Genomic DNA, 122974 nt, shown 5'->3' on the forward strand with positions numbered 1-122974 from the left:
CATGACACAATTGTTAACAATGCTCTCCCCTTTTAATGGTCTTAATCCTCCAGTAATCAAGCTCTCTTTTCTCTGGCAACTTTCTTGTCTGTTAGCTATCCTGGTAATGCCCCTCTCTTCCAATTTCACAACCCCGCAGACAGTTTGTAGCTTTACCTTTGCCTACTTTTTCCTCAGACCTGAAAAGGGATGCACTGAATTTGAAAGCTTCTCTATCCCAAACATACTGTTGAGTTAGGAAAAGATACCACCCACAACAATCCTTATCTTTCACAATGTTCTTGGACCATCACAGCTACATCTTTACTCCAACATGATCATATATACTCCTAGGTATGTTTTTCTAATAGTTAATTAACCTTTGAGTAAAGAAAAAATAATCCTGATTTATACTTCTTCTCTATGAGCTGATACTAGCATTTGAGATCATTGGGACATGAACTGCTAAGCATCCCAAGCTGCCATGAAGGAATGTGAACAAGACTTGAATCCAATCAAGAACGTTTCTATTTGCAACTCTCTCACCAATGTCTGAATTTATCCAGCTTCAAATTCTAACCATTGCCTCCTTTTGTGCCTATGTCTTTCAGATTAGGAGCATTCCAGTACATTAATCTTTATATGCCAGTTTGATTCAGGGGACAACTTTGGGGTAAAATGAAAGATTCCAATTTTGGAGAGCTCCACCTGAAGGAACAAGAACATTGTGTAAAAAAATGCCTTTTGGACCCATGCGTTGAATATTGTTCCTGTATTCATAATTAAATCTAGAGCTGGTTCTGGGTAGAGGTGCTGTCTTAATAGTCATTGTGTTAAAATAATGCTTGTCTTGCATAATCCTTTTACATTCATAAGTACTATTATAATTTCTGCTGATTTTTTTTCCATATGCCAGTAGGTTTGCTTTGTCAGTTAGTTGCTGTTAGTCAATTCATTTTATAGCTTGCCATCATAGTCTTGCCTGCTGCTTGTATTTTACTTATTCTGCCTATTTTATAGGTTGATGCATGTGCATCCTGGCATAAGTAATACATTAATTTTTATTTATTTATTCATTGACCATGGCATATTGCATTCAGTCATCAACTCCAAATCAGAGAACACTTTGGCTAAAAAAACATTTCACTTGCTTTCCCAAGGCTGTGCTCTCTTAGCCAGAAGGTACTATATTGGAATTATTTTCCCTTCTTCTGGATTAAGATCAGATCACTTCTTAACCTTCTCATTTTTTATGCTAATAGCTCAGTAGTTTAGTCAGTCCTTCACTGAATGGCAGATTATCCAGAACTACTGAGAACAACTAACCATTTTTATACATAATAGAATAGCTCCACTGGGAGAGACTAAGAGTACCTCACCCCAAAAGAGCTAGTAGACAGATCTGGGATGTGGAAAACTCAAGTCCATGTTCTACCAAATTGAGAGTCGGAATTTCTTCCACATCCTAAACGAGTTCTAATCTGGATTTCAGGTGGCGGGGAAGAGGAGGAGGAAGTTGTTCTCTCTCTCTCTCTCTCTCTCATTTTAACCAGAAATTCTCCTGTGGGCCAGAGAAATATTTCCTGACAAAAGTTTTTATACAACTGATATTTGCCCATAAAAATGCTCACATTCCACCAACCAACTTTTTCCAGCAACAAGTGCTGAAAGATTCCTCAATAGCTCTTGCCATAATGTCACATGAATTTTAGAACTCTATTAGTATAAATGGACACTGCTTACTGCCTTTCACTGACCACAGGCATTTTCTTGTTCTTCAATTCTTTGTGCAGAATAAAGGACAGAACATCAGACCGAGGTCTGAGAATCCTCTTGCCTTTGGTAGTTTGAGAGAGACTTTTTTGAGGGGGACAAATTGTTGCTACATTATAGCAAACCCCAAGCTAAAATGTCACAAAAGCCTCATTGAGCTGTTAGTTTTCCTGCATTTCCTTTTCCATCATTGCTGGTTACGATATTTTGCATTAACAGAGCTTCTTTCTTTCTTAATCAGTCCTCAGAGTTAATCCTCCTGCTATTCAATGATACCTCAATCCAGTGCTTGTGATACAAAAAATGTTGCCCTATTTATGAATTATCACATCACAAAAAGTGGGTTTTGTAAGGCTAAATGGCCTTCATATACCCCTGCTTCATATACACCCGCATTTTTAGCTACTTAAAGACTCAGGGCTTACAGAGAACTCACCTTCACCCCCTAACTCTCCTTCATTGCCTAAACGTGGCTGCTCCCTTTCTTTTGTACAGTCCCAAACTATTCTCATCTTTGCTACTTTAAGCTCCTCCCTTCAAAGAATGGATTATTGAATTTAAGGGAATATATCATCCAGGAAACTGACAAAAGTCTACATAACCCCAGTCCATAATACTTCTTCTTCAGGGTCATAGTTGAGATTGAGAGAGAGAGTTTAAGCTAAGGATGTCTTATATTAAACTGTGGACACATTTTGTATACCAGACAGGAAAGGGACTTTTCTGTGGCAGTGAGGACTCTAACAGCATGTAGGTACTATCACATTTATGTTCTAGGATATGTGAACTGATGCTAGAGTGGCATTTAATCTTCCCTGAAACAGCGTTTTCCTTGATTTTGGGTGATCCTACACTAGGGTAGACAATTATTTGGGTCAGAGGACCACTTAGGGAGTTTTAGTGAGTTGTTGCAGGCTAAGTCAGTACCCCCCTTCCCCACAACAGCCCACCAAAACTCCCTAAGTGGTCCCTATACACAGACAGGATGAGGCTGTAGGCAGGTGGGGAGCAGCACCCGGGAGATGGGCTGGGCAATGCGTATGGCTGGGCAGATCAGATGGGGCCGCAAGCAAATAAGAAGCCACGTCTGGGAGTGGGATAGGCAGGCAGGGCCAGCAATCAGGAATGGGTTCTTAGAGCAGAGAGAGAGTGGGGCCAGGGCTGGGGCAGAGCTGTGATCTGCTGCCTGCACATCCCTGAGTTGCTGTCCGTTTTGCAGGTAGGGGCATGCAGGGAGTGGATCATGGCTCTGCCCCAGGCTCCAGCCCCATGCTGCCCTGCAATCCTGGGGTCTCTATGGAGAATAGATGGGACCTGTATGGGTAGAGTGCATGGCCAGACAGATGAGATGGGGCTGTGGGTGAGCACTGAGTGACATTCAGGAGTGGAAGAGGCAGGCGGGGCCATGGATTGGGATTGCAGGGCCATGACATATCACAGCTCTGCCCCAGGCCCAGTCCCACACTGTACCCTGAGAACCCAATCCCGATCCCCAGCCCTGCTCACCCGTCCCACTCCTGGATGTGTCTCCCTACCTGCCTGCAGCCCCATCTGATCTAACTGGCCATGCACTCTGCCTGCACAGATCCTAGCTCCCACCCACTCCATTTGGCACCCCCAGCTGTGCATTTGGGGTGGATGGTCCAGGCTGTGGATGGTCCAGCAGGGCTGTGTCCAGCAGCCACAGCCAGAAGCAGCCACCACCAGGGCAGCCAGGAAATGAAATCCAGTAGCCACTCTGCACCAGCCCCACTGCATGCTCAAGGTTCTGTGGGACAGCATGTATGCACCATGGCCCAGGTTTCCCCCTGCACCTGGCAGGGCCAAGGGACCCACTGCAAGAGGGACAAAATGTCCTGGCGGGCTGGATTCAGTCCATGGACTGTGTTTTGCCTACCTCCGTTCTACACCCAGGAAATCCATTTGAACAACCTCTTCTTCAAGATGAGGAATTAATTCTGTGTGCGTAAGCATGCGCACACAAACACAGTGCTTTGAATCACAATCACAGCAAAATGGAGGCCAATACATATTATAGAGCATTATTACCACATGTTCTTTCAGTTGATGGACAGCCCAAGTCTGCACTAGGTAAATATTCCAAATAAAACAGTCAAATCAACACCATATACAACTAAATGAAGGACATAAAGCCTAAAACTGACTTAGATAGATATGTGTCCATCAAATGCATATGTATTTCTGTGTACTGAACTACACTGACATTAAACATCACCTATTTTTAAATAATTACATTAAACTATTCTGTCTCTAAGCTGCTTTCATTTTTCTTTTTCATTTCCATTTCATCAGAGCAACTTTTCTTCTACTATTCGTATTGCTTCTTTTATTCAATTTCCTTTACATTTTTGAGTGTATTTGTCTCAGACTAACCACTCTCATGTTCCCTTTCCACTCACTTCTCTATTCTGCCTTTTTTCTTCTTCATCTTCACCATCGTTTATTTCCATTATGCTAGGGCTTAGTGCATCCATCCAGAACCTGGACCCCAGAGTTTTTGGCACTGTCCAAAGAAGAGAATCCCTGTCCAAGAGAATTTATGGTGAACTGTAGTCATTATCTTCATCCAACTATCTAAATCAACACAAAAGAGAATTAGCTGAATCATTAGCCCCTGTTCCAGCTTGTTTGCCTTCCTACAGCATTGTGAATCATTCTAAAAGCCACACTAACAAGGTAGCCAAAGTGAAAAAACACTCTGGGGGTGGGCAGGTTGAATAGGCAACTCGAAACTACCTGTCTACCTTCACCCTCCATAAAAGGGGCTTTCAGTGATAGGAAGTGGGATTCTCAGCCAGAGGGCAGCTTTTAGCCACAGGAATTCAGATGAGGCCAACAGCTACTTTCAGTTATTTATGAGAGGGACATTTCAGACACTCATCAACTGAAGATCAGGAAAGTAGAAAGGTGACTTAGGAGTCATTCTTCCTCCACACCTCTCCTCAGCTATGCACTGAGGACTAAGTCCAAGATTTCGATCCCAAAATGTGTATGTACAGCCAGATGTACTCAGGAAGCAAGGAGAGAATATTTGTATATGTGTTTAGAGAAGTTCGATAAGTATGTTGTAAAGATGAAACAAAATATGACCATTTAAATATTCTGTTATTAACTTGAAAATATCATACAAACATTATTATTCATCACCAATGCTTTTATTTTAAAAACAAAATCTACCGTGACAGAATTCTTTGAAACACTTTTAAAAATAGTAAACTACATACGGAAGATGAGATATTTGGAGTTGCTCACAATAAATGAAATGGATTCTCAGGTTTTTTTACATTTTTTATAATATAGATCCAATTACACTTTTAATCTAAGTGTTGTCCTTAAATTATAATAATTACCCATGTCATGAGTTCTGCAAATGGTGGCAAAAAACAAGGGGTTATTGAAAGTACATGTAAAAAGAAACAATGGGATTAACTGATAGAGCTATATACTGAATATTTTCATTTTCAGCAAACTAGATAAATTGTCAATATTAAAAATTAAAGTAATACACAGCTTCCCTTTTCTTATTGACTTCCTGATTCCATTGTTTGGCTAATAATACCCCAAGGTACAGCTATATCAAACAGCTATATCAAATAGCACTGGGTTATTGTGGGCAAATTTACATGGTAATAAAAATGTATTCAAACCTTCAGGACTTAGCTGTAAAGTCAATCAAAATTTGGCTTCAAAACTCTTGGAGAAGTACAAGTTAAGAAGGAGAAAAAAGGTCTATATATCAAGTAATGTTTGACTACTGGTTTATCTTATCAGAAGCTATTAACCAAGCCCTCTTACCATTACATAGATCTTTTAGTTCAAATGCTGCTCTCTGTCATACCAGCAGAAATCCAAAACAGTGCCAAGGGAGTTAAAAAATTAAACAGGCATAAATTTGATGTATATCAATAGAGTTGCAAGAACTTTACAATGTTAGCAAGAAAGCTATTTCATGTCTTTGACCCGCCACCATGCTTTCCTTAACCCAGCCAGACCATAATGAGAAACTAGCAGTCAGTTTTATATAATTTGTTGGTAAAAATTCTTAATCTAAAATGAAATTAAAATAAAAGGGAGGTAATCTTAATTAAACTTTTAATGAGATAAACAGGAGACTTGCATGCAGATCATGAAGGATATGAAACAGTAACTATATTTGATAAAACTATAGCATTTTTCATATTAAAGGACACTTAGGATTATGTACTATTAAAGTTTGATTATCCTCCTTTGTGAATCAGTGTCAGGAGAAAGAATATTGTGAAAAGTTCATGAAAATGGAGGAATAGCACCGTAAAAAAAAAAACTAGTATCAGTGATGGTTAGAATCAGGCACTTAGTTGGCAAAATGGACCTCAATTTGAAATGTTGCCCAATGTCTTAAATGTTGTCTATACCAGTTGCTTCTAATGCTTTAACGTTTACCTGTAGTTAAAGTATTTAATATTAGCTTATCAGGGCACTTTAAGTTGTCCCTATACAGAGTTTTTAAGGTAGAGCCAAATGCGATTTTCAATAACACTAATATACTCTAAAGCAGGGGTGGGCAAAATGCAGCCCACGGGCCAAATGCAGCCCACCAGGCCATTCTATCTGACCCGCGAGGCCCCTAGAAAGTTTAGGAAATTAATATCTATCTGCTCCTGGCTGCCTGTCATGCAGTTCTTGATGGTTTGCCAAAACTCAGTAAGCAGCCCTCCGCCCAAAATAATTACCCACCCCTGCTCTAAAGTAACTCCAGTGCATCAGGTTCTGGACTTTGTTCCAAGTACTTGCAAGAAAGTCCAGCTACCAGAGAATTCTTCTTACATAAAGGAATCTTTGGGCAGTCCAAATGGCAGCTGCAAGCTCCAATGTTGTTCCTCCCTTCCAGCCACTGGCATGGGGGGGATTCTCATGCAAATAGGGGCATGATTAAGGTAAGTTCTCCTCATACCCTGATGCCAGAATGGCTCATTGGGTCTTGGGCAACTGAGCCAAAATTAAGAGCCCACCTCTATTTTAGGCTGGGACCAAATTGCCTTCATGACCAGACATGAAACACATTTTTCTCTAACTCATGGCCCTTCATCAACTACATTTCAGCTGGACCAGAGGCTCTGGAACATCCAATCTAATAGCGTTAATCTGCTTTTACCAGTATATCAAGATACCAGAGATCAGAATCTGGACAACTGAAAGTGAGTTACAAATGAATACTTTTGATCACTTTGTACCACTCATTAAGCTCCCATTTTTTCAACATGCATAATAATACAGCATTTTGTTAACTGTTTAATGTGTCCCTCAACTTCTTAAATTATGAAAATTAGGAAATAGCCATGAATATATAAACATGCATAAACTACAATTTTTAAATGTTAAATTTGAATATCTCAACTTCCCAACAGGCAGCTACTGACAGTGAACTGTTTCCATGGATCATAACCCCAGTGGTAGGATTTTGTAAATCTGTGGCATTTGCAAATGAGCATAATCATAACATGCTGAGAAGCAGCTTGAAACAAGCCTTCTATTATAAGGTCAGCTTTTCACACTTTACCAAATCCAAACCAAAGTGATTGTAATTTCATAACCTTTATCTTAATGTCAGAGTAAAAAAATTCTTTGAATGTCAATAAAATAAAAGATGTGAACATGTGTGTGGGGGGGTAAGGGAGAGCAGGAGAGGGAAACAAAACAGTAATTCTTCCATCTTTCTGAATATTTTGTCTTTGTTTTGTCATAATTTGAAATTTCTAGACCAAGCTACTTTTAAATGTTGTGTTCCCCATACTGGACCTAGTAGAGTGCTTCCTTGGGCTCAGTTGGAGGTTGGGAAGGAGAATTTATTTACCTATTATCACCGTGTTCTGAGCACATTATGAATACAGTAGTATATTAAATACTTTCTGCTTGGCTCTCTGTACTTTAGGAAACATACTAGCAGTAGGCAGTAAACAGATTTTTAAGAGATTTGGGTTTTTTTTCAGCAGGTGCTTCATTTAAGGTTATTTCCCAGGAACTTTTAGCAGCTGTGCTTCTGTAACCTTTACAACCAATGTCACTAAGGAAAAATGTAGTTGTTAGCATGATTCCTCAATAATTTAGCAATCACCAGGACTATAATCACTGTGTACAATCTAAGAGTTTAGTAAAAAATAATCTTACCCCCAGATATAATATTATTCCATAGAACATAAATTTCCAGAAAAAGCATCGTCGAAGGGCATTAATAAGTTTGGGTTTTTTCTTTGAAGTTGCCAGCTCCCTGTCCCATTCTCTGAAAAGGAAACAAAAACTAAGACCATTCAGGTATGTGGGCACAGAGCATCAGTCCATGGCTCTAGCATAGTTCAGTTCACTCAAATATATCCAAGGAGATTTAGCTACAGTGACTAGTAAAACAAAGCCTTGTGGAGACACCAAAGATCTGGCCCTCATTGACTTGATAGCTTAATAAAAGTTCAAATCTAGTTCAGCCACATATCTGGCAGATTTAAATACCCAGCGATATATCACCCTGCAGGGAGCTAATTCATGAAAAGGTCACATTGTAAGTTTTAAAGAAACCTGCTGTACTTCTTAAGACCAATACACAAATAATAGGCAAATAAAAGTTTTGGAGCTCCTCCAGTCCCTCAGCAAGAAGAAAACAAAGAAAAAGTATTCTAAACTGTGGCCTGCTTAATGAACTGCATTAGTTTTTGTCAATTCTTTAGGGGCTTTTTGGTGGTAATTTCCTATCACGAAGTACATCTTTAGTCAGAAGGAGAGAAATACCACGCTTTGTGATACTTATATTCAGTATGTATTTGATAACTTTGGAAACTCTTAATACAGTTTCCTTTTCATTTTTAATTTTGAATTCTGGCAAATGAAAGAACAGTAAAGTATATTCAAAGGGAAAGGTTAATTAATTGGAGGCATATTGTCTAGAAATTCTGCCTTGTATAAATAATTACTGAGTAGCAGCAATGTGTTCAGGACATTGCCATCAGTTTTGAAAACATAGATCCCATTTTATTTTATTAATAAATACAACTTATCATATGACAAATTTAATATTATAAAATACATCCAATCCCTTGGAATATACATAAAGACAAATATCTTCCATTAAAAGAGTTCCATTCAAAGTCATTGTCCACAAATGAGACCTGTGTTCTTTTCTTCTCTTCCCATCTTACTTTTAATGTTAGTGGACACACATTGCTATGCAGATCCGAACTATGCTGGAGAATGAGGGAAGTTTATCCTAAGGATTTAGGTTTGTTTTATTTTTTAAAATAATCTGTGAAAGAAAGTAAATTAGCTTATGATTTAGGATTCATTCCTGCAAGTGCTCCTTGAGTAAAAATGCCCCTGTAGCAGTACCAACCCCATACTCCAGTTGTTCTAAACTTTTTTTAGACTCAAGGTATTCTCCATCATTTTTTTTTAATTTAGCAGCACTCAATTTCAAAAACTAACTGTACTCCTTTTTTGACAACAGAAAAAATAATAAAGTGATTATTATGTTGCAAAGAACTCAAAAAGACCACAACCAGTCAACATTTTTTTTAAGCTATGGATTTCTATTTGAAATTTCTGGGTTTATTTTGTGAAACATGTGTAGGTGTTTGCACATCTAGCAGGGCTAGTATTGCATGACACTTTGTGACACCCTTAAAAGAATATCAAGGCACCCCTGGGTGTCACAATACCACAAATGAAAATCACCACCCTAAGCCATTGACATTCTGCTTACACAATTAAATATTTTGTTGGTCCTCTGGAGATGGTCAAATATCAAACAGTGCATGAAGTTCCCATTTATATAATATATATTTAACATGGGTTCCATTCATCAGCTGCAGCAAGGATATGCTAACTTTGATAGACTTTGCAGAAGTATGTTTTAAAGAAGGATTTGAACAAAGAGCGTGCAGGTGTCTTTTGCACTAGAGGTGAGGAAGGTTTTTTTAAAGTTGGAGTTGAAGTATGAAAGAAGGCAAAAGGTGAAAACAGGGAGAGAGAAGTGAGAAAAAAGGTGTTGGCAGAGTGAAAAAAATGGGAATAGAAGTGAAGGGAGTTGGTGTCATAAAAGTCTGAAAGGAGATCATGGAAAAACTTCCTTTGTTCAAGAAAGCCAATGGAGGGATTCAGAGGTGGAAGTTCTAAGGTGAGGATGGATCCTGAGGAAAATGATTTTTAGCTCTGGAAGAGAAAGGTGAAAGCCAAGGGGGTATGTGGAAGGTGAAGGCAGGGAGACTTAAGTAGGTAGAACTGAGAACAAGACTTAGCCCTGGATATTAAAACAACGGGATGGAATTTTCTTAGACTATGAAGAAAAAATAGTTGGTAGTGGTGTGATATGTTGATATGGAAGAAGGCAGCCACAAAACTAAAAATGAGATTGCAAGCCTGAAACCAGGCCAGAAGTGACCCAGTTTTCCAAAACTAAGCCAACGACATGGTTGAACCATTACTGCCCGCAACCTAACCAGGACTTTAAAAGCAGCTGAAAACTCTATTGTTCTAGTGTTTCTGGTGTCCTGTTACAATTAAGCAAGCTGAATTGATACCTTCACTAGTCCTCACTCACTCTTCCAGATCAAGCCATTGCCATCCACATCATGATATAATGCTAATAAATATGTACATAATCATACCTTTCTAATTTTTCAGAAAGATTATCTGCAGAGTCTGCGGAGGGGATCTGATAAATGTCTGACAATTCCAATCGCTGTCTGTAACCCTTTTTCAAAATTGGGTTTGTCCACCTAAACAAAAGAAGATTTATTACTACATTCCAAGATTCGTTTTGGAGGGACGTTAGCTATTTAGGTCATATCCAGCACTGCATATATAATTCACTATGCAACAGAGCATTACAAAATAAACCATAAAATGACACTTTGTTAACCAAGAATGTAGCTTTTGAATACTTTGGTATGTAGGTAAGGATAACATTAGTAGAACAGCATTGGATTTCTTAAATTGGATTATTTTATGCATGACTCTTACACAAACATTCCCCCAAAAAATCACTAGGAGTAGAGTGAGCAGTAGACTGGGCCTTTGGAGTTCTATTTTCAAGAATGTGTAGTCTCTGTGCTAATGAATATTACATAAAAATGTTGTTACATTAGAAACAGAAGTTAATCTTACAAGTAAGGAAATTTAACTTATTGTTTATATGCATAACTGTTCACTTGGCAATAGACACTGAAAATTATGTGTGATCTTTTGCAAGATCAAGGCATAATGGATGTGCCAATGATAGCTTTTATCCATTATTAAACATTTTCAATTTTTTTTTAACTTTAATACAGGCCTTAAAAAGTACATTTTTAGCACAATGTTCAGGTTAAATAATAATCTCCATTAATGTTAGTGGAAACTACTATGACAGATAGCCATACTTTCAAGGAATAACTGAGTTATAATTTTTGGACACTTAAAATGTAAGAAAGATTTTGGACCTAATCTCATTCCTATTGATATTGGTTCCAAAATATCTATCAACTCACAGAAAAAAAACCAAGAAGATAATCTTAACTAGCTGCCCTATACGAGTAACACTCGTAGCTGATTCATTACAGTCATTAGTAACTGTAATGAATCAGCTATTGATTTCATGGTACTCCTTACATGCATTATAGTGCACACTACTTGAAATGAATCCCCAAGGGATCCTGTTCAAATTTTTCATCATATTTTATTAATAAGGTCATTTGAAAACATAAGATTAAGAAAAATGCAATTAACAAGCATCTTTAAGATACATAGTAAAGTACATACAGTAGTAGAAGTACCATTTTGGAGATGCCTAAGGTTACAGTGAAAATAAGCTTTACTTTCATTGTTAAATATAATCGTTTTCTACAAAATAATTAAGTAGATAACTGTAAGAAGTAGGTTGCAAGTAATCGCTGCATGCATTTTTATGTGTCTGTCCATCTGTCACAAAAATACATTTTATGATTACAATTAAAGTGATGAACAGAAAATCCTAGCCCACAAATTTGAAGCCATCCAAAAGAGAAAAGACTTACAAGATATGTTTCCTAAAAGAGACAGTCTGCAATGAAGGGCCAAACAAAACTTTAAGGAATATATTAAGAGGGTCATTTCAAGGCTAGAAGTTGTTTATTGGAGGTTATTTTTAGTGTAAATGTCACTCTGTGTGTCTATAAATGTGTATTATATAAAGAAAATTAACCTGATTCTTGATTTATATTAAGGCCACGTTATATTCTTCTGGCAGCATAAAGGACGTAAGTAAGTATAAAAGTAATATTATGCATGTCATACAGAGGCCTCTCTGTAAATGAGGTGCATAATGCATGTGTATGACTCTTAATGTTCATGTGTGTACACACATAATCTAACATTACAAATATTTTAAAAGATTATAATCATGTGAATAATAAATCAATAATCCTGCTAATTTAGTCTATTAAGCATTTGGGGAAATGAGATGTATTCCAAGTGGATAATTATGCTTAAGCATTTTTTTGGAGAATTTTTTTAAGCAATAAAAGGATTTTCTTTCACTTCTGCAACCACAGAAATCCTCTGTTTCAGATAAATTGTTTGGTCTCAGCTCAGTCTTTAGCTGCAGTTTACATGAAAAAGTGCACACAGTTCATAATATGTCACGGTAAAACCAATGATCAGAATATGCTTTTGAAAGTGGCAAGGGGAAAACTGTTCAGGCTGTTCATGAACTCTTTTGCTGCTGAAGTTAGGGAACAGTGATATCAGAGATACATTTCTAATTCTTGTGAATGCCTTCATATTTAAAATAACTCAAAATCTTGTTAGGTAAAAATCCTGGGTGGTCACCTCGAAGGATGAGCTAGGTCATGTACAGGATGACAGAAAGGAACTGTGTACATGGCTTGTGCAAACACTACTAATCCCTTGTCCTTTGGGAAAAAAAACACACTTGCCAATTTGTTTCATAAAAGAAACTGCAGTACATTCAGAAAATTTGGCAATCATGAAATGAATAAAACTGAGGGAATACTACATGACTACTGCAAGTAAGCTAAGATAGTTCTGAAGAGCGCCTCCCCCCTCCGCCCCCCTCCCCACTTCATTCCAAAGTATTGTTGTTTAATAAGGGTGACTGCCCTTGACAGGTACCTTGTAAGCCCATGCATAATGCTCTGAAACTATACTAAACAATTCTTAATCTATCTTGAGACAAGGAAAAAAAAGATTTACAGTTTCATACCCCCTATATTTTGGGAAAACAGTCTCTACTACATTGTTTCTTTCTACATTTTTTTTATTTGCATTTTTGATTAGCATCTAACTGGGCATTTTGCCACAGCCTGAAGAAACAAAATTTACTGTGCTTGAAGCAGAGAAGTTGTTAGGAAGGGAGCATAAGTAAGTCAGGTCTACTGTACTCATGGGAATGTGGTCTGAGTAGCTGATCAACTACAACTCTTTGCCCATCCCCTCACCTTATCCTAAACTGGGTGTATTTTGCCTTACCCTAATTACTGGGTAAGCACCTCCTGTTCTACCTTAAGAATGGATTCGATTCAGCCCTGCATCCACAAGAGTTGCAGTATTCCCACCCATGGAGATAGTTACAGTCAAGGGTGATTCACTGCTATGAGCAGGGAAGCAATGATGCCATCTTCCTCCAGGAATTCCCTCCAGGCTCTTCTAAACTGCAGTCAGGATTTCAAAAGTTGAGTCTACACAGAGGCGTATGTACTTCCAGGGTGACCTGGCATTGCTCTGCATCCCCAGCTTTGTGGGCTAACTTGCAGGCTGCATCAGCTGACTTCAGATCTCTAGGAGACAGTTTGCGTCATGGCGCCCCCTTTAAGATAGATTTTCAGAAAATGCTTGGGAAAGTGCTGTCAGAAAGAATATCAGGCTTTGTATACTTTCAAAATAGCTTGCACCAGCTAGAAGGCTATATAAATAACCCATCATCATAATTTTAGGGCCAGATTCACCATTATACTCGGGGGGGGGGAAGGAGGGGGGATTTTCACTCCTCTCTGTAAAGTGAATATAAACCTAGTTTAACTGGCCATATATATCAGGCTTATTAAAAGTTTGCACTGCCTTAGAACAATGGCACCAAAGATTTTCAGTGAATCTGGCCTTTAACATTCTGAACTCGTTAGGAATACCAGCATTAATTCCTCATTTCTGGTTCTCATTTCTCTTGTCATGGCAAAATCTCTTTTGACACAAAGAAAGCAAGGATAAAGATAAACAGATTGGCTTTAAAGTATTACGTTAACAAATGCCACCGGATTACTGGCTGGCATTTAATGAACTCTTTCACAGGGAAACCTGTAGTGCTGTCAGAGTCTTGCCACTAACTAGGGATGTTATTATGGGCATATATATGTGAAACCCAGCAGGGAATGAGTTTCAAGGGTGTACTGTGGGTGAGAAGAAAAGAAAGAAAACAAGTTCCACCTCTTTGATTGATTGCCTGGTAACAAAGTACACACTATTGGAAAGATACAAAGGTACCATATACATGACACATTGTTTTAACTTCTGTTTGTTTGTTTCTTTTCTTTTTCCTTTCATTTTCCCTCCCTTTTGTAATCTATAACACATACCTACTGTAGCAGTTTGGTTTTCTAATTTGCACAGCCACACAGGCAAACTCGAACCTACTGGGCAACTTCACTTGCTTCTCTGATGGGCACCACCTTGTCTTTGTCATTTCTGTATTCTTGGCCCTGCTTAAGGCTGCTGTGCATCCTTCCAATATCAAAAAGCAGCTTCAGACTTGGCATATTTCACTAAATGGAATTTCCTCCGGCACAGGGGAATTCCCAGTACCACAGATACAGCTAGTTTCCTGCCTCCAGCAATCCTGAAGTAGACATGCTGGTACAGAAATCTGAATCTCCAAAGCACTACTTTTTGCTCTGGACCAGGGAAGCTCAACCTCCAGCCCACAGGCCAGAGCCTTGGCATCTAGCCTGCAGGACTCCCCATGTGTTGGATAAGTTGGCAGTGGGGGAGCAGTGGCAGCTAATACCCCCACCCTCACTGCAAAAATCCCAAATCCTGCACAGTGAGTCACAGATGGGCCATGACCCTCACCCAGGATGGCTCGATCAGGCCCAGGTCATGCTCCCTTCCCCCACACAGCTAGATCAGAGCTGGGCTGCCCCCTGCCCTCCTCTGCATAGCTAGATGGGGCCCTGTCACACTTGCCTTAGGTGCCACCACCTGGATCTGGCCCGCAGAGGGACTGGGCACTGCCCATCTGTCCTGCTGGACAAGCCAGTTGAGTACCACTGCCCCATTGCAACAATTTGGGTGTGACCTGTGCTACAAGGTATGCAGAGGAGCTGCCTGAATGAGCAAACCAGATGACCAATGACACAGCCATCATATGAAACCAGCTCTATAAACTGGTACAAAATGAAACCTACCTTCACTGCCTTCTCTTTTGGGTATCAAATATGTCTATAGGCACTAGCTAGGACCAATGCCTTCCCTCCCTAAGGAAAGTGTGTCTGCGTGCCCACCTTGAGACTGGCACAAGCATGTCCTGAAATGATCTGTTGTGTCTGGCACTGCAAACTTCTAAGTGCCCCCAGTACTTTTGGACTTAAGAGGTTCAAAACACTTAGGGACAGCATGTGTATTTGAGAAATTATTGAAGGATTTGGGGTTCAGGAACTAGATTAGACTCCTTCTATCAAAGACAGTCATCCCTGTTGGTAGAAGAAAGTAGAAACCACACACAGGTTTCTTTTTAATCACTTGTGGTAACTCCCCTTCAGGTATAACTTGAGGTGTGTAGGTAGTGTTTGCACCATCTATCCTCCCTGTAATAGACAGGCAAAGATAAATTCAGTCATCCATAAAGAAATTATGTGTCACCAGCCAACAGCACCAGCTTTCTGGAATTGTTTTCAGTACTTCAGGTGCTGCAGCAAAGTAAGATCTTATTATGGGTTTGATTATGTTTCATCCCCTCTTCCTGTGAATGTCCTATCAAACAAGGTTCTTCACTTGCTATAACTTTCAAACATTCTATGTTACTGAAAATTCAGTTTTCAGAAGATTCATTTTTAAAAGAACATGAAGCTAGCTATTAGCTCTGCTGAGGGCCAGCAACAGTCAGCTGCTGAAACATACAGCAATTTAAAAATACTGACCACAAAAGAAAGTGCTTCACTATTGCATATTAAATAACCCCATGTCAAACAATAAATTAACCTCACTTCCCACTATCTTTGCTCTACGAAACAGGATTTATAAAGTATAAGACAGAATTGTTTCCTAAATTTATCTGCAACAGTACTAAGTAATAAGATTTGCTAGATTTTTAAAACATTAAAGAACGTGAGAGGCACGATTTTTGTGGGTGATTTGTTAGGGGATTTGGGGTAAATTTGGGATAATTTGAGGGAATATCACAGCACCCTTACTCTTTTTTTTTTGGTAATCACTCACTCTGCTGTGCCTGCTTCTCTCCCAGAAGGAAGATTACTCTGATACCTAAAATTATGTTTCAATGTGTCCCAACCATGCACTTGGTTCAATAAAAGAGATCATCCACAAAGATCCTCATCTCATGATTTTCCTGGACCACCAAATCTAGAGCATTACTTTAACTTTAAAGAAGTGATGCTATATCCATGATGGTCCAGGAAATGTTGTAGGCAAGGACTTTCTGAGTGACATCCTTTATTGGACCAACTGAATGATTTTGGTAGAAGGTTTGGGTCTGCTGCATATAATAACAATATTGATCCAATAAAATACATTAACCACACAAATTCTTGCCTCTAACTTTAGAGAAATCTATTTGGATCTACAGTAGTCAGAGGATTAACTTTAGCATTAAAGGCTGCTGACTGATGTGAAATCCCCCTCCCCGCCTCAGAAAAAGGGCTTTACCTGAATCAGCAGCATTAGTTCAACCCAGCTCATAGATTTCATAGATTTCATAGACATTAGGGCTGGAAGGGACCTCAGAAAATCATCGAGTCCAGCCCCCTGCCCAAAGGGCAGGAAGTCAGCTGGGGTCATAGGATCCCAGCAAGATAAGCATCCAGTTTCATCTTGAAGGTGTTCAATGAAGGCGCTTGAACCACCTCCGGTGGCAGGCTGTTCCAGACCTTGGGGGCTCGGAAAGTAAAGAAATTCTTCCTTATGTCCAGCCTGAAATGATCTTGTAGTAGTTTGTGACCCTCGTCATCCCTTGGGGCGCTCTGGTGAACAAACATTCCCCCAGATACTGGTGGTCACCCCTGATAAACTTGTAGGTGGCCATCAGATCACCCCTGAGCCTGCGCTTTTTCAGGCTAAAGAGCCCCAGGGCTCTCAGCCTGTCATCGTAGGGTCTGCTTCCCTGACCTCTGATCATGCGCGTGGCTCTTCTCTGGACTCTCTCAAGCTTCTCCACATCCTTTTTGAATTGTGGAGCCCAAAACTGGACACAGTACTCCAGCTGCGGCCTCACTAAGGCCGAGTACAGGGGGAGAATGACGTCCCGGGATTTGCTTGAGAAGCATCTATGGATGCAAGCCAGCGTTTTGGTCGCTTTACTAGCCACAGCATCGCACTGCAGGCTCATGTTCATCTTGTGGTCAATGATGACCCCCAAGTCTCTTTCTTCCATAGTGCTAGCCAACATAGCACTGCCAAGCCTATAAGGATGCTGCGGGTTTTTTTTCCCCCAAGGTGGAGAACCTTGCATTTATCGGCGTTGAACACCATCAGATTCTCATCCGCCCACTTGCTGAGCCTGTCCAGGTCAGCCTGGATCACCCGCATTAATGAAGATGTTGAACAGTATGGGTCCAAGGACAGAACCTTGGGGGACCCCACTGGTCACAGGACACCACGATGAGTGACTTCCATCAATTACTACCCTCTGGGTCTGACCCCGGAGCCAATTTTCCAGCCAGTGGATCGTGGAGGACCCAAGGCAACAATTGGCCAGTTTCTCCAAGAGGCGATCATGGGACACCAGATCGAAGGCTTTTTTGAAGTCAAGATATATGACATCAATCTCTTCTCCCTTGTCCAGGTGATAGGCCTCCTGAGCTTGTCAAAGTTGGTTTTCCTGAAGTCAAGGACTTGCGTGTTGCTGACCGACTTGCCAGCTTTTCGGCGGATGGTGAAAGTGATCAGCTCGTGGTCGCTGTCACCCAGCTTCCCATCGATCACTAGGTCGCTGACTAGGTCATCCCCAGTAGCCAGTACCAGCTCCAAGGGGTCTGTATAGATTGGGCACTTTAGCAGTGCTTTTTGGCACTTTTATCTAAAGCTCATTCAAACAGCTATTAGATAAAAGCACCCAAAACACCCTGCTGAAGTGTCCAATCTATACAGATGTTCAGCAAGCTGGGTCCAACTAATGCGTCTCTTCTGGGCATGCACTGGGCTCAGTGCAGGAGCATGCAGAGTTTATAGTAAAGCATCATTTTTGGTTGTTTTTTTTTTCATGTCTGCAAGCAGCCAAAACGGCTAGATATGTTGTATTGCTCATTAAGGCCTCAGTCTGTTTGCTTTACTTAATAATCTCACTGGTTTCAGCAGAAGTATCTGTGTGAACAAGGGTAGTAAGATTTGACCCCAAGTCTAGTGTCAATATGGAATGGCATGCTTTAATTCTCTGTGAGAACTACAGTAATAGTACTACTGCTAGCAGACTGAAACAGTTGCTCAGTTTTCAACAGGAGAAACCCAAATGACTGCAGTTTTCAGGTAACGTTTTGGGATCACAAGGTTATTCATATTGTCTAGCCACTTGGCAGAAACCACAAAATACTTATTCTTGCAAATTTTCCATAGCAACATTTTGCCAGTTACCCAATGATTTTGCCTGGATTTTATATGCTCCGTTGCCTATGGAGCATATAAATGTGTGTAGGTATATATATAATTATGTATTTATGAACACATTATGTACCCAAGACTAAGTGAAGTTTTCAAGAGCTACTCAAAAAACGGTGGAATAAAAGCATTTAATCAGAACACCCTATTCCAAATCTGTATTTATTTCATCCTCATTGGCTGGTCAGAATTAAATGTTTTAATGAATAACTGACTGGTGGTTAATAACAGTGGGATATTAAAATGAAGAAGTGTTCAAGTGTAAGAGGACATATGCTTAGGACCTGGATGTGAAAATTTATCATAAACATTTAGTTTTTGAAGGGTGAAAATGTCTACGTGTATCTTTTGCATGGAGCCTAATGGTAGTGGCTCACTGTAGGCAAGTTCTGAATTACCTTTCCCACACAGGAAATACAGTTTTATAGTTAAAGCACTGGACTGAAATCAGGAGATCTGTGTTAATTTCCTAGCTTACCACAGGCTTTCTGATCAAGTCATTCAGAATTTGCCTGCACTGTGGTGGTGACATATCCTGGCTAAGAAGATCCCACATCAAACTTACCCACCTTCTACTACTCGTATGCCCTAAACCCAGAAATGAGCCACTAAGAGCTTCTGAGCATTCTTGAGCGGCTACTAGTCAAGACTATGGTTACTGGCATACTCAAGAGCAGCCATTGGGGATGACCCAGTAACAGCCTCACCAACACATTTCCAGACCGGAAACAAACAAGTGGAAACAGAACATGTTAAAAACCATGCTGGTCAGTAGAGGCTGCTGCCACCATAAGCATAATCTTTGCACGTGTTGTCTGATAAATTGTAAATTTAGCAAGACAGAGATTGTCCCTTACTATTTGGTTGTACTCTGCTCAGCACAGTAGTGCCCTGATTTGTTTTAGAGCATCTAGAAGCTACTACAAGGCAAATACTAAGATGACTTTTGCTGTTAGTAGCTACTGTGAAACCTGCTTAAAGGATTCAGATGCATCCTTAGTAAAATAGAAAAGAATGAGAAAAATGTAGAGACAAGCTCGTAATTATTTCAAATATCCATTTTAAATGTATACACACATTAAAAGTTATCCTTCTATGGCAGAACCATGAGTCTTAAGGTAGCTTTCAAAAATCTCAAGCACAAGTTGATTAAGATAGCTGTATTTCACAAGGATGAAATGCCCAGATAGGATGAGATTTCATTAGTTGCTATCATGCAGTTGTTTAACACTCTCTGTTGTTAACTGAAGTTTAGGCCTCTATAAACACAGAATTCAAACATGTTAGTAGGGGAAAGCACTATCTTTTAGTTGAAATGACAGGATTTGGAATATGGGTTTGGGAAAACCTGTGCATTTGCTCTGCATCAGATTTCTTATTGCACCTTGTACAACTTAGGTCTAAAATTTGAGTGCCTATCTCCAAACTCTCCAGGGGCTGATTATCAGAGGTGCTGAGCATCTTCACCATCCATTAACTTTGAGAGGATTTCTGAATGTTAACCTATAGGCTAGATCAACAAAGGGACTCAGACATTGTAATACTGAGTTCTGCAATGCTTGACTCCATAGGGGAATCCACAATCCTGACCTAGGTTTAGTTAGAGCAAATTATTCAAAAGAGTGGTGAGCTGCTTAAGGTAGCCAATAGGAAATGCTGAAAGCAGAGTGAAGATGAAAACCAACTCCCCTTTGGGACACATACAGTAACTCTGGGCTGCAGGGAAGTGCTTTCCTCTACTTAGAATTCACAGCCTTAAGCTCTCTCCTGGATTGTGTCACCCAAGTCATTTAAAAAAGAGCAGCAACCTTCTTTTAAAACACAGCTGTCATAGGTGATGATGCCTTCTACTATACAACTTATATCTTAGAGAGTTCAAGTCCCTCCTCTTCTTGTGGGATTTTAAACTCTCAACTCCTATAACAGTACCATAGCCATCTGCCTATCAGCTATTCTGGGATGAAAGCAGTCTCCAACATTTTGGTTGATTCTATTGTACCATGAAGAAAAGAATGATGGATTTACAGGGCAAGAGGAAGAGACAACTAGTCCAAAAATGACCCTGCAGCTTAGTAGTTATGGCACTCAGCTTGAAAAGGAAACTCCTAGATTCTGGTACCTGCCCAAAAGACCATCAGTTACTTAATGGAAAAACAAATTATTGGATAAAACACAAAAAGAGTCATCACAGCTGAGTGCAGAACCTAAGACACTCCTTTCAAAGTGCACCAACTACTACAGGCATCCTCACCCTAGCTGTTTCTCTCATTTGCCCAATAAACCTTAATTCTTTTCCTACAAAATGGAAGAGTTCAAAGGGTAGTAATCAGTGGCTCACACCTGGCCACACTTGGCATACTGCATCCAGTTTTGTCCCCTCCCCCCCCACTACAGAAAGGATGTGCACAAATTGTAGAGAGAGTCCAGCAGAGGGCAAAGAAAATAGTTAGAGGGCTGGAGAGCATGACTTGTGAGGAGAGGCTGACGAAACTGGGCTTATATTTAGTCTGAAAGAGAGAAGTCCAAGGGGGATTTAATAACAGTCTTCAATTACCTGAAGGATGGTTGCAAAGATGATGGAGCTAGACTGTTCTCAGTGGTGACAGATGACAGAACAAGAAGTAATGGTCTCAAGTTGCAGCAAGGGGAGTTTAGGTTAGACATTAGGGAAAAAATTCACTAGGAGGGGAGTGAAGCATTCAAGCAGGCTACCTAGAGAGGTTGTGGAATCTCCATCCTTAGAGATTTTCAAGTCCTGGGTAGACAAAGCTTTAGCTGGGATGAGATGGTTAGGAACGGTCCTCCTTTGAGCAGGGGATTGGACTAGATGACCTCCTACGGTCCCTTCCAACCCTAATTTTCTATGCTTCTATAATTCTAACAGGAGGGACTTTCTCCTGAGAGATGGGGGAGGAAGAAATTTAATTTAATGACATTTTGAATGAGGGTCTAAACACTAGGCTATGACATAAAGAAGTCACTGCCTCCTCTGATGTTAACCAGAAGTGGCAGCTGCCATTTTATTTTGTTTTGATGTTGACTATATAGGGTTAGCAGCCACACTCAAAGAGCAACTACTGGATTGGGCATCTCAAGGGAGATAAGCATAGGAATACAGGATTGAGGATCCTAGTTAGTCCTAGGCATGAGAGAGGTGCCGAGCTATTCAGCCTTGCCAAGATAGTGGCAGTTCTGGGAGCATGCAGATGCATACATTTGAGAGGCCTATGAAACTTCAGTGCCAAAACCTGAAGTGTCCAAAATTGGTGCCACTTTTGAAAACATGAGCACTAACCTCTCTATCTCACTCACCCCAACTACAAAATGTGACTTATATTAACAGAATGGAACATATCAATACTTTTCAATCCTACAAGTTTATAGTGAGAATTAATGAATTATTGTAAAATACTTTGAGATGCTTTAGCAACTCTTAACATGCAAAGTATGACCTTTATCCTGCAAAGACTTAGGCACATGCTTACCTTTATATATAAAGGAGTGAAGGCAGTGTGGTTACTCCTTGTACTTAAACCTAAAGTTTTGAATCAAGATAAAAAGTTATCACAGCACAGCTGTGTCAGCATGTAAGGCTTGGAAATAAAAAGATGAATTCTGGAACTTAGTAAACAAAGATGAAGTACAACTATGACTTGTTTATTAAATAATGACCCAATAAAAGTTCTCAGTGCACTCACTTTGTTCACTTATCTCCAATATAAAATAAGCCAAAATCTACATATTAACTGCTCTGACAGTTTCAGGAGGAAAAGCTAAAACTATGAGTTAATACTTTCATAGTGACTAAACTACTCTCTCTCCCCCTTGGTGTCAGCCTGGGTCATCTCCTTGCTGATTCCCACATAGATGGTGGTATTCCTTCTGTTAAAATTCAGTATGCAACAGTGCTGTTTTATAAAACCTTGTTATTGTTCAACATTTTATGGGGACAAACTGGAAACAGTTTCAAAGAAAATGTACAAATGCAGAATTAAAATGTATCTTTATTATGTATATACTATATTTACAAAACACCCATTGACTTCAGCAGAGCATATGAGTTTAAACCAAATACATGATCTGTCTAGAGTTGTTTAAGTAGTAATATATTACGAAACATTAAATAAGGCATTACCAGATAGCTAAGATGTATATTTTGCTTATCACTAACAATCTTCTGTTGAATAGTACTTTATCTACAAATTATACCTCAGTTATTTTAAATGGTTCCAGAGTGACCTTCAGTCTATTATATTACATCCAGATTAGCTTTTTATAAATATAAAGCTAAGTATGAACCTAGAAGAAAGTCTACTTTAGGTAGTTTTCTTAAGTTTTTTTACATGAAGACAGATTCCAGGAAAACATTAAACTATTATTAAGAAAAGTAACTTTTTCTTGGTGTTTTATAAGGAAAAAAATGACGCTTGGGTTCTCCTTCAGCTCTTATGTAGATCTTGGTCTAGAACACTCATACTTCAGAGTGCTGTCCCTGGTACACAGGGTAGCACTTGAGGCACATTGAGGCATCACTGAGACTTAAACACAAGTTTAAAGTTAAGCATGTCCTGAGTTTTGCTTTATTATGGTGTTTTCCTGAATCAGAGCTGCTGTTGCTAAGCAGATACAATGAAAACACTTACATGAAGGTCTATCATTTTAGCAAAACTCAGACAAATCTGACTTATCACAAATTTATGGGATAATTCCAGTTTCTTGACATTACCATGAAGAGCAGTTTTTAGATTTTGTTAAATTCATATAAACTTGATCACCGCATTTACTTCTGCATGGTAATTTGCTCTTTAGCAATGTAGAGTAACGTACCATGTTTTCTGAAATTGATCCTTACCTTGATTAAAGAAAGATTTTATTTGAATAAATAAACAGTTAAGGGCTGTATCTTCAAATAAACCAGTGTGCTTTCAGAGTGTAAGGATCAATTAACTTCAATTTGTAAGCAGACAAGTGTTTAATAAAGAAGATTTATGCAGACTGACATCCCTCCAAAAGAAAGGTTTAGATGCAATTCCCAAAACACAATTTCTTGCATCTCATTGCTTTTGCTCTTTTGATCCATCACATGAAACATTTCAACAGTATTCAGTCCAACAATACAAAACACAATTTGAGAAGCAGGGATATTGCATGTAATGTGTACAGGAGACCCTCACCATTCGTGGGGGATACATTCTAGAGATCCCCACGAATGGGGAAATCCATGAATACGTTCCAATCCATGAACGTCTGCATTCTGCGTCTGCGTTCATGAACGGCGCGTATTGGTGGTGGCAGGAGTACAGCAGCAAGTGCGGAGCTCCTGCAGATGCCGCTGCCACTGTAACACTATACACTATGAAGAGAGTGTGCAGGAAGACAGCATGCGTGGGGAGAGAGCGTGGGTTCGAATATTTGCGCCATGAATATTCGAAACCACGAATCGCTAATCTGCGAATACCAAGGGTTTCCTGTATATGGTAAAAATGGCAAGTAAACAAAAGACCTTGGAGTTCATAGACAGTTATTTTGCCAAATTCATTTTTCAAGTAATATCCATATTGTCCATATCTTCTGCTGTTTTGTAAATAAAAAAAAAATTTTTCAGTAGGTAGATTTCTCTCTCAAAAACAAGTGTGTGTCTTAAAAGTGCTGATGACAAGAGAAACTTTTATATTATATAACTACCACATCTTTTTAGTGTGGAGCAATTGTGTAATTTTAGTTGCATCCAGACACATTATTGATGATTTTGTTTCACTACAGGCCTGATTCAGAGCTCACTGAAGTCAATGGAAAGGCTCCTATGGGTTTTAAAGAGCTCTAGAATAGACCCAAGGGCCCATAAGCACGTGCATAAAAATTTTGCCTAAAACAAGAAACAGACATACAGTTTCTTGGGGTTTTATTTTTAATTATGCATTAAAGCACAAGTATCAGAGATTCCAGGAAACAAGGATGAAATAAGTAGGATGAAACAAAAGAGAGCCTGGACCTGTTTCTCAGAAAGTACTTTGCAAGGGACATCATCACTCAGAAATCCAGTCAAGTTTTAAACAAGAGAGCTAATCAACTGGCAGGTACCCCTCCTGCTAGAAACCTCTTGCCATTTTTTTTTTTTGTGTGGTTCTAAATCACACTCTTCTCACACCTTATTTCCCCTGTTGCTGTGTGAGAGACCCATGCAACCAACAAGGGAAGCTCTAGCTAGCTCTACAGAGAAATAGTGGAACTGGCTAGACACAGTGTGACATCAAATGCACAAAGTGTGATAGAGAGAAATGCAAAGCTCTAAAACTCTTGGTTCAGAGGTTGTACCTTTTACTAAAAATTAGCAAAAAATCGTCTGTCTGTGCAAGCTTTTGAATGCACACACCCTTCTTCAGGCTGATGAGAAATCAAAGATTGTAAAAGTGGGATAGATTTCTTAAGGGGATGGATCTCTTTTTATCGGACCAACTCTGTAGCTGATATAAAGCAAGACAAACATTCAAAAGCTTCTCATACTTTATCCCAACTACACAGCTGGTCCAATGAAAGAGACCGCCCTAAGAAATCTTTGCCTCTCACAGAATTTCTGGACCACTGCAGCTGCAACCTCACTGTTCCACCTCTACCAAGTGGGATAAGAAGAGAAGAGATTTTCCTCCCCCTGTTGCCAATCTCGTGATACTGCTGGGTGTTATTTGTAACACTCCCAGGGACACAGGTGCTCAGAAGCGTGTGCAGTTTCTCAGTGTGAACCTTGTGCTTTCAATGGGCTCAAATGTTATCCTGTACAAAAAGGTCGGGAAGCCCGCTCCCCTGCACCCCTCCCCCACCACAGGTGGAAAAGGAAATATTTCTATGGGGATCACAGAGCTGCCTTGCTTACACCCCTCTCCCCCACACACACCTTTAACAAACTGTTCACCAGGGCACCCGAGGGGAAAAGCAGGAGTAATGGCCACAAAGCGTTTCAGGCTTAACACTAGGAAAAACTTCTTCACAGTCAGGGTGTCCAAACTGTGGAATAAGCTCCCTCCAGTTGTGGGGCAATCACCTACCCTGGAAATCTTCAAGAGGAGACTGGATGGTCACCTCGCTGGGGCCACCTGACCCCAGTTGTCTTTCCTGCTTGGTGCAGGGGGCTGGACCCGATGATCTTGCGAGATCCCTTCCAGCCCCTTACAATCTATGAACCCCCCCCCCACACACACACACCCGACACCCCCACAGGCACCCCCCCACACACACACACTCCCCCGATACACACACACCCGACACCCCCACAGGCACCCCCCCGACACACACACACTCCCCCGATACACACACACTCCCCCGATACACACATACACCCCCCCCCCCGGATTTATAAACACCCCCACACAGGCGCCCGGACCTCGCCAACCCCTGCTCACAAAGCCCCGGCGGGCCCGAGCCCGGGCCGGGTCTCCCCCGCTGCCCCGCCCGGGCGGGCGCTCCTGCCCCGGGACGTGCCGCTGCCCCAGCCCCGAGGGGTCCCCGCGCCGGCCCGGCCAGCACGTGGCCGGCTCCTACCTCAAGAAAAGTTTGGAGAAGAGGTTCGCCTTCTCCAGGGGCGAGCGCTGCATGGTGCCGCCGGCCGGGGCGCGGGGCGCTGCGGCTGCTGTTCGCGCGGGTCTCGGGCGCCGCTGGCTCCCCGCCTTATCCGCGCGGGCTCAGCGCCGCCTCCTCCCCCGGCCCCGCTCCCCGCCTCTGCTTGCCCCGCTACAAGGGCGGCGCGGCCGGCGCCGGCCCTCACACGCCCCCGAGGGCGGGCTCCGCCGACCGCCCCGTCGCGGCGAGGGGCGCGGGGCCCCGGCACGGCCGCCCCCAGAGCGGCGCGGGGCGAGGGGGAGGCCGGGCCGGGCGGGCACCTGCGAGGGCTGCGCGGCTGGGGTGGGACGGGGCTCGGGGCGCCGGGGCACCACGCGGGGTCCCGCGAAGCAGCGGAGCTGGCGCGGCCCCGCTTGCTTCCAAACGCACTGCATCGGGCGCCAGCCCTCAGCCCCTGTCCCGACTGACTTCTGTCACGTTTTTAGTGCTGGACACGTCCATGATCCCGGGAGGGCTCGGCCTCCCCCCCAGGACACCGCCGACACCTTGTGCGGGTCACTTCACAGCAGCCCAGGGAGCAAGAGACCGCGGAGCTCGTCCCGGACAAACCCCTGCCCGAGTGGGGAGCATCTCTACCCACACACTCGACCTAAAACTGTCAACCCTGATACCAGCAGACCCAATCCCCCAACCGCCGTCCCCAGCATCCTGCTTCGATGAAACTTGGTCAATATGCACTCAAGGCATCCTGGGGAGAGGGCTATGCCCCCTGCTTCAGAGGAGGCACCCCCCCCCCCCCACACACACACCAACGCAGTCCATATCAGTCTGACCATGGGGTAAAATTCCTTCTTGACCCCAAATTTGAGGATCAGTCTGGCCCGGAGTGGAGAGACAAGAGTCTCTAGCCAAAATCCTCTGGCTTTGGTCCCAGCACCAGCACTGGCATACGCTGGTCAAAGTCCCCAGCCTTGGCTGCAGCCAACATTCAGTACCTCTGAGGAAGGCTCATAAACACCATGACATGTAACAGAAAGGGATCAGGGGAAACCAGCAAAGCCCAGAAGCATGGGAGACACCCATAGTAGACCATAGGCATAGCTACGCCTAGATGATCCCCAACCAGTGGCTGTCCAACCTCTTCTTGAACACCTCCACTGATGGAGAGCCCCTAGGCTCACTGCCTCACTACTAACAGTGAAGACATTTCTTCCAGATATCCCGTCTAAACTTACTTTGCTGCAACGTCAAGCCATTGGTCCTCATCCTCCTCTCTGCAGCAAGAGAAAAGGTGCTTTCCCTCTCCTTTATGACAGCTTTTCAAGTATCTGAAGACTGCCATCAATATCGTGTCCCCTCTGAAGCACCTTTTCTGCTTACTGAACCTGCCTGGCTCCTTCAGAGTTGTGAGCATCCCCACCTGTCCTTTACAGATCAGATTCAAAACTTTATTAGAAAATGTTTTAAATCATGGTTATTCATATCTCCTAGTTGAAATGGTCACTTCAGGAATTTGTGACATTTCTCCTTTATTTCTGCCACATAGTCAATCCTAACTATATCGAGGTGTATTTTTATAAATAATTCCTTGCTCTTTTGGAGCTATTTCTTCACAGTACTTGTAAACATAAATAGCCAATATCTCTCCTATGAAATGTGCACTTTTCTATACTGTTCCTCTCAGCATTTCAGCTCTACCAGTGACAGTAGTGTTATGACAATTAGAGTAGACAAGGACTCCAGCTAAGCACTGTATCATCCCATCCAACTCAGAAAAGGTGGGGTGACACAGGGCAAAATTCACAAGTGAATTCACACCACCAAACTCTGAGGAATCCACTGCCTGGAGTCAGGTGTCTAAGCACTGCACACAATGCTGGAGAGGGGTCAAGCTCCTCAAAACAGGATTCACAGAAATCACCCACTGACTGAAGGACGTCTCCTGAGAGGGAAATGGCGAGGAGAGGAGAAGCAAGGTGTTTCAGAGACTCAGGTGCCCAACTGAGCTGGAGGAAGCCCTTTTACTCAGAATTAATTCACAGCCATGAGAATCCTTTCCTTGGTTAGCAGCCTAAGCCAGAGGTGCTGAACCTCCAGCCTGTAGAGCCATGGCATCTGGCCCCCAGGGCTTCCTACAGGTCAGGAAATTTGGTGGAGGGAGCAATGGTAATTACTACTGCCACCCCTTCCTGCTGCCAAATTTCCAAGCCCCCATGAGGTGGATCAGAGCCAGGCCATGCCCCCGCAGCCAAATGGGGCCAAGGCATGCTTCCTTCTCCCTGCAGGCTGGACCATGCCCCCTTCCACCACACTGCTGGATTGGGTCCTGGCCACACCCCTTCCACCCATGGAGTCGAGCCAAGCCCCTTTCCCCTGTATGGCTGGGTCTGGGCTGAACTACCTCCCACCTTCCTCCACGCACTGGATGGGGCTCCACTGCACCCACCTCAGAGGCCAGATTGGGACCACCAGCCAGATACAACCCTCAGACGGACCAGTCACTGCCCATATGGCCTGTTGGGCAAAAAGGTTGAACACCACTGGCCTAAGCCTTCTCAGCCCTATCTTACAAAAGAAAAAATCAGTGTCCAGAGGTTGGAGTGCCTCCCCGCCCCCCTCCCCAACTACCTTAACAACTCAGTAGGGTTAGAGCTTTCCCCTGGGATATGAATGAATAGGATCCATAGAATCCAAATCTCTCTTCTACATGATTTATAACAGAGATTTGAACCTCTGAACCCAACCTGTCTGGAGAATGCCCTACTTCTTATTTTGAAAGACAGCATATGTTCTGAGGTGGCTCTTTCTTAGCCTCTTCTGGTGAAGCTGTTCTACTTCATATGAAATGCTTCAGTACTCAGGTCTGTTAGGGAAGTGCACTAGCCATCAGACTAAAAGTAATATGCATTCTGTCTCTGGCATAAGGACTTAAGACCCCTCTAGAATCAGGCAGCATATAAGCAAAAGTAATCTGGATCAAAATTTTGAATTCTGGAGCATAAAAGTGGTAGTTAATCACCGAGGTCCCCTTGTGGATCTAAGTCCCCCAGTGTTTAAAACATCTGTGGTTGTTGGAGAGTTCTCCACTCTACTAATTCTGCTGTTGCTATGATCACCAGAGCCGAGCTGGTAGCAGGAATGGTGGTAAAATTGGAACTAAAAAAGCCTGGTAAAAATATTTAGACCATATGGCCATTTGTTCATATTTAGACTATTTTTCTATTACATATACAGCTTTATAAATCCTTCCTTATAACATCAAGCTCTCTAGTTCCCTATTCTTGTCTAATCTTGGCAGTTAACTTTTTGGTCCTGAGGTATCCAGAAATCAAAGCAATATTTCATGTGTAGGGCAGAACCACAGGGACTATCATCGCCTGGCTTCATGATTTGATACCTCTGCAGATGCAATTCAAAATTACATTAACCTTCTTTCCCTTATCAGATTGAAAATTCAGATCAAATTTGCTGTGCAATATCATCCCATGGTCATTTTCAAACCTCTGCTTTTCAGATTTCTCCCTTCCATGGGATATCTGTATTTCTGATAAACTTCCTTAGATATATTACCCTGCATATTAGATATTATCCTGCATATTAGGCGCTTATATCTTCCTTAGATATATTATCCTATATATTATTGTTTTCAAACTGTGTATGTTGTTATTTTAAAGCTACTCATAGTCGTAACCTTCTCCAAGGGGTTTAATGATGCTCCACTTGAAATATATTAGAAACATGCCTGTAATCCTTAGATCCTAATCTTTCAGGTAACTGGAACACCTCCAAAATTTAGTATCAATTGTGACATTCATTAATGTGCTCTTTAATTACTTCTATTTCATAGTTCTACTTCTCAATATGATCAACACCACCAATTACACGATCCACTAATTTTATCAACTTCAAGCTCCAAACTGATTTTACCACATTTTGCTAAAAAAATATAAAATATAGTAAAAGACTGACTATATATTTATAATTATATAAAAATACATAAAAACCCAAACTGTCCCAAAGATCATATAAAATCTTGTGTCACATTCATTCTAAGACTTATCATTTTATGCACAGCATATCTCACTGACTTCAAGTGACTACTTAAATGCTTAAAACTAAACAAGCAAGGTTCTTTGGGTAAATGTGGAGAAGAAGGGCCTAGAGCTCATAATTCTTCAAAATTTACTTCCTTAAATTCTAAGACCTTTGTACCAGCACATTCTGTGAGCCCATTCTTCATGATGTTGTTATTCAAATAGTGCATTATTAAAAAGTACCAACATACCTACAAAAATCTTTACATTGTCTAAGCTGCAGGTATGCTGATATCAAGCCCTCTCATGATGCAGGTAATAATGTTCCTTTGTGCTTCCTTATCTGTCCCTTCTTGATATCTCTTGTCTTCTTGTATGATCTTTCAGGCAGAGACTTTTTTTCCTATCCTCCTTTAGCACTAGCATGAAAGTCCTCCAGGTCTTGTGACTAGCCTTCTAGGTGCAATGGTGACAACGCTAATTACAAGCAACAGCTGCACAGCTGGGCCATATGGCATAACAGCTTTGTGCTGCTCCTAGCTAATGTGGTTAGTCTTGTAACTTAAATAGTTGAAGTCTGCATTGCAGTTCTTAAAGCCAGGGTTCAAAAATATGTTTATATGAAAATAGGATCATTATTGCTTTTGAGTTTGCTTAAGCTTGCAATTTACAAGCATTCTGGAGTCATGTATACAAAGTGTCCTGCAGACATCTGACAATTAACAGTAGTAATAAGTCTCTATTTCTGCTGACATTTGTACACCACCAAAATTTATAAAACAAGTGCAACTTGGAGGCATATGGCACACCTGTCCCATAGTGATCATCAGGTAAATAATGTTATTGTTAAAATTTGCTAAGTACACTTCAGCAGGACAAAAGTGTCTTAGAGCTGCCCTAAGAGAGTTGACACTCCCCATGAATGAGGAAATCTTTTACTGCAGTAGGGTTGGCATTTCCAGCTCTATATCTCTGTGTCTCAGATTGTGTGACATGAAGGGGCATTTCACATTAGCAATTTCTAGCCTGTGCAGCCATTATCACCTAGTAAAATTTAGTAAAACCCTAAAGCTTCTCTTAATTAAGCCATAACCTTAAGCTGCTTCCAGGATAAGGTGATGGAGAGCCACTGTCGCCCACCTCTATTCCACTGGTAGGTACAGGCCATACTGCTTAGTCTATAAGGGTGCCTATATATGTGCTCAGGGGTGGGGAGGGGCTGTTTTAATTAGAGTGGTTCCCCAACAGCCACTCTAATTAAAACGGCTCACTGTCATGTGTATTAAGTCCCCCACATTTTTAAATGGCCACGGGGGTGCTTTACCAAAGCTCATTCAAGGGACTTTAGTTAAAGTGCCCCTGTGGCCATTTTTAAATGCAGGAGGGCTTAGTACACACAATTCATTCATGTTCTAATTAGAATGTGGAGCAGACTCAATTAATCAAGCCTGCTCATTCATATTCTAATTAGAACATGAACAAGCACACCTATAGGCAGTCAAAAATTTTAGATGCAATGGTTTATTTTGAGCCTACTGTAAGTCTATAGAAGTCAATAAGACTGTACTGTTTAGACCAGGCTGAACATGGTTTGCATAATTATATGCTATTTAATGATGCTCTTTAACCTTAAATGTAAACTCTAACAGCCATATTTTTACTTCTTAAGGACTAGATTCAATTAAAAAAAACCATCCATATATGGTACATGTGACTTGCACACATACACCCATATGCACATGCATATATAGAAGGCTAAGAGGGGATTTAATAACAGCCTTCAACTACCTGAAAGGTAGTTACAAAGGGGATGGAGCAAAACGGTTCTCAGTGGTGGCAGATTACAGAACAAGAAGCAATGGCCTCAACTTGCAGCAAAAAAGTTTAGGTTAGATATTAGGAAAAACTCTCACTGGTTGGGTAGTGAAGCACTGGAAGAGGCTACCCAGAGAGATTGTGGAATCTCCATTCTTAGACGTTTGTATGATCTAGGTAGACAAAGCCTTGGCTGGGATGATATAGTTGGGGATGGTCCAGCTTCGAGCAGAGGGTTGACCTGCTAGATGACCTCCTGAGGTCCATTCTAACCCTAATTTTCAATGATTCTGCGATTCTATACATACAAACATACATATATATATTATATATATGGTGCATACATACACCATATGTATGTATGCATATTATATATATATATATATATATATGCATACATATGAATTATATATATATAAAATATGCATATGTACAAATGGTGTGTCTGTATATATATATATATATATATATATATATATATATAATCCTAGTAAAAAAGATCTATATTTAAGCACTTAATATTCACACCTTAAATCACCACTGAAAAAGGGTAGACAGGTTTATTGTGTGGAGTTGTTAAACATCACCTTCTGCAATGCTGCTGAGGAAACTATTAAAGAAAAAAGCAAAGTATGTTCACTTTCTGAGTACATGAAAGGTGATGGACTTCACAGCCCTTAGGAAACAAATTCCAGGCACTGTCCAAAGACCAGATACAACATAAGGAACAAGTTTTCCTCTGGTCTATCACCTCTGACATAGAGGGGGCTATCTTAACATGGGAATGTATTTCAGTTTGTACACCTCCTACGGATGCCAGAAAAGATACTGATTAAGGCCAGTTAAGGATGTTTTTTATGTTGTAGATGTGTTGTTAGGAGTTCGCTAAAATTAGATAAGGCTATCAGCTTGGTGCACATTAGTCATTTCATAGAGATCACATAGTAAGAACTTCTGTTCACAACTAAACTGAACTAGAAGTAGAGAACGAGAAATTCTGATCAGTCCTTGGAACAAAGTCATCCTGATGTAACTCAGAGGAAATCCTAGCCCTTCTAAACCTATAACAATCCCACTGCTTTAAATAGGCCAATCATTTGGGGTCACTTCCACTAGATGGGTATTAAGAAGGTGGTTTAATAGCTACATCAGGGGATAAGGTAATGATATTCTCCAGCCAAGATCAGCGGGGGAGAGGGGGAGGAAAGGTAGAGGGATTTTAATAGGAAGGAAGTCCTTCAAGTTTTAAAGACAGGAACCATATCTTAGTGCTGCCTTTTATAGTCAGTAGTTTAAATGCTAACAGTATGTTTATAAATTCAGAGATTAATGTGATGGACTCATATTTTACCTATGATTTCTAAACAAATGTTTATACCCAGATTCATACTGTAAGGGTCTCACTAAGTTTGGAAACATTAAGCAAATGTGGGTATGCTATGCAGTATTTCAGTTACATTTATATCTGCTTCTATGAATACAATAAAAAGGTATAATCTGTATCTTATTTTTTCTCCCAAATCTTTCACCTTTTTCCTATTCTGCTCCTCTTTAGATCTCTCATGAAAGTTCTCATGAACTAACAATGCTGTGTGGCTGCCAAAAATAACACCTGTAGTCATTGATTTTCCATTGTTTAAAATGCAGACAAGCCTTCTGTTTATATTGTTTTATGAGTCTGACACAAGTGTTTCTTAAAAACTGTAATTTAGACACTGTACCTAGTTGACAGTATTCCTTTTTTTAAAAGAGGCTAAAGATGGCCTGTCACACTGATTAAGTCTGTGCGAACAATTGCTTTTTGTTTGTTTGTTTTGGTGGCTGAATCAAAAAAAAATCAATGCAAAATTCTTTTGGGTACTCCTTTTTTAACAGAATTTTCAGTGAATTAAACAAAACTACTTTCAGTTTGAAATGCTGCATTTAACCTGAAAAAATTGTTTTTGTGAGGCCATTTAGTAAAAGCAAATGGCTTGTTTTACAAGACCTAAGGATGTGGGGGGTGTTTTTACCACCCTCCAGGCGTAAAAGTGGTCACCCAAAATAAGATCTCTATTATCTTATTCAGAGGAATTTTATCTAAGGTCTCCAAAGTCTGAGAAGAGTGTTCTAACCACAAGACTAGAGAAAAATATGGGGTACATCCTTAACAGCCTCTCATCTTCCAGCAATTCCATTTTGTTTGAAATATTTAAATATTCACTGAAGGAGAAAAAGGAAACTAAGTATTTCATCCTCCCAGGTGAATGCTGAAACCACTAGACCACACAGGCAGACCACCACCTACTCCTCCTTTTCTTCCCTAGTTTTTTAAATGGCACCTATGTTCCAATATCTTCTAATGACCAAATTTGACTCATGTTCACAAACTGTTTCAGACTGACCCCTCTGCACATGAGTAGCAAGACTGAACCTCTCTACAGTAATCCAAAGAGAGGACAAGGGGGAAAAGTCTGGCCAAGAAGGTTGTCACACAGTGTAAGTCTGATCCAAAGCTCACTGAAGTCCACAGAAGTCTTTCCATTGATTTTAAGACTTTGGGGTAGACCCCAGGCTTGCAAGGAAGTGGAGATGCAATCTCTTTTAGGGAACATGTCCACCTGTCTAGAATACATGCTGCTATCATCAGACAATACAAGACAAAGGCCTAAATTACCCCTGCTTCTTAAAGCGCACTCTTGTTTTTTCAGAGGATGGACTAAACAACATCTTCCTGTTCCTTGCTTTGCCCAGGGCAAAATATGTATCTTTATTTACAAAATATGTATCTTTATTTACATATAAGTAATAGTATACTTGTTTTTTCTGTGGTTGACATATAGAGGTCTGTTGATGTCAGACTGTAGAGGCAAACTGTAATCGAATTGTTTCTTTGGAAAAAGTATTTTAATTATTGATATTGTGCTTGAAAATACTCTAAAAATATTCAAGAAATTACAATAAATCATTGTTATAATTCTATAAATTATATTTTATTTTTATTATTCATAAGAGAGACACTATCCACTGATTTAGAAACATTCATTTTCTTTTATCATTTTGGATTCCCTAAACTTCTTTATTTCTAGATAAATTATTTCTTAATAATATGCAATCCACTTTTGTTCATTTAATCATGGCTGATTAACATCCTCTTTGATGCAGTAATTTCTAAACACTTATTTCTTTCCCTGACAGTTTAAGTAGAAATGAATTGCAACTAAAAAGAAAAGCTATGGCAAAATTCGTTTAGCAAGGTAAGGATTCCCAAACATTCAAATATATTTGTATAAGTCATTATTAGAGAGATTTTAAAATCTCAGAGTAATTAAATATTTCATTTGTATTTATTAACTGGTTATAGTTCTTGCAGAGGATGCCATATTGATAATAGTAGGGATGAATTCTGTTGGCATAAGTAGGTCCAGATAATTGTCTATGACTACCTTAATTTGGAGGTTGGAGAGTATGTACACTGAGTGGGTAAGTGTACATGTGCATTAATGTACTTTTACTAATGCACATTCAATATAGTACCTCCAATGTGAGACACTAAATTAATGAGTATTAGGACGCCCTAATGCGCAGTACCACAAGCACGTGCTTTTTAGGTGATGCTTAATGCACAGTAGCCTATTTTACTATGCATTAGCATAATAGCAGAGTTTTTTACGCACTGCTTTAATGTGCAGTAAAATAGGCTACTGTGCATTAAAGTGCATGTATAGACATGCCCACTATGTTTGGCAAGGGAGCAGTGACGCTTTCCCATAATTTTCCTCCTGGGGCTGCTGAAGCCTGAAAGCTAAATCGGGAGCCAGGCAAGCCAGCTTCACATGGGGGGAAAGGTCTTCCCACCCCTCTTCACTGGAGAAGCAAACCGAAGCTATGTGAAAGGAAAGCCTCAGGTACAGGGAGAGAAAATCTGTCTCAGGGCTTGAGATCTCTCTTATCTCCCTCTTCTTTCCCCTTTTGTTTTTCTGAGTTTTGAGTGGGATGATGCTCTGGTGGAGGCATCAATCCCTGGAGCAAACTGGACAAGGTTGGAGCCTGGCAGTTTTGCTGGCACACTCTGGGCCAGAGCTGAGAGCCTGGCATGTTTTACTTGTTATTGCAACTTCTTTTGGGTTCAGCATAGCTGTGTTGCTGAACCCCAGCTGCATGTCTTGCTGGCAGTTTTGGCCACACAGACCTTGAGTGAGACAATGCCATGAATATATTCTTCCCTAGTGGAGACTGACCAGGAAACAGAGTCCTGGCAGCTATTGGTGGTGCAGGCCTTGAGTGGGATGATGCCATGACTGTATTATTTTCTAGTGACCAGAAAACATAGTTCTGGCAGTCATTGGCCCCTGTGTTGGGGATTGTAGCATCTCAGTATGGTGGTATAGCTGAGACTACGTGTCTAGTCTGTAATCATAAGCCTAGGCCCTTTTTGCTTTTTCACAGCTATTGCGTTTCAGCCCAACTGTGTGGGGCTGAACCCCAGCCATAAATTGGCTGGCAGATTTGGGCCAGGGTGAAGCCCTGGAACTTCTTGCTGTTTATCCAGGCCTCAGTGGTATATAGGTCAGGCCAGCTTTCTACTGCCCAGTCCAGGCCCAGCAAAATAGGCCTGGGTCTTCTTTTGTCCCTTTTGCAGTTTATGCCCTAACTAAGTGGTATGGTCGGGTGCTAGCTGTAGTTCAGGTCCGAGCCAAGATAGTCCTGGACCACCTTTTGTTGTTTCCTAGCTGTTAGGGCTCAGCATAGCAGTGTAGCGGAGACTAAATGTTCAGGCTGCAATCAAATAGGTCTGGTACTACTTTGTTGTATGTTCAAGGCCTGAATCCCCCTTTTATTGTTTTACAACTGTTGTATCTCAGCATAGCTGCATAGGCGGTGGAAGGCCAGGGATAATGGTGCTTAGCTCCCCCCAACAAATGCAGGGTAGCAGGCAGGGCTGCAGGGCAGCCTGGGCATGGGCTCTGGGTGGCTGCAGCAGGGGGCAGGGAATGCACAGACACACAGTCAGAGTCTACAACAGCCCAGCAGCATGTAGAGCACTGCCCACCACAGCATTTACTACTTCAGCAGCAGTAAAGGTTATTTTACTGGCCATGTATCCTAGAACTGTGTTTAAGTCTTGAAGCAAAGGAATAGCTGAAGCATGCTGGAGATTCCAGATTTCTTACTTCTGAATGCAAAACTAAGACAAACTTCAATAGGACCCTATAAGGTAGGGGTGGGCAAAATACGGCCCACGGGCTGCATGCGGCCCACAAGGCCATAGTATCCGGCCCGCGTGGCCCCTAAAAAGTTTATAAAATTAATATTCATCTGCCCTTGGTTCCTGTAAAAAATTAAGGAACCAAGGGCTGTAGGACCCAAGGGAAGCCCGGCAGGCTTCCACAACAACAGGGCCCACCCGGCCCCGCCCCCCAGCCAGAAGCCCCAGCAGGGGCTTCTAGCCTGGGACCACGTGGCTGCCCCACGTCAGAACCTTAGGTAAGGGGGAAGGGTGGGAGGAGGGCAGGGGAGGACCCCGGGGAAAAGTGGCCCAGGGAAAAGCTGAGCAGGTTGGGGGAGAAGCGGCCCCTCATCCACTCTGTGGCCAGCGTCCCATGCTGCAGCTGCTTGCAGCCCGCCTGGGGCTGCCTGTGCCTGCTCTAGACAGCCCCATGGGCTGCAAGCGGCTGCAGCAGGGAGCACCGGCCACGGGGCGGGGGAGGGGCCACTTTTCCCCAAGCTCAGCTTTTCCCCAGGCTCCTTCCCAGCATGGAGGAAAGTGGCCTTTCCCCCACTCTGTGGCCTGCACCCCGCATTGCAGCCACTCACAACTTGCATGGGGCTGTCTGGAGCAGGCACAGGCAGCCCTAGGCGGGCTGCAAGCAGCTACAACTCAGGGCACCGGGCACAGGGTGGGGAGAGGCTGCTTTCCCCCCCACACGCTCAGCACCACCTTGTAACCCAGCCCCGCTGCTAGTCTGGGCCCCACGCCGGCTCTGGGCTCACCCATCGGGGCTGCGCGTAGTGACAGCAGCTGCAGGCCCCATACTTGCCGCACTGGGCAGTGTTTGCCACTGTCGCCCCTGGGCTGCCCAGCACACAAGCTCCGGGTGGGCAGCAGCAGTCAACACTGCCTGTCGCAGCAAGCAGGGGAGCCACAGCTGCTGCCACCTATGGGTAAGCCCAGAGCCCGGTTGGAGTCCAGGCTGGCAGCAGGGCTGGTTTACAAGCTGGTGCTGAGCATGGGGAAAAGCAGCCCCTTGCTTACCCCATGGCCAGTGCCCTTCGCTGTAGCCACTTGTGGCCCACGTGGGGCTGCCTGTGCCTGCTCCAGACAGCCCCATGTGGGCTGCAAACAACTGCAGCAGGGAGCGCTGACCATAGGGCAGGTGAGGGGCTGCTTTTCCCTGCACTTAGCACCAGCTTCTTCCCTGCTGGCAAGCAGGGGGTCGGGGCTGTGCGCTACCCCCCACCTGCACCGCGGGACTGGGGGGCACTGGAAGAGAGTGGGCGGGGAGTCAGCAGGAGCACGGGGGCCACACTAGCGCCCCGGGGTTAGTGCCGGCGGGGCCCACAGCAGGGTGGCAGGAGCACAGGGTCCCAGCTGGCAGGGTCTCTATGGAGCCAGGCTAGCTCCCCCCCCCACCACTCCCCCTGCTGGTACAACCCAACCCAGCTCCACAGACCCCTGCCAGCCTGTGCCCTGCTTTGGACCCCACCAGTGCTAGCCCTGGGACATTGGTCCTAGGATGGTGACCAGGGGGCAGGGCACCTGTCAAGGGGCGGGGCTACCCATGCGGCCCTCGACCGCCTGCCAAAACTGGGTAAGCGGCCCTCTGCCTGAAGTAATTGCCCACCCCTGCTATAAGGATACATGAAAGCCAAGCACAAAATAAGCCTCTAATTGACAGGGTGGCAAAGGCCTGTTACCTTCCAGTCTCTATGGACAGAGCAACATAAGGGCCCCTACCTTAGTGTTTTTGGAGTGGGACATGAAGTGGAGCCCTAAAACACCTGAGCAAGGGCAAGTAGAAATAACTACAAAAACAGTTCTTATTTCAATTAAAATAGTACAATCTCAGTGAATGCACTTCTAAGAAACATCTGAACTGAGTCCAAGCTTCAAGCCTAAGACAATAATCAAATCTGCATGAGAAAACTGGAGAGAGTTAAAACCATTCTTGTCCATTTTCAAGGAAACTGCACCCACAAATACTTTTTATCAGGATATAGTTACAAACATGACATCAGAACAAATTCTCACTGGGTGATTCTGTATTTGGGGAAAACATTGTTACTTACCACCTTCTGGAAAAAGATTACAAATTAACCTTTTGTAGGTGATATATCTACTGCAGTCACATCCTCATAAACTGATTTGGCAATCTGACCAAAGTTTAGGGGCAGGCATGATGAATTTGAAAGCTGACTCAAACTTTTTGGGCCTAAATTTTCCAGTTTTCCAATTTTCCATATGCAGCTTTGCACCCACAATTAATTGCCAACATAAATTATAATATACATTACTTAGATTTTTAACTACTTGAATGAGCCTGCAGGCAAAAGTCAAAAGTTCAGATGTTGCCATTCATCTCTCAAGTAAATTATATCTGCATATATATATCATCACTTTCTCATGTGAACGAACTCTCAACCTAAATTTTCCCTTTTCAAACTCTCATCTCTGCTAGCTGCTTCCTTATAGAAAATTTAGGTTGAGAGTTTGTTCACATGAGAAAGTTTCACCAGGAACTTAAGCTGTTAAAACTGGTGTAAATTCCTGTACAAAAACAGATTGTTCATTTAAACCAGGACTACTGACATATCCTCAAGAAGATTATGTCAGTTTAATTTAAACTGACATAAGCCATTCTTATGCTGAAATGAGTACTCACACAAGCGTTAGCACTACTCTAACTGAACTGGTTTAAAAATCAGTAAGTTAGGTTGATGCAGATTTCTTGTGTAGACAGGTTCTGAGTTTATCGTTAACTGGACAGCCAATAAAAAGAGCACCATTCTACCCAAAGCCCCAGAAATTCAGAAGTGATGAGCAAAGTGATCTCTGCACAGCCTTTGCACCTCCCCCTGCTTTAAAACTAGGACTACACAAACATATACTGGTTTAGTTAAACTGGTTTAGTTAAGCTAGTTTATCCAAACATCTGTATGGACACACACTGGAAATAGTAAGAGGGGCAAGCACACCAACTATTTATGGCCTAGGTTCCACCTTTGAGTACTCCTCAGTGGCCAAATTGTTGGGCTCCCAGCTCTACTTTTTTTTAACCAATGAAGCAGCATAGAAAGGCCTTCAATTTACAATCAGATCTAGACAGTGAATGTAAAACATGTAGTTTATGTAGTCCGCACAAACTCAATGTTGATGATAGAACAGTTGCATAAGAAAAATCAATATTTAAAACAGAAAACAGCAGTAATCACATCAAGATGTGTATTGGCATGTATATGGTATTTATTGACATATATATGCTATCAGAAACTTCAGAGAGACCAAGAAATTAAGTAAATGTTGGGCTAGCAGGTGGCAGAGAGAAAGATTAAAAATTCTAAATAAAGGTGGAGCAATAACTTGGACAGCAAGCTATTTCTCTAAGGAGAAATGCAAAGTGCTGCACCTAGGGAGGAAAAATGTCCAGCACACCTACAGCCTAGGGAATGACCTGCTGGGTGGCACGGAAGTGGAAAGGGATCTTGGAGTCTTAGTGGACTCTAAGATGAACATGAGTCGGCAGTGTGACGAAGCCATCAGAAAAGCCCATGGCACTTTATTGTGCATCAGCAGATGCATGGCGAATAGGTCCAAGGAGGTGATACTTCCCCTCTATCGGGCACTGGTCAGACCGCAGTTGGAGTACTGCGTGCAATTCTGGGCGCCGCAATTCAAGAGGGATGCAGATAACCTGGAGAGGGTCCAAAGAAGGGCCACTCGTATGGTTAAGGGCCTGCAGACCAAGCCCTACGAGGAGAGACTAGAGAAACTGGACCTTTCCAGCCTCCGCAAGAGAAGGTTGAGAGGCGACCTTGTGGCTGCCTATAAGTTCATCATGGGGGCACAGAAGGGAATTGGTGAGTATTTATTCACCAAGGCGCCCCCGGGGGTTACAAGAAATAATGGCCACAAGCTAGCAGAGAGCAGATTTAGATTGGACATTAGGAAGAACTTCTTCACAGTTCAAGTGGCCAAGGTCTGGAATGGGCTCCCAAGGGAGGTGGTGCTCTCCCCTACCCTGGGGGTCTTCAAGAGGAGGCTGGATATCCATCTAGCTGGGGTCATCTAGACCCAGCACTCTTTCCTGCCTATGCAGGGGGTTGGACTCGATGATCTATTGAGGTCCCTTCCGACCCTAACATCTATGAATCTATGAATCTATGAATGAATGAATCTATGAATCTATCAAATGGGAACACACTCACGAAAGTAGTCTGCAGCCTTAGTAAATCAAATTGTTTTTCTGGTAGCTCTTACAGAAAAGGTGTTGGAGAGGGTTTTAAAGACTGAAAAACAAAGGTAAGAGGAGTTGAAAGCCTGAGAATCCTATTCAGATTAGTTTATAAGTTTTGTTTCAAAACACAGTTTTATTCCACTTCTTCCATCTCATATTGTCATGTAATAATCCTAGAACAATGATATTATTGAGGCCAAGAGGGCAAAAATCCAAGAGTATTATCTACTGTGACTCAACAAAAGGCATATGTATACTGTCTCAAACAGCTGAGCAACAAAAAATATCAAGCCACCTCCTGCATAAAACAATTGGTTCATTATTTACAAACTATTTACAAGACTTACAGCTTGGATTTTTGACGATCTTGTAAATTGTGAGATTGGCATTTTTAAAATGTAAATATTACTGTAAATAGTAATATAGTATTAATGGCATAATCTACTTCCTTTTTCAAATAACTTTTAGTACAATTGCGAGACCATGTTTAAATAATTTTGTAAAAGTTTAATTCTGCATGCAGCTCTACTAACATCTTCAGCTAATACTCAATATATTTTCAGAGAACAGAGAAGAGGCTCATTGGAGTAAATTTGGTACTCACTGTTAACCACAGCTCAGAAATATTATATTTTAATATAATTTTTTGAATATGAAATTATATTCTTTTGAATGCTGAAGTAGTTCAGAAAATAGGCTTACTGACTTTCACACTTTCCCAGTGGATTTCCTGACAGCCAGTTTGAGAAGTGACATTGCTTTTTAATATCAAGGCAGCTGCCAGCACAATATTATGACTTGCTGAATTTAATTAAAACGTTTTTACATAAGACACAATGGAAAATTTATGTGACGTGAGAAGTAGCTCTTACCATGTGAGCTTGCAGAACCCTATACTAAGCCAAGCAGGTGCAGTTCTATTTTATAGACACAGTTAAGATTTTTAAAACCAAAAGCTGCAACTACTTTAAAGTTGTTATTGTGTAAACATCTCAGTTCTCTAGATGCTAAATATCCTACCATTGTCATCACTGTAAGCAAAACAGATAACCACTTTGTGGTGCCCACAAAAATACTTTGTGGCCAGTAACAAAGGATTTTCACCAAGGTTAGCACCCTTGATGAGCCTTGCTTACTGATAAAGGTGTTTTCACAAGAAAAAAAATCTTGCAAATATATTTAATTTAAAGCAAAACCACAGTGAATACCTGTGCTATTCAAAATCTATGGGAAAGTGGGAATTGGCATGTGATAAATACAACAGGATGAGTACAGTGGGGGAAACAAGTTTCAGTGTTCTCAGAGTTTGTCAGAGTCAGGGGCGATGCAGAGGGGGTGCATGGGCGTTCACATACACCCCCTGAGAGCACCGGTGCACCCCTTGTCCAGCCACGCTCCCTGTTTAGCCAGCAGGAAGGGGAGCAGGTGGGAACACCTGTGGCCTCCCTGCGAGTGCTGGCCAGGTAGCGGGGCTGCCAGCAAAAGCGGCTGCACCACTTCCAGAAGTGACCGCAGGACTTCTGGAAGTGGTGTGGCCATTTTTATGGTGAGTGAAACCAGGAGTTCCAGAACGGGATTGGCTGCCAGGGGACCCTGCCCCCCAGCCAGCGGGATCGGCTGCTGGGGGACCACCCCCCACCCCCGTCACTGACTGGTGTCAGGGGGGCACCAGACACCCATGGTCAGAGTTGATTGGGAATATATTCTTCAGATGAAATAGATGAAAAATTCCAAGCTGTTGAAACTGAAGTTCTTCACAGAAATATACCAGTCTTGACTTAACTTTTCAATTCCAAATTAAAATTTCTGACTTGTGAGGGAGTAAAAGAGAAGAATAACTAACTAACCACTTGGGCACGTACCTGGAATAGGGGAGAACTGGATTCAAGTTCTTGCTCTACCTGGTTTAGAAGAGCAACCTGAACCTCAGTCTCCCACATCCCAGATGAGTACCCTAGCATTACTGAAGCTGCTCCACTTTGCATGGAAAAATCAAATGTTCATCAGGCCACCAACTAACTGAAAAGCTTGGAGATTATAGCACTTATTTGGAAAATGGAAGGCTTGAGTTCTAAACCTTGGTTTGAACCAAGTGGCATAGGGTAGAGGTTCCGAAACTTTTTCTTATTGTATACCCCCTTCCAGATTTACCAGCTGCCCATGTACCACCATACATACATTTTATATTTTAACCCCTTAAATGTCAATTATTATTATAATGAAAATTATATTTGCCATTACACAGATAATCCCATGTACTGCCCAGAGATGTCTTGCATACTCCCAGGGGTATGCATACTAGTTTGGGAATCCCTGGCATAGGGACTTGAGCATGGGCATACTACATCCCAGGTAATGCTGAAAACAAAGGTTATTGTTTATTCTAAGACTGAATGGCCTGTTTCTTGAAAAATGTATTTGAAAGGTCTCGGCTTCATCCCAATGCAAAATGCACAGTCTGAAATTAGCTATTTATTTTGTGCTATGGGAAAACCCTTTCCTACCAGCTCTAAGTGTTGACAGACAATGGAAAGAACAAAGAGAAACTATAAACCTTATTTGATAGTAAAACACCAAGTCAGACTTCAGAAAAAGCTTGTAGATGGAGGCATTTTCACTTTAAGACAGTATCTTACACCACATGTTTCTAAGTTTAAATAAATGGCTACAAAGAATAAACATGTATTGCTTGGTATTATCCCCAAGTGGTGCAGGCATTCTGTATGGAAAAGAGAATTTCTGAGATGTGTGCAATATATAATTTTTAAAAACTGCATTTTGAGAGAAGTTCAAATATATACTAGTTTGAATAACTTTGTTTTTTGATAACTGCAAAACTGTTTCAATATGGATTTGGTTTTAATTTCACTGATTTTTTAAAGAAATATAAGAATCTGCTGTTCCAGTGGTCTCAGTTGTCTTAATTTCTATAGTTCTTTATTTTTAGCAAGCCACTTATTTGTTTACCTGATCAGCTGGCATTTATCCCCAGATATACAAGAAACAGTCAGTAAAACTCAGTTTTGAAAACAGCCGAATATTTGCTAGAGATGAGCAGCAAAAAAACTGTTTCTGTCCCATCAGCATCTCTGGTGTTATCTACAAACCAGGCTGTAGGAAGTGCACTGAACAGGGGACTGTTTCTGACCAGTTTGGAGCCAGAAACCTTTGAGAGGCAAATGTAATAGCTGCTATACTACAGGAACTGAAGGTACTACAGAAATTAAGGTCACTGTTCATATCCAGATCCTTCTGTGATGGGCTAGCTGGCAGTGACCTAGCCCAGGAGTTTTGAAAGGGCAAAAGATGATTGGAGGACTTGGGATTCCTTTTCCTCACCAATCTGGTAATGATTTGGCCCAGGGGTTTTGAAGGGGTAAAAGATGATTGGAGGACTTGGGATTCCCTTTCCTCACCAATCAGGCCCCTGAGACTCATCCTCTGTGTCCCCTGATTGGCCCCTTGGGTCACCTGGAGGGGGATAAAAGGGGCAGCACAGCTGACTCAGGAGAGACCAGTGAGGGACCACGAGGAAGGAGCTTCAAAGAGCTGGCAAGAGCTGAGCCAGCAGGGTGGGAGCAGTTGCCCCAGAAGAGCCTGAAGGAGCAGGACCTACAGGCAGCAGTTGGACCCTCAGAAGCACGGCGTGTGACTGGCAGGAGAGGCTTCCTGCTGGGCTCCAGGATCGCCTACAAGAGGCTGCAGCCAGCTGGAAAGGCTCCCTCGCTCCAACAAGGATCTGAGCATCAACCTGAGAGGTTCCCAGCTCAGCTTCCAGCTCCTCCAATCAGAGGCCAGGCAGCTCAATGTGAGGCCAGGGCTCCAGGAAGGTCAAGACCCCTAGCAGCTTGGAGCAGTGCTACCAGTGGTGGCTGTGTAGCAGCATTTCTGCCTATCATGTGGGAGATCTGAGTGCAAGTCCCAGATGAGGTGACTTGGGGTGAGTGAGCTAATAAGAAGCGAAGCTTCTTGCAGTAGAAAGGGGCCATTGTGTTTTCCCCCTTTCTCCCCCTCCAGGTACCTAGACCCTATATTTCCTTGTCATTTGACATTTTGTATTTTGTGCCTTTTTATATTTCACCAACCAGTATTGTTTGCTCTGTTGCTTGTGTTTTTTATATTTTGTTAACCCTGTCTTTTGTCAATGATTGTAAGTGTCTTACAATTCAACCTTTGTTGAATCCTGCCCCCTTGGGGCATTGTAGTGTTCACTATACCCCCTGATTTATGCCCATTATGTTCCCAGTACTGTTCCCTCACTAAAAGGTATATGGTTAAGTCCCCATTGGTGGTCTGGCTCTGCTCTATAGGGGAAGGAGAGTCCCTACACGTCCCACAACGCTTGTGCACCTGCTTTGATCCCTTCAATTGGAGAGGGGGTACCTCTTGGAGTACCGCCCGGGTTACACTTCAAAAGCTGGCTCTCTTCTTCTAGAAGCAGAAAATGCCATAGCCAGGGTGAAGAGACTCTATGCTGTTCTTGAAATGGAGACATCTCAGCTCTATAGGGCAGGAGTACAGCTAGGAGGACTTCCTGCTGTATTTAATAAAAGTCATAATTGGAATGAAGGGAGGGATCTCTACAGCTCCCCCACCTGAACTGGGCCATTACTCCTGCTGCCAACTTTTCCTGGGTTGATGAGACAGTTGAATCATGGTGCCATACCCACTGCATAGCCAGGGACAACTGCACTTAGAATCATAGAAAATAAGGGTTGGAAGGGACCTCAGAGAGTCATCTAGTCCAACCTTCTGCTCAAAGTAGAACCATTCCCAACTAGATCATCCCAGCCAAGGCTCTAGCTCTGTCTTAAAAACCTCCAAAGATGGAGATTCCACAGCCTCTCTGGGTAACCTGTTTCAGTGCTTTGTTACCTCCTAGTGAGAACTTTTTTCTGAAAAGCTGCTGCCCAACCAGTCAGCTCCCAGCCTGTAGCTGGTGCATGGGACTGTTCTAAGTACAGGACTTTGCACTTGTTCTTGAACCTCATGAGAATTTTGCCTGTGCCAAACTGTTTGGTAACCCAGAGACTGCGTGGTCAGAGCCTTGGTAATGTCCATGTGGATGTACATGGTGCTGCACCCCACCCCAAGCAGGAGCTGAACCAGTTCTCCAAAGTGGTGGCACACGTTGACTCTGTGCTGGCAGAAGTATAATATCCACTGGACCTGCTGCACTAAACCTAAAAAAAATACCAGGTCTTCTCTACATTCATTTCCCTGAACTCCTCTTTTCACATGATTTCATTAACTTGTTCCCTTAGTTTGTCAAAATTTGTCCTTTGGAAATAAAAACAATTATCCTCCCCCCATCCCCCACCAACTATAGACCTACTTTGTTTGTCCCTCAATTTATTTGCATGTGAATTGAATAATTTGCAAATAAGGTCATTTCCTATGGTATCCACATAAATTTCCAAAACCAAATCAAATTAGAATCAACTGGACCATGAGCAAAAGGGGTCAATATTACTTTCAACCTGCAATGGATAAGGCCTTTTGTCAATGAAAACTGTCAAGAAACGCATTGTGGCTTTGCACACCCAGAGGGAGGGAGGAAGGGTAGGGGGGAAGGGTTCCCCAGTGGGTGAGGATTCCTGAGCAGCCAGCCAATTGGTGCTTTCCTCTGGGCTCTGCTGTCCTTGGGAAGGAAACAGGGCCCTCCACACTGAGATCTCTGAGCACCAGCCCCCTGGTTGCAGAGCACCAGCAATACACCTGTAACACACATTTCTTACTGGAAACTTTCCAGAAATTCTTAGCACTACAAATGAAGGCCTGTCCAGACCCCAGGTCACAATGCAATGACCAGATAGTGGAACGTCTGATAGTAGAAGAGACAGACACAGGAATGCAAGTAGCTTTAGAATGATCCTACCATCAACCAAAAAGTAAGTGGTACGACTAGGGAATGCACTGATTCAGAGCATCCTTTGCATGGTCTCTGCTGGTGAGGCTTCAATGGAAACTAAGCCTGGCCCTTCCAGAAACCTTCAAGCAGGACAGCAGCAATAAAAACACCAGTTTGAGATAAATTCCACCTTGCTGGCACAAGAAGGTTTAATTTACACCTCTCTGTGCCAGGACTAAGAACAATTTGAACTAATACACCCTGATGGGTTCTAAATTAACTAGAACCATTCAAGGGAAAAAAAGACCTACTGTGGGTTTCATTGTGGACGGCACAATGAAACATCTGCTCAGTGGACAGCAGAGTTCACAAAAACAAACAAGGTGGTAGCCTGCATTATGAACAAGAGACTGTAATAATGAAAATACATAATGCCACTATAAATAATTGGGATGGCTTTACTTGTATACTGCATTCAATTTTTGTCACACTTTCCCAGAAACAATACAGCCATAATACAAAAATACAGGAGAAGGCAGAGAAGGACAACAAAAATCAGAAGGTGCTAGAAAAACACCCTAACCCCAGAAACAGGACAAGGTTACAAATGCTTAGTATGCAAGAAGTAAAAAAAGGAGATGTGTGAATACCATTGTGAAATGTATGGAAACGGTAAGTTAAATTGGGCACTTGTTTTTACACGTTTGCAAATTACTGTAACAAAAGGAAATGATTTTGCTATACAATACATAATTAAAAACTGTGGAATCACTGACACAATATATCAGGCTCAGTGGGATTCAGAATTTAAGTGGGCATTTACATAAAGCCAAGAATATTAAAAATGCATGTACACTAATAATTTAATCACATTAGCCATCCCCTTGTTTTGAAACTCAAAGCAATCACTAACTGCGCAGTTAGCAATTTCTTGCTTAGATCAGCTATTGCAAAGTTGTCTATTATTTTGATTTTACACCTTTCTCTGTAGTATTGTGTACTATCTACAATGGGGGAGAGGCTGCCACAGTAAATGGGCCAATGGTATGACCTGAGATAGTAACAGCTCTGCTTCTATATCAAGGGAACAAAGGTCCTTGTTTTGATAAAATCAGTATACCTCTTTTCTGACATCTGTAAAGCTACACCCCAACTCCTACTGTGTCTAAAAAATAAATGACATTCTCTGTGCATTAATCACCAGAAGAGGTACAGCACTAAGGAGATGGTGGAGGACCCATGTATACAGCTATTGATACAGTATGTCCTAGAAATTAGAGATAGAAAAGACTTTTCAGCTCAGCTAATCTGCCATTTTATTAATATTAAGGTATGTTGTGCTGGCACCTATAAGTAACCATGCCAGGGCTCCGGTGAATTAGATGCATTAAAAAACTATAGAAAATGACAGCTCTGGTCCACAAATCCACGCAGTCTAGAACAGAAAATAGTTCAAATAAACAAGGCAAATAAGCAGGCCATAGTGACCCAGGAAAAATGGTAACAAAAAAAGGAGAGGGGGTACATGTAAATCAGGATCAGGGGATCACAACTCACCACTGCCTACACCCAGACAACATGGGTTGTCACTGGGTTGTCACTGGCTCCCTTAACTAAAATCAACCCAATGTCCCTGTGACCAAGAAGATGCCCCATCTGGACTAAATTAGGAAAGTGAAACATTACCTGTATCTTGTAACTAGAGAGAGAAAGGAAACAGGCTCAGCAGGAGTTCTGTGGAGAAGAACTGGGAGGTTTATCACTGGACTTTCCTGAATTAAAAAAACTAGGATCAGAGAGCAGGAAAGAGCAGTAGAAAAACTGGCTTGCTGATTTCCCTATCATGTGGAAATTGAGCCAGAAGGTTGGAGAAAGCTAGGGACAGGATTTGCCTGCTGATTCTCTGAAGCTAGAGAGCTGGAGCTAGAAGGCCAGAATGGGCTGAGCACCAGATTATCACAGGGGAGTATCCTTTGGTTTGTCTAAATTAGAGTGTGAGAGAGACAGACAGCTCCCAAAGAGATCTGCCTGGGGTACCTTTGCTCAGACAAGCAGGAAAGGTCTCCAGCAAGAAAGACTGAGGTAAGTAGTTGATATACAGGATTAAAGAAGAGTTTCAGGAGTGGCAAAGGATGGTGGAACTGGCGCAAACGCCCCCTAATGCTGTGTTAACTGGTATTTTACTAACCGGAATACTCTATTAACTGAAATTTCCAATATCCCCCAATAAAAATCCTCACGTTAGCAACCAGAATCTTTGCCAAGTCTGTCGCACATCAAGTATTTGCACTACACGTATGGCACTGTCTTCCATATAACTCTCAGATAACCGGCACCCCCCTTACTCCACTCCTGCCAGATAACAAAACTTTTGCTGTATATATTTATATAGTATTATATTTAGGAGTCCTGAGGACAATATGCATGAAGAGGGATACCGCTTTTTAATTCTAATGGTATATCTGGTCTAGTTACAAGTCTTTCTTTCTGCTCAATCTTCCATTATATCTGACTTGTAGAAAGATCACAAACTAAATATTGGCAGGAAATCAAGTGCACACACCTGCAATGACATACTTTCTATAATAGGAGAACTTGGGCTGCTGACTTGTCACAAGTACCATGCCTCACATTCCAGAAGTCAAAAACAGAACAATAATCATCATGCTGTAGGAAAACACTGAAAAGAATAAATATAAAATAGGTGTGTTCTATTTGTCTGCATAGATGGCTCTGAATAACTAACTCCAGCAACAAACCTAGGAACAAAAAACATTAGCCAAATGGTACTAAAAACTACTGAGAAAGGAAAAAGTCCACCCTGCAACTTAAGTACCCAGGAGAAAATATTATGGTCTCGTTTATAACTAACTCAACAGTTACATTCAGCAGAGCTGTATTTACTTCTGCTTGATATATAGAGTAGACTAGTTTAAAGAACCTGAGAATCAATGCAGTGAAAGACTTCCCCATATGCCATGACTGACATATTAGATCCCTCACTTCCAGAAACAAGGCTGAGATTAAAAAAAAGTGTTCTTGTGGCAGGTTGACATTTTTTCTGAATCATTCAGCTCAACTGTAGCCAGAATCCACACCCTTCAAAAGCTTGCACAATTTAGAAGGCTTCAGATATTATTTATCTAGAATAGGCCTTTAGATCCTACTTCCTGCAAATCTTTTAGCAATAAAAAATGAGGGCAGAGACGCACAATCAACACACAATATTACCTAAGTAAGTAGGCTGTTTCTCAATGTTTGCAATGCAACCAAGTAGCAGTTCATGGTCCTCATCTACAATCAGGTAACCAGTGGGAAACCTTCCCTTGATTAAAAATGGCCTTGGATCAAGTATTACATGAGATAGAAGTAAATGTAGGAGAAGTCACACACTTCTGATGGCTTGAATTTTCAAATATTCCTTCAGTGCACAAATAAGATTATGCTATTTATGTCAAATGCTTTTATCATCACCAAATGGCTTGATCTCTTTTCTCTAACTTGGGCTAATATTCTGTCACATGTTATCATTATTCCCTTTAATTAGAAGGTGAGGGGATGGGTTAATAGTAACACTTCATTTCTTTTGGAAATATAGAGTATCTCCTCAACATATTTAAACTACTTCTCGTTTCTTGAATTTACTGGAAAAGCAGATTAGTAATTTAATCTTTTGGCACCACCTGTTGCATATTTCTGGAAACACTATAGCCAAATACTCATAGATTCTAACACCTTTATCTTCCTAAATTTACAGTAATTATTACTGCTTTTTGATGAACCATTTGATTTCAGTTGTTCAAATCATTCAAACAGGACATTAAAACCAGTCTGTGATGTAAAGCTGCCTTTCCTAAAGCTCCTCCACTTCCCCAGCATAATGAGACCAAGCCTGTCTTCCTTTTTAAGACAGGCTTCACACTAGCAGCTGGATTCTGTATCTCTTCCTCAAGTGTATTGTTTCAGTTTTAGTCAAGAGAAGCTGCTATGCTCAGCACCATCAGACAAGTTATTTAGATATTCAGTTATGGAATTAGGTGTTTAACATTGGGCCCTCAATTAAGATATGGTTCTGCCCCCCCATGTTTTAAAAATCATGAAATTAGATATCTGTCTAGTTAGTAAGTGATATTTTACCTCATATTGCCTCAAAGAAAATAAGCCACTTCAACTTGATCCAATTGCATTCCATGACAGTAAAAACAAATAGAGACTGGAAAGCAATCAATCATAACTAAAAACAATCAGCAACTATAAAACTAGAAAGAGTGAAGAGTTACAGCAAATACTGTTACCAGAACCCTCCTAGGAGTGGTCCTGCTGCAGATGAATTTTGCCATTAGAATCTCAGATGTTCAAACCTTTTCTTAATTATAGGCATCTTCAAACCCTGACTGTGTGGTTTTCTATCCATGGCTGGCTAGGAGAGTGCATTTGCCATAGATTCAAACCTTTGTGACCTTAAAAAATATTATCTATATAGAAAAAGTAGAAAGAATATATACAGAAAAACAAGCAACATTAAAATGAATTATATGAAAATGCAGACATAGCTTTAACACTATTTTATTCCCAAGGTAATCAAGAATTAAGGCAGAACCAGCTGTTTTTCTTCTGTAATGTAAATATTTAGGGGTGAGTGGCTGACTTCAAGCTAGTTTTCTTACTAGAAGCTTCCTAGAAAATTCATGCTGATTCTCTACAAAATTTAGGTTCTTCTTGACAATGCTTTTTTGTTTATTAATGTTTTCATGCTGTTTGTTTATTCTTCCCATGTAACAAACATAGTGCTGCTTAGATACTGTAGTTATGAGATCTGAAGATCATGCGTTTAACTGCTTCATTTCTGAAAAATCATCCCACTTTTCTAGCTCAGCTTCTTCGTTCAGTGCCTCGCTCTTTGTTCAGTGCCTCGCTCCATACCAAATAGAAAATGGCAGTCCCTACTTTAAAGAGCCTGGAGTCTATTTAGTTTAAATGTACTTAAACTAGTAATAGTTTTGATTTTTCTTTAACCATAAGAACATGGAATCTGGCTTTTAGATTAAATTGAGAGATATCGTTGTCATATATATGATATATTACTGTATTTACTTAAATCCAAGATGAGTTTTTTTCCCCCCTCCCAATCAGTATGGGAGGAAAAATAGCTTTTTCTTGAATTCAAGTACTGACACAGGGCAGGCAGCAGCTCAGCTCTGACTTCATCTCCAGGCTCAGGGATGAAGCCAGGGCTGAGCTGCTTCCTGCCCTAGGCTGAATGGTTTGCGCAGCAGGAGAGGGGGCAGCCAGCTGGGAGAAGCACGGGGGAGACAACAGGATTGTAGCAGGGAATCTGCAGGGGCCCTCTCATGCCTGTGCCTGCATCCCCTACGCTCTTCTGTCCCCTGTAGCTTCTCTCCTCAATTACCAATTGCCCCCTTGCTACTCCTTATCACCCAGCCCAGCTGGAGGTTACCACTGCTTCTCCCTGGCTGGTCTGGGCCTGGGTCACCACCCCGAAGGAGTAGAGCTCCAGCAGAAGGTAAGTGGAGGAGGAGGGGGACAGGCAACAGGTGGTTGTGTGGCAGAAGGACACATGACAGGGACCAGGCAAGTGGGGTAGGCATGGGGGGAATAGGGGGCAGGGGTGCTGACCCCTCATCTCATGCTGCTGCCGCCCCTCTCACAGCAACAGGGGAGGAAGAATTTAAAACCAGTCCCCCAATAATTAGATTCTATATGTGGAAAATTACAACAAATTTACCATTTACCATGTACAGAATCTAATTACTGGGGTGGTGGTCTTAAACTCCAAGTCATCTTGGATTTGTGTTAATATGGTATTTTATTTTACAGGTGCCCCCACACATGTAGCTAATCCTGATTTATGCCAATCAGCTATTTTTAAAAAGGACTCCTAATCAGTAGTAAAATAACCTTTCGGTTCTCCTCACCTTGATCTACCTTCCTTCTCCTCTGTACCCATCAAACTGTAGAGATGGCCAATCTAGGTTAACAATAGCTCTTGTTCTCTATAGCAGAATATTTGTTTATACACAAGACTACTGTTCGGTTCTGAAAGAAAATTATCTTTGTGCCCCCAGAGCCGTCCCGGGGGGGGGGCAAATTGGGGTGACTGCCCCGGACCGTGTGCTTTGGGGGGCCCTGCGGAGTTGGGCGGGGCGGAGCAGCATGGTGACTCTGGGCTGCTGCTGGCTTCACATCCGGCTACTTGGCACCCCCCGCCGCAGAATCCTCATGTCTGGGGAATGGGCCCCGCACTGGCTCATTTTGCCCTGGGCCCTACACCCTGCTCAGGTCATCTCCCCAAGAAAACACATGTTCAAAGCAGACCACTTAAAGAGATCTCTTTCCAAGTATGAAAAACTCTACTAGAAATCTCTCTCATGGTAACTGACTTTTCTGTTACGTTTGTATTCATAGAAGAACAATGGGAATAATACCATAATTGCATGTTATCAAGATAATGTTGAGCCAGTCAATACCCTCTACTATTATTCCCATGCCTCAGTGTTCTCCCTTTAAAAAAAATGGGTGGAAATACCACAAGTTGGAATGAATGTAATCAATTATAATAATAATTATAATTAATTATAATAATTCCATGTGAGTAAAGATGGTTAAATTATATAATCAAATTGCAGGCATGAAAATTAGCTGTTTTTGTTATCTCTTGTGATAAGCTTTATCAGTATAATTGTATAAAATGATTGACACCTTCTTGCTTTAAGCAGCATGGGATTTGGCCTTGTATTCCCAGCACACAAAGCTTTATGATGTAGCCTATATGCATTATCCTCTTCCCACCCAAGTGGGAAGCTGCAGGTCATTTAATGACTTCAATGCAAACAGGATCAAGACCTATCTTAGATAATAAGCAGGAAATGGAAAAAAACTGACCCTGCCAGTTTTATTAAGGCAAGGTCTTATTACAGAAAATAGGATTTTTTTGTCAGAACAAATTGCAGGGATCATCGAGTGTTAGAGAAGATAGTGAAATAAAATATAACTAGCAAGTATTCCAGAATGAAACCCAAAATGTTCACCGTAGGCTTTGTAAACATACTAGTGAATATATATGAAAAAGTATTGAGTAAGAAGTATTTTTCAGAAGTGAATATATTGTGTTTTTCTTTCTAAGCGTAAGACACTTAACTACGTAGCTATTCTCTCTTCCTCCCACCTTTTCCTGTGTTTATTTTTTTTATGGAATACTAATATCATCACATCTTCAATTAAAAGCTTTTAGCTTTATTTCACAATGTTTTCAAAATAAGGGGTGAGTGGGCAAAAGAATAGTGCATGGAATTTTAAACGCCTGATAAACCTCAGCACTTCTTTAAACAGAATGGAAAGAACCTCTGAATTGCGTGCATTGTTAAGCTATTCAAAGGCAGAAGCCTATAATAATCTTCATAGTTTTCAAATTTCAGTAAGTTTTAAGTTATACATTTTCAAAAGTGTTTGCTACATGTTTGTGTCTAACCTTTTTGTTGTGTTTTAATCAGAATAGTAATTTACAATATGAAGATAAATTGAAGAATTAATTATTTTTGCTAATAGTATATTTTAGGTTAAATTATTTTCATGATCACCACAGGTTTCTGGAGAAGTACATAGTAAGAGAATAAAGTTTGTCTGAAGCATTTCCTCACCAAAATCTCTAACCTTCTGTTGTATAAATAAAAAGTTTTGTTTTGTATTCCACAAGGCAGTGCTCTAAAGATGAGTCACGAGTAACAGTTTAAGTTTTAGCATGAGTAAAATGTTAATATATTTAAACTCATGTTCATATTAATGAATAGAGCAAGACTTAACTTACAAAAAAATGTACAGTTCTATGGTTTAAGATAGAAAACTCTTTGGGGAATCAATCATCTTTTCAAATATGTTTATGCAACTGTCAGCATAGTGGTACCCTAATCTTGAATGATACTGAATGCTGCTATAAATATAGCTTTTAATAATAACAGCAGCAGCTACTACATACACCATAATACTATTTTAATAGCATAGAAAAATAATAACAATGGAGCCAATATCACATATTGCTGATAGTGGAAAAATAGAATGCTGGGTAGAATGGACCTTTTCATGACAAAGCATGGAACACATTGGAGATAAGTTTGATCCAATTAACATTTTAATATACACTTCAAATGAAATATTATTTTTAATATCATATTGCATCTTATTAGTATTCATTTGAAGAGCTCAAGAAGTTTTACAAACATTAAATTGGGTAGAAAGAAACAGTGCAGCATTGGGTTATATTTTTGTAGTAATTTAAACCACAGCAAAGTAGATACAGTAGTCTATCAGATCAGAATGGTAGCAATTTATAAAGACTACACATAAGGGTTCAGGGTACCAGTAAACTCTGCAAAGGGACCACAGCTCTCATTAAAATAAACTGGCCTATTTGTCATGTGAAGGGCAATTGGCCAACGCCCATCAAGAGAACTACAAGCCTCCCTCAGTCAGGAAGGCTACTAGAAACACAAAAATAGGTACTGGAAGACTACAAATAAGAAAACAGGAACAGGCATGATGGTTACAGGTTAATAACAAGGGTTTCAAGTAAGGACACAGAGCAGAGAACACTGGCAAGTGCCCACTGCCCCTTGAATGTGTCCAAAAAGCCTGTGAACATCACCCAGGGAAGCTCTTCCCAGAGACATGATTGGTCATTGAAATAAACAAGCCTATTTGATTTGCTAAAAGATCATGGGCTTAGGTCCATCACGAAATACCATAAGCCTCCCTTAATAAGGGAGGCCACTGGAGATGCATCAACTAATTCCAGGGGACAAATAAAGAGAAAACAGGAAGGGGAGTGAGGTCACTGCTTAATAACTAGGGATCTGGATGGGGATACCAAGCAGAGCACACCAGCCAGCACCTGCTGCCCCTTGAATGTGTCCAAGGAGCCTATAGACACCACCCAAGGAAGCTCTGGCCAGAGACATGAGCTGTCATTGAAATAAACAGAAGTTGAAAGCCCTCAATGTCCCTGAAAAATCATAGCTTCAGTGTTTCAAATCGGGCATGGAATACATGGAGAACACAAACATCAATAAACAAGTATAAAAACATGGCTTTATGGTTTCAGAATAAGTTACTGCAGAATGACAAACAAATATCACTTTCATTGGGTTTAACTATTTTCTAGCAAGTTTTGTGCACTTAATTGCCACACATTAAGAATGATACACATTTAAAATAAAAACGAATTCAGTGTCACAGACAGAGATATCAGGTTTTTTTCCTTTGGCACTGTAGATTTGAATACTCATCCTACTTACCCAGTTTATTAAAATATATTTTCATTTGATCATTTTGCTTTTCCCCGGCTTTGAAATGTACACACAAATTAGCAGTTCATACTTTAACAAAAGCCAAGTGGGCCTTCCACATACATTGTTGTTTCTTCTTTTACTGAAAAAAAAGTCTAAAAACACTCTAGTGTCCTGAACAATACAGGGTCCTAATTACAAAGCAAAAGAACTGTCTCAAGAGAATGAAAAAAGGGGACAAAATAAATTAAGACAAAAAAGAAAATGTGTGTGGGCATCAGCCCACGACTCTATCAGTGGCATAAAAGAAAAGGGAGAGCTGGGGGAAGGAAGGAGGTTGATTTGCTAGAGAAGTAGAGACAAAAAGAGTGTGACAGCCTCCATCTAGTACAGCTCATTCTACTGCATTGTAGAAAAGTATTAGTGGTAATCTCTTCTCTTCCTGCTCTTAGGCAATTGCCTCTGATATCTTCAGTGTTCCAGGGGTTAAGCCCTGTCCCTCAAGCTAGTGAAGAGATCTATCTTTCTGTAATTAATCAAATTGAAAATTATATGGCTATGGTAACACAGCAGTTTTCTTTTCTGCCTCCCTATTATTCTTTCCCAATCTGGCGTAAGGGGCCCAGAAGGTCCCTAGTAAGACAGCACCTCAGATGCAGACCCAGAGACCCAGAATAAGGCACCTCCTATATGGGCACAGGCCTAAAGAGCAGTGATTCTCAACCTTTTAAGAGTTGAGGAACACCATGTTATCAAAAATGCTTTTAGTTTTCACTAATTTTTTTGGAGTATGGAAAAATAGAGTGTTGTTTTTGTTGTTGTTGTAAAGAACTCAAAATACCGTAACAGGTCAAAATGTTTTTAATGCTATTGATTCTTATTTGAAATCTCCAGGTTTATCTTGTGAATCGTGTTTGCACATATAACACATGCTACATGCTAACACTGCATGGCATCCCACAACATTTTTGAAAGGATCTCAAGGCATCCTGGTTGAAAATCACTGCTCTAGGGCAATGCTCTGTACATCATGACCTCTCACCCACTCCCAACACTCTATTTAGATTATAAATTCTTCTGAGTGAGGAATTCTCGGCAACTCTGTTTGTACAGTGGACAGCACAATGGATTTCCATTCTTCACTGGCCACAGTATACTTAATAATAACAAATAACTTGGTAAATAAGCAGTTATTCAATATTTGATTTTTATCCCATGAAATGTGTCACCCAAACTATTTACTGCATACAATTCAAGTTCCTTCTGTGCATTTCAAAATGTTCTTACCAGAGTGTGAGTAGAGCTGGTCAACATTTTTTCATTGGAACAATTTTCTGTGGGAAAATTCTAATTTTGCTGAAATTATACCCATATAATTTGAATGAACGGGTAACAATAGTAGGCCAAGTATGAGGGACAAGTCCTAAAAGGTAATATAAAGCATCTGGTCCAAACCATTGCATTAATTTCTCCTTACCTCCTTCAACTGAGTCTTAAAATACTATATTTACCCAAATCCAAGAATACTTCAAAGTTAAGATGACCACCCCCCCCCCCATAATTAGACTCTATGCTTGTACAATTATTTATTTAATTTTCCATATCTAGAATCTAGTTATTGGAGGGTCATTTTCAAGTGAAAGCCAGAGCTGCGACTGAGGGTAGGAGGCAGCAGGAGGTAGCTGCAGTTCTATCCCTATGCCTGGGTCAGGGATGGAGCCAGAGCTACAGCAGCCGCCTGTCCCCACCCTCCCCCCTTGCACCTAATTCCAAGACAAGAGGCTTTTTCCCCCATGTTGAATGGGGACAGAAACCTCATCTTGGCTGTGAGCAAATATAATAGATGGTAGAAATTTGTTTTGGCAGGATTATTTTTTTGTAGAAACAGCAAAAGCTGCAACTTTTGACCTCAAAGTGACTTGTCAAATATATGGTCCAAAAATAGAGTGTCCAGCTTCTAAAATTTCACACACCATTCTTTATCATGGACAGTCATGGATTTCTCCTTAAACCCAATCCTAAAAATAGCTCATCCTCCCTGGTCTTCTTTTGGTTTTTTTGAGTTTCATTACAAAAAAAATCAGCTATATGCAAACAATCAGCTTGGAAGATTTCTAAATCCCAATTGTTTTGGCTGAAAAGTTACAACTAGCTAAAAATAGGGTCTAGTAATGGAAGGTGTCATGGGACCTTAACTGCTGGTGTCACTACTTGTCCTGCCTATAATAAAGTAATGTGCACAGTTACATCATTTATAATTTGTACTGTCACAGGCCGGCTAGGCGCTGTGAGTGTATCAGCCGTTAGGCTGCCGGGTTCGGGATAGAGGAGGCGCGTCGGGAGTGAAGTAAAGGCAAATTTACTTATAGCTTAGCATACAACAGTTAACAAAAAGGTTAACGTGACAAACAGATAGTACAGTAATAAAGAGCTAATAGTGAATAATAACAACAGATAGACAGAATGACAAAGAGTTCCCACATGGGGTTGGCAACTTATTGGCAGTCCCTCTATGCCAGGTGCGCGCCAAGTTGTTCCAGCGAAGTCAGGCGTCCCTGATCAACGCTGTCCGAGGGGTCACCGGGAAGCTCCCTTGGTCAGGATCCGGTCCTCGCTCACACTGGGAGTCCGGGGTCCAGGCTTGGTACAGCAATGGTCCTTCTGTCCCATCCTTCAAACTGGTCACTTGACATGCACATTCCTTTATGCCTTATTTTATGCTAATCTGTTGGCTGTCTCCTGGGCCACTGCAGTGGGAAGGGTCCTGGTGTGCCCAGGGCCGGGAGACAGCTGCCACTGCAGAGCTCTCTCAGCTCTGTGCACATAGGGGCAAGCCCTGTGCCCCGTGGAGCTTGCCTGTGCAGCTGGGGGCTGGGCTGCCTTCCCCCTCTCTCCCTCCACCCAGGGAAATCCTGTGCCCAGCCTGTGGAGAGCTGGGAGCTGAGCAGCTGTCAGGACACCTCCTGGTGTTGGACCTGACCAGGAGTAAATTTGGTTATCTACACATGTGCATGTAATATCTACTGCGCAGTTAGTTTACTACCTGTATTTATTGGTAGTAGCTAACTGCACAATAGACTAATTTACTGTGTAGTAAACTGTGTGAACATGTAGACAGTGACACTTTACTGTGCAGTAGATACACCCTTTTTGTGGAAAGCCTAGGGATTATAGTTCCTAACTTGTTTTGTATATATAGTTTAATCTAATGAAGGTTAAAGGAAATACTGACATATTAGTCTTCTATATAATAGCAGATCAAAATTTAGCACAGTATACATAGTTTGCTGTGCCAGCTACCTTGCTCAGCTCTACCAGTGTTGCACAGTTACTGGCCCAAAGATGACCTCACTATTGGACCTCTCCTAAACTACACATTGTTGTTGTAAAAGGTATGCAATGGAAGTCTAAGGAAAAAAAAGCCAACCTAATTCTCCTGGATTTTAAATCGGAACTTGCAATCAGATGCCTTGAAAGGAAGGCCAGTGCATGAACCCATGGCCCTACCAAAGCATCCCTAAGCAAAGTAATTTAGTGTCTCTTTAGCTATGGTTTTACACTGGCTACTGCTTTTTAAACCATGCTAATCACGGTCACCTTGTCGTCTCCCCCTTGATGTCTTATGGGGCCTCCAGCCTGGATCGAGGTCTCTAAGAAAGTCTTGTAGCTGAGCTTCATGGTGAAAATGTAATAAACAGTATATTGAATGAATGTCAGAGGCACCTAGAACAAAGAGCAAGTACATAATCAAAGAAAAGCAAATAACATACTCAGGATGTTTGATCACTCTCCACCTCCCAAAAATACAACGATAATGGGACTCCACTTCCCCCATACTTTGTTCGCTGTGTAACAGCACTTGAAAGCAAGGACTTGGTTTCACATTTGTGTGTGAAAGCTTAGCTGGGGTGGGAATGCAAATAACCATCCTAGCACTAATGCTGGTGACTTAGCAGCATTCGGCTCTGTACAACCTGTGTGTGGCTTGGACGAGGCCCAGCAAACCAAGGAGCTGTACTTGACCCTGGTGCTGAGGAAACACGATCCCACATCCCATTCTTACCAGGCCAACACATCTTCCAGCTACTGAGTCCCAATCCTGACAGCAGAGGCATCTAAAAGGGCCGGATTAACCCTTTAGTGGACCCTAGGCAAACAAACTGAGGGGCCCCTACTTTTTCCGCTCAATAATGATATGTAAAATAGCTGGGATTTTGGTTGTAGCAGCCCTCTCTACCTTGCTCGCTTGGGCACCTATCGAGGACATGCACACAGCAGGGCACCGATGAGCTCTTGCGCAGTGTCGAGGGGGCACAGTCACCACGTGACCCCGAGGCGCGGACGCGGGGCCCGAACCTGCCGACGATCCCCTCCCCCGCGCCAGGCCTGACACGCTACCCGGGGCGGGGCTTCGCCGCGCCCAGCCACGTGACCCACCCCTCGTACGTCACCCACCTGCGAGCCACGTGATCCGCCCTCGGCCACGTGATCCGCCCTCGCCCTTCGCCTACCTAGAGGTAGTGCGAAGCGCTGGAAGCACATGCGCAGTGCCGCTGAGGTCATGGCGCGCGTGTCGCGCTCGCTGGCGGCGCCGGGTGGCTGCAGCGACAGCGACAGCGACGAAGACTGCTGGTTCCTCGGGCTCGGCCACGACGCGCCGCAGGTGGGGGCGGGCCGGGCCCTGCTGGCGGCCGCGTCCTGCTCTGGTGCTGCTGCGCGGGGCTGTGGCGGGCCCCGGCGGGGAGGGGTGGGCAGAGGGAAGCGGCTGTCGCGCAGCCGGGCCGCGGTGACCCCTGGGGCTGCGGGGGGAGCCGCCAGCAGCTGCCTCCTGGAGGGGCTCTTGCAGGAAAGGGACATCTGTGAATGTGGTGCCTGGCAGCTGGGGGCGCCGGCTCTGAGCCACAGCCGCCCGGGCCTTCCTTACGTCAGGGGTGCGCACGATGCAGCCCACGGCCCCGCACAGCCCTGGAGACAGCGTGGGTCGTGGCCCGTGTAGCCACCCCCGGTGCACCCAGCAGCACTGGCTGCTTCCAGCTGCTGCTGGACCCGGCTCCGGCCTTGCTGCATGGGGAGCCCCGGCCTGCCCGTCAGCCCCACGTGCGCCATCAGGGGCGCTGGACAGAGCGGGCTGGTGGTCTTCATGGAGACAGGCCTGGCCTCTGTGTTGGCAGGACACGCTTGACTGTAGCAGGGTGCGGGGCCGGGGGGCAGCAGCTGGGTATGAAGCTGGCCTGGCTCCGTGGGGTCCCCCAAAGCACGGGCCCCTGGGATAGTTGCTCCAATTCGTCCCCCTAGGGACAGCCCTGCTGGGTGGATGGGGTGGGGAGGCAGGGGGGCGGGGAATGAGGTCTGGGAGCAGAACGGCTGGGGGCAGGGGGTGGGCACCAGGGCCGGGGCCAGGATTGCAGGGCAGAGCCGCAGTCAGTTGCCTGGACATCCCTGCAGTGGGCACTGCTTCTGCAGGCAGGGGTGCACCAGGAACAAATCATGGCTCTGCCCTGAGCCCTAGCCCTGTGTGTCTCCACCCCACAATCCCTGCCTTGGCCCTGCCCCCATGTCCTGCTTCCAGATGCCGCTCCTCACCTGCCTGCAGTCCCATCCTGACCCCTGACTGAGCACACCCTGCCCGTGGGGGTCCAGTCTCCATGGAGACCTGGGGCTAGGATAACGGGGGGGTGACAGCACAGGACAGGGACCTGGGGCAGAGTTACTTAGGGAGGTTTGGTGAGCTGTTGTGGACCGCGGGCAGGGATGACTTGGTATGGCAAGGAGGTGGGGAAAAAAACCCTTGGTCAGACTCAGTTCACTCTTCCTTTCAGCATCCAATTTCTGCTGCCATGTGATACAGACTTATATGTTACTTTTAAGGGATTGTGCCCACCAGAGGCCGCTGAGAAAGTGACAACTCATTTCTTGAGGGAAAAGAAAGGCAAAACGGATGCTAGTGATGGTCAAAGGTTCAGAATGAGTGCCTGTGGGTGCGTCTACACATGCGCTTTACTGTAGTTGGCTAATTACCTCTGCAGTAAAGCATCACTTTCTACATGTGCGCAAATATTCGGGTGCAGTAAATTCATTAACTCTGCTGTAGGATAGTACTATCAGGGGTGGTGCTATCCTATGGCAGAGTAATTACATGTGCTGAAATGCATGCATAGACAGAGAGGGGTGGGGCTGGCTGGGTCACAAGGGTGCTAAAGTACAGGGGCTGCCAGCCGCCTAGCCCCACACTTAAGCTCCCTCTTGCTTTGCTGCCCAACATCGCCACCCAGAGCCTGGGGCTGACCCCCTGGGTCCTCTGCCAGCCTGTGGCTGTTCCGCCTCAGCTCAAACTACTGTGGCTGCGGGCGCACATGCAGAAGCTGTGCCCAGGAGCAACAGACTCCAACACAAACTGCATCAGAGTTTATTGTGTTGCTTTAATACCACATGTAGATGCGCCCACTGTGACAGGCCTTTTGATCTGCCATTCTGGAACGTGGGCCAAAGCTCACCAAGTAGAGTTAAGCCGCCCTTAGTAATGGGGGCCACTAAGAACACATCACTTATTGCTTGGGACAGCTCAAAGCCAAAATGGGGGTGGGACTGAAGGTCATAGGTTCAAAATGAGTCCACCAAGGTGTCTCGGACGGCCAGAGCCGACTCGAGGTGATTTAGTAGTTAATCGTTCGTTGGGCGGGCTGGTGAATAGAGAGGCAGACAAAGCTTAATGGTTGCAAAACTTTACTTACGCTGCTTGTAGCTGCGATGCAGACGGTCTGGTCGTTTGAACAACTATGTGAGTTGTTCCAGCTGGCAGGGCTCAGGCCAGCTCATCCGTCCACAAATCAAGCCGGCGGGGAAGGGTACATCGAGGATTGCGCTCGGCGACGGGGAGAAGAATCAATAGGTGATCAGTCTATCGATCAGCTCAGCCGCAAATCAGATCTCTTTTAGAAGCACTCTGCAGTGTGCTCAAAGTTCTCCGACTTGGGCGGAAGTTGCACGAAATTTTAAACGGCTAGCAAGCCAATTACTAGCCGCCACGTAGGAATAATTTAGAACTGGCCAATAGCGGGACACAAATTTGCATTCGAATGGCGGGAACTCTCTTGCACCGGGGTTTTTCTGCTGCAACAGAAAACCTTTGCTGTGCAAGAGACTCTCATGTGGCTGGAAAATTCCATCGTGCTGAGGCACCAAAATCACTGGGTTGTGACACGAGGAAGAATGGTGGAAGAATGTGCAGTGCACTCCGGACAATGCCCACTGGCCCTTGAATGTCTACATGATAGGCCTGTTTCCCACCTCGAGGGGTGTGGGTCCATGCACACTAAGTAAGCTATTGGCCTCTCTCAGATGGGAAAGCTACAGAAAAGGTGAAAATTGATTACTGGGGACAAATAATAAAAAAAAAAAAAAATAGGGACAGGGGTGCTGGTCAAAGGTTCATAACAAGGGTGCCAAGGGGAGACAGCAGAGCACACTGCCCATCACTCACTGGCCCTCGAATGCCGGTATGACAGGACTTATAACATATCAGGGCAGAACATGAGCCCAGGTGCCCACCAAGGAAATTATAAGCCCCCCCTTAATACTGGGGGCCACTGATGATGTGCTATAGATTACTTGGGACGAATAATAATGAAAACAGGGACAGGAGTGGAGGTCAAAGGTTTATAACAAGTGCTAAGGGGGACACCGAGCAGAGCACACTGGACAGCGTCTACTGGCCCTCAAATGCCTGTGACAGGACTTTTAACACGTCAGAGGATTTCATGGACCCAGGCATGCCAAGGAAGCTATAAGCCACCATTAGTATTGGGGGCTACTAGTGATGTGCTGCAGATTATTTGGGACAAATAATAATGAAAACAGGGACAGGAGTGGAGGTCAGAGGTTCATAACAAATGCCAAGGAGGGACACCGAGCACAGCACACCGGACAATGCCTATTGGCCCTCCAATGCCTGTGTGATGAGCAAGATGAACCTATGGTGTGACCCTGTAAATGGTAGTTCTTATGTAATGGTCTGAAACTTTCCAGCCAGGAAGGGAGCGGGTGTTCCCTGACTGAAATATTTCCTTTATGAAACATTTCCAAGTGTGTTCCACTTGGAGAAGTTTCAATTGTTACTTGTGCCCATACCCCTCATCCACAGCTAGGAACATGCCAGTAAATTCTCCTGAGAGTGAGCCCTTATTATCATGCGGTAGGCTTCTGGTAATGTACCTCTATTTTGAAGGTATTAAGTGTGCCATGCCTAGCTGCAGTGGTCCCTGGTGTTCTGTTGACATGGTGCAGTTATGGTCATTGAGGCTGTCTAATGCCAACTAAAATGTGTTGATTAATCATGATCAGGTTGAAGAGAAGTCAAAGATGATCCTAGTAACGTCCTTAATTTGCATGAAAGTCTTCAAGTGGTGGAGCTCAGCATGAAATGCATAATGAGAGCACCTGGAGCTCTTTGTGGCCTCCAAACACAACTGCTGAAATATAATATGCAGTAGTAATACAAAAGTAAAGTTGCTTCAGGTTGGGCACATCACTTCTTTTAGTTTTAGACATACTTCTTTTAAAATGTGCTCCATGAAAACTTGGTATAATTGAATAAATACATTGACAACAAGCATGTGCTACCTGAGTATTAACTAAATCAAGCCACAGAACCTGTTAGAGTTATTTAAGGATCTGGCCCCTGAATTTGTTGAAGTATTTAAAACACTTCCATAGGCGCAAGGGGAGTATTTTTATTTCTGTTCATTCAAACAGTTCTGCCCAACCATTAGTTCAGAGGTGGTTAACTAGCTGGACTTGGCTCTCCTTCTTGTTCTCTTTCTCCTTCTTTAACATCAGTTCTAAAATCTTTAAGGAAATCAGCATCTGATGAAGTGAATGTGGTTCACAAAAGCTTGTGTGCGTGCACTCTTTCCCTGTCTCAGTCTATAAAGGTGCATATCTCCCACACCTTCTGACTAACTTTTGTTTATCAGAACATGTTTTGATTTAAAACTGATTTAACAACTGTGTATCTGGCATGGTTAAAGTAAATTAATTTCACTAATAAATGATTTTTTAATTCCAGTTTCCATCCAAATGCAGTTTGAAATAAATGATCAGTAAATCATTTGGTAAAGAAAAAAAATGCCATTGATCATTTTTTTGACAAAGTAATAATTTTAATTAATATGTGTTAAGTAAAATTGTTGCTTAAATACATGTGGACAGGTACTTTTTGGTAATCCTGAGGAAAGTGGTATAATATGATACAAACCAGGCATATCTACACGTCGCTGTAAAGCAATGTTGCTACGGTGCCATGCTTTAGTACCTCCAAAAGGAAGTACTAAAGCACGGCACAGTACGGGTAGTTACTGTGCCACGTGCATGGTGTACTGGTAGATTTCAGTGCTACATTGCCATAGTGGCATGCAATACCTGGGAAGCGTGCTGCTACAGCGATGTAGCTGATGATCATGTGTAGACACACGTGATCGCTACATTGCTGTAGCGCACCATACAGCAGCATAGCTCGCCACCGTAGGGCTACGTGTAGATGTGCCCGATGGGAATTGGTAAATGACTAAAAAGTACAAATGTAAAACAAGATGAATATTAATTATATATATCAACCTTAAATTAATTCTTTTTACTTGTTGATTAAAATGGGTGATTGAAATCAGTGAGATTTTTTTTTTTTTTTAAATGAATCCAGCCTGAATTACCTCTGAATATGGTGAGAATACTACTGGAGTATTGTGTCCATGCAATAGAAAAGATGGTGAATATTGGAAAGGGTTCAGAAAAGAATTTAACAAAGATTTGATGCCTTGAAAGCATGCTTCTCAATGAAGGAATTAAGGAGCTCAATCTGTTTATTTTATTGACATGAAGATTACAAGGTCTTTTGGCCGTACTGTATAAATACTTACATAAGTAGAAATCATTTGATAGAAGGCTCTTTAGGCTAGTAGATATTATGCAGCTGCAATTGGAGTTGGAAACAGAATACAAACTTTTAAAGTATTGGAATTGATGATGAAAACATTTTATTAAGGGATGTGATAGTATTCATCTTTTCCCTGAGGTTTTTAAATCAAGGTTGCATTTCCTTTTAGAGATGTACTCAAGTTTATGACAGTTTATTAAGCTTGTAGCAGGAATTAGCAAATTTTGCAAAGGGATAGGTTTGGGGGCCTTAGGGTTCCTAACATCTGTAAGGTTTAACCAGTGTTAGAAAACTGGGAAAGATGAAGTCTATGACACATCCTATATATTGTGACTAGAAAGAAAGAAATATTAATGATTTCTCTTACCCTTAATAGTCCATCAGTAATAGATGCACGTATACGTATAACCAAGTACTGCTTCTGTTATATTCGTGCATCCAGCGAGGTCTTGATTCTGTGCATGCAGATATTACTCAGAACTTAATCTGAAGATGAGAGACTTGCACAAATAGTTCTGCTATTGTAAATATTATAAATTGTTTCTGTGCAAGCAAGAAACAAACTACTTTTGCTATGTTCTATGTAGTTAATAACATTTTAATTTTTAAATAATATAGTGTAATATGATTAAATACACTTGGAGCAGATTTGCTGAATAATAAAATGCCATTCTGTAGTTCTTCTTCTTTTCTCTTTATAATTTTGACCCTTGCATTTCCTTATCAGTATATTTTAGCAGAAACTAAACTAATTCTGGTAACAATTCAGACCAAGATTTGGGGAAAAAACATTTATTTTTATTGTACTTCCTTCCCTCCGCTTGCCTTTAAAGTATATTAAAAATTGAATTAAAAAACTATCATAATGTGTATCATGAAGTAACCTAGTTCTTTTTTCATTTCCATCCCTATTTAGACATTTAATGACACATTGCAGATAAAAGACAAGGAAGAAATATTAAAGAAAGCATTGACTTCTGGGAATGTGTCCTTAGTTGAAGAGCTCTTAAACTCAGGTGAGGAAAATGGTTTGTAAAACTTGATCTTACTGAGTTTGGCAAAAGATTTGAAATGAGACTTTCTTTCTCATGTCAGTATACTATATCACTAAGTCTTTTGTATTACAGGAGCGCTGTTGTAAAACAGGATAAACAATATTTATTCAAAATAGTTAGAAAATTACTATTTTACCAGTGGTTCAGCATCCAATATTCTACAAATTCATACAGTTCATAGATGGGCAAAAACAATCATAAGCAGAGTAACAAGTCAGGAGTAATTTCTGATGCCATTAGGAATAGAATACATTTATGTAGTTTCTATATTGTCAGTTTCAAGATCTTCAGCTTTGGTCGAAGAGATTGTGTTTGTGCTCTAAGGCCATTGCAATCCTTGACATCAATAAGACAACCCTGGAGAAATTACATTTAATGCAAATATTCATTTTATTTGGAAGTTAAACTGGTGAAGTGATGGAGGATTAGGCTATTTTATTAGAATAAAAATAGCTTCCATAAATTTTTGAAGGCTGATCTATAATTTTTGGGTAGGAGGAACATTAAGATAATTTTTTTAAATGCTACAAAAACTTGGGCTACTAAAAGACTTGACTCCATTTCTTCTGTCCTGAGAACATTTGCTTGGGGGTGTGCACTATTTTAGTGTCCTAGACATCATGAGGTTTTCAAACTAATGGTTGTACAGCAGTAGTTAGCTCTGTTAGTGTGAAGTCAGGGACATTAATTGGAAACATTAATTTAGCTAGTTCCACCACAGTCAGCAAATCCATAACCTGTGTAGAGAATATCTCTTTCTTTCTTGCCAAAAAATTAGGTCCTGTAGGTATTTCAGATATAGAAATTTCTCTTGTCTTATTTCAGCCATGTTTAGAGAAACAAGAAGCAGTAATTTTTGTTTTGAGGAGCTTTATTACAAGCCCTTTTCTAGTTTACGTGTACAGGTTTCCCTCGATTTATGCAAGTTCTTTATGTGCGAATATGCTCTTATGCAATGAGCATATATAGACCCATAATTCGTTATATGTGAGGTAAATTCACTCTTCTGTGATCAGCATAGACACCCCCCCCCACACCCTGCCCAAGCAGGTAAGTCTGTGAGGGGAGGGGAAAGGGCTGTGGCCCCATTCACCCCAGCTGCAGCTGCCCTGGGAGCAGCCAGCACCAGCTGCCTGCAGCCACTGGGCTGCACCGTGCTTCGCCTGTCGCCCCTGTGCCTGGGCTTCACTTCTCCGCACTTACCTTTGCTCCTGGGCTCGCTGTGTCCTAGTGCAGGCAGCTGGTGTTGACTGCTTCTGTGGCCAGCACGGCCTAGGGTGACTGCGAACAACCAGAGCCCCAGGTGGGGCAGGGCACAGCACTCAGCAGCCCCGGCTGAAGCGGCCCTAGGAGTGGCCAACACCAGCTGCCTATAGGCACTGAGCTACACCATGCCCCAAACCCCACGGGGCTCTGCCTGTCCCCACTCACCCCAGCTCCTGCTGCAGCAGCCCCGGTGGGAGCCAGTGCCAGCTGCCTGTAGCCACTGGGCTGCACCGTGCCCTGGTGCAGGCAGCTAGAGGGTAAGAGCCTGTGCTTTACAGCTCCAGTGGCATTCTGGCGGGCATTCATACCAGCCAGGAGAGTTTAAAAAGCCAGGTCCACCATAAAAATGTTTATGGCGTTACAAAGGCCAATCATACAGGCATCCATGCCTTTTATTACCCTGCAAATTCCCCAAATTTTTTGGCTCCAGCAAAGATGATGATAGTTTCTGAAACGTTATTGAAGCAGGTGCCTCCTAGGACTTGAGGGGCCTGATATTTTGCTCCCTGGGAATTCCCATGGAGGATCAGGCTCCTGATGCCCTGGGAGCATCTGCTTGGATTTCCCCACATGCAAAGATATGCCTCAGGGATTCTCCAAGATGCATCATTGTAAGCAGGAAACACAACAACTGTTCTTCAGATTGGGTTGCTGTCCCATGCAGGACAATGGGCAATGTGTCGTACCCAATGAAGCAGTTCAGTTGTGGTGGACACATCATGCTACATTTTATTTGGTGTTGTCTGTTTATACCCATAGAGGTACCTACGCCAAATGCCCTCTAGGACAGGGATGTGTTTTTATGTCTAAATAGGCACCTGTTTCTGACCTGCTTACTGTGTGGGAGTTGCGAGGAGTGAGATAGGTACAGACATTTGCCTGAAGGAGAAAAGTTGCTTAGCTTATAGTTACTGCAGTACTTTGACCTGGGTTGTCTATATGTATTTCACAGTATGTTCTCCTTCCCTTCCTCACTTCTAAGTCTTAATTATTAGTGAAAGAGCTAAAAGGTATTTTACTCATTTCTGCCTTTTTAAGCTCTTAATATATGGGGTAAGAGCACTCAGTGCGGTGGCATAAATCAGTGGTCATTGTCAACAAGTTAGAGGTCAGAAGCTTTTGGCCATGTGCACAGCAAAGACAAAGTGAAAAGTGTAAATAAATGAAGACAACACATCTCTGAGAACCACTTTTACTCTATAGTAGAGTAGTTACGTGCATAGTAGATGTGTCTACATGAGATGCTTAATGCCCATTGGATTAATTCTACTACTCCAGGGATTTTCCACCTTTTCTAACAAGTGCACCACTTCTGGTGACAGTAGACGGGGGTGAGGGGTGGGGTGTTTGCACAGTGCCGCTGCTGCCGTCACCCACTACCCCATACCGCCGCCATGCACTGTTTTCCCATGTCCAGTCGCATGTGTGGCTCTGTGGACAGCTGACTGGCCTCGCACCTGGCTAATTGTACACTGCCTGTGAGCAGCCCACGGAGCCGCATATGTGACCGGCCGTGGGAAAATGGCGTGGGGTGGTGGGTGGCAGTGCGGGGTGGTGGCTGCCCCATGCGAGCCCGCCTGCCCCGTGTCTGGCCAACTGGGTGGCCCCTGTGCAGCCTGCAGAGGGGTACTGCTGCTCCCACCCCCTGGCCCTGAGAGGTGGTGGTGCAGGGTGGTTCATGGTGGCGTGGGGTGGGGTGGGGGGGGCAGTGGCGGCCACTGCATGTGAGCCTCCCTGCCCCACGTCTATCCACGGAGAGGCGCCATTGCCCTCGCCTCCCCCACCGCCCGCACGTAACCCCTATAACCTTTCCGAGTACCCGTAGGGGTACATGTACCCCCAGTTGACAACCCCTGTACTACGCATTAGCGCAGCTGGCAAAAACTGTGCTAACGTGCAGTCAGTTAGTCAAGTGGGTAGGGACCTACTGAATTCTTGGCAGAAGTGGGGTGCACTATGGCTCCTTTAATCTTGCAGGTTCCCCCATGCCCTCCCACCGCTGATTGGTGGAAGGGCTCCACTTCTGGCTCGCTACTGATCAGCAGGAAACCGAAAAATGCAGTTTTAAATATGGTGCCATATTTGCCTCCTGCCGCTCATTGATGATGGGCCCCAGACAGCCCTGCTATTTGCTGCTGACTGGAAGGGAGACAAAAATGGTGCCATGTTTAAAACTGCGGTTTTAGCTTCCCTGCTAATCAGGAGGGAGCTGCACCGTTCTCTGCTAAACAGTAGTGGGGGGGCGGGGAGAAGGGACAAGGGGCAAGGTGCACATGGGGGAACATGCATGATTAAAGGAGCTGCCTTTAATCTACTCTACTTCCTCCATTAATTTGGTAGGTCCCTACCAATGAGCATTAAGCGTCACAAAAAGCATTCTGTGCTAATTCGCAGTAGCACCAATTACGATGCATTAAGTTAGTACCTGTTATTAAAGGTACTAAAGTTAATGCTCGGTAATTACAGTGCATTAAAGAACGTGTAGACATGCCCAGTAAATTAGTTTTGTGCACAGCTTCATTGTTCCAAATCCTTTTGAACCAGTGCTTTGCTTAGTTGTCTTATTTCAGGTAGATATTACAGAGGATACAAGTCTTGAGGAAGAATTTGAAGGGAATCGAGGGTTTTGTGTCTGAGCAGAGATTAATTTAAATGAAATGATTGAATGGGGGTCCAAGAAAGATTGTCAATGGAGCAGAGGGTAGAAGGCACTTCATATGTTGCCTTTCCCAACAGAGGCTCAGGACAGCTTACAACAGAATACACTAATTCAAGGAAAAATGTTTGTACAAATCTCATTTCCATTTTGAAATGTAATTAAGTGCTTTCGGAAAACGTTATTGCATCTATTTCTACATGGTATACAGGCACATGGAAGTCTATAAGGAGGCATATCTGGAAAAAGTAGAAAAAGGCTAACAGATGTCTGTAACTTGTAACATGATTTTCTTGTGCGTTCTTTAAGACAACGAGCAAACAACCAACTCAGTACAACTCATATAGCTTGACAGAGGAAAAAATAACATTTTTAGGTTTGAGTAAACCTATGACTAATTATTTGGGCAATAAGCCACCTTTGTCATGCTGTACTGGCTGTTCTTAAACATATTTATATGCACTAAACTTCCTTTTTGTCCTCATTACCCTGGAAAGTTAAATTGCTTCATCTTCCTTAATCAGCAGTAGTCTCCCATGGGTATGTTACAGTAAATAGAGATGGAATTAACTAAATAAATTATATTTTACTATAGGCTCTTCATGTAAAAACACTTCTATCTACTACAACAGGAAAATAGTAATTTAAAGACTATTCTGCAGCTGTGTCCTTGTTTTCTACATCCTGTACAGACACACAAGCTCTGCACCATTGGACTTTGAATATTTTCATTGACTTCCCTAAATTTTCTCAGCTTGGAAATAACATTTTTGAGGAATTCTTTTCGTTCATTTTATTCTTAATTTTTTTCTAAGAGGTACTTTTAACATAGTTTATCATCTGAAGAGATCTTGCAGCTACTGGCAACAATATTTGCGAAGTCATGAACAACAGGTGAGAAGCCAGGAGTACTTTAAACAGGTGAACATAATTCCCACTTTTAGAGGAGGAGGACCCGGGAAATTATACATGGATCAGCCCAGCTTCAATAAATAGGAACTTACTAGAGCAAATATAAAAGACAATTTATAAACACCCAGAGAATCGAGATCACTAGCAGCAAACTTGTATTGTTTAAAAACAAATAAGATCAGACTGACTTGATTTCCTTCTTTGAAAGGGTAACTAGTCTGGTGGGTGAGGGAAATGCAGTGGACTTGATTGGATTTTAGTGAAGATTTTGATAAGTCCCACATGATGTTCTTAGATGTAAACTAGAGAATTGTGGGCTAGATACAATTGCTTGCAGTTTTTCAGTCAATTATGTATGCACCTAAAATCAGAGACTATTAATGGATCAGTTTCAGAATGGCAGGAGGTTTTAGGTGGGGTTCCACCATTGGCCATTGTGAGTCTGGAGTATAACATTTTTATTAATGATTTCGATGGAGGAATGGAACTCAGATGCCACAAAATGAGAAGGGATTGCAACTGTTCGGGAGTATAGAATGAGTATTCAAAAGAGTCATAGAGTGGAAAATGTTTTCATAAAGTGGCTGAAGAGGCATTTCTCTGGGCTAATATAAGAATATTGCATCCTGTATTTGTGCTGGGGGTTGGGTTAGATGGCATTTGAATTTCCTTCCAAACCTGTGATTCCTGTGATCTTGAGTAGAGCTCATCTTCTGTTAGCTTTTCTTCCTGCACACACATAAGAATTTACTAAACAGAAATGCCTCTCTGGTACCAGATAGCAGATGAAGAGAGACCTGGCCTGACAAGAGCTTATTTCTACTTGGCAACATGATTCTTGTCAGGCCAGGCCTCTCTTGGTCTGCTATCTGCTACCATGTAAACTAGTACAGCCTGATCCATGGATGGGTTGTCAGTGACTAAACCAGCACCCCTACCTGGGCTAGCCTGGGTGAGGATGGTGTATTGATACCCAGCAGGACTAAAAACAAGACCTGTCAAAAGGTGATGAGCTCCCTGTGAGCCAACAGTCATCTGTACCTGGAGAGGAGATGAGCACTGCCAGGTCACTCTACCCGAAGAACCACCAGCAATGCAGAGCAACTCAACTAACTTAGAAGGGTTATTATATCACAGGGGCAGGCAATTATTTTGGCTGGAGGGCTGCTTAACAAATTTTGGTGAGCTGTTGAGGGCTGCAAGGATAGTCCCACCCCTGGTAGCCATCTTGGGACTGGAAGTCCCACCCTTGACTTTTGCCACCAGAAGTCCCTCCCTTTGCCCTGGAAGTACTCCTTTTGGGAGGGAGGGTTCTACCATCTTGAAACCAGGGAAAAAAACCAAATTGTATACTAAAAAAAAATCAAACATCTACTATAACTTACTTTAATTTTATTTAAAAAATATTTTTGCCCTGATGTATGCGTTTCCATAGTGTATCTATAGGCAATTGCATCATAACTCAAAATACAGTCTTACGCTTGTATATTGTGTGTGTGGGGGGGGGTAAGAGGTATATGTGGTGGGGGGAGTAGGTGCGCAGGGTGCATGTGCGCAGTGTGGGTATGGTGTGGGGGTGTGTGAAGGGGTATGGGCGTGGGGTATGTGGTTGCGTTGGGGGCTGTGGGAGGCTGTGGGTGTGTATGGGATTGTGGGGGGGTGGGAGTATGTGGGGGGAGGGACTGTGGGAGGGTGTGGATGTGTTTGGGAGTATGGTGGAAGTTGGGTGTGTGTGTGGAAGGAGGTGGTCCTCGGAGTCCCTGGAGCGTGCTAGTCCCTGGATCTGCATGTGGTGGCAGAGAGTGGGGCCAGCCCTGCCTGGCCCCATAGTGCACAACTCCCCATGCTCCCACCCCAGTCCCTGGCCACAGGTGGGAGTTGTGTGCGGGGCCAGCGCAAGGTCCTGGCTGCACGTGGAGGCAGCATGTGGAGCCAGCCCACATGGCCCAGTAACACTCCCTCCTGAGTTCCCAGCCACACATGCTGGCAGGTGTGAAGCCAGCCCCACCAGGCCCCATAGCACGCAGCTCCTGTACTCCCACCCCAGTCCTTGGCTGCATGTGGTGGCTGGGTGCATAGCTAGCACCACCCAGCCCCATAACATGCAGCTCTCGTGCAAGTCCCTGACCACGAGTGGTGGCAGCGTGTAGGGCTAGCCCAGCCCACCCTATAGTGCTCCCACCCGAGTCCCCAGCTGCATGTGGTGGCAGGTTGCGGAGCCAGCCCCACTTGGCCCCATAGCTGCAGCTCCTGCAATCCCACTCAAGTCCCCAGCTGCACGTGGTGGCAGCATGAGAGGCCAGCCTGACTGAACCCCATGGTGCACAGCTCCCTACCCTCTGTCCCAGCGTGAGTCCCTGGCTCTGACCCAGTGGGGCTCTTACCTGCAGTTCCAGGCCTGCAGGCAGGGAGGCTAGAAATAACTATGGGGTGGCCAGCAAAAGCCTCTTGCCAAACAGAGGCTTCTTGTCTCTAGTACCCTAACTCAGGGCTGGGGCAGGTCACGCCCAGCTGGGGTGGGGAGTTGGTTGCTTAGCAACCAAAGCCACACCTCCTTCAAAGATGCGCTGGCTTGCAGAATGGCAGCCCGGGGCCATGACTTATGGAGCGGCCCCACAAGCCAGATGGAATTGCCTGCCAGGCCAGATATGGCTCACGGGTCATATCTTGCCCACCCCTTTTATAGCATCTAACATACCACAATGGTTGTAGCAGTCTTGGGACTGACTTCACTTGACTTGACTAATAGATACTTAACAGCCAGTTAGAAGGCCTGGCCTGTGCTTTACTTTGATGCCTTGCAGGATCATATCTTAAAAACTACTGGAGTTTGGTCAGTCTTGTTTTATGGGGCAAAATTCAAAGAGTGAAAATCCTATGCAAATTATACCTTTTGGAGAAGCCGACTTAGAGTTGGGTAAGTCTGACCATCAGTCTGTACAGAAGTCACCTTCCCCATTAAGATTTAGTTTTCTGCCCTCTTCCCTCCCAAAACATCTCAGGTCAGATACTGTTTCACTTATTAGGCATCTGAGTTGATCTGTTCTGCCTTGTCGGAGTTCCTGAAAACATTGATGTGATATGGGTGGGCCCTCCTCTTTGTCACTTTTCCTGTCTTAGAGTAAAGGCTGAAATGAAAGCACATTACAAAAGTAGGTGCATTAATGATTTTTCAGGAGCTCAAGGAGTTTGGAATAAGTTAATAGTAATAATGAATGAAGGATTTAGATGTGTAAGTGCCAACTAAATGCTTAATAAGTAGAATAGGATCTGGCCCTCAGTTGTGCTGAATGCTAAAGCAGTTTCTGCTAGAAAGGTAAGGCAAATTAGCAGGCAGAGGGAAGGGCAAGGGAAGGGTTCTGAAGTATAAAAACCATAGGTTGCCTATACATGTGCTCATTCATGTTTTAATTAGAAGGTGTTGGAGCCGACTCATCATCATGTCTATTAAGCGTCTGTGCATTTTAAAATGGCTGCAGGAGCACTTTTGCTAAACCTCATCAAATGAGGTTTAGCTAGAGAGTCCTGTCTCCATTTTTAAATGTGCAGGGACTTAATAGATGTGACGATGAAGTGTTTTAATTAGAGTGGCTCTCCAGGAACCTTTCTAATTAAAATGCCTTCCTCCCACCCCCTGAGAACATGTATGGGCTGCCATAGTGCAGGTGGGCTTACTTGAGCACTGCAATTTTTCTGGATGGGCAAACCTCCAAACGGGCCAGTTTATAGCACCAGGACCAAAACTTGCTTCTTCTGTTGGAACATTGCTGCAGTTTTTATGACAACTATAGAGCTGATTTCTGCTTAAGGGATTATTTGACTGCAGTAGTGTTTTGTCTTAGCTCTCTAAAATGTATCTGTCTTTCTCACTTCTGTCTTTGAATCGTGTTTGAAAAGCTATAATGCTTAATATCTTGGGTTAAGAATCAGGCTTCTTGATACTTAGTTTTGGAATTTGTTTCTATAGAGTTCCAAGTAGAGATGTACTGAAGAAGATAGAAATATGGAATAAAATATTTTCTTTCTCTCTCTAAGGCTAAATACAAACATATTTGCAGAAGCTGTTACAAGTTTATTCTTACTCTGTCTATTGGAGTGAGTTTTATAAAGTATGTTTTTACCTTCAATATATTTTCACTGTTTTTGCAGGTGTGAGTGTAGATATTAGTTTTCAGTTTGGATGGACTCCCCTTATGTATGCTGCTAGTGTTGCTAATGTGGAACTAGTGCGTATCCTACTCGACAGAGGTGCTAATGCAAGCTTTGAGAAGGGTAAGATTAACAAATGCAATTCTACCTCTCACCAATATATGTTATCCTGTTTGTCTTTTATTAAGTATACAGGGGAGAAGGGTCACAAGTAAAGTAGACTAGATCTCAAACTTGGCTCTGTAATCAGGAGAAGGTAATCAGATTGTAGAAGGCTGTAAAATAGTCTGCCCCCTCCATCACTCTGAAACTGAAAAAAAATCTGTTGACATTGGATTTACGTGTTGTACTCAACTAGTTCTAAAGTAAAACACAAGTTTAATTGTATTCTTAGAACTGTGCTGACCTCATTTACTGCCTTTGTGATCCTTAAGAAATAGAGCAAAGAAAATATTTGTCCAAAATTGCAGCATGTGGCTGTATAATTGTATAAATTCATAGATTCATAGATGCTAGGGTCGGAAGGGACCTCAATAGATCATCGAGTCCGACCCCCTGCATAGGCAGGAAAGAGTGCTGGGTCTAGATGACCCCAGCTAGATGGATATCCAGCCTCCTCTTGAAGACCCCCAGGGTAGGGGAGAGCACCACCTCCCTTGGGAGCCCATTCCAGACCTTGGCCACTCTAACTGTGAAGAAGTACTTCCTAATGTCTAGTTTAAACCTGCTCTCTGCCAGCTTGTGGCCATTATTTCTTGTAACCCCCGGGGGCGCCTTGGTGAATAAAACCTCACCAATTCCCTTCTGTGCCCCCATGATGAACTTATAGGCAGCCACAAGGTCGCCTCTCAACCTTCTCTTGCGGAGGCTGAAGAGGTCCAGGTGCCCCAGTCTCTCCTCATAGGGCTTGGCCTACAAGCCCCTAACCATACGAGTGGCCCTTCTCTGGACCCTCTCCAGGTTATCCACATCTCTCTTGAAGTGTGGTGCCCAAAATTGCATGCAGTATTCCAACTGCAGTCTGACCAGCACCCAATAGAGGGGAAGTATCACCTCTTTGGATCTGTTCGTCATGCATCTGCTGATGCACAATAAAGTGCCATTGGCTTTTCTGATGTCTTTGTCACACTGACAACTCATGTTCATCTTGGAGTCCACTAGGACTCCAAGATCCCTTTCCGCTTCCGTTCCACCCAGCAGGTCATTTCCTAGGCAGTAGGTATGCTGGACATTTTTCCTCCCTAGGTGCAGCACTTTGCATTTCTCCTTGTTGAATTGCATTCTGTTGTTTTCTGTCCATTTGTCCAACCTGTCCAGGTCTGCTTGTAGTTGTTCCCTGCCCTCCCGCGTGTCTACTTCTCCCCACAGTTTTGTGTCATCCGCAAACTTGGACAGAGTACAGTTCACTCCCTCGTCCAAGTCACTGATGAAGACATTGAAGAGTATCGGTCCTAGGACCGAGCCTGCGGGACTCCACTGCCCACACCCTTCCAGGTCGATACCGACCCATGATCTGCTACCCTATAAATGAATGTGCATTAATTATGTTTTCAATGCCCTAAAACTGCAGTACATTATCATCAAATAATTCTAAACACATAAAAGAGCCATAGTCAAATTTTAAATTTTTTAACTTCAGATTTTAACATAATTTCAAACATTATGTCTGACCATGATATCCCATCTCAACTTCTTAGGTTGTAGGAACTTATATTTTTCTTATATTTTTCTCCCCACCACCCTTCCTTTTCCTATGTAGAAGATTTACCCAACCCAACCCTAACCAATACAACAACTGATTTTTACCATGTAGAGAAACTAACTACATAATCCACTTGAGTGCAGAGAATAATCTCTTTAAAAAATCCAGCAACAACAACAGCAAAAACACAAGGGATTAAATATCTGAATTTTGTTTAAAATAATTTAAATAGCAACTCGTCTTTTATTCCTTGTATGTTCTCACTCTGCAACTAACTAGATTGCCTAGTATACTGCGTTTTTTGTCTTACAGTGGCTCCTAATATCACCCTTTTATTCTTATTTCATAGCCCTCCTCCAGTCATTACATGAAGTCTTCTTTCGGCTGTTTAGCTTAGCCTGTCTGCTTCTTTTAGACCTGAGAAAAGACGCATGATGCCCAAACATTTATCCAACAGCTGTGGTCTACTTATGCAATGACTAGTGACCTAGTAAATTTCTCTCTGCCTGTGAAATGGCTGCCCAGGCCCTCATTCTGCCCATGAAATCAGGGGGAAGCCCCCAAGAATTATGCAGGTCCCTAGCTATGAAGCAAAGTTGCAGCTGTGACAGAAACTACCTGTTTTTTGTTACAAGTAGTATCTATGACTAGGAGGCAAGGATTTTTATGCTATCTTTTACTGGACCAACTGTATAGTTGGGGCAGCTGTTGGTCTACAAAAGCCCAAACATTTATCCATAGCCTACAAAGGCTGTGCTTCTCTAAACAAGTTAGTGTATGAGGTTAAGCCACTCTGCCCTGTCTGTTGCTTCATTAGTAAGTGTACCTTTGCTGCAAAAATGAGTCCCTTGTCACACTCTATGAAGGCTGTTAACGGTTCATTTGGGATACCACATATTCTCTTATTTTATGTGAAATCTGTGTGAGAGTCATAACACAAAACATTGAAAGTCTGGTGTCTTCAAGTCTCTTGCAAATAGATTTTTTTCTCTGTAGCGAAGGATTTTTGTGGGTGATACCTTAAGGCTATCCCAAACATGTAGTTGGTCCAGTAAAAGATATCACCCACAAAAATCCTTGCCTCTTCATGCTTCCTGGCAGTGGCAGATTAAGATTTATTGGAGCCCTGGGCAAACAGAAAATTGGAGGCCCCCTGCACACCACAATAAACATAAATGTATCAAAAAGCATTAATAAATAGATCCATTAAATAGTTACATATTGCATTAATAAATAAAGCACAATATGCAGTGTCAAAATTAAATACCCAATTTTGCCACACAAAACTGAATACAGTACTGCCTTAGATGCATGGGATCGCCATAAATGTATAATAACATGAAAGGAAAGATGTTTTAGTTTAGTGGTCATGTAGACTCTTGTTTGACTTTTTTAAAATACACATTTTACATTGTACATGCACTACAGTAAACTACTACAAGAAAAATACAGGCCATACCTATAGCCTCAAGTATGAGTCTAAGAATACCGTTAGCGATTCTTGCAATTAAAATAAATCAGTAGGCATACACAATACATCCCAATTTTTTTTTAATCTTTCCTGAAACATTAAACATGTGTTAAACTTCATATACTGTAAAGCTCTCTTTTACCCATTGCATCTATGTTTTAATTCTATCATTGCATAATTATGTACCCAAAACGTAGAGAGATATTGATATATATAATGTGTCTCTATATAGATTTGTATACACACACAATATCTTTCTATATATATAATGTATCTCTGAACACAGACAGATCTATATCTAATCACCCCCTGGAAGAGCTGACACTTCCCCACACAAGCTGCCATCACTGTCAGCAGCCTTATTTGGAGTCGATAACTGCAGGAAGCATCCCCAGGGCAGCAGGATTCCCTTTCTTCGCTCCCCAAAGCAGCCCTTGGCAGTGGGACTAAAGCACTGCAGTGCCCCACAGGGAGATCTGGCATGGTTTGGGGTTGCACCTCTCTCAAACACACACACACACACACACACACACACACACACACACACACACACGTCGCGGGTGACACAACAGCTCATCTCAAGACACACACACACCCCCCCCCATCTGTCGCGGGTGACACAATAGCCTATCTCAAGACACACACACACACGCACCCCCCCCCCCCCCATCTGTCGCGGGTGACACAACAGCTCATCTCAAGCCACCTGCCTGCCCTCTGACCCTACCCTTGGGAGGGAGGGCAGGATCAGGCTTCTTTTAGGGACAGGAGAGAGGCAGACCAGCTGGACAGCGAGCAGCAGGGGTGATGGGAATCCTCACTACCGCCTCACCCCGGCAGTCCCCACAGAGCGGTCAGACAAGCTGCCACCTCCCTCCAGCTCTCGTGTGTTTTACATGCAGTGGAGCTTCAGTGCTTCCCAGGACTTTCCCCTGCAGGCTGGGGAGCCTCTGACTGGCAGAGCCCCACAGGCCTGTGCATTAATCCACTCCTGTATCCTGGACCATAGCTGCAACATCACTCCAACACTATCTTTTCCTTAGAATATTTTAAGTTCACATTATTTTCTGTAAGTTTATTAACTAACTTAGAAGCATGTTCATGTTTCCTACCCTTCTAGGTCATTAAGGTAGATACTGAACACTAATATTTAATATATACCTCCACCCACTGCTGCCAAATTAGTATAGTTTATTGTTACCCTTGTTTAAAATACTCCTGCCAGCTTTCAGTACACATGTCAGTGTGGATAATAAGTATAAGATTTTGTCAGACTATTAATCAACCACATTCTTTTATTGTTCACAGAAGTTAAACAGTGACTTAGAAATTTCATTTTGTTAGGCTAGATACTTGAAATTTGTTTCAAAGTTCAGTGGTTTTCAAATGCCTTGTATAGAAGTTGATTGTGTCCCTTTCCTTGTTTTATAAACTTATTTTAATATCTCATCATGGTTTCCTGGAAATGAAATGGAGATACTCAGTAAAGTAAGAAAAATAGTGGAATCATTTTTTTCAAATATGTACCAGATTTTTAAGTTGAAGTATGGTAAAATGTGACCAAAACTTAAAATTTCTCAGTGGAAATTTTAAGGAAATCTATATTTAGATTTTGTGTTTACTGACATTTTAATAAAATATATTGTTGCATATTTTATTACATCACTCATGAAGATTGAAAAAATAAAATATATGAAAATTATCATAATACTTTGTGAAGTATTGACTTTTTAAATTTTAAAATACACTAAATGATGTTTCAGTAACATGCCAAAAACTAAAAATAAATTCTCTTCCCTCTCCCACTGCTACCAACCAGTCTACCTTGTTATCTTTGCTTTCAGGTTCATTATGTGTGTTGTCTATATTTGCTTCTTGTTCTTTATTACTTAGACTAGAAATAGAAATTGCCAAATGAAGCAGATCAGCTGTGCCGGGATGTTGGGTGAAATGCATGTTGTCCATTGTCCTTCCCACTGATGCTGTAGGATAGCAGGTGATGTGTTTTCCCAGGGCTTGAAAGGCTCAGTCCTGTGCACCCTGGAAATTCCCACGCAGGATCAGACCCCTCAGGTCACCCAGCAGCACCTGGCTTTCTCCTCTTATAGAGACATACCCTGGGGAATCTTAGGAGTGCTACTTACTTTAATGTTTCATGAGATGGGATTGTTACATAGTGTGATTTGCTTGTGTTTTTTGAAATTCCTGGTGTTTTTTCACTCCACAAATTTCTACTTTGGGTAGAAAACAGTAGAGGTCTTAAGGAGATCAGGTCTCCATAAATTTCTCTCTGGGTATGTGATTTTATTTGATTCATAGCATCAGTTATCTTCACTGTACTGAAAATTTCCAGTCTCTTAAGGGTTTCCAAATATTAAATAGGTAACATTATCAAACTTGAATAGTTTGAGCTATTATTTAGATGCAATAAGTATTTAAAACACATTGCTCCAAATTATGAAGACCACAGTATTTGTGAATTTCATGGACATCACTCTCCGATTGTAATTTTCTATACAGATCAATATACAGTTTTGATGTCTGCATGTACCGCACATGCTTCAGAGGAGCAGATTTTGAAGTGTGTAGAACTGCTTCTCTCAAGGAATGCTAATCCCAGTGTTGCTTGCAGGTAAGGCACTATTAACATTGACATTCTTGGTTGAAAATTTGTGTGTACTAATTTGATGTCATTTGCTCAGAAATCCTGGATGGGAGGTACTAGGGAGATGTTTTAATTAAATAGTTGCTCAGTTCAAAAGGTGCTTTTTTCAGATTGTGTAGTTAATGTGCAAGTTTTGTTAAAATAAAGTAATTGTGTAACACTTCAAGTTTAGCAGAACATTTATTGCTACTGATAAGATAAAAAGTCTACACTACCTTGTAATAATTTCAAAAGCCTTGACCTTATCTGTGTATGATGGTTAACTTTGTCAAATGACAAATAGCACATTTCAGTAAAGGTAAATAGCCCGGGAAAAGTATTATATTTTTGCTTCAGATCATAAATTTAGCCATAAATAGCACTGTAGCAGTGGCAATTAAATAAAGTTTAATACTGTATTGTAATGAAGTACTTTGGTCTATTTCATTAAAAGAAAAGTCAGATAATTGTTGCCTTACTACATTATATTTTATTAATTATCTTCTTAGGGTTCATTCTAGTGCTGTGAACTTAGGACAACGTGATGACTTTTATTAATTTATTGCATTCCAAAGGTATCAAGTGTGACATTTGAATGCCATGCATGAAAAATGAAATACAAAAGATTAGGAACGCTAGGGGGAAAAAAATCATCCATCCAAATGTTGTGTATAGCTCTGCAGTGTCTCTAAGTCCAAGATCATTCTGAATTAAAAGAAGAAAAGATGGGAAATGCATAAACAAGGGAAGGGAAGTGAGGCTGAAGCCTGGTTGTTGATAAAAAGTTGAGGAATGGACACTGTAGAACCAGAGCGGGCTCATGATTCAGGCTTGCTCTGCCTGTCCTGTAATCCAGTTTTAGGTGCCTTTCTGGTAATAAATAAAAAAGTAGTCCCAGTGAAAAGTATATATGTACTAGTTTTTACTGAAACTAGTCTATATTGGAGAAACCATTTTAAAAGTTGCAACCAAGACTTTATTAATTAGAGAATCAATTTCAGCATGCCACAGAAGGGGACAACTTGATTTCTTCATGTTGTACTTTGATTAGATATGACTGAGAGCCCTGCATTTAATCCTGATCCTGGCTATCCCCACAGAAAACATGCTTTCTTCCAATTTTTTGTTCTTGTGTTTTATCTCATATCTGTTAGCAGTCGCTTAAATCATGCTTAATCCTGCACCAGGATTCAGTTATCAGATCAATGTAAGTAAATGAATTTTGTTCCTGCAAATTCCCACAGATGGAATCTTGCCTGCAATAATTTATTTTTTCCCCCTCCCGCTAATTGTTTTTCCTCGGGTCCTGGTGGCATCTTCCGATTGAATGGGCCTACTTTGTCTCCCAGCCACAGCTTTTCAGGTCTGTGGAATAGTCAAACTCTTCAGGGCTCCTCAAGTTGCTTCTAAGTCTCTTGAAGCAGCATTCCCCTTGCCACTGAACAAGCCGGGAATCAAGGAGACCAAATAGTTTTTGTGTCCCAGATGGAAAAAGAGTGAGAAACCAAGGTTTAAGAACTTTCTTAACTATTTCTTTCTTCATTAATTCAAACCCCCCAGGTTAGATTTTTCTTTTTTCAGTTGTAGTCATGCCTCCCATCACTTTTAAGGGTTTACTCTGACTGTTCATCCAGATACAAAACTTTCCTTTTCTCAGACCATTTCACCTTAAAATACTATGTATACTTTTCAGGATAATAAGTCTGAATTTTCTTTGAATCTTTCCCTGGAGGGAAGAAGAATATCTGTCCAGGCAGAAGTTGGGATGTTTTCTTCCCTTTAATTACTACAGAAAGCTTGTCTTTAACCTAAAAGGACAGGTAGAAATTTCTTGTTAACAGAATATACCAAAGGTAGAAATGTCTGTTTGCCAAGAATGGCAGATCTCTGCATCTCAAGAGAAAATATTTTAAATTAAGCAAAAGTTGCCAGCGTGCTGTCATGAAGCTGGTTGATGTGGTAGTAGCTAAATTAGTTAAAGGATTTTTTTAAACAAAAAAAGCAAGTTTATCTTTATTTGTGTCAAGCATAAGCATAAACTGAAAGTGGAAGAAGTCATAATTTAGGTTGCAAAGCATGCAGAAGAAAACCTTTTTCATCTCATATGTTGCACAGCAGTTTTCTCATATGAGTTCTGAGATCTGACCTGTCTACGTTGAAATTAGGATGCTGTGTGCATTCCTATCATTAATATTGTAGAGTTGTATTTTTATAGCATTTCTGATGCCTTGAATGTTTTCAGTGGTTGGTTGCCATTTGCCAAATCTAGCTTTAGATAATACTGAAAATGCCTTACGTAAAAGGATAGCCTGTGCTTGTACCATATGTTTTATGTATTTTGAGAAACAGGATCACCTTCATGGCAGAGATGGTTGTGTCAAATATGCTTAATAGTTAGCAATATAGAGCCACACATATTCTTGATGACTATCACTGCTTCATCTACATGTTCTTAAAAGTAAAAAAGAAAGGAAAAACTTAGTCATGTCAGTTGAAAATATAGTCACTGCTTATGTTTTCATCGTGCTTGATTTGCTTATTTTGCATGATCTCTTAGAAAATCAAATCCCTTTTCTCAGATGCTTTCTTTAGCCGCCCTCTAGTGGAGATGATTTTATATATATATATATATATATATATATATATATAGTGTGTGTGTGTGTGTATATATAGAGAGAGAGAGAGAGAGAGAGTGGAGATATATATATATATAACATAACTGTTGGGCCTTTTTTAAATTACCCTTTATTTATTTACATGTTCTTAGAGCACAGGAGCCCTCATAATGGGTCAGCCCTGAGTGGAGGGATGAGACCCTCTAGCCAGGAACCTCCTGCTTTGGTTCCAGCAGAAGTGTTGGCATACACTGGTCAAAGTCCCTAGCCTTGGCTGTAACCAGCTTGTATCCAACACCCAGTGCCTCAGAGAAAGGCTTAAAAACACTGTGCAGGGTGTCAGGGGCAACAAGCAAAGCCCAGAAACATAGGCAATTCCCATAATTGAACATAGGTATAGCTATGTCTAGATCATCCCTGACCAGTGGATATCCAACTTCTTGAACACCTCCATTGATGGAGAGTCCACAAATTCCATAGACAAGCCATTCCACTGCTTCACTGTTCTAACAGTGAAGAAGTTTTTTTTTTTTCCCAGATATCCAATCTAAACTTACTTTGCTGCAACTTTAAGCATTTGGTCTGCATCCTCCTTTCTGCAACAAGAGAGAAAAGATGCTGTCCCTCTTCTTTATGGCAGCCCTTCAAGTATTTGAAGGCTGCTGTCATGCCTCCTCTTAGAGAGGTATAGGTTGTAGCTGTGTTGGTCTAAGGACACAGGCAGACAAACTTCTTTGGGTAAATCTGATATCTTTTATTAGACCAACTCATATAGTTGGAAAAAATTATTCTTAGCAGACTTCTGGGTATATATGCCCTTCACCAGGTTAAGGACACATCTGCAGTTGGTGTGTGCTCTTCCTGGATGGAATGAATAGTAAAGAAATGAGAGGCTGGCATGCATGTAAGAAAAGCAGTCAGTGAAGATGCAAACTGAGAAGTCAGTGGGTGAGAGACAAGTGGTGGGGAGGGAAGGGAAATGAAGGTAGCTGGTAAATAGTACAGAAGTACCTGGGAAGTCAGATGTTAGGCAGGTTATAATGTATCATAAATCTAATGTCTCTGTTTAGTCCATTTTTTTGTATCCAGGAGGTTGACGAAGTAAAGTTCATGGGCTCATCTGTGAAAAGTGTTTTGTAAGTTACCTTTGAGGAGTAGAACTGAGAGATTGGAGAGAGAGTGGCTTGTGAGAAATGTGCCCCCCACAGGTAATTGGGCATTCCTGTCTTTAATAGATTTCCAGTGTGTGTTCATTCTGGTGCGCAGTTCTTGTTTGGTCTCTCCTATGTATTTTCCATCAGGGCATTTGGTGCATTGGATGAGTTTTATATTACATTTCTGGAGTGCAGCTCTAAGATCCAGGTATAGTAATTGTGGGGTTGGTGGAGATATGTTGGCAGGTTTTACATTTTTGTCATGGCATGGTCTGGATCCATTTCCATTCGGTGGATGAAACTCTAACCTTGACTGCTATATTGACTGCTTCAGGGAAAGAATGAACAATGAAATAATCAATAACATATGCCACCATAACAGCCTCTTCCTATCAGAGAGAAAGGATTCAACCACCAGGTAGGAAGAAAGGGGGAGGGGTTGCGCTCTATGTCAGTGAGCAATATACATCGACCCTCATCAAGACAGAATCGAAGGATGAGGAAGTAGAAGGATTGTGGGTTAGGTTACATGGGGGGCAAGGAGAAAGGGATTTGGTGGTAGGGGTCTGCTACAGACCCCCACACCAAGGGGAAGAACTAGATTTGGGGCTCCTGAGGCAGCTCTCGGAGACCATAAAAGCTAAGGAGGCGGTAGTCATGGGGGACCTAAACTACCCAGACATCTGCTGGGAGACGCAGACAGCAAAGTCCCACCGTTCATGCAGGTTTATAACCTGTGTACAGGACTTCCACCTGACACAGGAGGTACACAGTCCCACTAGGGGGAATGCCTTACTGGATCTGGTATTGGCAACGGGGGATGACATGGTAGGGGACCTCCAGATCAGTAGCCATCTGGGGGACAGTGATCACCTAATAATAGAATTCTTCATAAGACTTAGAGTGGGTAAGGTAACTAGTAGGGTGAAAGTGCTAGACTTTAGGAAAGCTGATTTAAGTGAACTCAGGCGATTAGTCAAGGATGCACTGCAGAGTAGGAGTTTTGAAGTGATGGGAGCCCAAGAAGGGTGGCTTTGCCTTAAGGAAATGATCCTTCAGGCACAAAGGGAGACGATCCCGATGCGAGGAAAAAGAGGGAAAGGGGCCAGGAGGCTTCCTTGGCTGACCAGAGAAATCCAGGGCAGCCTAAGGTCTAGGGAGCACATAAAAAGTGGAAACAGGGAGAGATCACCAAAGACGAGTATACCTCCTCTGCTCGTGCTTGTAGGGAGACAGTTAGACGGGCCAAAGCTACCATGGAGCTGAGGATGGCATCCCAAGTAAAGGACAACAAGAAATTGTTTTTTAGATATATAGGGAGTAAAAGGAAGGCCCAGGGAAGAATAGGACCCCTACTAGATGGGCAGAAGCAATTGGTGACAGACAGGGGGAACAAGGCTGAACTCCTCAACGAGTTCTTTGCCTTTGTTCCTAAGAGAGGGGAAAGACAAGTCTCTCACTGGGGTTGTAGAGAGGCAGCAGCAAGGCACCAGACTACCATGCGTAGACCCTGAGATGGTACAGAGTCACTTGGAAGAACTGGATGCCTTTAAGTCGGCAGGCCCGGATGAGCTCCATCCGAGGGTACTGAAGGCACTGGCTGACGTCATTACACAGCCACTGGCAGGAATATTTGAATGCTCATGGCGCACGGGCCAAGTCCCGGAGGACTGGAAAAGGGCCAGTGTGGTCCCCATTTTCAAGAAGGGGAGGAAGGAGGACCCGGGCAACTATAGGCCAGTCAGTCTCACCTCCATTCTTGGCAAAGTCTTTGAAAAAATTATCAAGGCTCACATTTGTGAGAGCCCGGCAGGACAAATTATGCTGAGGGGAAACCAGCACGGGTTCGTAGCAGGCAGATCGTGCCTGACTAATCTAGTATCTTTTTATGACCAGGTTACGAAACGCCTGGACACAGGAGAAGGGGTGGATGTCGTATACTTAGACTTCAGGAAGGCCTTTGATACGGTATCCCACCCCATACTGGTGAACAAGTTAAGAGGCTGTGACTTGGGTGATTACACAGTCCGGTGGGTAGCAAATTGGCTAGAGGGTCGCACCCAGAGAGCGGTGGTGGATGGGTCGGTTTCAACCTGGAAGGGTGTGGGCAGTGGGGTCCCGCAGGGCTCGGTCCTTGGACTGATACTCTTTAATGTCTTCATCAGCGACTTGGACGAGGGAGTGAAGTGTACTCTGTCCAAGTTTGCAGATGACACAAAGCTATGGGGAGAAGTGGACACGCCGGAGGGCAGGGAACAGCTGCAAGCAGACCTGGACAGGTTGGACAAGTGAGCAGAAAGCAACAGAATGCAGTTCAACAAGGAGAAATGCAAAGTGCTGCACCTAGGGAGGAAAAATGTCCAGCGCACCTACTGCCTGGGAAATGACCTGCTGGGTGGCACGGAAGTGGAAAGGGATCTTGGAGTCCTAGTGGACTCCAAGATGAACATGAGTCGTCAGTGTAACAAAGACATTAGAAAAGCTAATGGCACTTTATCGTGCATCAGCAGATGCATGACGAATAGATCCAAAGAGGTGATACTTCCCCTCTATTGAGCACTGGTCAGACCACAGTTGGAGTACTGCGTGCAATTCTGGGCACCACACTTCAAGAGGGATGCAGATAACCTGGAGAGGGTCCAGAGAAGTGCCACTCGTATGGTTAAGGGCCTGCAGACCAAGCCCTACGAGGAGAGACTAGAGAACCTGGACCTTTTCAGCCTCCGCAAGAGAAGGTTGAGAGGCGACCTTGTGGCTGCCTATAAGTTCATCACGGGGGCACAGAAGGGAATTGGTGAGGTTTTATTCACCAAGGCGCCCCTGGGGGTTACAAGAAATAATGGCCACAAGCTAGCAGAGAGCAGATTTCGACTGGACATTAGGAAGAACTTCTTCACAGTTAGAGTGGCCAAGGTCTGGAATGGGCTCTCAAGGGAGGTGGTGCTCTCCCCTACCCTGGGGGTCTTCAAGAGGAGGCTGGATATCCATCTAGCTGGGGTCATCTAGACCCAGCACTCTTTCCTGCCTATGCAGGGGGTCGGACTCAATGATCTATTGAGGTCCCTTCCAACCCTAACATCTATGAATCTATGAATCAAGTTCTTCCTCTTGGTGGGGAGGTCTATAGTAGACTCCTACAAGTAAGTCATGTTCCCCATGTTCTTCCCGTATTTTGACCCAGACGGTCTCAAGATGTCCTTCCTGGTTAGAAAACTCAATTTGCAGGGAAGTGAATTGATCCTTGATGGTAGAGAGCATTACCCTCACCCCTCTTCCCCACATGGTCTATCCTATACAAGGTGTAACCCTCTAAAACAACAGACCAGTTATAGGTAGAGTCCCACCAGGTCTCTATTATCTGTACAAGGTCATAGTCATTTTCACATAGGAGAAGGGCCATCATATCCAACCATGGAACCGTAACTAAGGAAATACCAGGTTTCATCAAACCAATCCTAAAACTGCTTGTCACCCAAAGAGTGAATTTTGTCCAAGACACTACAGACTTTCTATGAAAACTTAAAAAACATAGACCACCTTCCCAGCAACACTCTCCTAGCCACCATGGATGTTACCAGATTATATATTAGCATCCCACAGCAGGATGGTATCCAAGTCTGCCTTACATACCTACAAGAGCATGATGACAACTCAAAGTACAGACCCAAAGATGTTACTGACCTTAAACACTTCATCCTCACATACAACAACTTCACTTTTAATAACCAACACTTCCTTCAGACCATGGACACAGCTATGGGCACCAAAATGGCCCCACAATATTCCAACCTTTTTATGAGCCACTTGGAAGAAGAATTCCTCAAGGACTGCACCATCAAATTCTTGCTATACTTAAGATATATCGATGATGTGTTTATCATTTGGACTGAAAATCTTCAATTTCTGATTGAGTTCCCTCAGACATTCAACAATTATCACCCCTCCATCTGACTATCTCTTGAATACTCCAGCACCAACATCTTTTTTTGACACGGTGATCAGTATCCAGAATGGTAAAATACAGACTATGTTATACAACAAACCCACAGACTAACATACACATCTGCTCAGAACCAGCGATCACCCTAAACACACCAAGAAAGCTAAAATACAGCCAAGCCCTCTGATACCACCAAATTTGCAGTGAGGAGAACACCCAGGATTGCCATCTCACAAATCTCAAAAAGGCTTTCACTCAACAAGGACATTCATTCCTCCAGAGAGAGAGATTGCACATGAAAGTCACCCGGATACCATGTGAAGAATTCCTGCAGTACAGAATGAAAACTCTTACGAATTGCACACCACAGGTTATGATGTATCACCCCTCCCTCAAATCTATACAGAAAATCCTCAAACAGTTGCAACCCATACTAGAAGAAGACCCAATTCTTAAAGAGATCTTCCCAGAATCACACATCCTAGCCTTCAAACAAGCACTGAAACTCACTTATCTCATCACCAGAAGCAAAGTGTCTGTGGCCCAAAACATACCAAATTGTACTAACTCTTCCTGCTGTAAGAATGAACAATTTGAATTAATTATTTTAACAGGTGCTCCTGTGGAGTCTTATGGATGGGTCTTGGGATTGGGGGTGTAATTGATTCCTCATTTGATAAGCCATCATCCTTCCTCCATCCCCAGGTAGAACAATGCTCAAATTAGTAACTTTTTCCACTTCAGTTATCTTCTGTTCATTGACATCACAGGCACCATTTTTTCAGTAGCTTACAATTAAAACTTTCATTTGGCTTACTGTTAAAAATCAGTTCTATTCACCTGAGGGCTCCTGTATTTCAATATTTCTTCCCAACCCTTGTCCAGAGTAATCTGACTATTGATTTAAAGGCCATGCTGCAAAACCATTTTAGATGCAATTTTGGGAGTGTGGGAAAGAAGTCTGGGTTCTTGTTTTGTTGTTCTGGATTGGCTTGGTTTGGATTCTAAGTGGTGATATTTTTCTGAATTTTCTATTTAATATATTTTTTATATGGATATCCTTGTACATTTCAGATCAAAAATGGAAATGTTATGTGGTTGCAGCTGAAACTACTGACTGTAGTATTTTCTTTTTAGATAGCCCTAATTCTGTTGTATGTGACTAAAGAGACTAAAAGTGTCTATACCCTAAGCCTGAACAAATTAGAAAGGCAATTAGCAAGAAAATCCAATTCAGAGCTGTCTTCCCATCTTCCCCTTTATTCACAGAGATTCTTCTGAAAGAAGCCAGTTTTTGTTTATGTCCCACTTTGTTCTGCAACCAAGAAGAACTAACTGATTGCTTGCTGCTAAAAGTTGGTGGAATTTTTTTCTGCATGTGGTCCCAATAGGCCATCATCTCTCCCAAAGTTAAATTCCACCATTGTACAAAATGATGTTATATGCTTCCACAATAGGAGGAGATGCTGGCTACTTCTGACTGGTGCAGAGGTCCTTACTTGATATCCACAAGTGCTCTTCAGTTTTCTCCCCTTAAATTTCTCCTCTCTGTTATGGCTGACACTGAGCTAGAAGCATAATGATCTCCCCAGCATTAGACTTGCATGAAATGTTCTGTAAAACCTGGTACTGCCAACGGTCAGCTGATTACACTGCAAGTTGGCACCCTGGTGAACCAGCTACCCAAAAAGCTTTGCCAACGTTAGGACTTACAACTCAGTCAGTTGTTTGATACTTTATTGAATAGTTATATAAGCACATCCTAATGGAAAACTGAATGCCCTGAGTGCTGTTGCTAGGGTCCTCCTAATGTGTCCAGCATCAGTGGCTGTAAAGTGGATTGCTGTAGACCTACTCCATGGCATAGTAAAGACCTATTCCACTCTTGTTAAAAAAAAACAAAAAAACCCCCAAAACCTAAATGTTTTCTCTAGGCAGCAGTAATTGTACTTAAAGGCAGGTAAGCCTCAAAATTTCATAAAGCAAATGGCAGCCTGTGTGGTATTCTAGATTAACATGCTTATGCAACAGCTGCTCTCAAAACCATTTGTTTCTGAAACTTTTTCAGAAATTCCAACAAAGTGACCTTTGCTTACTAGGTATTTCATGTGTTGCACTTTGCTGGAGAAAAACTTGTCTGCTGCTTTTTATTGTGCCAAAGCAGAGTGGGAGGTTCATTATATTAATTTGATTTATGTGTTGCCCATCCCAAAAATGACTCGGGGCAGCTTAAAATAAGAGAAAAAAAATCATGAAAACAGAATAAAATAAGGATGGGCTAATATGTGCAACAATTATAAAGAAAGAATAGTGTTGAGAGAAGGAATGCCAAGAACAGAAAGGTAATTTAGTGCATGCAAACATTTAAATTTTGTGTAAACGTCAGCAAGATTTAAAAAAAAAAAAGTATGAAAGAGGTTATTTCCTGTCATAATCATTCATCAGATGAGCTGCCACTGATAAGAGAAGGAAAGTAGAGAAATAAACAGCTCCGTCACTGGAAGTGTGACGTCCACTTCCTTAATATCTCCAAGAATTAGAGATTTTCCAAAGTTTATTACAATATAGCTTCAGAATTACAGTACCATGGTTTAAAATGTTTCTACTGATTTGTGAAATAATAGCACAAGGGGGCTAATGTTCAAGGTGTCACGACCCAAAGTTGTGATTTTTTGTTTGTGTGCGCTTCGGCACTGCTAAATTGCGCCCGCTAAATTGCAGCTTCTTTGCACGGTGGAGTTTTCTGCTGCAGAGGAGAAATGCTTGTTGCAAAGAGTTCCTGCCATTCGTATTATAATTCGAGCCCCATTATTGGCTTGTGCTAAATTATGCACACGTGGTGGCTAGTGATTGGCTTGCTAGCCGTATAAAAAGCTTGAGTGGTTTCCGCCCAAGTTGGAGAGAAATCACTTGGAGAGCGTGAAGATCTCTAAGCGCTGTGGATCCTCACGGATCCAACGCATTTCTTAAGCAGGCAACAGAGGTCTAAACAGCCTCTGCCCTCTCCCCGTCGCCGAGCGCAATCCTAGACGTATCCCTTTCCTATATACTCAATATTCGAACCCGCGGAGCTTTAATAACTCCCAGGCCAGAGAGCCGAACCAAACCCACGGAGCTTCGACAACTCCGTGGGAAAGAAATTGCCAAACCCGCGGAGCCTTAACAACTCCGGGGCCAAAGAACCGAATTTGTCGTAGTCCTCCAACGAGGATTTAAGCGGAGCTGCACCTGGAAACTGTCCAGCCTACACCGCGACCATCTTGGGTGTGAGTAAATAATCTTTAAATCAACCGTTACGCCTCTGTGACTAATTCTAGCCCGTGCGTGCCTTGCCGCCGTACGGTTCTCTCCGGCCCCGCATTCCCGGGCTGCTGGCCACAGCCTGTGTGCGCAAAGACGGGCCCGGCTTGCCCCTGGCCCGCACACAAGGTATTAATTTAGCATTCATCCATCTATTCCCATTGAGTCCTTTCTTTTTCAAGGGAAAATATAAGACTCCATTCTGTATTAATCGTTTTTTCTCCTTTCTAGATATTTTTACAATTAGTGTTTTTACTAGTATTAATAAGGCTCTCCTCTTTCTCCACACTCAGTTTCTTTTTTTAAGATACCAGGTCTTTCACTAGATTTAGCTGTACATCTGTTTTTCTGTCTGCCAGCAATCTTTGATGCTCTTCAGCTTCTCCTTTAGCTCTCTTCATTTTATTTGAACACTTGGCAAAATAGGTTTCTCTGTAGTGCCTTCTGTTTAAGAAATAGCAGAAGATGAGCATAGATTAACTATCTTTTGGAAGAGGAGAGGCAGCACACAGTATTTCACAATATTAAGGCAGTGTAGAAAGAGATGCATATGTTTTGCTGCATGCATTCTTCAGCTTCCCACTAGAGGTCAATATTGTAATTAACAGTTGTAAGTAGTAGAGGAATACACTCTGCAAAGTTTTAGATTACTTCCTAAAGGACAGAATGGAATAATCTCTTGCTAACAGACAGATGCTGCTTCATTCTTGTACAGCTAAAATATTTGCATTACTAGCAGGAATAATAACTCTCCACTCAGAATTGCTGCTTCATTCACAGCAATCAAAACTTAGATGTTTTTTCCTTACGTAGTTTTACTTATACAGTTTTTCATCCTTTGCTACACATCTTGACAGTTGATTGTATTGGGTACCTCTGCACATGATGGGCCTCTGCTCCGACGTGCTAATTAACATGTGTTGGAGCAGACTTGATTAATAGGGTGTATTCACATGTATTCAGTGTCCCACCACCATTTTGAAGGGCAGGATACAATACATGTGATGCTGCAGGTGCTCTAATTAAATCACCCCCTTCCCACCATGGAGCGCATGTAGAGACGCCCATTGTGCTCAGGTGGTCAAGGCACTGTAGATCTGTGTAAAGGATTTGTGCCTTGAATAGTTTAATCCTTTAAGCCAATGATTCTCAACCAGGGTGCCTTGAGATACTTTCAGGGGTGATGCCTCTCCAACCTGTTGTGGGTTTTCTGAGTTATTTACAACAGAAGAATTGCTTGATTTAGTTTTTGTAGTCAAAAGTTGAGTGAAAACTAAGAGCTGACATTTTCTGAGGAGTGACTTGAGTCTAAAAAGGTTGACGAACACGGGTCTAAGCCAGTAGTGCTCAACCTTTTCACCCTGTGGGTCAGATTGATTCCTGTGCACTAGGATTGAGCTTGCACACCCAGATTGGGCTCCACACTGCCTCTTTTGGGTCCTGAGGCCCTGCGCTGCCCTACCCAGTTCCACATACCAGGATTGGGCTCTGGGGCACCAGGGGCCAGCACCACCTCCATCTGGCCACACTTGTCAGGATCAGGGCCTCAACATACCGGCATCTGGCTCTGCATGCCAGGATCAGGCCCTGTGTTGCCCAGCATTCCTGATCTAGTGTGTAGGACCACAGGCAAATGGGCTTCCCACTTGTTTGGGGAGCCCTGTGGCACAGCACCAGGGATCAGATCTGGCTGTCAAGCTAGAGGTTGAACACCCCTGATCTAAAGCACAGCACAGGTAGAGGGGCAAAGGATCTTATGTGAACCTAGATTGTGTTTTTTTCAGTGTTTTTGTATTTTTTTTTCCATTACCACTGCCGTCTTGAGCACTGTTATTTTTTTCTCCTTTAAAAAGAGGAAATGCTTGAGCAGAGATATGTATTTATCTATGTTGACAGGTTTTCTCTCAGCATGTTTTCTGGTACTTGGAAATATAGGCGTAAATATGGATAGCAGAAGTGTCTTGGATTTCTCCCTATTTCTCTCTCTTAAGTGGTGGAAGGATGTAGAAGACGAACATTGACATGTGGTTTTGGAAAATAGCAGACAGATATTACGATAAGAACTAAGCCTGTTTGAATATTTTTTCCTGGTATTCAGAAGATTTTATTCTTCACAACCAGTTACTTAATCTTAGTTTAATTGAATTAAAATCTAACACTTATAATACTGAGAGATTAATTCTTAAATTCCTAATTCTTTCTTGAATCTAAAAATCATAAAAAAATATATTGTTAAAACTTCTACAAACCTACATTCTGGAGAAATATGAAAGTTAAAATAATTTTGGGCTCCAAGGTGTACAGGAGGAGCTTTTGATGGGAATAATACAGCCTGTAAATCCTTAATGTTACCTTTGTCATATAATACATGTATTTCCAGTGTAACACTGTCCTTTCATCTATTTCTGTATTTAAATTATTGAAGCATCATTTGCAGGTCCATGTTCAGTTAAGCTTCTTGCAGGCATTAAAAGAACAAAACCAGAAAAGACCTGTGCTTTATCAGAAGTATCAGTGCATTACTTTGATCCAACTGTGCAGCATCTGCATAGATTGGGCACTTCAGCAGGGATTTTTGGGACTTTTAGCTAAAGCTGATCCAATCAATTATTTGATAAAAGTGCCAAAAAAGCCCCACCAAAGCATCCAATGTATACAGACATCAGGTGAGCTGGGTCCAACTAAGGCACTGCCCCTTCTGGGCATGTGCAGGCCTCAGTGTGGGAACGTGCCAACTGTAAAGTGAAGTGCCAGGTTTTCTTGGGACTGTTTTAATGTCTGCAAGCAGCCTTAATATTGAGTTTAGTTTTGCACTTTCAATATTTAGTTCAAATTAAAATTTTAAAAAAGATTTCCTAGAGAATTCTGTTTCCTTGAAGCATTACTTTTAAGATTGAAGGTCTTTTTGTATTTGAAAATGTATTTCAAAGAATTTAAGTTGTCCTTTTTCAGTGAGAACTACAGTATTTAGCATATTCTGAGGCCCACTGACTGGTGGGAGTTAAGCATGCCCCTATTAACTGTTTATTGCATTGTTGCTCTTTGACTTTGGGCTACATGGGAGGGCTGCCACCATTTGCTCTCTGTGAATCGGGAGGACAAGAAGAAAATATCTTTTAAAAACTCACTTTCAAGTAATTTGCAACTTCAGATATTAAAATGTTCTAATCTCAACGCTGTTGCCTGTGTCATGTCAGGGAAGAGTTAAGGTCCTATGAGTGCTCTAGTAGCATGTCCCATTCTGGAATTTCCTGGAATTTATGTTGCTTCTATGATAATTGGAACATCTACATAATGTATTGCATGCTAATTTTGGTGTGGTACTAATATCCTTAACAGTTAATAGAAAATCAGTTATTATTTATTTGTATAATAGAGGTGTGAAAACATAGATGTTAATTAGCAATACAGGCTTCAGTTCTGCAAATCATGTAAGAATATGATGAATTTCAGGCACATGTTCATCAAAATCCATGGAAACTAAGCATGCATTTAATGTTTTAAGTACCTGTTTATAGTTTCTGCTGTATAGTGTTGCTCTGAGTGGAGGCTATAAAACTAATAGCATGATCCATCTTTTAGCATTTGAACACAGATTTCTCCCCTCTATCTCCAGGAAAAAAATGAGTCCTCTTATGTATGCTGCTCGAGAAGGCCACCCTCAGGTTGTTGCTCTTCTTGTTGCTCATGGATCACAAATAAATGGCCAGGATGAAAATGGTTATACAGTAAGCAAGTTAATTTTATGTTCAGCATATAATTTTATTTCTTTGTAAATCCCTCTGTTCCTACGTATCAAGGGACTTTCCAAAATGTGACAGTTCTTAAATAATTATCACATCATTGTTTTTAAGTGAAGTAAAATTTAGAACAAGCCTGTCCAACTGGTAGCCTGCGGGCTGCGTGCAGCCTGCACAGGGTTAAGTTGCAGCCCCTGGATTCCTGCATGGCCTCCACTTTCCATACTGCAGCCAAAGTCTCAAGGCTCCCCCTCCCTCCTCCAGCTGCTGTGTTCTGCATCTGCCCTGGGGGAGGCACGGTGCAGCACAGCGTGGTCTGGCGCAGGGGTTAAAGTGGAAGCCACACAGGCAGGAACTGCTGCAGTGGAGAGGGCAATGGAGAGGCATCCATGCGGGGTCTTTTCAGTGGGAGGGCACCTACACAGGTGCACACTGCTGCAGGTTGGGGTGTATATGGTGCAACAGGGGCTTGTCCATACATCAACCAACCTGAGACTGTGGCCCCTGTTGATGCCACCTGCAGGACGGGCTACCCCCAGCTGTTTCGAAGTTGGACATCCCTGATTTAGAGCAAGTTAAAACTGTTTAATGCATTTTTATTCAGGTGGCATAGCTAAGGGGAAGAAATTCCTTACCAGGTGTGAAAAGTTAGAATAAACAAGGGCAGAGCTATGATTGACTTTGCACATCTGCTTCACTTTAACTTTTTAAATTAATTTATTAAGGCTTTTAATGAGGTTTTTTGTTGTCAATTTTAGTGTAATTGTTTGTCAAGTTATCTTGCTTAGCTGAGCATAACAAAATAAGATAGTAGCACAGTCACACTTAACAGGAGTACCATACACTCCTCCTAAGAGTACCTTTAACATAAGTGCACTGGAATTAAGAAACTCTGGTTCTGTTTGTTTTTTGTAAACTTGGTTTCTTAAATGAAACAAAATATTTTATGTAGGCATTGATGTGGGCAGCACGGCAAGGACATAAACGCGTAATTTTTAAGCTGCTTGAACTTGGGGCTGATAAAAGTCTACAAACCAAAGATGGAAAGACAGCTGGAGAGATTGCCAAAAGCAATAAACATTCTGAGGTATCAATCTTTACCTAACTTCATGTTTTGTCTGAAATGTTCTCATTGGTGCTGCAACTTTTTGCAGCAATGTTTATTTAGATACTTGCACTAATATTGGGATATATTTTCAGCCACTCAGTATTTAGTAATCATATTTGCATATGCTGAGATTGATTTTAAAGTTATTGCACATCTGTAGTGTTGCTAAAAGAGCTTGTATTGTAGAGTGTCTCAGCTTCCATGCATTCAAATTTTGAATAGTTACTTAGTTTTAAGTACAATTTCAGTATTCACTGCATGAAAAAAAACAGATTTTGATAATTTTACTAATCTATTATTTGAGAAATAGTTTGTTAATTTCTACCAGAAAAGTGTTTGGAATAGATTGCAATGTGCAGCTTTGACTACATTTGGGAAACCCTTTCTGAAAAAGTTCTAAAATTGCTCAGATATGCAGCAATAGGTGCAGGATTTATTGTACTATAGTGAGCACTAAGATTTTACACCATTAGTGCTTGCAAAGTAAGCACACCTAAAAGGTTCAGTCAGCTCATGACCTTAAATAACAGCACCAGAACTAATAGCCAAGATAGTTTGTTGTCCTTAGTAGCATCCATTCACTTCAAGAGAATGCTTCTGAACATACTGTCTCCAAACACTTTAGTTTGCCCAAAGGAAGAAAACAAAATATCTGGTGAGGAACAAAATACCTTTTATGTCATTTAGGAGACCATGAGCAGACATTAGATGTTTCTCCTCCTCCCCCCAGAACAGGATTAGACAATGCAATTGCCAGTAGATGACTGGATTGGGTGACATAGGAGATGCGTTTTAACAACATGTCATGTAATCCATTCCTGTTCCTTTTAATCCAACAGTCTACTTTTCACTCTCATAGTCCTTCAGGAAAATTTCCTTTTCTAAAAACTGAAGAGCAAACAGATTTCTAACACCATTTGAGATAACCACCAGATATAATTTATGGACTGTTTAGGACCAAAACAAGGTTACAGGCTTTGCCAGCTCTCAGTGGTGTGATACCAACTCAAAAAAACCCTCTATATTTGTATCTCATTGTTCACTTATCTGAAATTTATTCCCTAATTCTTTCATCCTGAGCATCAGAAGAAGGGACAGTGGAAGCAACAAGAGACAGTTGGGCAAGAGGAGAACCAAAATCATACTCAACCAGAGGAGGCACAAAACTTGTCTTTCAGCTTCTTTTATGGCAAGAAATGGGGAAACGGTGCTTTTGAATAAAGAACCAGAATGACAGTTAGAGCCAGGAGCAAATAAACTTTTACTCTCCTCTTTGAAAGAGCTCTGAGTCCAGTAGGGTGTTTTGTAGCTGGAGACTTGAATTGCAGCTTTCATATTTTTATAAAATCATATCTGCAGCCATTTATTCTTACAGAGGGAACCTTGAAAACATGAACCGAGTGTAAAAAGGTGAAGCGACATTTGACTGTTAGCTCCTGACAACTCTTAATTGTCACTCATTTTAGAGTCCCGCCAAGTTGCTGGTTCTACCGCTGTGCTATTTATTATTTTTCTGAGACTTGGTAGCATACAGCATTATTGCAGTGAAATAGACCATTCTGCTGCAAGTGTGGGCATCCAACTCTTTATTTTTAGTTTCTGGCTCTCCAGCTTTCTCTACCATGTGGGGGGAGTTACTTGGGTTTCAGTGCAAGCTTTCTGCTTTGCTGCCTGAAGTCAGGCAGTGGAGGGGCAGGGAACCAGAATTGGAATCCAGTGACAGCCAAGGATTATTGATCTGAGTAAATGAATCATTGAAGTTGATTACCTCTCTTCCTTGCATATGCTAGCAAAAGTGGCTTTTTGTCCAAGCTGCCTTCAAAACAAAAAGAAAAAATGTTGGTGATCTTTTTTACTGCAGAATATTTTCGACTAGAAACTTCTGTTGGTGTAAAGATTTGAGTGATGAGAACAATGGATACTAAGTAGAGATGCAACTTGTTTGATGGTGCCATGTCATTTAAAGTTTGTTTTAGCTGAATTTGGTCTAAGTGCAAACTTAGACCACAAAATATTTGAAAAATTATTTTATTTGAGTGTCAATAATTATTATTTTTGCATACTAATATTTATACTAAATATTTATAGACAAAAGTTAAATGTATTCACACTTTTGTTTTTAAGAAACACTTTGTTCACTTGCAAGTGAATAACTTTTGTTTTCCAACAAAAGAATATATTAGATTTTAGTTAACTTACGACCTCTTACTGCCTTTTAAATTTCAAATCAGGATGCTTTTCTTGAGTCATCCTGTACATGCAGAAGCTTTACAGTCTGTACTGGAATTTGGTGGGTGTACTAGCATTCATGTTCTTGAACATTAAAACTCTGTGGGCTCACCTCTATCACAGATGTTTGCCTTTTTTCATGAATGAGAGGATTTATTTAAATTCTTCCCTATCCTAACCCTGGCAAATTTTCATTCATTTTATCATTTTGAATTTACATTTTGTATTTAAATAGTCATATATCCATGTAAATAAGTAGGACACGATAAAGCAAATCTGTTCTTGAATATTAGCTAAATTGTTGTGATGGCTTTTTCAGCTTTTTAGTTTACTTTCTTTGACTGCAAATCCTTTGCAAGGAAGGGTCCAGAGCCTAGTTAAGGAAGAGGCTGTACACAAACTTCTGAAAGCAATCCCTGATGCACCTAGAGGTCACAGTGTCAGGTAAAGAAATAATCGTGTCATGCAAAAAAACCCTGTTTTTTTATTTCATAAATACACAGTTTTATGAATAGATTTTTTTATCAATGATTGTTGCATTTTTAACAGTCAGACAACGCAGTGATGCTAAAATATAGAATTGAAACCCCATTTTGAAAAACAAAAACCCTTCTTAAATTTGGCCTCATACTTAATGTATTGCACTCTACACTTGACTTCTGATCAAAACAGTAACTCTGAAGGGCTAAGCAAGAGAATATATTATACTTTGAAAATAAATAAAATATCTAACTTACATGGAGGGGGGCTGGTGATCGGACTGTATTTGTACTGTATTTTCCATCCTGGGTAAGTGGGGTATTTTTGTAATTGTAACTTTGCGGCCATTTGATGTTTTAAATTAGGAATTACTAAAGATTTTTTTCAATTTAAATATGGCTGTTCTTTCCTTCTTGAACACTGTCACCAGTTACAAAAGTTGGCTAAATTGTGCCTTCACTTCCATCTGTGGGATACTGCTTTCTTGAGTGGCCTTGCCTAACTCCTGAAGTACCTTGCCTGGGAGAGATATTCAAAAGGAGACTGGACACATGCCCCCATTTGCAGGGGTTATTTGTCTTTCCTGCCCAGAGCAGAGGGGCTGGACCTGTTGATCTCACAAGGTCTCTCCCAGCCCTAAATTCCTGTGAATCTGTGAATATATCTCTTCAGAGGCTTTAAATAGACATTGCATATGCCCTGAAAGCCTTTTGTCCTGGGATCCTACAGATGTTCAAGTTCACTCTCCTGTTTCAAGTCCCTCTGAAGGATGCAGGATAAAATGTACAAACATTTTTTTTTCCCAGGACACAACTGTGTGCTTCTTTAAGGTTATTGCGTTTTTCCTGGTGCAGGCTGGCCAGGCTGTATGTTCCTCTTTGGTGGAGGATGCAATGCAATGCAGCATGAAAGTACAGCATGTGTAAATGATTGTACCATGCCTGTTTTGATCTTGGTCCAACATCAAGACAGTCGGGCCTGTGTCAAGTGAGATGTCTGTTTACAGCCTAATTGGCAAGCGTGTGTCCACTGGAATTTTTTTAAACCTTTTTTTAGTAATTTTTTAAGAACAAGTCTGCTACTACCTTTGTTTTTTTCTCATTTATTAATATTGTTATGTAGTTCCTATACAGCTTTTGGTGATCTGGAAGTGTTTTTACATGGTCTTGGTCTAGAACACGTGGCAGAGTTACTAAAGGTAAGATTGATGCAATGAAATTGTATATTTGGAAAACAATTTATAACTTATCAAATGTGCATCATACTTCAACTTTAAACTTTAAGTTGCATTTTAATAATTTTTTTGAAAAATAAGCCAGAAATATTCATCTGATATGCTACCTTTCATATCTCTAAGGTGCTCCTTTATTATTCTCATGTGGTATCTTTTGGAAGACTACAGATTAAATTTTAGGAATTATAACTAAATTTCTGTGCTAAAAACTGTGTATTGTGAACTCACTTGAGAAACTTCACAATACTGATTTGGTAAATGACTTGTATAACTGTTTTTTTTTTTTCCTTAATTTTTCTTCTGAGTGTTCATATTTGACAACTGAAAATTTATTTCATGCAGGAAAGAGATATAACCTTAAGGCAGCTTTTAACCATGGGAAAAGATGACTTCGCACAGGTGAGCATTCTACTTGGGAAATTTCATTTCTTTTCATTGCTTTTATGTTTAGATACTGGTATGCAGTTTGAAGGGTAAAAGTTTGTTACTTTAATCATCTATATTCTTTTGGGTTATTTGGATAGACATAGATCTATGCAATTTTTAAATAAAGATAATAATAGTTTGTTAATTTCTGCTCCAAGTTCCTTAATTCAATGTGGGAGCTGAGCTGCAATTTAGATTTTTCCCTTTTCTGCAGTATTATCAGTTATAAAAATTTGGGAGGCTGAATTGAACCTTCAGCCCCACTTTAGGGGTAACAGACGTGTACAATCTTTAACTTCAAAAGCCCACTATAAAAATAAGGAAATCAGAGTGTTAGGCAATACATTATTTGTCCAAGGTTAGAGCTGATGAAACCAGAAATGGCACCAAAACCCATCTACCTTTCCATTACACCTTAAGGAGAAGTTGAGCTGCTGTGGCTCCCCAAGTCTTTCTATAACCAGAGATATACTAGTCTGGAGGAAGCATGGGGGACATTGTTCCATTGCTCCCTGTTCCCTGACTGGGGTATCCTGGGTCTGGAGAATAGACAGGAGGGGAAATGTTCCCTGCACTTCCTCAGACCAGTGATCCTGGTTGGGGGAGGACATGGAGAGTCTTTCCACACTGCTCCACTCCTTCCTGAGAACAGGAGGAATGGAGCAGCCTCGCTCCCTATGCCTTCCCCAGACCAAGATGTCCCCAGTTTAGTGAAGGTAGAGGAGGCAGCTGCAGGCTGGACACCTTTAGCACGCCCTCTCCTACACAGATTTCTAGTGGTAGAAATTTCTCAGAAATTTTTAATGTAAATAATTACATTTATATACTTCCAAAAAATTTTAACCTCTCTCCTCTGTTCTTCATCATTAAACAATTATATTTTAAAATGCCTTTTTAATTTAGTTTGGAATTACAAATACAAGAGACCAACAGAAAATCCTTGAGGCTGCTAAAGAACTACAGATAGAAGAACTAAAATTTGGAGAGTTGCCTGAAGTAATGAAGTTAGAATTCAGGTAAAGGTCATCTTGCAGTGCTTATTACAGCAGAAAGACTTGATTATTTTTTTAAATGTTACAGCACATATTCATCATATATGTGCTAATAGCTAAATTTATTCCTAAATTAAGAACTTGTGAAGGCTTTTAGTAATGAATAGTCAGGTGAAGGACTAGGGTTACAATAGTGAACAGCATATAGTTTTCTGTTACATGGTTTTTTGTTATTTATGGGTTATGCTGCTGTTACTGTCTTTGATGTTGCCACCTCCTTGCATGAATGGGAAATCTTTCTCCTGTGTCCCAAAAGGTTGTTGCTGGCCTATTCAAGCTCTGCCTGCTGTACACTTATTCAGCTGGGTCTTAATCTGTATCATTTTAAGCTTCCTTTTGTCAGGGTGAACTTTAGCAGTGTTTCATTCTTTATCAGTGATTCCCTTTTGTGGAAAAAAGGGATTTTAGTCTAGCTGCTCTAGAAGCTCCTAAAGACCAGTTCTGACGTCCCAAGCTCACTTTCCCAGAGCTCCTGGGACTGGTTACAGTACACATCTCCAGAGACACACACTGATTCAGGTGTTTAATCCACAAACTTTGCAGATTCTTTAAAAGGTTCTGAAGAAATTGCTCTTTTAGACAGGCCTAAGGAGGGGAAGATACAAACAGAACCATAAAAATACCTGTGCGCTATTCCTTGCATCAGTTTCTTTGCCAATTTTTATATATGGCCTTCAGGCTGGTTCTGGTCTGCCGAACCACTTCATCTCAGCCACAGGGCTACCAGTGGACCAGGAAATGTCAAGAAGTGGATGGGCCTATCACACAATATAGGGCCCCAGTGGACATGGCCATCAGCTGCAGGGAAGTAAGCAAGAACTGTGCCAACACAACCTCACTCGTCCTTTGGCCGCTTGGCCTGCTGCCTCCAGTTTGGCAAGTTAGCCACCTGGCCTGTGGCCATTTACCCCACTACCACCCCATCTGCTGTTTCTGCTGCTGCTGATCCAGCCCACAAGGATTCCTGTGGGTTTGGATCCAACCTAGGATACAGGGGGGTTGACACCCCTGCTTTACAGCATTTAGGCTAAGTATGGACATTCAAAAAGACCATGGCTGAAGCACTCAACTCATTGCACTTTACTCCATCCCATCCTCCAGGTTGGGATCAGAGGCTGTCACTAACTTGAGTCAGTGACAGGTAGGTGGCACAGCCAGCACTAGACCTGGACAGAGCAAATGATCTCTGCCCAAAGCTAGAGTGCAGCCCTGCACAACACCTTAAGTTAACCCTCAGTGACAACTGCAACAGATATTCAATGAAGTGCTTTGACAGAAAGCACTTTAGTTTAGAATGCATCCATCCAGGGCTAACTTAGAGTGGGATCTGCCATTTTTAAAGCACCCTATGTGCCATGAACACCTGTTCTGTTACAGCTGTAAAGCACTTTCTGTGCACTTAAAGTCCATTAAGTGTAATGTTTGTACCTAGCCTTAGTCTTTTCAGTTCTCAGGAATACAGTGTGTCGTCTGGCTTCTGCAGCCACCTTTCTGTTTTTGGTTTCCCAATCTCTCTCTTCAGAACAAACTTATTTGAGAGTTGAGCTTTTGTAAAGTTGAGCTTCTTTCTACTGTGACCTTCACCAAGCAACCTCATTGGATACTTCCATTTTGTTCTTGCTGTCATCTGTTAGATAGTTACCTGCCTGCGTGGACTGGCTTTCTTATTTTAGCCCCCTTGTTTTGCAGAAGGGACTTCTATTTGAGTATGATAACTCTCAGACTTAAATTCTCCTTCATTCCACCCCTTGGAATTCCATCTAAAGACATAAATGAGAAAGAAAGCAAGCAGTCTAGTTTCCCAGTCAAAATGGAGCTTGTACTCCAATTAAATATCCAGAATTTCAAACTGCAATTAATAAATTATGCTCATCTATCCCAAATCATCACATAGATGACAGCCAGTAAGGCTTCAGGATTTCTGCAGTGAGTTTCTCAGATCTGGATTAAAGAACCAACCTCTTGATTTCCCTCCCCCTTGTTGCTTAAGGGAATAAGCCTGATGAGACTGGGGAGGTGCATTGCAGAAAGGTCTGTGAGATGATGACAGATGCAGCGCTACCATTTGTGCACTATTTAGTTGCATGTAAAGAAACAATTTGCACCACTCTCTCTGTTGATATTGAGCATCATGTTATTGTTGTCAGTATTGACTTGTGTCACAATCCTCAGTCTGGTGGAGGAAGGCAAGTTCTGCATGCTGCCCTGAATTCCAGCATGTGAATATGGAGTCTTACTGTATCCAAAGACCCTGTACCTGGAGATCACCAGGAGTTTGGACACTCCATCCTGACAGACAGGCACCCATGATGAGGGCCACGGATAGGTACAAGGGGGGGAAAAGGGCATTCTTTAATGCATATTGAGCCTGGTTCTTCTGTCATTTAAGTGAAGACTGGACCATATAAACCAGTTATTTTTCAACTGATGATGTAAGGGGATTTCTTCTCCATGGAGAGTGCTTCCACAGTTTACAGTTTTCACCTTCCTGAGGTGATGTTTGATGCTTAGTATCACAAAGGTTCAGGTAGCCACATAACCAAGACTGTAGAAGTCGGTCTTTACCATTAGTTTTGGGTAATTTTCAACCATCAGGATTCATTCTTGTAGGGACTGAAAAATATCCTGTCGGAGGTAGACCCTTGCTGTCAAAGTGAATTTTATTGACTTGAATGTCTGCACAGGAGCTGATTTACACCCGTGGGACGGGAGGGAACGACCCGCAGTCCCCCCACATAGGGGAAAACCTGGATTCTAGTATTTCGTTCTCTCAAACTCTTGACTCTAACCTGCTAATCATCCAGGAAAGACTAAGCAGCAAGTCCTTACTGTCTGAGATGCTGGGCTGCAACTCAGAGAAAACTGAAACTCTCAGGGTCACTGAGAGGCTGAATGAGAGGACATTATACTGGTGATGATTCTGACCTACTGAAAATAAAAGGTTTTGTATGGATCTGATGGCAATATGGAAATAGGTGTCCTGTAAGTTGAGAGATGCAAACCAGTCACCCTCCTTCAAAAATGGTCTGATGGTCACTAACATGATTCTTTTGGACTTGAGTTTGCGAATTAAAGTTATCAAGTTGTCTTAAGTCCCAGATGCATTGTCCCCACCCCCACCCTCCTTCAGAACTAGGAAATAATTATTGTAGACCCCATTCCCATTGCCCTTGTCATAACAGGGTAGGTACCTTTTGCTGTAACAGAATGGGAGGAAAGCACTTGGTAATGAACTGAATTGGATGGCTTATCTAGTTGTGATAATGTAAAGAACCCACTGGTATGATATAATTTGTGCCATTGCACACCTGTAAACTACATCTGGTGTCTGGAGAGACCTCCCCTATTGCAGGGAATGGAGGGCCTCTGAGAAGACTCGGTGATACAGTTTGCAAAATGCCCATCTGAATCTCTTGTTGCTGGATTGGGGTGAAACCCTTGTATTTAACTATGAACATGCTTCTGGAGATGAGATTTGAGTATCCTGGAAGTAAAAAAAATGTATGCATGGAACATTTTCCAGGAGTGTGGGATTTCCTGAGACATTAAAACCACCTAGTGAGTCCACTGGATACCGTTATGCATGCTCACAAGATGTGCACAACCCCAATCATTGAAGAGAAACCATAAGAAGGATGCCTCAAAACTAAGAATGGATTTAAAAAAAAAAAATTTAATCTGTCCATGGATAGGGGAGAAAATCCAGGAGAGAGCCAACAAGAAGATGCTACTGTGACATACAGTGAAAATGAAAATGGGAATGTAACCGAAAGGCCACCAAAGCCCAACAAAAGGGAAAAATGTTAAAGGTTGTCATCTTTTTCTGCTTTTTTAGAAAGAGAAATATGTGAAAAATTTTAAAAGAAAAACTTAATGGAGGAGTGTACATTATAAGCAGGAGATGAGTGTGCGTGGGTGGGTGTATGCATGCATACCCCTATCTGTGCCCCCACAAAGATTGAATATAAACAACAAATTGAAGAAGAGCAAATAGATCCTCTTTTTTCCTAAAGGCATCTGTTTGTGTACATCATTCTTAAATTTAGATACACATATGACAGAGAAATTAATGGAAAATAAAAAGGAAGGATTCCACTGAATGGGTGAAAAGAGGGGTTAAAACACAGATAACCTGTTGCCTCTCTATTTTTTATTTAATGTATTAAATATGTGAAATGCATAGAACTGTGTGTTCTTAGATGATCTGTTATGGTTATAAATCTTACTCCAGTTTTCTGTTTTCATGGGTGATAAGAAACAATGAACTAATAGAAGGCTGTTGGGTAGACAGTATATGACACAAATTCAGTTATTAGAAGTGTTGCATATTTTTTTTAAGAAAAGTGTTGGACACATGTATTCCAGGAATCTGACCTTGTGGCTAAATCATAGGCTCTGTTTACATGCTGTTTATGTAAAGATTTTGCTTCACATTTGTTCAGTCATTCTATAAGGAGGGAAAATTAGTCATTAAGTCATAGAAAAACTAACATAGTAGAAAATGTTGAACTGATTGATTATAAGCTCCCAAAGGGTGTTTCACAATGTTGAGGAACCATATTCTAAAGAACTGTATTTTTTGTGAAAATTCCAGTTCTTGTTGAAAGCAGAATGGAGTATATCATATATCCAAGCATTCAACAAGACCGAAAATGTTACATTTTTCACTTGGTACAGTAATTCATTCTAATAATCATTCCTGGTATTTGAATGTTTTTAGGAAGTACAATAAGGTAATAATTTTCCTTTGTTTCATTCCATTTCATGCCTTTAACATACTTTGTGTGAGGAATTATGGAAAGAGAGCCTCAAAAATAATTAGTGTTCCTTTGTGACAAAGCACAGATGTCATTTGATCCTAGCCAGCTATAAAATTTATCTTTTAAGTCAGAAGAAGTCTTCATGATAGACTTGTTTGATGGGCGCTCAGCATGCAAGAGAAACTTACAGACTGTATCTGGTTATGATCACTTCATTTAATGACAGAATTTTTATCCAAAATACTAATATTTACTTTAAAATATTTTTCAGTAAAACATTTTAAATCTATTGGGTCATAGCAATATACTAAATAATATTAGCTAATAGTTTTTACATTGACTCCTATCAATAAGCAAACAAAATTCTTTCATTTTAAATTATTATTTTTTAAGCAGAAATGCTGGAAATTTCAACTTCCTTTGTAAAAATATTGCTTGCCTCGCTCTAGCACCACACAATATTCTGTACCACAGACTACATTGTTATTACTTCAGGGAACTTGGTATGATAGTGAAACTGCTGCCAAGCTGGTTCGTGTTTAAAAATACATGCTTTGAAATACCAAATAACAATACACAAATGTGACATTAATATTTACAAAAACATATATTTTCACAATAATTAGTACTTGAGACTTTAAATTTTTGTAGTTCCTCTGGATCTTGGAAGCATGTATGCTTGAAATTGAGCAGTACCACATTCCATTTGCCTTATCTGAACAGGCGTCCTTTCATCCTGTTTTATTTGTTGATGAAATTTACTGATGCTTGCTTAGGATTCATAGTTTTTGGTAACCAGAAGGTAAGAGGACTGATGCACAGGCAAAACTGTCTATTAGAGATGCTAATGTAGAATTGCTCTTTGGAGGAAGGTAACCCCACCTATATGTTTGGTCCTTAAACCTAAAGCAACAAAGGACTGGGCAGAATTTCTCATAAATGCACTTGGTGGTGTGAATTTCATCAAAAGTAGCATGGAAAGCACTGAATGTGATATATATATATATATATATAAGCACTGAACGTATATATTCCAGAGCAATATATACAGCATTCAACAAGCCTCAGTTATGAAAAGCATGGCCCAAAAACTCTTGTGACCAGAAGAGGACTTAACGTGTTCTCATAGCCTCCCTCTTCCTTGGTGAATGAAGCACTATGTGCTCCATTCCCAGCATGCAGGGGTATCCAGCAGGGCTGCCCCCTTCCAGAATGCTCTATGCCCTAACCATTGAGCCACTGCTCCAAGTGATGCGGTGGCACCTGACAAGCAGCTGTTGGTCCTGTAGTTAAGGTGACAGCGTATGCCAATGACGTAGCTGTTTTTGTGAACAGTGAGAGTGATGTCCAGTCCCTGATCAAGTGTCAGCAGGCCTATGAGCACACCTCCTCAGCCCATGTCAAAGGAGCCAAAAGTGACATGTTTTTTCTGTTGCTCCTCTGTGCCAGTGCTTAGTCCCCAGACCTGCATGGAGCTTTCCCTGGTGCTGCGATGGTTTCAAAGCCCTGGCCATTTTTCTAGGCCTGCCAGCCTATCTAGCAAAGAACTGGAAAGACCACATTGAGGATGGTGAGGTCCAACTATGTGGTGATTCTGGCTCCTGCCCAGCCACTCCTGGCAACCTGGCAGCTTCTGCTCTGTGGCACAGGTGTGTCATCCTGGATCAACCAAGGACTTTGCTCAAAAGGTCCCAGAAACTTCTTCTGGAATCCTTCTGCAGCAGGCACTACTGGCTTCAGAGGGCTGTCCTCTGCCTGCCCACCAACAAGGTGTGTCAGGGCCCAATTGGCCTGGTGAGAAGGGTGCCTGCCTCCTTACCTGCAAAGCCTTCAGCACCTGCTCTTTGCTGGTGAGCCCTTCCTGTGGCGATGGCTGGCCTTTTCTTTCCTGCATCAAGTGAGGGACCTCAACCTTGATGGGAACTTTTCCTCTTGGATCCTGATCATCTCAGCTGGGACACGCACGCTCCCAACCCTTCTACCACAGCCTTTCTCAGACCTGGCAGGCCTCCATCCAACTGAGACTCCAGTAGAGTATTTGGTGGGAGGGGGAAGCAGGGGATGAACAGGGCACCAGGGACAGCTGGCAGGGAGTCTGTGTTGCAGGTCTGGTGCAGCCAGTGTGCATCAAGCCTGCCTCTCAGTTGCAGCCCCATAGATTTGAGCACAGGGCTGCCAAGCTTCTGTGGCTGGATAGCATGGGGCTGCACCTGCCATAGCAAAGGCTCCCAGGGTGGGTGGGGCAATTCTAAGTCGGCATCCAGGGCAGCTGCCCCCCTCCCTTCCTAGTTAGATGCTACTGAGCATAAGATAATCTTCAAATTGGAGAACCTAAGACCTTCTAAAATCCATTTTGAAAAATGAGCATGAAATGCAAGGCCTAAGTCGGCTTTACTCAGCGCTTCATCCAGCTGCTTTTCTGGCTGAACACCTCAGTCCATTCTGTTTACTACTAAACATTGGTCAGAGTACCCAGGCACCAAGTACAAAGCAAAGTTCAGCTCCGCATGCTGCTTGAATATACAAGCTGCATATCAAGAATATCTCCTACATAAAATAGACCTGAGACTTCTTTTTTCAGGTTTTGCTAAACTCTTGGTTTCAGGGTCTATCTTCATTCTACAAAGACAATTATATTGCAATTTCAATGTCTAATAGGGCCATAAACTTAATTCCATTGGTGCCATCGGAAAGAAAGTAAACTAAGCATTTTGACAATTTTTTGTTCAAACAACACTGTTATAATTTCAGACATTTTTAATGAGTACGTTGTTCTATGCAACTCTATCTTAAGATCTTTTGGTGGAGAAAAATAAGTATTTTGAAATGTAGTGTATGTAGAGGTCCACAGTAAGTTCACTTTTAAAAAAAATTATTTCTTAATTAAATTGCATACCCAGTTTCCTAACCAATACATTGGAATTAGATGAGCAATAATGGTTTTATTAATTTGCAGGAAATTTTTTATAATTAACATTAGAATAATTTTTGTTTGTTTGTTTTTTACAGTGGTGATGAGTTCCTCACTTTTCTTCTGAAACTGAATAAACAGTGTGGTCACCTTACAGCTGCTGTGCAGTCTATCATCACCCAGTTACCCTCAAACTCTCAGAAGGTATCCAACAAAGGAGAATAAAGATGCTCCCGGGGTATTAATTAGTTTAGCCTCTAAATGAAAATATGAATAAAGATTATAGTCTTTGTTTACTTTTATAGTATTGCCTAGTTCAGATAAGTGTCTATCATTCTTTTTGTCGTGTTATTTTGAAACACTTTAAGTTGCAATATTCTTTAAAAAAAAAAAAAAAAACAAACCCCGTTAAGCTATCTAAATCCTTGAAAAGGAAATATATATTTCTACCAGTTTTGCTTATAGGGAGTTTAAAGGTATAAATTAGAAGTGACGGAAGGGACAGGTGAAACCTGAAGAAAAAGTCTAACTTGTCATGTAAAAACTATCATTGGGAATGTCATGCATTTACAAAAAAATCACAACTGTTATTTAAAATAAAAAACCTAGAAGCCACTTTATACAGTAGTTTGCCTGACTTGTCCTTGCTTTGTTTACCTTTTTAGGGAAGCAATTATTTTTTTATATGCTATACTTGTCACAGGTGATATATAACCAGATCCTTATGACTTTTATATTATTGCCTAGTTCAGATAAGTGTCTAACATTCTTTTGTAGTTATTTTGAAACACCACTTTAAGTTGTAATATTCTTTAAAAACAAAGAAAAAAAACCCCTTAAGCTTTGTAAGCTTCCATAGTCCATATTATGTCACCTTGGTTTCCCCAGTGTTATAGTGTATAAAAGTTATAAATACATTACAGAAATGTTTTGGTAGTGTTGGAGTGATGTGGTAGCCATGAAAGTCAAGGAAATATGTGAAACTTAAGGATTTTTATGAGTGATCTTCTAATGGACCAATGCCATGGTTGGGTAGGGGTTCCATGGCAGAAACAGTGATACGAAAAGGTTCTGTTACTTAGGAAGATTGAAAATCAGTGGAGTAGAAGAATGCATTATGTTTGAAAGCTTGTCTAAGTCTATCCCAACCATGGTGTTACCCCCAGTAAAAGATAACATCCACAGAAATCCTTGCCTCGTGTTCATGTTTTAATCGCAGTTGTTCTAAATCAGAATTGTTCTAGATTTTGAGTAACTCTGTAAACTTTTAATAGATTGTACTGGAGTGGGGTCCACCCCAGAGCTTCACTAAAGTTTGTGAGGACTTGGTCTGCAGTGTTGAAGATTTGGGTGAAGAAGTTAGTAAATTGAAGGACCTTATGCAAAAGGTGCGTATGTGTCTGAATATATTTGAAATGCCATAGACTCATTTCATATAACTTGTTCACCATACTGGTGAACAAGTTACCCCATACTGGTGAACAAGTTGCCCCATACTGGTGAACAAGTTAAGAGGCTGTGATGTGGATGACTGCACAGTCCGGTGGGTGACGAATTGGCTAGAGGGTCGCACCCAAAGAGTCGTGGTAGATGGGTCGGTCTCGACCTGGAAGGGTGTGGGCAGTGGGGTCCCGCAGGGTTCGGTCCTTGGACCGATACTCTTTAATGTCTTCATCAGCGACTTGGACGTGGGAGTGAAATGTACTCTGTCCAAGTTTGCAGATGACACAAAGCTATGGGGAGAAGTGGACACGCCGGAGGGCAGGGAACAGCTGCAGGCAGACCTGGATAGGTTGGACAAGTGGGCAGAAAACAACAGGATGCAGTTCAACAAGGAGAAATGCAAAGTGCTGCACCTAGGGAGGAAAAATGTCCAGCACACCTACAGCCTAGGGAATGACCTGCTGGGTGGCACAGAGGTGGAAAGGGATCTTGGAGTCCTAGTGGACTCCAAGATGAACATGAGCCGGCAGTGTGACGAAGCCATCAGAAAAGCCAATGGCACTTTATTGTGCATCAGCAGATGCATGACAAATAGGTCCAGGGAGGTGATACTTCCCCTCTATAGGGCGTTGGTCAGACCGCAGTTGGAGTACTGCGTGCAATTCTGGGCGCCACACTTCAAGAAGGATGCGGATAACCTGGAGAGGGTACAGCGAAGGGCAACTCGTATGGTCAAGGGCCTGCAGACCAAGCCCTACGAGGAGAGACTAGAGAAACTGGACCTTTTCAGCCTCCGCAAGAGAAGGTTGAGAGGCAACCTTGTAGCTGCCTATAAGTTCATCACGGGGGCACAGAAGGGAATTGGTGAGGATTTATTCACCAAGGCGCCCCCGGGGGTTACAAGAAACAATGGCCACAAGCTAGTAGAGAGCAGATTTAGACTGGACATAAGGAAGAACTTCTTCACAGTTCGAGTGGCCAAGGTCTGGAACGGGCTCCCAAGGGAGGTGGTGCTCTCCCCTACCCTGGGGGTCTTCAAGAGGAGGTTAGACGAGTATCTAGCTGGGGTCATCTAGACCCAGCACTCTTTCCTGCTTATGCAGGGGGTCAGACTTGATGATCTATTGAGGTCCCTTCCGACCCTAACATCTATGAATCTATGAATTTATGAATCATATAAACAAATTATGTACCTGCTGCCACAGAGAAGATCTTTAAACTGTAGTTTGGTCACTTCCTTCCAAGTTGGCATAGGTTGCTGTGGAGGCAATAGAAATTTGGGGAAGTGCAGTAACTGTTCTTACATCACCCACAGGTGATTCATCCAGGCAGTTTGAAGGCAGTGTTGATAGATATCATAGGAAGCTAGAACTACCTTTTCTTTTTTTTTCTTATCTTTTTTTTTTAAACTGAAAGGCAGAGAGCTGAATCTTTATGGTAGAGAAATGCAACCCAAAATGAGGGAATATCCTTGGGCTTCTTGAAAACCACACAAGTATAAACATCCTTCTGTAAATGTGAACATATCATCTGGATATACTGACTCTCCATGACAAAGATGTTAAGGTTCTTTTGGAGATGGAATAGGAGGCAGCCTAGATAAGTGTGCAGAGGTGACAAAAGAAGAGGGTGGGAGAGGTCAAGGCTAGATGTTAGCACCACATCAGTCACTCTCAAACCAACAGAATGACAAGCTCCTGTCAGACAGGGTTGCTCTAAGTAATAGGCTTGTAAAAGGAATGACTATGCTGGGATTCAGTAAATGGAGCATCAGTGTCAGAAAGGAATCTGTTGCTGAATGAAGCCATGTGGAAGTCAGTCTATGGATATAATACTATTAATATTATTTCCTGTAGTTTAGGTAAATTTACATTTCTGTAGCAGCTTTTTCTTAATATGTTTGATTCCTGTTTTTTATATAGCAGAGGTTTGAGGTTGTTGCAAAGAACTGTTAGGCATTTGTGTGCCTACATTTATGTATGCAATAGTTAATTTTATGTAAATGTGGTGACTGTGTATGCAAATGAACAGTTACAGTTACGCCATTTGTACTTGTAAGTATAAAAGGAGGTCATGGCACTTTTATGTATGTCAAGCTTCAGGCATTCTTGTACCACAGCCTTTGGATGCATTTTTAAAACATTTGGTTCTCAACTTCTAACGTGTTAGAAACTTACTCTTCTTACAGTTACATTGCAAAAATAATCATTACAGTATATGTGCTATCCATGATTATTGTTCTGAATAACATCCTTGTAACCTTAAAACATACCTTTGTGTTTTATTGGGAGCTTCATTGTTGACAGAGGCAAAGTGAGAAAACATATAAGTGTGAAAAATGATATTAAGTAAGTTAATGATATTTTTTAATCCAGTAAATATAATTAGTATAGATAAATTCCAGATAAACTCCTTAATCATTTTCTTCTAGACATTAAATAAAGAACTATCCACTAAAGTATAAAATTCTTTAACCGGTTTTATAATTAGAATATTCTTGTGGGGGAATTCACCTGATCCCAATAAAGTCAATGACACAAGCCCCTGGTATTCTCAGTAAAGTCAGCATTTTTACCCTCAACTTTTCTGAGGTAATGTAATTATTGGTAAGCCAAGTCTTGTAAGGACCCTGTATGCTTACTGCAGGGCTGTCCAATTGGTGGGTCACCTGTAGCCTGAAAGAGGTTAATTCTGGGTGCTGCTTCCTCTCCTACTGTCACCATGGTCTTTGGACTCTCTTTCTCCATCTTCTACTTGTTGCCCCCACCTCTAGGGGTTGAGTGGCACAACTGGTGAATCCGTGGCGGAGAGCAGGTGGGCTTTGTAGTGCACAGCTGAGTAGCATGCAGCCCCTAGCCTCTCAGAAAAGGGACGGTCTCAGCTTACTGCATTTCTATTACAGGGGAGTCATTGAACTAAATATAACTAATTATATAATGATATTATAATTGTGTGTGTTACAAATTATGCCTTCTATGATTACATAGTACTGATATAACATGTGAGTATTGCTAAGTTTGCTATTACAGTATAATAATTACTAACCCAAAATGGTGCAGGATATTTTTTTCAACAATTGTGTTAGCAGTTTTAAATCTCTTAAGGAATTCTGTTTATTTACGGAAAGTTGCTGCCATTTAGCTTTTTATTATTTATGTGATAACTTGCTGAGCGCTAGATAAGATAAAGACCTGCTCACACCGAGGTCAATAGAAGCTTTGCCATAGACTTGAGCTGAAACAATTAAAAAGAGAGCAAAACAAAATGTGTGTGTGTGTGTGTGTGTGTGTGTGTGTGTGTGTGTGTGTGTGTGTGTAAAATTGATGTAAGATGCCCAAAGTAGGGTTTAACGTATTTTATTAAGTCTCTGACACTAACATTTTAATTATTTTTCATTAACTTATTAGTTTCAAAATGGACAGAAGAATGACCCCAGTCGTGTGCAACTCCTAGAAAGAACACCCACATGGAAGAATAGATTAATAAAAAAGGGAGCAGTAACCCTGTTTGGATTTGGAATTGTCTTACTTATGACCAAAGTAACCTTAAGGAAAACCTAATTTTTAACAAACATTTTGTTCTGAAATATGTTATCTGTTCACTGGATAGAACTATAACTTGTATTTATAATGTGAGAAGATACTTGAAGAACCAAACAAGAACCTGTTACCACAGTCTTCAGAGCTTCATTTTTGAAGAGTTTAAATGTTATAATTATCAGTACTTGAAAGTTAGAAACAAATTACGTTGCAAACTCAATCCAGCTTTCTTTAAAAAGTTTTCTTTAAAAATCTACTTTAAATTTTGTTATAGCTTGTAAATTTAGAAATAAAACCTAGAAAACATTTAGATTAAGTCTAATATTATAAAAACCATAGTTTGTCTGTCTCGGCAGCCAATCAGAGTGTTCCAAGAGCGTTTGGACTGCAGGTGGCAGCAGCGCTGCAGTGGACTGCTGCCATGACAGCAGGGACAGAGGGGGTGGGGGCCAGCACAGCTGGCCTCAGCCCCTGCCCTGCTCCGTGGAGGAACTGGAGGCAGTGGCGGTGGGACAAGTGGGGTGGTGAACAGTGTTAGACCTGCAGCGGTGGTGCAAGGTGGGGGGGGAGAGGGGGGGAAACGGGCCCGGGCCTGCCGCGGTGTGTGGGGAGAGTGGGCCCTGATGCCACCATGACAGTGGGGACAGAGGGGAAGGAGCAGGGGGACGAGGCCAGTGCAGCTGCCCCCTCCCCACCCTGCTCTCAGGAGGCAGCGGCAATGAAGTGGACAGAACGGAGAACTGGCCTCGCCCCCTGCTCCCTGGGTGTGGCAGTGGCACAGGGTTGTTGGGTGGCAGTGCTCTGTCCATGCCCCCTCATCATTCATGGGAAGGGGAGGCAGGTGGACGCAGGCCAGGCGGATGGGGAAGGGAAGTGGGCCTGGCCCCAAAACGGGAAGGGTGGGGGGGCAGGCAGGCTGGGGGAGGTTGATCTGTGCCTGGCCCAGCCCCACAATGATGGCAGGGGGTGGGGGGCAAGTCCAGCCCCAAAATAGCAGTGGGCAGGGTGGTAGGGGTTGCACTAGGCCCAGCCCAGCCCCACAACCTGGGGGGGTGGGGGCGGTGTGCTGGACCCAGCTTAGCCTGGCATTGAAACGGCAGCGGTTGTGGGCGGGCACCGGGCTGCCTCTGCAATTGGGGCGGGGCCTGCCCCAAAATGGCAGGGAGGGGTGCCAGGCCGGGACTGGCCTGGCCCCACAACAACAGCGGGGATGGGTGGGTGCCTATGGCAGAGGGGAGGAAAGGGGAACAGGCCCAGCCCCGAAGGGGAGGGGAGGGGGCCTTACGCAGTCCTCTGTCCCCACCCACACTCCCCCCTTCCCCACCACACCCATAATTCTTGATGGGCAATTGGCTAGTCTTTATATAAAAACAAAGGTGCTTTTTTTTAAAACTCATTTCTTTTTCTTATTTAGCTGCCACTTGTAAATACGGAACATCTTCAAATGGTTTATTATACTTTTTATTATTTACAACAGTAGTGAAATCTATTTTTCTCAGGACCCTTAATCAGAATTTTAAAGACAGCAGTACAACTGTGTTGAAGGTCAGTATTTTATAGAGCTGTGTCATTGCACATGGAAAAAAAAAGATGTGATGTCATTCTTTTATTCTAGGGATCTTGTTGAATCTTTAATCATAAGCATTGGTTTGATCCATCACCACTATTTATCTCAGCTCAGCAACTACTTTCATATGGCAATATCCAATGTTATAGCTACAATGTACAGAGGATAATCCTGTCCTTTAAATATTTAACGATTCCCCCATATTTTTTTCAGGAAGAACACTTGTAGTTCTTCATTGTAAAGTTTTATATGGATCACAAATACAACTACCTGTTGAATAAGGTTGAAATTAATAGTACTAGAGCAAACCTCATGAGAACAGAATATAAAGTTGCTATATAATTTTTATGTCTAGACTTGTATATTACAAAGATGGATGTTGTTAATAAAATTCTAGCAGACTGATTTAACACAGATCATAGAGGATTAAGAATTTTCCCTTGAACTATCCAAACTTGTGTAATAAATTCCCTCCCTTAGCAAAGTGACCTACATTAGCTTATTCAGTGTTTGTTAGTAGTAGCAGATACAGATTAACTAACATTGAAAAGTATTTAAACACTGGAAGTTCAGAAGATCTGGATGTACTTTTGTATGTGGTATGGCCCTTTACGAAAACTCTGTATCTGCATTCTGCATGCTGTAAATGTTTAATTCCTCATGACTGACTTGTGTGATAAGTATTACTCTCTCAATTCACTTTCTATAAAGTTTTTCTCTGATTGTAAGTAAAAGCTATGGAAAGAATAACAGGAGTGTTGCTCCTTCAGTTTAGGTATTGTGGGTACATGCAGCCTAGCAAACCTAGATTTCAGGGAGGAGTGGGAGGGGAGGGAAATAGACACCAAATTGCAGCCCCTTGTGCTTCAGTGCTTCAACAAGAAATCTGCTTTGAGCATTTTCTTTTACCAAATCTTCTGCAGCTATCTTCTTGGAAACCTATGTTCCCTTCTTCTTATAATTAAATTACTCAACCTCCTGATGTCCTAGATTCTTCTTAAATCTGCAGACCTTTATTTCTAGATGTCAGGGAGGAGAACATGTACTGCAGCTTTCTTACATATTTACCCACTCAGCAGCTTTTTGCTCTCATCTGCCAGCACAAATAGGGGTGTGCATAAAGCTTTAGAACAGTGGCTTTAACTGTCAAGGTTTGAAGAAATAACTTTACTGGATTTTGCTCTGAAAATGTTCTCACTTTTATCTCAGAAATATTTTTTCTTGTACCAGTAGTATTTCTGTTACTTCACCCAGTAGTTAACAAAAGAACAAATATAAATGTGAAAAATTGTCAAGAATTTGCTTTTACCTTTCTTGCTAATAATGTAGTCGAGGTACTACCAAATCTGTCTTCCTTCCAACTAGTTTCTCACAACCAAATGCAGATGTTCTCCACATCTTTCTCTTAATCAAAAGTGATCACCATTCTCTCAAACATGAATGGAATATTAAAATCTGCAGCAGGCTTTTTTTATTTTGAGTGCATCTTATATGGAAAATACTATAAATGTATACACCCATTTTTTATCTCAGTTTTAGGCAATAACTAGATCTCAAAATAGCTTTTGCAGAGGTGGGTTGTTTTTTACTTTATAGATGTACAACTGAGCCACTGAGAGGTGCAGAGAACCTAAAATGTCAGTTGTAGAGTCAGGGAAAAAGCCAAGAACTTAATTTCAATTTCACTGTTGCAATCCGGTATTAAATTTTTTCTCAATAATAAATTTAATTGCTGTCTAATACAGTAACTAAAATGAGAAATATTTTTTCCAGAGTTTGTAGAAGAACATTTATTTGTATAAAGACCTTTTATATGTTAAATTTCAGATCTACCAATTTAAAAAAGAGAACCACTGCAGAAAATAGTTTTTATCAGTATTTGTATTATAACCTGTTAAATATAACAGCATGAATGATGTCATTGCTGTAAAATACATATAAAGATAAATAATAGTTAAAGCACAAGAATCATACTTATCGATAAATGTTGGGTACTTAAAGTTATAAAATAAATTTTTACAGAAACCAATTATAGGTATGAGTTCTGTACTAAACTTATTTTATAAAGATGAAGTCAACAGAAAAGTAATAATTTAAATAAATTCCAGATGTCTTCATTTAACTACTCTACTTTCATGCAGGTTAGAAAACATGATATTGCCCTGTTACCTGATACAGATACACCTTAGAAAATTGGGTTGACAGCCATAAACACTGAATCTACTGCACTGGTTGGAACTGTAGGTGCGTTTAAATCCGTTGCAGGCTTCACAGAGAGATTTTGCACAGCAAATGATTATTTAATGGCTGGTTTTCTTTAAATTTGATAGGAGCACACTTTCAGGAACTACATAACAAAGAGCTAAAGTTAAGAACAATTATGTTCAGTTTGCACAGTAATTGCTGTATTGCACACTAATTGCTATATTTTCCACTTATGAAGATAACTTCATAAGCAGTAATAGGATGCTAGGCAACATCAGTTATATAATACCCCCAAATGACCACTGTCTGTAAGAGAGATTTTATTTTCATTGCACTTATAAGAAATGATGAAAAAATGTTTCTTTTTAAATAAATCTTCAGATTACCTTTGTGATTATTTATTACTTGTGGAATCCCCATGTGGATGAATCCCTGTTGGACTTTGGATTTATTTCATTATGATATTGATAATTGTTAATAGAAATACTAGTGCAGTATAAGTATAGTACCGTCCCTTTCTCTTTGCAGCCCCTTATGCTACTCAGAATACATATGCATATATATATATATATGTAAACGTGTGTATGTGCGTGCATACTATGATGCACTAGATAAGGGAAGCCAAAATCCTCGAACAATTGCTGTTGATTAACTATCTGAAATATCAACTGTTCAGAGTCACAAGGCTGTAATGAAAGGGAGGAGAATATCCACAATTTTAAGAGCAAGACTAAAACTGATCTAGATCTTTTGTCACATTGTCACATGAAGTTGTGTTTAATTTCCTCTTCTCAAACTGTCTCATAAACTGTGCATTTCAGGACTTTTATTCTCTCCTTGTGATGTCATGCTAATCTTTCTATCCTGCGATTGCTGATTCTAAATACACTTCTCAAACATGCCTGTGATAGAAAGTGACAAGATGCAGAGAAAAAAGAGGCGACTTGGAAATTTATCTTCTAGGCTATGCTGTTCTGAAATTCTGAGCCATTTAGTTTCACTGTGGGTGATTTCAGTTGAAAATAATCCTGCTGAGAGATCTTACCCTGGAAGTCATCAAAACAAAAACGACTTTCCTAGAATAGTAATAACAACGCAATATTTTACATTTCTGCAAGGTGGTTTGCAATAAATTGCTAAAGAGCTTTGCTTACCTTAAGCTACACAACAACCCTGTGAGGTGGTATCCCATTTTACAGAATTATAAATTGAGACTTGGGAGTCTGAATAAATCAAAAGCATTGTACTGACTGGAGATAATGTGCCATTTGTATGTTTGAATCAGAATTTTGTAGTCAGGTATTTTCCTAGCATGTGTGCTGGTGCCAAAAAGTGACTGATTTAGAGAAGAGCTGGGTGACCTGTCTCTTTTGTGGAGATCTGTATTTGAAATCATATCTTTTTTGGGGACAAGAGTAAGACGCACTATAATTATTTAAAAGATGCATAGAAATGTATTGAATGCTTAAGGGATTTGTAATGAGGTGGGGTATTCTACAGCTAAACAGCTGTTTCAAATCCAGTGCACGTTGGTTGTAACCAAATGTTATTAGGAACTGTAAGTTGCTTGTTGGCTTAGCCTGTCTGTAGGCTGGTAAGTGTCCATGTAACAGGGTTAACTAATCTACTGCCACCAATTTTTAGTCCTAGCTGAGAATTCAGGATGACCTTCCTCTTTATCATTAGACAGTCAATCCAGTCCTGCACTGAGGTACATTATTGGGGCAGTGAAAGGAAGCTTTTACACCTACTGGGGTGAAGAAAGGGTTTGTTTTCAGGCCTACCAATAAACATCTTAAATTATTTGCTTTTTAACAAAACTAGTTAGGTCAGAATTGCATAATGCATAATATAATTTTTACTCAGTAAAGATATGAATGTACTAGTATGAATGCTTTTGATTACGTAGGAAACATACAGCAACAATGTGACTTACAATGGCTAACGCTACACTGTGGCTTATGATTAACCTTTTTAAATAAGCAAGCAAAATAATAATGTATTTGAAACTATGAATTTCTCACATTGCACACAATTCACTATGCTACCTATCAGATGAAGTAGTAAATCCTTTCGACATAGAAGAGCTAATATGACTTTTAAAAATCAGGTGAAAAATAGTAACGTAATTTTTGAACCACTGGAACCATTGTTTCATTTTATAAACAATGAAAAGTTGAGAATGATGTATTGATTCCATCAGTGACAAGATTTGCCAGCAACCAGCCTCCACATTTTTAGATTTATTAGCTGAAAGAGGTTTTATAAAATTCATAGGCAGACACAAATATGTGATTAGATCAACAAGAGAACACATATTTGAGAATACATCATGAGTATTATAAAGATCTTTTGGCAGATAGTGTGTTATGGGAGTAGTTATAAACAATGCAAATATTTATATTTTAAATAAAGATTCTAAACCTTAAAGTAAGAGGCTGTTGAATACATTAGCACTGTTTTTGTCTCAGGTTTTGAAGATTCAAAGTTACAAAAGTGAAACCTGGCACAGTAGGCTTTAGGTGTTTGAGAAATGTTGTAAAGATGGGAAGTGGAAAAAACAAGGGCGTGTTGGATTTGGTACAATATTGGTTCTTTATTAATACGTTTTATATACAAAAATTTTGCATCCTGCTGAATGTATACTTGAGGATCTTCCTGGTGGGAAAAGATTGAACAGCAAGTCCAGTAATGGTCTAACTGTTTCTTTCAAGATATGACGGGTGACTTTAGATTGTAGACCAGATTTTAAAATATTAGGATGGGAAGTACCTGAATCCTTTTCAAGTCACTTAACTAAAAGGGTACTGGTTTTTGGAAATGTAGAGCGATAGGGAGCTAGACACAGCATCCCAGGATCTTTAAAATGGATGTTTTTTGTCATACCAAACAAGGCTTTTGTAGAGAGGA

General features: G+C 41.7%; 2 protein-coding genes across 3 annotated transcripts in view; one reads left to right on the top strand and one right to left on the bottom strand.

Annotated features, from left to right (window-relative positions):
- The window catches only part of CFTR (CF transmembrane conductance regulator), a 151656-nt gene extending 140283 nt beyond the window's left edge, over nucleotides 1–11373 (bottom strand). The window contains exons 1-3 of the mRNA XM_019491251.2: nucleotides 11308–11373; nucleotides 10404–10570; nucleotides 7921–8032 (exon numbers count right to left, since the gene is read on the bottom strand). Coding sequence (XP_019346796.1) covers nucleotides 7921–8032; nucleotides 10404–10570; nucleotides 11308–11373 — 345 coding nt within the window. The remainder of the gene's footprint in view (nucleotides 1–7920; nucleotides 8033–10403; nucleotides 10571–11307) is intronic.
- A 49676-nt stretch (nucleotides 11374–61049) lies between these two features.
- Nucleotides 61050–116598, top strand: ASZ1 (ankyrin repeat, SAM and basic leucine zipper domain containing 1). Of its 2 annotated transcripts, XM_014601022.3 has the most exons (13): nucleotides 61050–61241; nucleotides 67423–67522; nucleotides 76545–76667; nucleotides 82238–82349; nucleotides 96987–97098; nucleotides 98063–98197; nucleotides 100767–100891; nucleotides 102050–102125; nucleotides 102504–102560; nucleotides 103491–103603; nucleotides 111409–111514; nucleotides 112585–112698; nucleotides 116161–116598. In XM_014601022.3, exons 1-13 carry the CDS (start codon nucleotides 61119–61121, stop codon nucleotides 116311–116313), a joined length of 1449 nt encoding a protein of 482 aa, XP_014456508.2. In that variant the 5' UTR covers nucleotides 61050–61118; the 3' UTR covers nucleotides 116314–116598. The 2 variants fall into 2 exon arrangements, with proteins under 2 accessions (XP_014456508.2, XP_019346964.1); XM_019491419.2 differs by lacking the exon at nucleotides 116161–116598 and having other exon boundaries at nucleotides 111409–111548; nucleotides 112585–112667.
- Nucleotides 116599–122974: the final 6376 nt, after the last annotated feature.

The sequence above is a fragment of the Alligator mississippiensis genome, chromosome 4, assembly GCF_030867095.1.
Source record: "Alligator mississippiensis isolate rAllMis1 chromosome 4, rAllMis1, whole genome shotgun sequence".
In the NCBI taxonomy this organism is placed as follows: domain Eukaryota; kingdom Metazoa; phylum Chordata; order Crocodylia; family Alligatoridae; genus Alligator; species Alligator mississippiensis.

Bases quoted from the DNA above. Each gene is read 5' to 3' on its own strand.
- ASZ1 (XM_014601022.3), top strand. From the start codon at position 61,119: ATGCGCAGTGCCGCTGAGGTCATGGCGCGCGTGTCGCGCTCGCTGGCG. The intron at 98,198-100,766 runs GTATCAATCTTT...TGGCTTTTTCAG, and splicing joins AAAGCAATAAACATTCTGAG to CTTTTTAGTTTACTTTCTTT. The intron at 102,561-103,490 runs GTGAGCATTCTA...TTTTTAATTTAG, and splicing joins GAAAAGATGACTTCGCACAG to TTTGGAATTACAAATACAAG.